This window comes from Oryctolagus cuniculus, chromosome 12 (assembly GCF_964237555.1).
Source record: "Oryctolagus cuniculus chromosome 12, mOryCun1.1, whole genome shotgun sequence".
Lineage (NCBI taxonomy): Eukaryota > Metazoa > Chordata > Mammalia > Lagomorpha > Leporidae > Oryctolagus > Oryctolagus cuniculus.
This window is the reverse complement of record NC_091443.1, coordinates 114,357,924-114,502,102: the sequence shown is the minus strand read 5'-3', so window position 1 is coordinate 114,502,102 and position 144,179 is coordinate 114,357,924. Positions and strand designations below refer to the sequence as shown.

Genomic DNA, 144,179 nt, shown 5'->3' with positions numbered 1-144,179 from the left:
GGACCCTTCAGCCCTGGCCTCTGAAAACCCCAATCGGCTGCCTCCTTAGAGTCCAGGCTGCAAAGCCTACAGATGAGGATGAGGCATGCTGAGTCTGCAGTTTTACCGTGACCATGGCCTGGAACCCACCGCCCACAGCGATTGTTGTCCTCAGAACCCACTGTTGCCTTGACAACGTCTGTGACTGCATCTATCAGGTAAGAGCAGCGGGCCAGGCATGAGACTTTAGAGAGGCTGCACTCCCAGCCATGGACCCAGGTCCCTCTTAGCATCTTAGTTCCCACTGAGCTCTATTTTAGACACAGAAACAACAGGGGAGTGAGGAGAGCACTTCTCTGAGCAGTTTCCTTGACTTGTTAGGTTTATTTTATTTATTGGAAAGGCAGAGTGACAGAGAGAAAGGGAACTCAGAGAGAATCTTCCATCCATTGGTTCACTCCTCAAACGGGCACCATGGGCCAGACTGGGCCAGGCCAAGCCAAAGCCCAAGAGTCAGAAACACCAATCAGATCTCCCACATGGGTGCAGGGGCCCAAGCACTTGGGCTACCTTGTGCTGATTTCTCAGGCACATTAGCGGGGAAGTGGATCAGAAATGGAGCAGCTGGGACTCAAGCACTCATATGGATGCCAGTATCATAGGAAGTAGCTCAACCCACTGTGCCACAACACCAGCTCCTCTGAGCAATTTTAAATATAGGTACCGTGGCCAGTGCTGTAGTTTAGCAGGTAAAGCCACCGCCTGCAGTGCCAGCATCCCATATGGGCACCAGTTCAAGTCTCGGCTGCTCCTCTTCTGATCCAGCTCTCTGCTATAGACTGTGAAGGGAGCAGATGGCGGCCCAGGTCCTTGGGCCCCTGAACCCATGTGGGAGACCTGGAGGAAGCTCCAGGCTCCTGGCTTCCGATCAGCCTAGCTCCGGCCGGCGCAGCCCTTTGGAGAGTGGACAGCAGATGGAACACTTCTCTCTCTCTCTCTCTCTCTCTCTCTCTCTCTCTCTCCTCTGTAACTCTGCTTTTCAAATACATAAATAAGTAAATAAAAATTGAATCTATGTATCGTGATTATTTTGTGAACAACCAATTCACAATTCTAAGTCTTAAGGTGGGAGCTTAGCCTAGGTGTCGGGATACCAGATGAGAAGGCTACACCTCGCTTCAGAGTGCCCGAGCCTGATGCCTAGCTCCAGCTCTAACTCCAGCTTCCTGCTCATGCCAACCTAGGGAGACACGGTGATGGCTCAAGTACACTGAGCTCCTAGAAGTCATATACACAGCTGTCAGGACTTCTCCGTGCCTGGGCCCTGCCCAGACTATGCCACTTGGTGTCTCCTCTGAGGCCATAGAGTGAGTCACGGCCCCTGGCCAGACCTAACTGGGTGGGAGCAGCCATGATGGTTGACCAGCCACCTGTCCCTTTCCCCAGGCCCATCTCTGGATCAGCCCTGCTACACTGGCTTGGCTGAAGGCCCTGGGGCAGTTAGACAGGAAGTGCCAACATCATCTGCAGGTTATGGCCTACCTAGCCCCATGTGCCTGTGCCCTGCCCCTCCCCCAACCCAGGCTCCCTGCAGCCCTGAAAGGTGTTCTATGACCTCACAATGCTGCCTATGACCTCTTTGCTCCCTCTGCCTCCCCCACTCACCACGTGGATGAATATTACCCACTTTTAATCTTCACACTGGCCTCAAATGCCACCTCCTCAAGCTGCAAGTCCATTCGGAACCCACCTCCCTCACCTAGCCACGCAGCTGGCCTATTGCCGCCTTTCCCCTGCCCCTCTCAGAGGACTCTGTCACCCCCACGGTGTCTCCTGTCTTGTTCTTCTACTTCCACCACTGTGCAGCCAATGCCTTTGCCGTCCACGGGCCCAGTGAATACGGTTGAGCGTCCCATCTGATTTGTCAAAGAGATGAGGGGCAGGCAGAGTGTCCTAGCACTGGTCTGTCTGGGTAGCCTCACATCCTTGCTGGTTAGTTCCTCTGAAAAGCTGACCTCCATCCTTGTGATTATAAAGCCAATTCATTTTCTCTTAATTCTACCTTCTCACTCTCAAACCAAAATGGAATTCATCAAGTTGAAAAATCACTCACTTCCATCTGGTCTACTTGCCCAGAGGGCAAAATGTAACAGAGTTTGTATTTTTTCAAATATCTCCTGGTCTGACCGCACCGGGCATTCAAAGCCCAAAACCCCACAGACCTGCTCTGAAAGTTATTCCCAAATTACCGAATCTTTGAGGTGTGCCTTACCCTCTCCAAGATGATAAAAGACACGAGGGAAGGGAAAAAATGCAATTAACCAAGCAGGGGAGGAAGCAGACATAAGCAGGCCGAGGGTTAATGGCAGCAACATAAAACAAGCCAGGGGCAGAGGCTCCCCCAAACGAGACAAGCCTCAGGGACATGCACACCTGCGAGGCAGCAAGCCAGAGAGGGGGTCTCGGCACTGCCTCCCCTTCCACTTGTCCTATGGGGCAGCGCTACCCCATCGGAACGGTTAAGGTCAGACACCAGCACCTTCAGTATGGCCTGCATCTAGAGGCGGTGAAAAGGGGAAAACAAGGGCAGGGGAAGACACAGAGACGTGGCTTAGAGAGAGGCGAGGATGTCGGGGAAGGAAGAGGTGGAGTCAGGAAACGGAGGCTGAGGAAGAGCAGAGATCCACACCGTGGCCCCCCAGGCCATCCTCTCAGACTGGCCATTGCTGCCTCACCAGACAGAGGGAAAAGTCCCCAGGCCCCAGAGTCACATGAAGCGCAGTCACTGACCAGCACGGCTCTCAGACCCTCCCCCAGACACGACCCCCACTCTCCATGTTAAAACCAGACTTCTGCAGAAGGGTTCTCTTGAACAAGGGAGGCTACAGCTCAACAATTAGAAGACACTGTTCCAATCCAATAATATCTGACAGCCTGAAACTGAAGCTCAGGGGAGGCTGTGACTTTTCTGAGGTCACCCAGAGCCAAGGCCGAATCCCAGTGCCTGGGGCTTCCTAAGGGGACAGCCTGATGGCCAGGCTGCTCTCGCTGACCTGGCTTTTCCTGAGGCCAGGGATGAGGAAGTCGCAAATACCAGCGACTATGAATGTTACAAGACCCTGTATTCTGGATTAATATGAGAACAGCAAAAACTCTCAAACTTTGTGAGTAAAACATCAGCCCTATCTGTTTCACAGATGTGGAGAGAGAGGCCCAGAAAGCTTGAACAGTTTGCCTTACATCATATCCCTAGCAGAGGGAAAGGGAGCATTCAAACCCAGAATCCTTGACCAGTAGCTAACACTCCCTTCCACCATCTTCCACTGTCCTCTGGATCCCCAACCCCCCACCCCCCATTGCCCCTTAGCCCCCGAGCCCCCAGCAGCCTGTCCAGCCAAGACTCACATCCTCAGTTGAGTGACAACCCCGAGAAGTGGTTGTCTCAGGGCTACTGCCGTTTTTAAGGTTTTTCTTCTTTTTTCCTCCTGCAGGACCACCAGGCCTGTTCTTCCGCTGATACTCTCTTAACTGTGGAAAGGAAAAGCAGTTGATTCTCTGGAATGCCCTAAGCCCCTGCGGTCACATCCTACTTCACAGTGTTCACAAGAACTCTCATGTCCACCACTGACTTCATGCCACTGACAACCCTTCAAGGGGCTGGAATGATCAGTTAACGTCTGAAGAACTGACAACATGGCTTCAATAAAAGGGAATGATGGAATTTAAAATCAGCTTCCAACTCTCACTTCTGGGGTTCTGCCAAGAATCAGCAGCTGCTGGGAGCAAAACCAGAGGTAGAGGTAGAAGGTTAAACATTATGGGGTCAGGAATTGTACTTTGTGTGGTTTGGAAACAAGACATTGGGTCCTTTCTTCCATATCAGAACCTCACAGAACTTCGAGGGGCACCCCGAGGAACCCTGGACACCGAGGAGAAAGAGTAGAACCCAGGCATTATTCCAGCCAAGGGCCCATTATGATGTCTTGACAGGTTCCGTCCCAAGCCACAGGATGGCCTCACCAAGCTGCTCCCTCGCTCCTCTGTGGCAGTGCCCTCACCCAGCTTCAAAAACTCCCCTGAGGAGGGTTCAGGCTATAAAGTTTAGTCTCCCAAGGTCTGTTTCACAGACGGTCACACAGCTGTCACTCCAGAGAGCCTGAGTGTGGGGCACTCTGCTCCCAGGGTCAGGGAAATTGAATGGGAGCCTGAGAACTCGCACACCCCCCAAAGTCTCTGGAGAGTAGAAACCTGGGGGAAAACCAAACCAGTTTTCCCGCGGTCACCCAGAAACACTGCCCACACTTCCAGCTCCCCGGGAACGGGACACATCTCACTGTCAGTGTCCGAGCTGAGGAAGGGGGTCCCCAAGTCCCCAGTCCCCTTGCAGGCGGAAGCCGAAAGGGGGTGAGGACTTAGGGGACTGGGCCGGGAGATCAAAGCCCGAGCTGGAGGTAATGCCAGTCCCCAGGGGGATTTGACCTCACTACATCCCACTCTGCCCTACCCACGCTCTGCGCAGGGGGAGGTGGGGCACAGGGTAGGGACCCAAGTCCTTGGAGACTGAGCCCACAGACCCCAAGGAGGTCCGGCTTCGGGAGGCCAGAGGTGAGGTCTGAGGCTGGGCCGAGGAGCCCCAGGAGCCAATGGCCCAAAGTCACCCAGGGGCGAAAGCCAGGGCGGGGGCTGGGTGCTGAGGGGGCGGTGCTGGCTGAGAGGACTTGGGTGGGGGAAGCCAAGGGGCGCTCGGGCTCGACCCGAGTGTCTGAGGAGCCGCACAGACCCCGCCACGGACCGACCGTCAGAGGGGCAGTGGGCTGGGCCGGGGGGCGCGACCCGATGTTTTACCTTTTTCTTGGCCGCAGCCAGTTTGCTCTGTCGAGTTTCCTCCGACATCGCGGGGCGGGGAGGGGTCGGGGGGAGGGGGGGCCACATCACCACGATCCCGGCAACCAATGCGAATTGCTCCCAGCAGCTACCGCGCAGATGTGTGACTGAGCCAGGAGACGCAGGTTCAGGGCAGAACTAGGCGGGGCTGGGTGGGCGTGGTCGCCACACTTCAAGCCCATTGGTCAGTGAGAAAGATGAAACAAAGAAGGGCGTGGTCCGAGGCGTCAAAATGGGAGCTGCGCGTGCAGCTGTCACCGCCCACTCTGGGGGCGGGGCGATTTCCCTTGGGTGCGCGCGCAGCTTTCTCTAGTTAGTCTGCGGACCCCAGAGGCCGCTCTCCGGCCCGCGCCCTGGACCCCCTTTCTCCACAGGCGCCCCCGAACCGGGGCCTTCGGAACCCAGGGCGCAGGAGGTGGGCGGAGCGCAGAGCAGGGGACACTGCATCAGTTCACGAGCCCTTTCTGACTCCTCCCAGATGTGCCCCAGACGTTCTCGTTTCAGAAATCCCCTCGGGGGTCCCTTTCACGTCCTCCATACACTGCCCCTCTCACACCCAGCCCTTCCTCGAGGGGCCCCACGCTGATCCCGAAAGCACGTCTGTCCCCGCCCAGCTGGATCCAGTCGGGCGCGCCCAGTTCCCGGCGGCTCCTCCTCCCGCGCCCCCACGGGCTCCCTTTCCCCTCAGAGCAGCTCCGGGGCCTCAGCCTCTCCCATGCTTCCCTCCAGGGCTGAGCAGACCCGGCCGCAGCTGTCGCGGGGCCTTCCGGTCACGGTGAGTAGCCCGCGCCCCCCCGACCCTGTGCGTGTGCCTGCGCCCCCCGACCCGTGAGGAAGTCTGTGCCCCCGACCCATCCGTGTGCCTGCGCCCCCCGACCCGTGTGGATGGTTGCAGACCCCATCCCGTGAGGTTGTCTGTGCCCCCCGACCCGTGTGTGTGCCTGCACCGCCCAACCCCATGAGTGTGCCTGCGCCCCCCTATCCGTGAGGATGTTTGCGCTCCCGAACCGTGAGCATGGCTACGGACCCAGACCCCGTGAGGATGCCAGCACCTCCCGACCCCGTCATGGTGGCTGCACCCCCCCCGATCCGTGAGGAAGTCTGTGCCCCCAGGTCTCTTGCGTGTGCCTGCGTTCCCAGATCCGCGCGGATGTCTGCGCCCCCAACCAGTGAGGGTGCCTGCGCCCCCTGACTCCGTGCATGTGCCGGAGCCCCCAGACCCTGTGAGGATTTCTGTGCCTCCCGGACCGTGAGGGGGCCTGCGCCCCCCGACCTGTGAGGAAGTCTGCGCCCCCCAACCCCATGAGTGTGCCTGAGCCCCCCGACCAGTGAGGATGTCCAGGCCACCGAGCCGTGAGCATGGTTGCGGACCCCGACCCCGTGCGGGGGGCTGCAGTAGACATCAACCCGTGAGGGTGCCAGCGCCTCCCAACCCCGTGAGGGTGCCAGCGCCTCCCAACCCCATGAGGGTGGCAGCACCCCCGACCTCTTGAGGTTGCCTGGGCCCCTCGACCCGTGAGAGTGCCAGCGCCCACCGACCACAGAAGATGCCAGCACCCCGACCCTGTGAGTGTGCCTGGGCCCCCAACACTGTGAGAATGTCCGTGCCCCCCGACCTGTGAGGGTGCCCGTGCCCCCTGACCCGTGAAGTTGCCAGCGGCCTCCAATCCGTGAGTGTGCCAGCACCCCCGATTCTGTGTGGGTGCCAACGCCCTCCATCCCGTGAGGATTTCTGAGCCCACCCAATGTGGGGAGGATGTCTATGTGCCCCCCCACACAGTGGCAGTCACAGCTACCCCCAGCCCTCCCCCACCCCAACCACAGCCCACAGGTGGGCCTTCCTCAGTCTTCCTGGGCAGACAAAACTCCGGGAGGCTCCCGAGCTGTCTTTCAGAATCCCTCTCAGTGGTCCCTGAGGAGCGTCAGCCAAGGTAGGTACCTGCCACTCTGCCTGCCTCAGGACCACATCTGCCCCACTGCACCAGACCCACACTGGAGGGCACCCCTGGGATCTCAGGGCCAGGCCCCTCCCTCTCCCTACTGCAGCTCCAGACTCCCTCTTTCCTGTTTCTGTCCTTGGGCCAGCTGGCTCTCTCCTCTCCCTTCCCAGGCAGCCTCGGGACTCAGTGCAGCTGCCCAGGGCCTCCGTGGCTGAGCCTGGGGGTTCTCTGGACAGGATCCGAACCACTGGCAGATGTGGGTGCCTGTTGCTGTTGATTTCTCAACAATGTTGCAGTGGATTCATTTCTGAGAGGAACAGCGTGGTGGGGGCAAGAGGCGCGGAGTCACTACACAGACCCCGGGAGTCCAGTGAAAGCAGGCTTGAGGTGAGCAGCCGGCAGACTTGTTTATTTCAGTTGAAACTACCTCTTATATAGCCAAGACAAGCCAATATGGTCAAGGGGCAGTCTATGCCCCATCCAATCACAGCCTGCCAGGCAGTTTCCAAAGCCATCCAATCACAGCCTGCCAGCAGCTTCCAAAGCCATCCAGTCACAGCCTGTTGCCAGGCAGTTTCCAAAGCCATTCAATCACAGCCTGTTGCCAGGTGGGTTTCAAAGCCATTCCTGAGTAACTGATGCTCCCTTGCCAGTGGCCACCTTGGCATGGCCCTCTCATTCCACCACACCAAGCCATAACAAAGAGCTGGATCAAAAGTGGAGCAGCTGGGACTCAAACTGGTGCCCATATGGAATGCTGGCACTGCAGACAGTGGCTTTACCTGCTACACTACTGTGCCAGCCCCAGAACAAGCATGTATAACACAGCAAGTTAGAATATTGGATTTTGAATATGAATTCACATTAGGATATGCTTTATATTGTAGGAGTTTATGGATAGAGGTTATGGGCAAACACAAGACTTGTGTAGGTAAGTTTTACATAGATACTTAGGCATGAAGATAAATTTTTCATTACCTACACAATCATATTATTGAAAAATAAAAATAGAGATAAAGGATGGAAAAAGAAAGCAGAGGAGTCATATGTGATTTTTTTTCAGGGCCCATATAAATAGTGACACTTTGGCAAGGGATTTTTCATGAGATTGTTTTAAGGAAGAAATTTTTCTGAAAAGGAAACTCAAATGTAGCACACACTTATTTTCTATGATATTTCTGCTTAAGCAAAGTGCTTATGCATGTATTACTTTCTTGTAAATTCAAAATTACCGGACAGTTCATCGGGAAAAACAACAGGAGAAAGTCAAAAAATTGATTTAGAGTTCACTTTTCTTTTACAATGTAGACTGACAAAATATTTTTAAAATAAATGTAACCCTTGATATTGTAGAAATATTGCCATATTGCAAATGTGTGAAATATGGGAAATACTTATAAATAGTAAAAACACAAAAAGACACACACACACACATAAACTGTACACATACTAGGGTCTATTCTTATCTTTAGGGGGAAAGGACTCAAAGATAAATGTCTCCCCAGTTTTTTAACTCAGAACTACTCTCAGTGGTTCACACATTTTACTGATGAGTAAACTTGCTTCAAGTTTTCCATGAATAGAAATTGAGAAATTTGTCAATTGTACTCTATGGAGCATGTAAGTGACCATACCATAAACTCTCAAATGCAATGGTGTGTTGGAGTTCTTTCCTGGATATTGTTCCTGACCTTGTGGGCAGTGAGAGCCACAGGAGAGTTAAAGGTACTCTAGCTGACGGATCTGTTATTTGGAGGCTCCACAAGGAATCAATGACATCTTTGTGCAACTTGAGGACTTGGCTGCTCCTCTTCTGATTCAGCTCTCTGCTATGGCCTGGGATAGCAGTAGAAGATGGCCCAAGTCCTTGGGCCCCTGCACCATGTGGGAGACCTGGAAGAAGCTCCTGGCTCCTGGCTTCGGATTGGTACAGCTCCAGCTGTTGTGGCCAATTGGGGAGTGAACCATCAGATGGAAGATCTGTCTCTTTCTCTCTCTCTCTCTCTCTCTCTCTCTCTCTCTCTCTCTCTCTGCCTCTCCTCTCTCTGTAATTGAGACTTTCAAATAAATAAATAAATCTTTTTAAAAAACTGTCAAATAACCCAGCTTACAGGTCTTAAGAGTACCTGAAGATGTAGAAAGAGAGAATGGAATAGAAGGCCTATTTTTGTGAAATAATCACAGAAAACTCCCCCAATTTGGAGAAAGAAAAGGATGCCAAGTACAGGAAGCACATAGAACACATAAGAAACATGACCTGAAAGGATCTTCACCATGACACATTGTAGTCAAACTTTCCACAGTAAGGCATAAAGAAACATGTTCGTATGTGTTTTCTGCTGTAATCAATTTCTAAAGTGTATACACTGACAAGAAGAACTACACAAAGTACAGTCATTGAACAAGGTATATCTCCTGAGAGGGGCTCCAGGCGGCTCAGCCAGTGCTACTGTTTGTGTTTCCCACACCGCAGGAGCCCTCAGGAGGATGCTAGGACTCCGGTATGCAGTGGGCTGGCCGTCAGGACCACGGGGTGGTGTGCAGTCCCCGCCTGCAGCTTCTTTGAACCCTGGGGCATCAGCTTTCCAATCTCTGTGTGGTGAGGAAGAACTTGAACTTCCTGTATGACCCGATTTCCTTGAGTGAGGCAGCAGATCTCAAGCAGGCCTCTCGGCGTAGGGGTCTGGGTCAGTTTTCTTGTTGCTAATCGTGCAGCAGCACAGGCTCGGTGTGTGAGAAGGAAGCGGTATTATTGACCTCATGGTTTTGGTGCAGGGTCTAGGGGCAGCATCCGGTGATGATCTTCTTGCTGGTAGAGTCCTGGGGTGGCACAGAGACCAGCGGACAGACAGAAGGGGTGCAGAGGGGGCCAATCCAAAGTGGTCTATGTTGCGGTCCCCTAGGGATAAGGCGTTAATCCATGAACACATGAATGGATTTATCCTGATCACTTCCTGCAGGGCCTCACCTGTTCTCACTGCTGAATTTCTCATCACTGGATTAACTGTGCCCATGAGTTTCAGAGGGGATAAACCATGTTTAATAGAGAGCATGCAGGCTTGCAGGAGGTCCCTAAATTTCCAGGTTTCCTCCCACCACCTAGTTTTGAGATTTAGTGCTTCTGCCCCTCATGTGGAAGAAGGCACCCTTTCTTAGGGCTTTCAAGGAAAGAAGGAAAGGACTTCAAGCTTTTCTTCCTACTAGGATCACCTATTATTTTCATTGCTTGCAACCTCATCTGATTTTCTGAATCACGAACATGATTATTGCCTGAGTATTACCAAGAAAATCTTACAAGTTGTCATGTGACATGCTAGAAAGGACCCGTGTGTGTTGAATGTCCTTATGTACTTCTGTTGCCATGTCAGGGATTTTGTGCCTCAAAAAATGTTCCCAAGGTCGTATGTTTATATTTGTTTTTGACAGGCAGAGTTAGACCTCGAGAGACAGAGAGAAAGGTCTTCCATCCATTGGTTCACCCCCCAAATGGCTGCTATGGCTGGCATGCTGCGCTGATCCAAAGCCAGGAGCCAGGTGCTTCCTCCTGGTCTCCCATGCGGGTGCAGGGCCCAAGCACTTGGGCCATCCTCCTGCCTTCCTGGGCAGCAGCAGAGAGCTGGACTGGAAGAGGAGCAACTGGGAATAGAACTTGGGGCCCCAACCGGGACTAGAACCCAGGGTACTGGCACTGCAGGCAGAGGATCAGCCAAGTAAGTCATGGCGCCAGCCTATGTACTTTTTTTAAGCAGTTCATAGTGAACAACATTTTCATTATTTTCAGTTCAGGAGAGCCAAAGTGTTATCTTGTAGTTTTTTTTTTTTTTTTTTAAGAATAAGCTAAGAAAAATCCTGTAGTACTTATAATATACAAATGAACTATACTATTAGATATAAATTAAATGTTATATTTTTATGAAGATAAATGCCTAGTAATAAAAGCAAATTTTAAGTTTATTGATTTATAGAATTTCTCTTTTGGAAGGGAACCTTCAATATCAGCCATTTTCATTCAAATTATAATATTTTTTCACTTTTAAGCAATCTCTGGTGTTATTAAGATTTCTTCACTAAACTTACACATTAATAGAATTATCTTAAAATACATTATTAATTACTTAAATACATTAATATAACACATCGGAAAACAAGTCTTACTACCTGCTATTGATTATAGTTATCAGAAGTATTAAGATGTTGTCACAAATTTGAAACAAATAATTGTTTTGTCTCTGAAGTGATTTTTCAGGAATAATGAATAATGGAAATCTATAAGAGATGTTTGGATAACATCTGCCTCATGGACAATTCATAGAAATATAGTTATTTATCTCTAGTTGTAGGCTTAATTTTGAAGTTATCATTTTTATGGCAATTGTGATAATACAAATGACCACAAACCAAATAATAAAATAATTGAAATTCCTATACTTTGAGAAAATGGATAGCTTCTGTTAATGTACCAAACATAATTTTTCTATACTAATTTATTAGAAACATTTCAAAAATATTTCTTTCAATTTGGGGAGAGGTAAAATAATGAAAAAAATCAAAATTTCTGAAAATTAAAGTATTTGCATTTAATTTGTTCATTTTCTGCCTCATCACCAATGTAGTTCTTTAATTGGATAGAAAAAAAGTAGATTCAGAATCTACATTTGTTGACCACTAATAACAGAGTAGGGCAGTGAAGCATCATTAGCCCAATGAAACTTACAGGATTTCAGTGGTGGGGAAATCAGGACTCTTTCTGAATTTTGTTAGGGAAATGTGTTCTCATATTATGTGGAGCTGTCTACTTTTGGTATTTTTATTTTAATATATATTTTAAAGTTTCAGCAGAACTCAGCACTAGGAGTGTCTACCTTATTTTTTTGGGAAAAATCTGACTAATTTTTAAGAATGGGGCATCAATATTGTTTCATTTTCTCAGTTTTGAATATAGTGTGTCATTCTGTGAAAACCACCTTGCCAGTGTGCTTTTTGTTTAGTTTGCTTTTTAAGTGCAAACTTGAAAGTTTTACTTACAAAAAGTGACCTTTATGTTTTTCCATATGATTGACAGAGCTTTTACCCAGTTATCTTCATTGTATGACAATAAATCTATTCAATAAAGATTAACAAATGCATTAAAAGTGCAAATAATCACTATGGTATGCTTGCTGGTTTTATTTATGATGATGTATTGATCATCTCTGTCAGGTACTGTGATAGATATGTCTATTGGAAAATATAATTTCATTTCCCAAAAAGGCAAGCAAGTTAAAACCCTTCTGCAATTATGAAGTCATCCTCTGATAACTTACTGATTCATTTCTTGGTGTCAAAATCAAGAACCAATTATCTGTTTGACTTGGAGATATTAGGTCCCTGTGGTACTATGAAGAAAATTATTTAGTGCCTTTCAGCTAGTGAAATGATGATTGGTGGGTCTGTTTGTTGAACAAAAAGGGGGAGGGGAAGAGCACACATTAGCTATAAGGCTGTAGCTATCTCATTGGAGGTAGTCATTTCAGTCTTTGGAATTAATTCTAGAATTTAATGATAACTTTAAGTTTGTGTAAAAAGTGGTTAGTAAAAAATTTATTTACCTCATTATATAAACATAAGACTATGTTTTAAAACCTTCTTTCCCAGCCAAGATACTAATTTTAATACAAAATGGGAAAATATTCAATACAGTGTCTCCTTTTGGAGGCTTCCTACAAGTGAAAGCAGATTTGTGGGGGATGATTGAGTTTTGAGCAACTTCCTTGCTTCCAAGACAAAACCCACATTGCCTTCGTCTGTCCCTAAAGTGCCAGACCCAAGCTACTTTTAAGAAGCTACTGTACTCCACCTGCCTTGGATGAAGCAAGCAGCCCCTTTGCTACCAGAATTCCCCAGAAACAGCATGGGCATTTTCCATGGTAGAGACAGCCCTTGTGAATTCTGCAACTGCAGGAGCTCTGGAGCTCTACTTGCTTGCTCTGTACAATATAGAGAAATTCTCACGGCCTCATATGGCCGTGAGAACCAGTAGCATCTCATACAGAATTCCAGAGTACCAGAACTAAAGAGGCCTCTTCTGAAACTCTAAGCACATGGTGCTGGAAGGCAGGACAGTGCATCATTTTTGCATGCCTTGTAGGCACAAAGGAAAGTTCTCTCCAATATCTGAAGCTCTAGGATTGCTGCTGCTTGTGTTATAAACCCTGGAATAACACTCATCTGTGGGAGTGATACAATCCTATCTTTGTATGCTTCAGGCTGGAATTCAACCCTGGAATAATTGGCAGTCAACCTGAGAGACCTGGATAAGGACCCCACTGTATCCCGTATCTCCAGGGCTGTCACTCTGTGTACTGTATTTCAGAGAGTCATGTAAATACACCTAGACCCTAGGGAATGGAGCCTATAAGCATTCCAGTGCTCCAGACCCAGACCTGCTGATACACAACCCTCAGCATAAACTGTATTCACCCTGTAGGACTCAGGGAATGTCTCCTTAACATTTCCCAGCTTGGGACTTGAACTCATGATGCTAAATTTCTGGGTATTAGTCAGGCTAACATATCAGGATCTGGGGAATGTCTTATCCACATAGTATAGTAAAAAGGCCATAAATTTTGCTGCCACAAACTCCAGAAATATTCATATTTGCCTGGTAGAAAAGGGTAGCATGACCAGAAATGTGGATACGGACATCACAAACCCCAGTATGGCTGACAACTCTAGGGACTAAGAACCTATGGAAGCTCATGCCACTTCAAAGTCATACTGTAACATCCACAAAAGGCTGAAGAACGGAAACCTGTGGCACATGTAGACAATGCTGACACTGATTACTAATGAAGAAATCAAGTCTCAAAAACTTCAAAAGATTGAAATCATACCATGCGCCTACCTTCTCAGACTGAAATCAATCTAACTAGACATCAATAATAATAAAAAAGGGCACTGGAAAGTTCACAGGTACATGAAAATTAAACAACATGATGACCAATGCATCATTTTAAAAAATTAAAAAGAGGTCAGAAAATTTCTTAAAACAAATGAATATGAAAACACAACATATCAAAGCATAGAACACAGCAAAAGCAGTATTAAGAGGAAATTTTATAATGACAAGTGCTTACATTTAAATTTGAAAGATCTTAAATAAATGGTCTAATGCTGCATCTCAAAAACCCAGAAAAAGTGGCCAGCACTGTGGTGCAGTGGTTTAACACCCTGGCCTGAAGTGCTGGCATCCCATATGGGCACCGGTTGGAGACCCGGCTGCTCCACTTTCTATCCAGCTCTTCTTCTTCTTTTTTTTTTTTTTTTTTTTTTTCTTTTTGGACAGGCAGAGTTAGACAGTAAGAGAGAGAGAGAGAGATAGAGACAGTTATAGACAGTGAAAGAGAGAGACAGAAGGGTCTTCCTTCTGTTGGTTCACTCCCCTATTGGCTGCCCCAACTGGCACTGTGCCAATCTGAAGCCAGGAGCCAGATGCTTCCTCCCAGTCTCCCATGTGGGTGCAGGGACCCAAGCACTTGGGTCATTCTCCATTACCCTCCCAGGCCACAGCAGAGAGATGGACTAGAAGAGGAGCAACTGGGACTAGTACCCGGTGCCCCAACCAGGACTAGAACCTGAGGTGCCAGCGCCACAGGTGGAGGATGAGCCAAGTGAGCCATGGTGCCGGCCTCTATCCAGCTCTTTGCTATGGCCTGGGAAAGCAGTGGAATATGGCCCAAGTCCTTGGGAACCTGCACCTGTGTGGGAGACCTGGAAGAAGCTCCTGGCGTCAGATCGGCACAGCACTGGTCGTTATGGCCAATTGGGGAGTGAACCAGTGAATGGAAGACCTCTCTCTCTGCCTCTTCTCTCTGACTTTCAAAAAAAAAACCAAAAAACTCTGACTTTCAAAAAAATATATAAATCTTTAAAAAAAAAAACACAGAAAAAGAAAAACAAGCCATAGGCAAAAATTAGCAGGGCACAAGAAAAAATAAATATAAGAACAGTCATAAATGAAATTGAAACTAAAAGAATATTAGAGATATAAAACAAATAGCTGGTTCTTTAAGAAGATAAACAAAATAGAAAAGCCTTTATCCAGAGTAACAAAAGAAAGAAGAAAAAAACCTCAATAAATAAAATTTGAGAAGAAAAGTAGATGTTACAGTTGATACTACAGAATATGATGGGTCATAAAAAGCTGCTATGAACTGTGTGTTAACAAATTAAAAGCCTCAAGTAAATTCCTGAATATGTGTAACATATTAAGATTAAACAAGGAAGATATAGAAAATATAAATAGGCCATAGGAAGAAATACTACTGAAGTAGTAATTAATAAAAGTTTCCCAACAAAGAAAACCCTAAATTCTATAAAACATTTAAAAAGGAATAACTCAAATACTCTTCAAATTATTGCAAAATATTTTAGAGTATACAAAACTGTAAGGGGCCAGCACTGTGGCAGAAGCAGGTAAAGCCCTGGCCTGAATGCCAGCATCCCACGTGGGTGCTACTTTGAAAATTTGAAGCCTGGCAGCTCCACTTCAGATCCAGCTCTCTGCTAATGGCTTTGGAAAGCAGTAAAAGATGACCCAAGTCCTTGGACCCCTGCACCCATGAGGAAAACCCAGAAGAAGCTCCTGGCTCCTGTCTTAGGATTGGCTCAGCCCTGGCCATTGCAGCCATTTGGGAAGTAAACCAATGGATGAAAGACTCTTTCTTGCTCACTCTTGCTTTTGCTATTTCTCTTACCCCTCCCCTACCTCTGTGTAACTTCCTTTCAAGTAAATAAATATTTTTTAAAAAGAAAACTATAAAATACTTTTCAGAAAGCTGGCATTACCAATACCAATACCAAAGACACAGCACAAAAAATAAAACTACAGACCAGTATGCTTAATGAACATAAATGCAGAAGTTTTCAACAAAACATTAGTAAACCAAATCCAAAGCTACACCAGTGATTATACATAACAGTAAGTTTGATTTCATCTAAAGATGCAAGGGTGATTCAACATTTGGAAATAAAAAACCTTATAAATCACATCAACAGAATGAGGGAAAAATCATGTGAGCATTTTAACAGACACAGAAAGCAGTTGATAAAATCGAATATCTCTATAATAAAAAAAACCTCTACAAATTAGAATAAAAAGAACACATCTCAAAATTATAAAGCCTTTATGAGACAGACCAACAGCTACTTTTATACTGAAAAATATAAAGCAGAAATCACTTCTTTTCAAATATGGAATAAGAGAAAAATGTCCATTTTTCACCAGTCTTATTCAGTATATTGTTGGAAGTACTAGCAAGAACATTTTGGAGGGAAAATAAATAAGGTAATTAAAATTGGAAAGTAGTAATTCAAAATCGCCATATTTGGGGCCAGCTCTGTGGCATCGTGGGTAAAGCCACCGCCTGCAGCATGAGCATCCCATATGGTCACCAGTTGGATTCTTGGATACTCCACTCATGATCCACCTCTCTACTGATGCACCTGGGAAAGCAGCAGAGGACGGACCAAGTGCTTGGGCCCCTGCACCCATGTGGGAGACTTGGATAAATCTCTAGCTCCTGGCTTCAGACTGACCCAGGCCTGGTTGTTGCAGCCATTTGGGGAGTGAACAAATAGATGGAATATTTCTCTTTCTATGCCTTGCCCTCTCTGTAATTGCCTTTCAAATAAATAAACTTTTAAAATTAACATTTGCAAATTTCATGATGTTGTACCTGGATGAAAACCAAGCACTACAGCAAAAAGCTGTTAGAATTTATAAATCAGTTCAGTGAAATCACAGTTACAAAGGGAGCAAACCAAAACAGTAGGATTTTTATGTACCAACAATGATCTCACTGAAAGAGACATCAGGTTTGAAATCCCATTCACAATATCACAAACACAATCCAATATTTAGGAATAAATTTAACCAAAGAAATGAAAGATCTCTACAATAAAATTTATAAAATATTGATGAAAGAAATCATCAAGGACATAAAAATGTGAAGATATTTCTTGCTCATGGATTGTAAGATTTATTGTCATTAAGAATCTATAGCATCTTAAGTATGCATTCCGTGCAATCTCTGTCAATATACCAATGACATTCTTTATAGAAGTAGAAAAACAATCCAAAAATATGTATTAAAATACCCAAAATAGCAAAGTAAACTTGAGCAAAAAAGCAAAAACAAAAATAAAAACATGCTGGACATACACAGAAAGACTAATACCACAGGTTCTCCTTCATATGTGGGAGCTAAAATCACCAAAAAGAAATGCCTGTATATATTTTGATGAAAATACAATGTTTTCTCAAACTTCGTTTAAAATCTTTGTCAAACAAACTGATAGGAATTATGTACTACTGTATATTTTTTTAAATAACACTTGAAGATATTACATAGATTAGTCCTTCCTTGTTTCATTTCTCGTATGGGTATGCATTTTCTAGTCTGTCTGTGTCCTTTAAAATTGTTTCCTATTTGTGTCTTCTTTGCTTTTTTTTTGGGTGGGGAAGGGTTTTTTTATTATTTTTTATTTAATGAATATAAATTTCCAAAGTACAGCTTATGGATTACCATGGCTTCCCCCGCATAACGTCCCTCCCACCCACAACCCTCCCCTTTCCCACTCCCTCTCCCCTTCCATTCACATCAAGATTCATTTTCGATTCTCTTTATATACAGATCAGTTTAGCATACATTAAGTAAAGATTTCAACAGTTTGCTCCCACACAGAAACATAAAGTGAAAAATAATAGATGATTTTTTAAATGATGATGAAATCAGATCAGACCTATTGTCATGTTTAATCCCAGTGAGAGACAAGTTGGGAATTCCTAATTTCTTTTCTTTTTTTTTTATTTTACAGAAGATCAGTTTAGTATACATTAAGTAAAGATTTCAACAGTTTGCACCCCCATAGAAACACAAAGTGAAATATACTGTTTGAGTACTCGTTATAGCATTAAATCTCAGTGTACAGCACATTAAGGACAGAGATCCTACATGAGGAGTAAGTGCACAGTGACTCCTGTTGTTGACTTTACAAATTGACACTCCTGTCTATGGCATCAGTAATCTCCCTATGCTCCAGTCATGAGTTTCCAAGGCTATGGAAGCCCTCTGAGTTCTCCGACTCTTATCTTGTTTAGACAAGGTCATAGTCAAAGTGGAGGTTCTCTCCTCCCTTCAGAGAAAGGCACCTCCCTCTTAGAAGACCTGTTCTTTCCACTGGGATCTCACTCACAGAGATCTTTCATTTAGGTTTGTTTTTTTTTTTTTTTTTTTTTTTTTTTTTTTTGCCAGAGTGTCTTGGCTTTCCATGCCTGAAATACTCTCATGGACTTTTCAGCCAGATCGGAATGCCTTTAGGGCTGATTCTGAGGCCAGAGTGCTGTTTAGGACATCTGCCATTCTATGAGTCTGCTGTGTATCTCGCTTCTCATGTTGGATCACTCTCCCCTTTATTTATTCTATTGGTTAGTATTAGCAGGTTCTAGACTTGTTTATGTGATCCCTTTAACTCTTAGTCCTTTCATTATGATCAATTGTGAAATGAAATTGATCACTTGGAACAGTGAGATGGCATTGGCACATGCCACCTTGATGGGATTGAATTGGAGTCCCCTGGTATGTTTCTAACTCTACCATTTGGGGCAAGTCAGCTTGAGCATGTCCCAAATTGTACATCTCTTCCCTCTCTTATTCCCACTCTTCTGTTTAACAGGGATCACATTTCAGTTAAATTTCAACACATAAGAATAACTGTGTATTAATTACAGAATTAAACCAGTCATATTAAGTAGAACAGACAAAAAATACTGAGAGGGATAATGTATTAAGTTGTTCATTAGCAGTCAGGGCTATGCTGATCAAGTCACTGTTTCTCATAGTGTCCATTTCACTTCAACAGGTTTCCTTTTTGGTGTTCAGTCAGTTGTCACCGATCAGGGAGAACATATGGTATTTGTCCCTTTGGGACTGGCTTATTTCACTCAGCATGATGTGTTCCAGATTCCTCCATTTTGTTGCAAATGACTGGATTTCGTTGTTTCTGACTGCGGTATAGTATTCTAAAGAGTACATATCCCATAATTTCTTTATCCAGTCTACCGTTGATGGGCATTTAGGTTGGTTCCAGGTCTTGGCTATTGTGAATTGTGCTGCAATAAACATTAGGGTGTAGACCGCTTTTTTGTTTGCCAATTTAAATTCCTTTGGGTAAATTCCCAGGAGTGGGATGGCTGGGTCGAACGGTAGGGTTATCTTCAGGTTTCTGAGGAATCTCCAGACTGACTTCCATAGTGGCTTGACAGTTTGCATTCCCACCAACAGTGGGTTAGTGTCCCTTTTTCCCCACATCCTCGCCAGCATCTGTTGTTGGTAGATTTCTGTATGTGAGCCATTCTAACCAGGGTGAGGTGAAACCTCATTGTGGTTTTGATTTGCATTTCCCTGATTGCTAGTGATCTTGAACATTTTTTCCTGTGCCTGTTGGCCATTTGGATTTCCTCTTTTGAAAAATGTCTATTGAGGTCCTTAGCCCATCCCTTAAGTGGGTTGTTTGTTTTGTTGTTGTGGAGTTTCTTGATCTCTTTGTAGATTCTGGTTATTAACCCTTTATCTGTTGCATAGTTTGCAAATATTTTTTCCCATTCTGTCGGTTGTCTCTTCACTCTCCTGACTGTTTCTTTTGAAGTACAGAAACTTCTCAATTTGATGCAATCCCAATAGTTGATTTTGGCTTTGATTGCCTGTGCCTCCCGGGTCTTTTCTAGAAACTCTTTGCCTGTGCCAATATCTTGAAGGGTTTCTCCAATGTTCTCTAATAACTTGATGGTGTCAGGTCGTAGATTTAGGTCTTTAATCCATGTTGAGTGGATTTTTGTGTAAGGTGAAAGGTAGGGGTCTTGCTTCATGCTTCTGCACGTGGAAATCCAATTTTCCCAGCACCATTTATTGAATAGACTGTCCTTGCTCCAGGAATTGGTTTTAGATCCTTGATCAAATGTAAGTTTGTTGTAGAAGTTTGGGTTGGTTGCTGGTGTTTCTATTCTGTTCCATTGGTCTATCCATCTGTTTCTGTGCCAGAACCATGCTGTTTTGATTACAACTGCCCTTTAGTATGTCCTGAATCTGGTATTGTGATGCCTCTGGCTTTGTTTTTGTTGTACAAGATTGCTTTAGCTATTCGAGGTCTCTTGTGCCTCCATATGAATTTCAGCATCATTTTTTCTAGATCTGAGAAGAAGGTCTTTGGTATCCTGACTGGAATTGCATTGAATCTATAAATTGCTTTTGGGAGAATGGACATTTTGATGATGTTGATTCTTCCAATCCATGAGCATGGAATATTTTTCCATTTCTTGGTATCCTCTTCTATTTCTTTCTTTAAGATTTTGTAATTTTCATCGTAGAGATCTTTAACGTCCTTGGTTAAGTTTATTCCAAGGTATTTGATTGTTTTTGTAGCTATTGTGAATGGGATTGATCTTAGCAGTTCTTTCTCAGCCATGGCATTGCTTGTGTATACAAAGGCTGTTGATTTTTGTGCATTGATTTTATATCCTGCCACTTTGCCAAACTCCTCTATGAGTTCCCATAGTCTCTTGGTAGAGTTCTTTGGATCCTCTAAGTAAAGAATCATATCATCTGCAAAGAGGGATAGTTTGACTTCTTCCTTCTCAATTTGTATTCCTTTAATTTCTTTTTCTTGTCTGATGGCTCTGGCTAAAACTTCCACAACTATGTTAAATAGCAATGGTGAGAGTGGGCATCCCTGTCTGGTGCCAGATCTCAGTGGAAATGCTTCCAACTCTTCCCCATTCAATAGGATGCTGGCCATGGGTTTTTCATAAATTGCTTTATTATATTGAGGAATGTTCCTTCTATACCAATTTGCTTAGAGTTTTCATTATGAAAGGGTGTTGAATTTTATCGAATGCTTTCTCTGCATCTATTGAGATAATCATATGGTTTCTCTTCTGCAATCTGTTAATGTGGTGAATCACATTGATTGATTTGAAATGTTGAACCATCCCTGCATACCAGAGATAAATAATCCCACTTGGTCTGGGTGGATGATTTTCCTGATGTGTTGTTGTATTCTATTGGCGAGAATTTTATTGAGGATTTTTGCGTCTATGTTCATCAGGGATATTGGTCTATAATTTTCTTTCAGTGCTGCATCTTTCTCTGGCTTAGGGATTAAGGTGATGCTGGCTTCATAGAAAGAATTTGGGAGGATTCCCTCTTTTTTGATTGTTCTGAATAGTTTGAGCATAAATGGGATTAGTTCTTCTTTAAATGTCTGGTAGAATTCAGCAGTGAATCCATCTGGTCCTGGGCTTTTCTTTGTTGGGAGGGCCTTTATTACTGTTTCAATTTCTGTTTCAGTTATGGGTCTATTTAGGTTTTCTATGTCTTCATGGTTCAATTTTGGTAGATTGCATGTGTCCAGGAATCTATCCATTTCTGATAGGTTTCCCTGTTTGCTGGCATACAAGTCCTTGTAGTAATTTCTGATGATTCTTTTTATTTCTGTGGTGTCTGTTGTTACGTTTCCTTTTTCATCTCTGATTTTATTGATTTGGGTCTTTTCTTTTTTTAGTTAGTTGGGCCAATGGGGTGTCAATTTTGTTTATTTTTTCAAAAAACCAGCTCCTCGTTTGGCTGATTTTTTGTAATGTTTTTTTTGGATTCAATCATGTTAATTTCTTCTCTGATTTTAATTATTTCTCTTCTTCTACTAGATTTGGGTTTGGTTTGCTGCAGTTTTTCTAGGTCCTTGAGATGCGCTGAAAGCTCATTTATTTGGTACCTTTCCAATTTCTTGATATAGGCACCTACGGCTATAAACTTGCCTCTCAATACTGCTTTTGCCGTATCCCATAAGTTTTGTTATGTTGTGTTGTTATCCTCATTTACTTCCAGAAAGTTTTTGATTCCTCTTTTGATTTCTTGAATGACCCAGTGTTCATTCAGGAGCATGTTGTTCAGTCTCCATGTGTTTGCATACTCCCTGGGGTTTTCTGAGTTGCTAATTTCCAGCTTCATTCCTTTATGGTCTGAGAAGCTGCATGGCATGAATCTAATTCTTTTAAATTTGCTGAGACTTGCTTTATGGCCTCGTATGTGATCAATCCTAGAGAAGGTTCCATGCACTGCTGAGAAGAATGTAAAATCTTTAGATGTAGGATTGAAAGTTCTGTAGATATCTGTTAGATCCATTTGGGCAATAGTGTCAATTAAATCTGCTGTTTCCTTGTTGATCTTCTGTCCGGATGATCTGTCTATTTCTGAGAGTGGAGTATTGAAGTCCCCCAGTACTATTGTATTGGAATCTAAGTCTCCCTTTAAGTCCCTTAACATATCTTTTAAATAGACCGGAGTCCTGTAATTAGGTCCATATGCATTTATAATAGTTACATTTTCCTGTTGAATTGAACCCTTAATCATTATATAGTGCCCCTCTTTGTCTCTCTTAACAGTTTTTGTATTAAAGTTTATTTTGTCTGATATTAATATGGCTACACCTGCTTTTTTTTGGTTTCTGTTGGCATGGAATATCTTTTTCCAACCTTTCACTTTCAGTCTGCATGCATCTTTGTTAGAGAGATGTGTTTCTTGTAGGCAACAAATAGTTGGGTTGTGTTCCTTGAGCCTATCAGCCAATTGGTGTTTTTTAACTGAAGAGTTAAGACCATTAATGTTTAATGTGATTATTGATACATAGTGACTTTGCCCTGCCATTTTCCCGGAGATATTTTCTAGTAGATGCTTTGAGCTTCCCATTCTCTTTTACTGGTGGTTTTTCTTCCTTTAGCTTCTTTCATATTGATGGCCGTGTTTCTGTGTTTCTGAGTGTAGCACATCTTTAAGTATCTTTTGCAGGGCTGGATGAGTGGCGGCAAACTCTTTCAATTTCCATTTGCTATGAAAGGTCTTTATTTCACCTTCATTCACAAATGAGAGCTTAGCAGGATATAATATTCTGGGCTGGCAATTTTTCTCTCTTAGCACCTGTGCTATGTCTTGCCATTCCCTCCTAGCCTGTAGTGTTTCTGATGAGAAGTCTGCTGTGAGTCTGATTGGAGATCCTCTGAGAGTAATCTGATGTTTCTCTCTTGCACATTTTAGGATCTTTTCTTTATGTTTCACTGTGGATAGTTTAATTACAATGTGTCATGGTGAGGATCTCTTTTGGTCATGTTTATTAGGGGTTCTGTGAGCGTACTCTACCAGGATTTCTCTGTCCTTCTCCAAACCTGGGAAATTTTCTGCTAATATCTCACTAAAAAGGCCTTCTAATCCTTTCTCCCTCTCCATGCCTTCAGGAACTCCTAGAACCCGAATGTTGGGTTTTTTAATAGTATCCTGAAGATTCCCGACAATATGTTTTAGATTCCTAATTTCCTCTTCTTTTCTTTGGTCTGACTGTATCCTTTCCTGTTCTCTCTTCTAAGTCCGATATTCTCTCTTCTTCTTCACCCATTCTGTTTGTAAGGCTCTCTATTGTGTTTTTCATTTGATCTATTGAATTCTTCACTTCAGTCACTATCACAGTTTCCTGTTGTACTAGTTGTTTCATTTCATTTTGATTCCTCCTTAATATTTCATTTTCATGAGAGAGATTTTCTATCTTGTCCATTAAGGATTTCTGTAGTTCAATAATTTGTTTTTGAGAACTTCTTAATGTTCTTATCAATTTTTTGAGATCTGCTTCTTGCATTTCTTCTATGTCATCATCTTCATAATCTTGAATTGGGGTGTCTTTTTCATTTGGGGGCGTCATGGTGACTTCCTTGTTTTTATTACCTCAGTTTTTGCGTTTGTTATTTGGCATATTGGAGATATTTGGTTTCTTCACTGTGCTGCTTTTTCTTGTTATACTAAGACTCTAGATTAAGTGGACTGTCTGTTTTTGATGGAGCCTTAGAGGCTTGAGATGGTTGTGGCCTGAGAGCTCTGTTTGGTGTGCCAAAGGTGATACTCCCAGGTTAGGCATGGTAGATCTCTCTCTCTCTCTCTCTTTCTTTTTTTGATTCAAAAGGGAAGTAATTCCGCACAGCTGAACAAAGTTGGAGGTAGTTAGCAGGCTAATGATATACCCACAGGAGCCAGAGATTGGAAGCTCTTTCCCGAGGACCACACAGGGAATCTGTTCTGCCCTCAGGGTGGGCTCAGATTCTCCTTCAGTCTCCCACTGGGTTGCCAAAGTTACGGAATTGTAGCATCTCTGGAGAGTACTCATGTGAATTCTGTGGGTTCTCTCCCCCACCGTCTCTTTTTTCATAGTCTCAGTTCAGTAGCACCCCAAATTTACTAGGTCCTAATCTCCTGTTAATTCGCCCCGCCCAGAGTCAGGTTTTTCTGCTAGGCTCAGGGCCGATGCAGACCTGAGGTCGCTCTGCTTATGACGTAAGTCCAAGATGGCGCTTGCTCTTTGTCTTACTCGCCCTTGAGAGGTGAGCAGAGAGAGAGAAACCTGTGTCCGTACCAGTCACCTTTTTTTTTCCTCTCTCTCTCTCTTCCAGTTAGCCTGGTGAACTTTTCCCCCCCAGGGGTCGTTCCCTCTAGTCTCCTCTCCCGGCTTGCCTGCCAGTGTCTCGGGTTATTGAGGTTCGGCTCACCTCGCTTTCCAGCGCTGGTCTGTTGAGTCTGCCACTGGTGTCCCGAACTGTGGGCTCCCACGCTCTCCATGCAGGTCCACTGTGAATCACACGTTCCGGAAGAGTTTCTTCTGCTGTTTCTTCCCCTACTCTTCCTTGAATCTGCAGTATCTCCACTTTTATTAAACTGTCTCTACCCGGACTATCAGTGTGCTCCCTTCCTATTCCACCATCTTTCCTGTACTACATTTTTTATTTCATCTTAAACTATTACCCTTTTTCTGCTTTTTATTGTTTGTATTATTTTCCTATCTATTTCTGTTATTATTTTGAGCTTGGATCAGGAACATATTTTTAGGCTATTAACACCGCTTAAAACCAGGAATGTTGGTTTTAAATTAAAAAAATCTAAGAATTTTTAAAGCACTATTAGATAATGAATTTTCAGAAAGCCTGAAGCCTTCCCCCAAATATACATTGTGTGTGTGTGTGTGTGTGTGTGTGTCTGCATGTATGTATGTATGCTGATATTTGACTTTTCATTCTAGTTTGAAATGTGTTCCTCTAACAATGGGAAATTGTAAGCAAATCAGTCACTGTAGTAGCCTTCCAGACTAAAATGATTTGATAGTTTCAGTGTGAACCACAGCATTTCAGTGTTTTTTTTTCAGTTTTTTGCCTAAGAGGTAGAAATATTTTCATGTAATTACTACTTATCAAAGTTGCCATTCCAGCATTTAGAATATAATCATAAATCTCTGTTATGTTGTCATTATTCTGACCTTTTTTTACTGGGTTTAATGTTATAAAATAATATGATGATGCTTGCTTTCATTCTATTTAGGATTTCAAAAGGTAGATTTTGTTTGTCATGTTCTTGTGGTAGCTGATCATCTTCCTTTGTCTTGGTTAAAAGAAATATCAGAATTGGCATTAACTGAAAAGTGCAAATATTTTTAAACTAAAAGATTAGTATGCTTCAGGGATAGCAGTTTTATTGATTTCATGATGTCATCATAGTAAAATATACCATTATTGTTTCAAATACAAAAAATCAAAAGCCTTTCAATGATGGCATGCCACCATTTGCTAGCACATCCTAATGTCAGAAATATAGGAGAAGTACACATCTTAGACTGCAAATATGTTAATTTGTATTGAAATGTCATGAAACCTTGAATGATAATGATGTAGCATTTATGGGGATTTTAAGCATGAACGTATGAAAGTGGAATGTTTTTGCTTGCTCTGAGTTTGGATATAACTCTGGTTTTAATTATCCATGTCCTATTGTTTGCTGGAGTTTATGTGTAATTCTTTCATTAATATATCTCAACAAACCATGCTTTTTTCTCCCAAACTTTTCTCTACTCATCGTTTCAGTTAATTTCATTCCTGTTCTTTATGATCTCTTTTTTTCAACTGTTAAAACTGACCCTTGGCAGGCGCCATGGCTCAATAGGCTAATCCGCCACCTTGCGGTGCCGGCACACTGGGTTCTAGTCCCAGTCGGGGCGCCGGATTCTGTCCCAGTTGCCCCTCTTCCAGGCCAGCTCTCTGCTGTGGCCCAGGAGTGCAGTGGAGGATGGCCCAAGTGCTTGGGCCCTGCACCCCATGGGAGACCAGGATAAGCTCCTGCCTTCGGATCAGCACGGTGCGCCAGCTGCAGCGCGCTGGCTTCGGCAGCCATTGGAGGGTGGACCAACGGCAAAGGAAGACGTTTCTCTCTGTCTCTCTCTCTCACTGTCCACTCTGCCTGTCAAAAAAATAAAAAATAAATAAATAAAACTGACCCACCTTTTCTCTGTAGGTCGTATTTCCCCCTTTTATACTCTCAGTGTCACTATGCTAGTTGAGGTAACAATTTTCCATCCCTTTTGTGTGTTGCCACAGTAATTTTTAAATAGTGTTTCTCTCTTCTGATTTCTAAAAAAATTAACTGTCTTCTCTGTTTAGATATTTTTAATCACTTATGTTATATATATATGCTGCCTCCTGCCCGCCCCCTCCAGCCCCTCCTGGTTCCAGGCGCCCCTCCTGTGCTTGTGTCCATGCACGTGAAAGCACGCGTGTCCCTCTCCCCCTTGCTCACGGGTTGGTCTGGTGGCAGGGGCCCTGAGGGAGGTGGAGACACTTAGAGGATGGAAAGCATAGTCTGGGCGTGCAGAAGGCTAACAAGGGAGGCAGAGCTGGCTTTGACCTGTAACGGGGAGGCACGAGCCAGTTCCCAAACGGGCTTCCATTTTCCGTGGAGGCAAGTGCAGGTGACAGCCGCTGGCCCCTTGGTCTGTTTATGTGAAACCAGTTCCCGCAGCCCTTGTGGTCTCTCTCTATTGTTACTACAGTTTTTCTTTTCGTTGTTATTTGGGGTTCCTTGTGTTCTGTCTCTCTCTCCGACTCTCCACGCCAGACCCGCAGTGCTGTGGGGAGGAGCCGTGACTAACCAGGCCGCGGTGAGATGTAGCAGGAATCGCTCCCAGCAAGCCGCGGGGCCGGGGCTGCCGCCGCAGTAATCACTATGGAGTTAAAGCTTTATTTAGCCTTGATCTGTGCCCCCGCCCCCGTATATGGTCTTGCCACATTTTATTAGTGAGGTTGAGAGATGTATTACTTGTTCGTTGTTCTCGTCCCCTCCCCGAGTATTAAACTGTGAAGTTTGTGATTTGTTTAAACTCTGGGTGAATCGTAGCTTGCTTTGCATGTCCAGCTAATTTGTTTCCATACATTTTGTTTGATTATTCTCTCTCTCCTTCTCTCAAGGCTTTTACAAAAAAAAATATATATATATATATGTGTGTGTGTATATATATGGATCTTCTGAAAAGTTTTTTGAGGTGCAAGTTTTTTTTTGTTTGTTTGTTTTTTGTTTTTTGTTTTTTCTCTCTGATTAATGGACACGATGCTGAGAGTCAATCACTACAGGAGGAAGCGTCTGGCTGTGAGAGCGAAGTCCCCAGGGCGGTCTCGCACGCAGCTCGGTTGCCCATTCAGAAAGATTCGTCAGACGTTCGTCTCTTTCCTCTCCCCTCTCTCTTCAAGAAGGAAGTTGATCCTATTGATTTCAGCCCATGCATTAAACAGGAAACAATAATAAATGTGTAGAATTCATATTTTTCTAAAGGGAACTTAAAAAACTGCTGCTACACGTTATGTACAAAACTGGTTTATGCCACATGAACAGAGAATCACAAGTTTGGTTTTGGTACTTTTTGTTCCTCTTTGTATTCAGTTGTATAGAACTTCCAGATTCAGAATGAAAAGAAAGCTGTTCTGTATCAAACCATCTAAAGCAATAAATGTTATATTTTAAAAACGGAAAAAAAAAGGTTAAAATTCCTTACACTGCCATGAGGTTTTTTTATATTCTAATTTTTTGTTTGTTTTTGTTTGTTTTACAGGCAGAGTGGACATTGTGAGAGAGAGAGAGACAGACAGAAAGGACTTCCTTTTTGCCGTTGGTTCACCTTCCAACAGCCGCCGCAGCCAGCGCACTGCGGCCGGCGCACCACGCTGATCCGAAGCCAGGAGCCAGGTGCTTCTCCTGGTCTCCCATGCAGGTGCAGGGCCCAAGGGCTTGGGTGATCCTCCACTGCACTCCCGGGCCACAGCAGAGAACTGGACTGGAAGAGGTGCAAGCAGGACAGAAATCCAGCTCCTGGACTGGGACTAGATCCCCGTGTGCTGGCACCACAGGTGGAGAATTAGCCTATTGAGCCGCAGTGCCGGCCTTATATTCTAATTTTATATTTGCTCTATTTCATTGTTATTTCAGGAACTGTGAAGGGAGTGCATGGTGATTTTTTCTATTTTTTATTTTCTGGGATTTTTTCTTAGCTCTGGTGTCTTATTGACTCACTTTTCTTGAGCATTGTGGTTATCTTCTCCTTAGTTATCAAAGATAGCAATAGCCCTGATCTCTTTTTAAGCAAGAAAAGAAAAGCATTAAAAGACAGAGCATGTAGTTCACTTGGTCAGATGACTTTCCTGACCTCCTGTGGTTTGTCTTGGTCTTTGCTGTACAATTCTCTTTCCTCATTAATTTCTTCATCTTCCCATTACTCAGCAAAAGAGTGATTCCACAGCCATTTTCCTGTATTGATTGGGACTCAGAGTAAGTAAGACGAAAAGTGGAGGGGTTCAAGAAGCTAATGTTAAATGCTGTGTAGGTAAAAGATTCTGGGAAATTCTCTAAACAAGCAGATTATTCCATATGTAAAGTTACTGGGACTGTAAGTAACTGTAGAATCTTCTGCACAGTATATCAGGTGCTGTACTATCATGATCTGTATGATAAGATGTAAAAGCACTTATTTTCTGTGTGTCTGTATATCAATAAATTCTGATGGATCAATTAAAATTCACATATTTTACAGAATTACTTCATCCATTTCTTTTAATTTAAAGAAACATCATTTTGGAGGGTTGGCGCTGTGGCTCAATGGGTTGACACCCTGGCCTGGAGCGCCGACATCCCATATAGGCATAGGTTCTAGTCCCAGCTTCTCTTCTTCTGATCCAGCTCTCTGCTGTGGCCTGAGATGGCAGTGGAGGATGGTCCAAGTCCTTAGGCCCCTGTACCCACATGGGAGACCCGTAGGAGGCTCCTGTCTCCTGGCTTTGGATTGGCACAGCTCTGGCCATTGTGGTCATCTGGGGAGTGAGCCAACGGATGGAAGACCTCTCTCTCTGTCTCTACCTCTCTCTGTGTCCCTGTCTTTCAAATAAATAGAATAAATCTTAAAAGAAAGAGAAATATCATTTTCACTTTTATGGAAAGGGGAATAACTGCTGTACAATGAAAAGGAAATTCCCTCATCAATAAAACTTAAAAATATTCAGAAATCATTTACTGGAATATAGTATGTTCTTATGTGTTTGATTATAGATGACACAAATACACTATCTATATTCTGTTTTGGTTAAAATTTCTGCATGTGTGACTTCATTTTTTCCTTATAACCCCAATTCTTTTAGTATCATAAGATGGAAAATGAGTTCTATATAGGCCCCAATATAGGTTATTATTGGCAAGGACTTGTTTAGTTTTCCTGCTCTAAATATTCAAATGTTATAACTTTAGAAAGAAATATATTTATTTACTATACTAATGCCTTTCTAAAAATTTTGTAAATCTCTATCTTCCTTTGTATATACTGATAATACTTCTGTTACGCTGCTGGAATTTACAGTTGTGTGTAATGCTGAAGAACTGAAACTGTCTTGTTCACAGCTTACAGGACTGAGCATGGCAACTTTACTGGAAGCAAGGTATATACCCTACATACATTATATGACTCTTGCAAAAGCATATATTGATACATAAAAGTCAAGTAAGTGTAAATTATGATGCTTTCTTAGGTGAAAAGAAGTCAATAAATGCTAATGATTTAAGAGTCACAGGCATTTAGAATTAGAGGGATCTTATAATACAGCAATACACAATTCTTCTTAAGTGCTGAAACTTAACTGAAAAGTGATTGCTGTTAAATATAAGAGTGGGAATAAGAGAGGAAAGAGATGTGCAATTCGGGACATGCTCAAGCTGACTTACCTCAAACAGTAGAGTTAGAAACATACCAGGGGATTCGAATTCAATCCCATCGAGGTGGCATGTACCAATGCCATCTCACTAGTCCCACTGATCAATTTCTGTTCACAATTGATCATAATGATAGGACTAAGAACCAAAGGGATCACATAAACAAGAATAGTGTCTGCAAATACTAGCTGATAGAATCAAAAAGGGAGAGAATGGTCCAACATGGGAAGTGAGATACACAGCAGACCCATAGAATGGCAAATGTCCTAACAGCACTCTGGCCTCAGAATCAGCCCTTAAGGCATGCGGATCCGGCTGAAATGCCTATGAGAGTATTTCAGGCATGGAAAGCTAAGACACTCTGGGGGAAAAAAAAACCTAAATGAAAGATCTCCGTGAGTGAGATCCCAGTGGAAAGAATGGGTCATCAAAGAAGGAGGTACCTTTCTCTGAAGGGAGGAGAGAACTTCCACTTTGACCATGGCCTTGTCTAAATATGATCAGAGTCAGTGAACTCAGGGGGCTTCCATAGCCTTGGCAGCTCATGACAAGAGCCTAGGGTGATTACTGATGCCATAAACAAGAGTGTCAATTTGTTAAGTCAACAACAGGAGTCACTGTGCACTTACTCCTCATGTAGGATCTTTGTCCTTAGTGTGCTGTACATTGAGATTTAATGCTATAACTAGTACTCAAACAGTATTTTTCACTTTATGTTTCTGTGTGGGAGCAAACTGTTGAAATCTTTACTTAATGTATGCTAAACTGATCTTCTGTATATAAAGAGAATCGAAAATGAATCTTGATGTGAATGGAAGGGGAGAGGGATTGGATAAGGGGAGGGTTGCGGTTTGGAGGGACGTTATGGGGGGGAAGCCATTGTCATCCATATTCTGTACTTTGGAAATTTATATTCATCAAATAAAAGTTAAAAAAGAAAACAAAACAAAACAAAAAATAATAACATTTATACATTTATTTTTAATATGAGGTCAAAATATTTTATTGAGTATAAAGTTAATGGTAAGAAAATTTAGAGTATTTTCATGAACATATAAATTTCATATTAGACTTCTTAATGTCAGTTTGCATTTTAAAGCTTATTGCCTAGTTTATTTCTATAAATAATGTACTTGGTCCCCTGTGCACAGAAGAAGCTGCTGGCTCCTAGCTTCAGACAGGCCCAGCTCTGTCCATTGAAGCTATTTGGGTAATGAACCAGTAGATGGAGTCTCTCTCTCTCTCTCTCTCTCTCTCTCTCTCTAATAAAATTAAAAATAAAAAGTTTTATTCTATCTATTTGAATAGCAGAATGATGGGAAGGGAGGAAGGGAGAGAGAAAAACTGATCATCCATCATCCATCCATCCTCAAATGGCTGCAACAGTTAGGTTGAGCCAGACTGAAACCAGGAGCCAGAAACTCAATGATCTGGGTCACCCATGGGGTGATAGGAGCAAAAGTATTTAAGTCATTTTCCACTGCTTCCCCAGGCACATTAGCAGGGAGCTGGAATAGAAGTGGAGTAGCTGAGACTTAGAGGTAGTAGCTCACCACACCAGTACCACAGCACTGATCTCATTTTCCTTAGAGATTTATTTAGTTGAAAGGAGGCTGACAGAGAGAAGGAGAGACAGAGTGAGAACTAACAGATTCTTAATCATTTCCAGGGTTCAATATAAAGAAAATTATTTGCAGTTTGGAGCTGACATTGTGGCTCAACATGTTCAACCACTGCCTGTGATGCCAGCACCACATAAACATGCCAATTAATTTGGTTATTTACTTGGCAGTATGAAATATCTGAATATTTGAAAATTTTGAATCGTATTAATTCAATTGGGTTTTAAGATAAGATGTTATATCATATTTTAGCTCTTATAATGTTTTAAGTGATGATATTTTAAAGGCTTTTTCTGTGTTCTATCAATAATGATAATGGTTTGTTTTTTACAGTGACCATAGGATTACCATTTAAGGCAGTATTAGGTAAGAATACTCAACAGAATAATTTCCCAATGAATTATAGTATATTAGGATATTTTTAAATTGAAAAAAATAGGATTTCTTTCAGAGCTCATACATAAGTTATATTCAATATTGAAGATATTTACACTTTTATCACTTTGATTTAATTATTTGGCAAACTAAGTGATAATAATTATATACTATTACAGCTTTTTTAAATTGAAGACATTTAATGATGAAATAATATTTGTTTTAATTTCCGTACTCAAAATCTCAGAGAAAGTATTTCATTATTTATCAAATTCAGGAAAGTGTCATACCTAATATGGAAAAATTAGTGTGTAATAAAATGGAGTTTTTCTCATGTTTTCTTGGAAGTCTCATAGAAAAACTTTTAATTACATCAATCAAAATTTTCTCAGCCTTGTAAATTCTGGAAATCATTAGGTATTCTTTGCTGTTCCTACTTAATATTACCATACATTAGAACCAATGGGATATTTAACTATTTTTTAAAAATAAAATTGAGGATCTGGCATTTGGTATAGCTAGTTAAGCCACCACCTGCAATGCCATCATCCTATATGGATGCTGGTTTGTGCCTCAGCTGCCCCACTTCTGATCCAGATCCCTGACAATGCATCTAGAAAGTAGCAGAAGATGACCCAAGTTCATGAGACCCTGCCACCCATGTGGCACCCAGAAGTTCCTGGCTCTTAGCTTAAGCCTGGCCCAGCCTTGGGTGTTACAGTCATCTAGGAAGTGAATCAGCAGATGGGAGCACGCTCTCTCTCTCTTTTCCTTCTCCTTCTCCTTCTTCTCCTTCTGTAACTCTGCCTTTCAAATAAATAAATCTTTAAACCTAAAGAAAACAAAAATACTTTTTGCAAGTTTTCTTAAATGGCATATTTAATTATAAAGATTCCAGCAATGGATAGAAAAATCATAATATCATAACAAGTCGTGCCAAATATACGTATTTGGAAGCATAAGATGTAGGTATATTTTTGAAAGAATAAATAAATATGGAACAAATTATTCAAAGACTCTGTTTTCTTTCTTTTTTCTGTTTTCTTTCCTCTTCTTTACCCAGCCTCCATCTTTGAAGCCTGACACCATTTTACTGATGCTGGAAGAAGAAATGGGAAATTTCTAACAGAAGTCTGTATTTAATGTCATTAGCTTTGGTAGAACACTACTAAATATATAATTAATATTTTAAGTTATAACAATTGTAAAACATAAAAATAAAAATACTATACCCTTAGGTTAAATGAATTGGGATAAATAAGTGCATTTCCTCTAGCTACCTCCCCTATACCTGTAGAGATTAGCATTAGGACATTTAAGAAGCCATATTGTGCTGGAGCAGAGAGAAGAGGAAAGAAACAAACAGAAGTCAGGAGATGTTAATAGTTTTGGATGTTGGGAGGAACAGCTAAACAGAATTCTATAATTAATTTAGAATGTTTGATCCAAATTTGTGAGGGCTGTGGTGAGTGCTTGGATTTAAGGAGCATAAACTCTTATTCCTTTCAACAACCTTATTCAACAACATGATTGCTGATTCTTCATTCTAACAGAAGATTTAGAGATTTGCTCTCAGGAGAGCTAGACAAAGAAAGTCCTCATAGAGGACTGCACTATCAAAGATGAGACACTATTTTCAACACATTTATCTCCAGAGAATTGGTTTAAATAGATGATGTGACCTATACTGACTGATGTTTGGACATCCTCCAACAACGGATCTCAGGTTCTACATAGTCCCCTACAGTGGGTTAGCCATATGACAACCCTACATAGAATTTATAAACAGGTGTGTGTGTGTGTGTGTGTTCACTTTTAACTGTTTACAGAATCCCTTTCTGCTTGGAAAATAACCTATTAAAGTGAAATTTTGGCATTAACCTTATTTACTATGTCTAGTCAACTCTGCACCTCATTGAAAAGTGCTCTGGAGATCCAGAGGTGTTCTTTTTTATAATTCCCTTTCTAGTATTTTCACCATTTGAAATTTATAGATATCCAACTATAATGAGATCATTTTCAGGTAGAATCACATAGTTGTGCTCCTTATAGATGTTTTATTTTCTCTTTCTATTTAATAGTACTTAATTCTGGAAATTAAGCATTATCTGAAATGCTTTCAAAATTGGCAGCAATATTTCTTGCTCAAGATCATAGTTCATAATAGTATGTGTGTAGATATTTGTAATATTTTACTATTCTAACTAGTTTCCTACTTGTTTGCTACTTTCATAGAAGTTAGGATTAGAAGAATAGCATCTAACTGAGAAGTAGTGAATTTAAGTAATTTGCTTCATGTTATGTGCATAAATATGATTGCATTGTACATTAATTTCTATGGCCTCTGTTTTATCAAAGCGCTGTATTCTATTTACTAAAATTTGTAGTTATTCTCTTGTTTCATCTTTAATTAATTTTCAAAAAAATCACCTTATGTTTGTTTTTACCTACGGAAACTATGCTTAAGAATAAAAAACAAAAACTTAAAGATAATTTACATAAACATTTAGATAGTTCTGTAGCTTATTTCCTTTCAGATATTTTTCATAGTCTACCATGTAAGGTTTAGTTGAAAGTGTTTTATTGTGTATTTGCAGTTCTAATCCTTGATATCTCAATTCTTTATATGATTTATTTAACATGCCTTAATTACTGCCATATGCCATCTGCTGAGGCCACTGAGCAAGAAAATAATCCTCTTGGAGGCTTCAAAACTGATGGTATCTTATGATAAGTACTCAAACATCTTTTTGCTCTTAGAGTACAAAAGAGTCACCCTAACTAGTCTCCGGTCAGGAAAGGCTTCTTAGAAGAAAGTAATGTCTAGACTGGTCTTTAAGAATGAAGTGCAATTCACTAAGAAAAAGATGGACACACTGTGCAAAGTGGGCCATATAGTCCCACACCTCAGGACAGCAGAATGAAGTACACAATCCATGTACATACGGTTCAGCATAGCTCAAGCCACATAGTTCTATGAAAATAGGAGATAGATTAGAAAGAGTAAGATATTAGAGGATCTAGTATGCCAAACTCAGGAATTTGTATTTTAATCTAAATGCTATTGATGGAATTGTAAAGAAGTATGTGACTGGATAAGATTTACCTTTTAAGAAAGAGTTCTCTGCAGTGGCATTGAAGGTTGGAGACTGAAGGTGGGCAAATCATGCCAGAGATCTTGTGATTACCTTAATCCCATGCTATAAGCAAGGTGCTGTTTGTGTGTGTGAGGAAGTTATAATCTGACAGAAGAATACAATGCATTTTATATCTAGGCATTGTGTGAACTTATTTAAAATAAATATTATGTAATTATTTTTAAAATATATTTCCAAAATAATGGAAAATGGTCCATGTCTCTGGGCCCCTGCTACCCCTGTGGGAGACCCATAAGAATCTTTTGGATGCTAGCTTCAGCCTGTCCCAGTCTCAGATATGTAGCCATCTGGGAAGTGAAACAATAGATGGAAGATCTCTGTGTGTCTCTTCTTTCTCTCTGTAGCTCTTTCTGTCTCATAAATAAATAAATCCTGGGGCCGGCACTGTAGAACAGTGGGTTAAAGTCCTGGCCTGAAGTGCCAGCATCCCATATAGGTGCCCATTGTAGTCCTGGCTGCTCCTCTTCCAATCCAGCTCTGTGCTATTGCCTGGGAAAGCAATAGAAGATGGCCCAAGTGCTTGGGCCCCTGTACCCACATGGGAGATCTGGAAGAAGCTCCTGGCTCCTGGCTTTGGATCGGCACAGCTCTAGCCATTGTGGCCATCTGGAGAGTGAACCAGCAGATGTACAACCTCTGTCTCTATTTTTCTCTGTGACTCTGTCTTTCAAGTAAATAAAATAAATCTTTAAAAAAAGAGCAAATAAATAAATCTTTAAAAATAAAAGTGTTAAAAACCTGTTCCAAATCTTTCATAAAAGTAAGATTTCATTCCTTTTTTATTGCTGATTAGTATTCCATTATGTATATATACAATACTTTGTTTATCCAGCATTGGTTGATTCCATAACTAAGCTATTGTGAATTGAGCCGAAATAAACTTTTGGGTACACATAAATTTTTCCATATGCTGATTTCATTTCATTTGGATAAATTCCGATAAGTGGGATTGCTAGTCATATAGTAGATCTATTTTCAGATTCTGAGGAATCTCCATAGTGTCTTCCACAATGTCCATATTAGTTTATGTTCCCAAAAATTGTATATTAGGGAACATTTTCCCAACATCCTAACCAGCATTTATGTTTTGTTGATTTCTATGTGGTTGCTATTCTAGCTGGGATGAGGGGAAACTTCATTCTGGTTTTTAATTCACGTTTCCATGATGGCTAGTGATTCTGAGCATTTTTTCATGTATTTGTTGGCCATTTGAATTTTATCTTTAAAAAAAAAGCCTATTCAAGTCCTTTGCACATTTATTAACTGGTTTCTTTGTTTTGTTGTTGAGTTACTTGAAATTAAGATGATTCTGGCCTCATAGGAGTTGGGGAGGATTCCCTCCCTTTCAGTTGTTTTGAATAGTTTGAGCAGAATACAATTAATTCTTTAGAAGTCTGGTAGAATTGAACAGTGAAGTCATTTGGTGCTGGGCTTTTCTTGTTGGGAGGGTTTTTATTACTGATTCAGTCTTCATCTTGGTTTTTGGTCTGCTTAGCTTTTCTATGTCTTTATGTCTCAGTTTGGGTAGATGGTATGTTTCCAGACAGCTATCCATTTCTTCCAGATTTTCCAGTTTGTTGGCATATTTTGTGTTAGTCATTTCTGTGGACTCTTATGGAACTATTGGCATCTGCCTATGAAAGAAGCTACACAAGAATAAACGATGTAAAATATTGTGACACTATATACACCTTTTAAAAAAATGTTGATTGGAAAAGCAGACTTGCAGAGAGAGGAGAGACAGAGACAGACAGAAGAGAGATCTCCCATTCAGTGGTTCAATCCCCAAATTACTACAATGGTCAGGGTTCAGGCAGGCTGAAGCAAGGAGCCATGAGTTTGTCCTGGGTCTCCTATATGGGAGGAAGGGGCTGAAGCACTTGGGGCATCATTTCCAGGCACGTTAGTAGGGAGTTGGATTGGAATTGGAACAGATAGAACACAAACAGGCAGCTATATGGGATGCCAACATGTCAGGTGGCACTTTAAGCCATTATGGCATAGTGTCAGCCTCACTATATACAAATATTAAATAAAATTTATTTATAGAGCAATTACTGAAATACGTTATATGAAAATCCAGTTGTACACTAGATAAAAATTGGCAATGCAAAATGATTTTGATCAAAAATAATTTTAAAATCTATATAGTCTCTTTCCACCACAGTATTTTTTTTTTTGACAGGCAGAGTTAGACAGTGAGAGAGAGACAGAGAGAAAGGTCTTCCTTCCATTGGTTCAGCCCCCAAATGGCTGCTACCAAATGAGCCAAACTGAAGCCAGGAGCCAGGTGCTTCTTCCTGGTCTCCCATGTGGGAGCAGGGCCCAAGCACTTGGGCCATCCTCCACTGCCTTTCCAGGCCACAGCAGAGAGCTGGACTACAAGAGGAGCCACCAGGACAGAACTGGCACCCCAACCAGGACTAGCACCTGGAGTACCGGTGCCACAGGCGGAGGATTAGCCTAGTGAGCCATGGCACCAGCCTCCACAGTATTTTTAGTTGGAGTAAGATAACCTGGAATGACTGAATTTTTTTCCCTTATCTAGCAAAATTGACATTAAACTGCAAGGTTTCTGATCTGGTCAGCTCTTGCATTGCATTTTGTACATATCCCTTAACATTTTATTCCATAATTGTTCACCCGTAAAGGATAGAACATGTCTAACTTAAGAGACAGGTAATAATGCATTTTTTCTCTGCCCTAGCATATCTTTTTGATATATTGGAACTATTAGAAATTCATGAAACAATAGAAATATTTTCTTCCTTCTTAGAATCATCTAAATTTCAAGATTATTTTTTAAACTTCAGGTAAAAGTTTGGGATAATTCTTATTCACAGAGGTTGGTACAGGAGATAATTGAGATTTAAAGGAAGATTGAAGGCATATGGTAATTATCTTGCAATAATAAAGGAATTATCCTGACTTTGAAAATACCATTCTAATAACTTCCTTGATCTATTATAATAGCTTTAGCTTTAAGTTATCTGCTGATGTGCTAGTATTATTTAATTTTATTCAAAGTACTTTAATTATAGACACAGTAAATTAAATGACTTATACAAAGGTTCCATTTTATTTTATACTAAAGTCATGGACATTGGTTTTTAAATTATTGCTTCCTATCTTAATTATACAACTTTTATTCATGATATCTTGGTTTACTATTTGGATAAATAGAAATGTAAAATATGAAGCTCACAATGATCAACTTACAGTCAATGATTTGGGCTTGAGAACTGATTAAGACAGAAACTATAGAAGAATGTGAATTGAGAATGCTCGATGATTTCATGTCAGAAGGTTCTATTCTTAGCTATGATATAACTACTAATTAGTATGTACCAAGTATCTGTTAGCTATAAAAAAGTGGGCCTGTTATTACAAATTATTTTGATATTTTCCCCTTCCTACAGGGGAAAGTTAAACCACACATTGCTAACATATCTCCTGTGTATTCTAGTGAAGATATAAAACTGTAGGGAATCACCAGCACTTAAAATAATCTGCACCTTAGCTCATTCCCAGTACCATAATTGATACAATTTTTTCCAGTTGGATTACAGAATCTTTTTTTAGGTAGAATTTCATTTTGTTTTGTATCATTTAGCCTGAGAAGTATTTATTAAGTGAAATTTTTAATGATACATATTTTAAAATATATTAATATGCTCATGGATTTATTTTTAAAGATTTATTTAATTATCTGAAAGGCAGAGTAACAGAGAAAGGCAGAGGAAGAGACAGAGAAAGAGATCATCCATTTGTTTCACTCCTGAGATGACCACAATGGCAGGTTCTGGGCCACTCCAAAGCCAGGAACCAGGAATCCCATCTAGTATACACACACATAGAGACTTCAGTTGTGGTTTGTAACAGGTGACAAACTGTTAATTAATTATTCTATTACCATCTGGACCATTTGTATTATGCTATATTTTACACAGTTGAAACAAAGATTATGATTTTCTAGTTTTGTTGTTTCACGGCACAAATGTAGTTTGGAAATACATCTCTCTCATAGTACCGGGTTGAAGATGGCGGAATGGGGAGGGAGCACACCGATGGTCCAGGAAGGGAAGGTTCAAAGAGGGGTGAGAATTTGTAGTTTCAGGGAAAGGGAAGCTCTTCCGAAACTTGGGAGACAGGGTGGACCTGCGAGGAGGACACAGACACCTGAAGCACAGGACACCAGCAGGAGTGTGTATGCACCAGCGCTGGAAGCCGAGGTGAGACAGGGCACTCACCCAGCACCTCTGCAACAGCAGCCGCTGCCTCTCCCCCAACCCACCCTGGGACGGACACTGAGACACGCACGACTGAGTGGGGGAGGAAATAGAAAACGAACAGAGTGAGTAGCGCCTGCGGAAAGAGTGTGTGGTTCAGGGGGACTAATTGAGGGACTAAACAAGCTAGGAACCCTTTCTGCCTCTACCCTCCCCCAAATCGGAGCTGCAGTGGGCAGGAAGCAGCCATCTTGTTTGTTTACATTCGGGCTTAAAGGAGAGCTGCCTCTGCCTCCACATTAACCTTCGGAGGTGAAGCCCAAAGGTGGAGTGGAGCCACACGACACTCCTCATGCAGGGGCGGGCAGTGAGGGAGGGCTGCCAAAAAATGGAATGCCAAAAAAAAAAAAACCCACAATAAGAATATGGAAGAACATATAAACTCGCCAATGGAGTAGGCTAAACGAACCATAACAGAGGCTGAAGAAGAAGAAATTGAAAGCATGTCAGAAAAAGAATTCCGAAAATTAATAATCAGATTACTTAGAAATAATGAGAAACAGTGTCGAGAGCTGAACGAAAAACAAGCCCGAGGATTAGAGATCCTAAAGAGAAGCCAGAATGAAATACTGGAAATGAAAAACTCAATTGACCATATAAAAAACACCATGGAATCCCTCAGAAATCGAACAGATGAAATAGAAGACCGAATATCAGAATGCAAAGACAAACTTCCAGAAATAATACAGTCAGTCAAACACAGGAAGAAGAAATTAAAAAATTAAAAAATATGGTCAGAGACCTACAAGATTCAATCAAATGGTGTAATGTTTGGATAATAGGAGTCCCTGAGGGGGTGGAAAGAGAGATTGGATTGGAAGGTGTTTTCAATGAAATAATATCAGGAGCCAGCACCGCAGCTCACTAGGCTAATCCTCCACCTTGCAGCACCGGCACACTGGGTTCTAGTCCTGGTCGGGGCATCAGATTCTGTCCCAGTAGCCCCTCTTCCAGGCCAGCTCTCTGCTGTGGCCAGGGAGTGCAGTGGAGGATGGCCCAAGTGCTTGGGCCCTGCATCCCATAGGAGACCAGGAGAAGCACCTAGCTCCTGCCATCGGATCAGCATGGTGCGCCGGCCACAGCGTGCCGACTGTGGTGGCCATTGGAGGGTGAACCAACAGCAAAAGGAAGACCTTTCTCTCTGTCTCTCTCTCTCACTGTCCACTCTGCCTGTCAAGAAAGAAAGAAAGAAAGAAAGAAAGAAAGAAAGAAAGAAAGACTAGAAAACTTCAAACAAAGGCAGCTGGATAACAACAGGCAAATTCAACAGGTAGCCAGGACTCCGTACAGGGTAGACCAGAAGAGAAATTCACCACGACACATTGTGGCAACACTCAGCTCAGTGACACACAAAGAACAAATCCTAAAATGTGCCAGAGAAAAATGACAAATCACATACAGGGGTAAGTTAATCAGACTCACCCCAGACTTCTCATTGCAAACACTACAGGCAAGGAGATAATGGCATGATATATTTCAAGTTTTAAAAGACAAACAATGCCAACCTAGAATACTCTACCCTGCAAAGCTATCATTTATGAATGAAAGGGAAATAAAGATCTTCCAAGACAAACAGAAACTGAAAGAATTTGTATCCATGCTTCCAACCCTACAACACTTGCTCAAAGATGTGCTGCACACAGAAATACAAAAACAAAAACTTCACTACAAAAAAAGTGAATGTAGAGTAACCTACAAACAAAGTTCAAAATACATAAACAGCTTGTTTAAGGAAACATGAATGAGAAAAGACAGTACTTAACAATAATCACACTGAATGTGAATGGTCTTAATTCTACTACCAAGAGACAGAGACTAACTGTTTGGATCAAGAAAGAGAATCCATCTATACGCTGCCTTCAGGAGACACCTTATCAGCAAAGATGCACGCAGACTGAAAGTGAAAGGATGGAAAAAGAGACTCCAAGCTAACAGAAATCAAAAAAGAGCTGGTGTGGCCAGCCTAATATCAGATAAAATAGACTTTCACATAAAAACTATTAAAAGAGACAGAGAAGGGCACTATATAATGATTAAAGGATCTACCCAACAAGAAGACATTACTATTATAAATGTATACGCACCTAATTACAGGGTGCCTGGCTACCTGAAAGAATTACTAAAGGATTTAAAGGGAGATATAGATTCAAATACAATAGTAACAGGGGACTTCAACACCCCACTCTCACCAATGGGCAGATCAACCAGTCAGAAATTCAACAAGGAAACAACAGAGTTAATTGACGCTATGGACCAAATAGACCTAATAGATATCTTCAGAACCTTCCACCCCACACCCACAGAGTTCACATATTTCTCCCCAGTACATGGAATGTTCTCTAGGATTGACCATATGCTAGGACATGAAGGGAAGCTCAACAAATTCAAAAAAATTGAAACTATGCCATGCAGCTTCTCAGACCATAGTGCAGTGAAACTTGAAATCAACAACCCAAGAATTTCTACACCATATGCAAACATATGGAGAATGGACAACATGATCCTAAATGAACAGTGGGTCATCGAAGAAATTAAAAGAGAAATCAAAAGATTTCTAGAAACAAATGAAAATGATAACACAACCTATCAAAACCTGTGGGACACAGAAAAAACAGTGCTAAGAGGAAAGTTTATAGTAATTGGTGCCTACATCAAGAAGCTGGAAAGGAACCAAACAAATGAAATCTCCATGCACCTCAAGGATTTAGAAAAACAACAGCAAATCAAGCCCAAATCCAGCAGGGTAAAAGAAATACTAAAGATTAGAGAAGAAATAAACAGAATTGAAACCAAAAAAAAAAAAAAAAAAAAAACAATACAAAAGATCAACAAAACCAGGAGCTGGTTCTTTGAAAAAATAAACAAAATCGACACACCATTGGCCCAACTAACCAAAAAAAGGAGAGAGAAGACCCAAATCTGTAAAATCAAAGATAGTAATGGAAATGCAACAACAGACACAACAGAAATAAAAAAAATCATCAGAAACCACTACAAAGAGATGTGTGCTAACAAATTGGGGAACCTGGAAGAAATGAATAGATTCCTGGACACATACAACCTTCCTAAACTGAGCCATGAAGATATAGAAAATCTAAACAGACCCATAACCATGGAAGAAATTGAATCAGTAATAAATGCACTACCAAAAAAGAAGAGCCCAGGACTGGATGGCTTCATGCCAAATTTTACCAGACATTTAGAGAACAACTAACCCCCATTCTTCTCAAGTTATTCAAAACAATTGGAAGGGAGGGAATCCTCCCAAATTCTTTCTACGAAGCCAATATCACCTTAATTCGTAAGCTCGGAAAAGACACAACAGAGAAAGAAAACTACAGACCTATCTCCCTGATGAACATAGATGCAAAAATACTCAACAAAATTCTGGCAAACTGAATCCAACTGCACATCAAAAAGATCATTCACCCAGACCAAGTGGGATTTATCCCTGGTATGCAGGGATGGTTCAATATTCGAAAGTCAATCAATGTAATACATCACATTAATAAATTGAGAAACAAAAATCATATGATTATCTCAATAGATGCAGAGAAAGCATTTGACAAAATACAACACCCTTTCATGATGAAAACCCTAAGCAAATTAGGGTTAGAAGGAACATTCCTCAACACAATGAAGGCAGTCTATGATAAACCAATGGCCAGCATCATATTGAATGGGGAAAAGTTGGAGGCATTTCCATTGAAAACTGGCACCAGACAGGGATGCCCACTCTCACCATTGCTATTCAATATAGTCCTAGAAGTGTTAGCCAGGGCCATCAGGCAAGAAAAAGAAATTAAAGGGATACAAATGGGGAAGGAGGAAGTGAAACTATCCCTATTTGCAGATGACATGATACTATATATAGGGGACCCGATAAACTCCTATAAGAGACTATTGGAACTCATAGAAGAGTTTGGTAAAGTAGCAGCATACAAAGTCAACACTCAGAAATCAACAGCCTTTGTATACACAGATAATGCCAGGGCCAAGCAAGAAATTCTAAGATCAATCCCATTCACGATAGCCACAAAAACAATAAAGTACCTTGGAATAAATTTAACCAAGGATGTCAAAGACCTCTATGATGAAAATTACAAAACACTAAAAAAGAAATAGAAGCTGACACAAAAAATGGAAAAACCTGCCATGCTCATGGATTGGAAGAATCAATATCATCAAAATGTCCATTCTCCCAAAAGCAATTTACAAGTTCAATAAAATACCAATCAAAATACCAAAGTCATTCTTCAAAGACCTAGAAAAAATGATGCTGAAATTCATATGGAGAAACAGGAGACCCAGAATAGCTAAAGCAATCCTTTACAATAAAAACAAGGCCAGAGGCATCACAATTCCAGACTTCAAGACATATTGCAGGGCAGTTATAATCAAAACAGCCTGGTACTGGTACAAAAACAGATGGATAGACCAATGGAACAGAATAGAAACACCAGAGATCAATCCAAATATCTATAACCAACTCATATTCGACAAAGGAGCTAAAACCAACCCCTGGAACAAGGACAGCCTCTTCAACAAATGGTGCTGGGAAAACTGGATGTCCACATGTTGAAGTATGAAGCAAGACCCCTACCTTACACCTTACTCAAAAATCCACTCAACATGGATCAAAGAACTAGAGATGCGCCACGACACCATGAAACTAATTGAGAGCATAGGGGAAACCCTGCAAGATATTGGAACAGGTGAAGAATTCCTGGAGAAGACCCCAGAGGCACGGGTAATCAAAGATAAAATAAATAAATGGGATTACCTCAAATTGAAGAGTTTCCTTACAGCAAAGGAAACTGTCAGGAAATTGAAGAGGCAACCAACAGAATGGGAGATGTTATTCGCAAACTACACAACAGATAAAGGATTAACAACTAGAATCTATAAAATGATCAAAAAATACCACAGAATCAAAACAAACAACCCAATAAAAAAAATGGGCCAAGGACCTTAACAGACATTTTTTTTTTTTTTTTTTTTTTTGGACAGGCAGAGTGGACAGTGAGAGAGAGAGAGAGACAGAGAGAAAGGTCTTCCTTTTGCCGTTGGTTCACCCTCCAATGGCCACCATGGCCGGCACACTGTGGCCAGCGCACCGCACTGATCTGATGGCAGGAGCCAGGTGCTTATCCTGGTCTCCCATGGGGTGCAGAGCCCAAGCACTTGGGCCATCCTTCACTGCACTCCCTGGCCACAGCAGAGAGCTGGCCTGGAAGAGGGGCAACCGGGACAGAATCCGGTGCCCTGACCGGGACTAGAACCCAGTGTGCCGATGCTGCAAGGCAGAGGATTAGCCTAGTGAGCCACGGCGCCGGCCTTAACAGACATTTTTCAAAAGAGGAAATCCAAATGGCCAACAGACACATGAAAAATGCTCAGGATCCCTAGCCATCAGGGAAATGCAGATCAAAACCACAATGAGGTTTCACCTCACCCCGGTTAGAATGGCTCACATACAGAAATCTACCAACAACAGATGCTGGTGAGGATGTGGGGAAAAAGGGACACTAACCCACTGTTGGTGGGAATGTAAACTGGTAAAGCCACTATGGAAGACAGTTTGGAGAGTCCTCAGAAACCTAAATATAGCATTACCACAGGACCCAGCCATCCCACTCCTTGGAATATACCCAGATGAAATTAAAGGGGAGAAAAAAAGAGCCATTTGCACTTCAATATTTGTTGCAGCTCAATTCACAATAGCTAAGACATGGAATCAACCTAAATGTCCATCAACGGATGACTGGATAAAGAAACTATGGGATATGTACTCTATGGAACACTATATAGCAGTAAAAAACAATGAAATCCGGGCATTTACAACAAAATGGAGGAAGCTGGAAAACATCATACTGAGTGAAATAAGCCAGTCCAAAAGGGACAAATATCATATGTCCTCCCTGATCGATGGCAACTAAACGAGCATCTAAAATGATACCCATTGAAGTGAAATGGACACTATGAGAGACAATGACATGATCAGCCCTTGTCTAGACTGTTGAGGAACTTACTATTTTATTCCTTTTAGTATTTTTGTTGTTGTTGTTGTTGTTGCTCTGTTTGTTCTACATAAGACCACTGGTTGAACTCCGTAATCAATGCACAATCATTCTTAGGTGTTAAAAATTAACAGAAAAGTGATCTCTGTTAAACATAGGAGTGGGAATAAGAGAGGGAGGAGATATATAGGTCGGCACATGCTCACTCGGACTTACCTCCAATGATAGAACTAGAAATGTGCCAGGGGATTTCAGCTCAATCTTACCAAGGAGGCAGGTACCAATGCCAGTGCACTTGGTAAAGTGATAAGTATAAATACACAACCAATCAAAAAGATAGGGTAAGTGTCAAAGAGATTTCACAAATAAGACCAGTGTAAGCAAATAATGAAGGACAGAATTAAAAGGGAGAGAATGATCCTGCGGGGGAAGCAGGACACACAGCAGACTCATAGAATGGCAAATGCCCAAAACAGCACTCCTGCCTCAGAATCAACCCTTGGGACATTTGGATCTGGCTAAAAGGTCCATGAGAGTCTCACAGCCATGGAAAGCCATGACATGGTGGCAAAAAGCAATCTAAATGAAAGTTCCTGGTGAACAAGACCCCAGCAGAAGGAACGGGCCATCAAGGAGGGAGGCGCCTTTCTCTGAAGGGAGGAAGGAACCTCCACTGTGATATGGCCTTGACTAAACAAGTTCAGAGTTGGTGAACTCAAGGGGCTTCCATAGCCTGGACAGCTCATGGCAGGAGTCTCGGGTAATTGCTGATGTCATAAATAAGAGTGTCAATTGTTAAATCAACAACGGGAGTCACTGGGTACAGGCTCCCCATGTAGGATCTCTGTCCTTAATGTGTTTTACTATGAAACTTAAAAACAACACTACTAGTCGAACAATGCCCTATACCTTGTGTGGTTGTGTGAGTGCAGCCTGTTGAAATCCTTGCTTAGTGTATACTAAGTTGATCTTCAGTATATGAAGGTAATTGAAAATGAAACTCGATGAAGGATGGGATGGGAGAGGGAGTAGGAGAGGGGAGGGCCGCGGGAGGGAGGGAGGTTGGGGGGGCACAACAATACAAAAGTTGCACTTTGTAAATTCACATTTATTAAATAAAAAAAAGGAAAAAAAGAAATACATCTTAAATTTTTCCCTTTCTAATTAGAACTTAATTTCTGGGCACATATAGAAAATTTTAATTCCTAATATAATATATTTTAAACACTGTTATTTAGTTATGTATTGGAAACACAAAGATACACAGAGAAACAGTGACAGAGAGATACATCATTCATCTGCTACAATCTTGAAATGCCTGTGAGCTGGCTGAGGCCAAAGCCAGGAGTCTGAGCCCAATCTGGTTCTGCCATGTTGGTGGCAGGAACCCAAGTACTTCATTCACTATCTGCTGCCTGTGAGGATGTATGTCAGCAGGATACTGTATTAAAAATGAAACTGGGACTTGAACTCAAGGAACTCGGATCTGAGATACAGGCATCCAAATGGTGTTTTAATTACAATGCAAAATGCATGACCCAGAAATATTTTAAAACATGTTTTGTTTTGTTTTTAAGATTTTATTTATTTGAGAGGTAGAGTTACAGACAGTGAGAAGGAGAGACAGAGAGAAAGGTCTTCCTTCCATTGGTTCACTCCCCAGTGGCCGCATTGGCTGGAGCTGCACTGATCCGAAGCCAGGAGCCAGGAGCTTCTTCCATGTCTCCCACATGGGTGCAGGGGCCCAAGCACTTGGGCCATCTTCTACTGCTTTCCCAGGCCATAGCAGAGAGCTCGATCAGAAGAGGAGCAGCCAGGACTACAACCAGAGCCCATGTGGGATGCCGGTGCCACAGGCAGAGGATTAATCTACTGCACCATAGCGCCAGCCCCTTAAAGTATGTGTTAATAAAAGCCTGATATAAAATCAACGGTAGGCAGCTTTATTTCTGTAATGTCCACTGACAAAGTGCTTAGCACTATATAGTGTACATTCAGAGTATTAACATATACATAAGAAATTCTACATTCATCCTGAGTTATTGCCTACCAGGGATAATAAATAGAACCTCTTTTCAATGAAAGATAAAAACATTTTACAGATTTATTTACTTATCTGAAAGTCAGAGTTACACAGTGGAAGGAGGGGCAGAGAGAGAGAGTCTTCCATCTGCTGGTTCATTTCCCAGATGGCTGCAACAGCCGGAGCCAGGAACTTCTGGGTCTCCCACATGATTGCAGGGGCCAAGGACTTGGACCATCAGAAAATGAAGTACTTCAGAACTGTCTCTAGCAAAATTATCTGTATTTATTGCAATCTTGTAGAGTAGGTGAAAGTCTAGTTCAGCTAGAAATGCCTGTATTATGCAGCTGTTAAAAAGCATTTTTTACAGATTTATTTTATTGATTTGAAAGGTAGAGTTAGAGAGAGGGAGAGAGAGAGAGAGAGAGAGAGAGATCTTCCATCTGGTGGTTCACTCCCCAAATAGCCACAATGGCCAGTGCTGGGCCAGACTGAAGCCAGAACCCAGGAACTTCATACAAGTCTCTCACGTGGGTGCAGGGGCCCAAGCACTTGGACCATCCTCTGCTGTCTTCTCAGGCACATTAGCAGGGAGCTGGATTGGAAGCAGAGCAACTAGGATTCAAACTGACAGTCATGTGGTATGCTGGTGTTGCAAGTGGCAGCTTAAATCCGCTATGCCACAACACCAGCCCCATTGAAGAAGGTTTTAAAATGGATCAGCCCTATATGAATTATTGGAAACATCTCAAAGATAAAATAAAAAAAAAACACACCACGGAGTAAAGCAGTGTAAAGAATATACATTTAGGAGGCAAATAGCTCCAAAGATTTATGTTATGCTTCCATATTTTAAGTACACAGCCAGCTACTAAATTTCCCAGCCTTTCTTACATCTAAAAAGACTGTTATATCCAAGGGCATATTTGCTGAGTGATCTGGTGACTTTGGGCCAGGTCATTAAGTTACAGTTTCATCTTTTCCTTCCATTCCTCCTGCAGCCACCCTGGTGAATGTGATGCTGAAGTAAACACTGAGATGCTAGACTATGGCAGACTCGTGCCCCTTAAGTCCACAGGGAAATCTGCCCATTGACCATCAGACGGCCATGCGAGTGCATAAATAAACTTTCATTGTGTGAAACTACTGAGACTTTGGGTTAAGTTACTACAGCAGCTGGCATTACCTTAACTGAGCAGTATGTTGCCACTTGAATCTATCTATGGAAAGGAATGTATCCACGTATGCTTCTGTATGCCTTGAATGTGGCTGAAGGAATTCCTAAGAAGGTGAGGATGGTGGTCTATTCTAAGGGTGGGCAGTGTTCATATTCAAATTATAACAACAAAAAAAAACCAAATTATGAAAACATGCTTTTCATGGTTTGCCTTTTATACCATGTTGTTGGATTGTAACATCTTCCCAAAAAATGAAGATAAATACTTGAACTTAGCAAGAAAGGAAATGGAGCAGGGGAGATATTAAAGGTATTGAAGGGATAGAGAATTCTGGAGAGGTAAGGAGGAAAGTAAGTCAAAGACATAGGTGGGTACTTATAAGTTAGGAGATAATACTGATCCTCTAGTGTGAAAGGTAGTGGAAATAGCAATTATATCGCCCACGAATAGAAAAAAATGCAAATGAAAAAATACTGAGACAAAATATTTCATCTATCAGATGGATAAAAACCCACACAAAAGTTCAATAATATATTATGTTGTCAAGGCTGTGAGGAAATAAGCACTCTCATATATCAGTGGGAGAAAGGGTAAAAAATCTAGTAAAATCTGCCAAGCATATCTTTGATTCATCAAATCCCCTCTGGTAATCTGCCCTAGAGCAAAATCTGCACAGGTCAAAAATAATAGAATTATACAAGGTATTTATTGTAGTATTGTTGGAGGAATACAAGATTCAAAATAAAATTCCAGTGGTAAGGGACTGGTTGAATAAATTATGAGCTTTCTCTCTCTCTCTCTCTCTCTCTCTCTCTCTCTCTCACACACACACACACACACACACACACACACACACACAAAATAGACCTGTATAAATGGTATGGAGAGATGTCCAGAATACATGAAAGTGGGGAGGGGGGAAACAAAGTGACATCAATGTGTTTGGTTTGTTACCTTTTGGAAGAAGAGTGGAGAAATAAAAATATATATTTGTATTTCCATATGTTTTTGTAAAGAAACTAGAAAGCAACTAATAAAACAGTTACCTGTTGGGATGAGTTTGTAGGAAATATGAAAATGGTAAGAGTGAGGGTAAGATTTTTTATTTTAAAAATGTATAATTGACTGTTTAAAATCTTTTCATTATATTATGTAACAGTTTCCATAATTATCAACACATGGTCCATCTATTTCCTCTATAACTCCATACCATACCCCTTCTCTAGATTATATTAAAATTGATCTAACGTTGTATTTGTCTTTCTGTGTCTGACTTATTTCACTTAACATAATCATTTCCAGTTCCATATGTTTTCACAAATGGCAATTTTTGGGGCTACCACTGTGGCATAGGGGGTAAAACTGCCACCTGCAGTGCAGGTATCCCATATGGGTGCAGGTTCAAGTCCTGGCTGCTCCACTTCCAATCCAGATCTCTGCTATGGCCTGGGAAAGCAGTAGATGGCCCAAGTTAACATTTTGCCATATTTGTTTTTTAGCATCCTCCCACTGTCTCTAATCCCTTTCATCCTTCCCTCCCCTCTCTCTCTGTAAATATATATGAATGTCCTGCAAAATATTTGTGGAAAATGTACATCATGAATAACATCATAAGCTTCAAAATTTTTGCACAGAAAATAAACTTGTCTTTTATTTCTGTTTTTGACAAACTTTTGAAGTACCATTATATACTGATGCTTTTTGACTAAATCTATGAAATGATACAAGCCAAATGTTGTTTTCTAGTTTTAATGTTTCTTTGTTAATTAGTTGGTGTTATGCTATGGGAAAAACTTTTCCTTCTCTCCTTTTAAAAAAACTGTATCAGTATGAACCTAGTGATTTCACATTATTTTAATGCCCTATTGTTCCCAAGGTTAGCCAGTAGAAGCCTCTTTGTTCCTCTGAATCTCCCCATTGTCATTTGATTATTTTCTTATTTTCTGGTATAATGAGATATTGCAGGCTTATTTTAAACATTTCTTGCCTTAGTCCTTCAAATATGCATTTTCTCTAAGGAATCTTAGTTTTGTTTAATGCTTGAAATCATGATCTAAGTACTGGGTATGCTTATTGTTCTCAGTTTAGGATTCTTCTTCGCCCGCTATTGACTTTTTAATCATGTGAACCTAGTGCTATTGTAAAAATCATGATTTAAAAAATTATACCTGGGGGTCAGGGTTTGCTGTGGCAAAATCTGCCTGCAGTGTTGGCATCCCATATTGAATCTGTTTTGAGTCCAGGCTGCTCCACTTTCCATCTGGCTCCCTGCTAATGTGCCTGGGAAAGCAGTGGAAGATGGCCCAAGTACTTGGGCCCCTACACCCATATGGGAGAACCAGAAGAAGCTTTAGTTTCCAGGCTTTGGCCTGGCACAGCTCCAGCCATTGCAGCCATTTGGGGATGGAAGATCTCTATCTGTCTTTTTATCTCTTCTTTGTATCTCTGCTTTTCAAATAAATAAATCTTTTTAAAACTTTATACCTGAAATCACATATAGATTATAAAGTCAAATGAATATGAAAATGTAGTATAGTGTCTGAAGAGGCAGTCTTTGGAGTTGAATGGCTTTAGGTTCAAGTTTACCACTATCACTTAGAGGTTTTGTAATTCATCTTATTCACCTGTTGATTGGTGACAAATATTTATACCTCACTGGATTGTTGTGAAGATTTTTTAAAATTTATTTATTTGAAAGTCTGAGTTACACAGAGAGAGAGAAAGAATGAGAGATAGAAAGTCTTCCATCTTCTGGTTCACTCTCCCAGATGGCTGCAACAGCCAGGGCTGGGTTGGACTGAAGCCAGGAACCAGATGCTTCTGGGTCTCCCACATGAGTGCAGGGGACCAATCACTTGAGCCATCCTCTGCTACTTTCCCAGGCAATTAGAGAGCAACTGGATCAGAAGTGGAGCAGCCAGGAGTTGAACCAGCACCCATGAGGGATGCCAGCATAGCAGGCATCAGCCTTACATTCTATGCCACAATGCCAGCCCCTGTTTTGAATAATTAATGAGATTTTAAACTAGTTACACATGATATACAGTTACATGTAACTATTGCTTTATGAATAACTATGTTTATACTTAATACATTACTGAATCTTATATTTAAGAAGTACTTATTGACTTGAATTCTAACTCCCTTAACTATGAGATATATTTGTAGTGAAAGATTTTTTTTACTGTTCCCTAATAGCATGAAAAAAATAGTCAAAAAACTCATAGAAATAGGGCCAAAAACAAATTGAAGTTGTGTTTCAGCTCCAGGGTGTTCTGAGTTGATAGAAAGTTGAGTTAACAATTCATAGATCGGACTTCTTAGCTATATATGGAAATGAAGAAACAGTCAGGAAAGTGAAGAGGCACCCGACAGAATGGGAAAAAATATTTGCAAACTATGCAACAGATAAAGGATTAATAACCAGAATCTACAAAGAGATCAAGAAACTCCACAACAACAAAACAAACAACCCACTTAAGAGATGAGTCAAGGACCTCAATAGATATTTTTCAAAAGAGGAAATCCAAATGGCCAACAGGCACATGAAAAAATATTCAGGATCATTAGCAATCAGGGAAATGCAAATCAAAACCACAATGAGGTTTCACCTCACCCCAATTAGAATGGCAAACATTCAGAAATCTACCAACAACAGATGCTGGCAAGGATGTGGGGGAAAAGGGCCACTAACCCATTGTTGCAGGGAATGCAAACTGGGAAAGCCACTATGGAAGTCAGTCTGGAGATTCCTCAGAAACCTGAATATAACCCTACCATACAACTCAGCCATCCCACTCCTGGGAATTTACCCAAAGGAAATTAAATTGGGAAACAAAAAAGCAGTCTGCATCTTAATGTTTATTGCAGCTCAATTCACAATAGCTAAGACCTGGAATCAACCTAAATTCCCATCAACAGTAGACTAGATAAAGAAATTATGGGACATGTACTCTATAGAATACTATACAGCAGTCAAAACAATGAAATCTGGTCATTTGCAACGAAATGGAGGAATCTGGAACACATCATGCTGAATGAAATAAGCCAGTTCCAAAGGGACAAACATCATATGTTCTCCCTGATCGGTGACAACTAACTGAGCACCTAAAAGGAAGCCTGTTGAAGTGAAATGGACACTTTGAGAAACAGTGACTTGATCAGCCCTTTTCCTGACTGTCGAGGAACAACTTATAATTTATCCCTTTTAGTATTTTTTTGTTCTACTTAAATCTATTGATTGATCTCTGTAATTCACACACAATTATTTTAAGGTATTGAAATTTAACTGAAAAATGATCTGTTAAATATAAGAGTGGGAATGAGAGAGGGAGGAGATGTACAATTTGGGACATGCTCAAGCTGACTTGCTCCAAATGGTAGAGTTAAAAATGTGCCAGGGGATTCCAATTCAATCCCATCAAGGTGGCATGTACCAATGCCATCTCACTAGTCCAAGTGATCAATTTCAGTTCACAACTGATCATAATGATAGGACTAAGAGTCAAAGGGATCAAGTAAAGAAGAGTAGTGTCTGTTAATACTAACTGATAGAATAAAAAAGGGAGAGAATGATCCAACATGGGAAGCAGGATACACAGCAGACTCATAGAATGGTGGATGTCCTAAACAGCACTCTGGCCTCAGAATCAGCCCTTAAGGCATTTGGATCTGGCTGAAGAGCCCATGAGAGTATTTTAGGTATGGAGAGCCAAGTCACTCTGGAAAAAAAAAAAACCTAAATGAAAGATCCGTGCAAGTGATATCCCAGTGGAAAGAACAGGTCATCAAAGAAGAAGGTACCTTTCTCTGAAGGGAGGAGAGATCTTCCACTTTGACAACAACCTTGTCTAAATAAGATCAGAGCCAGCAAACTCAAAAGGCCTCCATAGCCTTGGCAACTCATGACAAGAGCCTAGGGTGATTACTGACACCATAAACAAGAGTGTCAAATTGTTAAGTCAACAGCAGGAGTCACTGTGCACTTACTCCTCATGTAGGATCTCTGTCCTTAATGTGCTGTACATTGTGATTTAATGCTATAACTGGTACTTAAACAGTATTTTTCACTTCTCTTTCTATGTGGGTGCAAACTGTTGAAATCTTTACTTAATATATACTAAACTGATCTTCTGTATATAAAGAGAATTGAAAATGAATCTTGATGTAAATGGAATGAGATAGGGAACAGGAGATGGGAGGGTTGTGGGTGGGAGAGAAGTTATTGGGGGGGGAAGCCATTGTAATCCATAAGCTGCACTTTGGAAATTTATATTTATTAAATAAAAGTTAAAAAAACAACCATTTGTTCTAGATAATTCCAAAAATTAACAAATATAGTGTTTATACTTTGGCACGTTAGAAATGGAACATTGAAGTGAAAAGCAGGGAGAACAGTAAAATAATGGATTTAACATCTCAATAAAACTAATTTTATTTATGTATTCTTATTTGGTTATATTTTCTTAGTCCCCAGTAGTCATGATATACTGTATTCAAATTATAAAAGTGCCCAGTGATGGAGCTACTGTCATTATACATAGTATTCACTCCTACTCTCTGAATCAGTACCATATTGAATATATTGGCTTGAAACCAACAGATGGGGAGAGCCAGTACAGCCATGGCAGTGGATATTCACAGGCCTGGAGAGGACCTTTCCTCAGTGTGACTCTAGTTCATAAACCTTTGCCCAAGATTATTTGAATGAGCAAAAAGAATTAAGTCTGCATAAAGGGGTTACCAACATGAGCTACTTCTCTTCATATGAACTATCTTATTCTTAAGGTGGGTGAGAAAGAGAATTTTTGAAATATTGTGGAATACAGGACACATAAATAAAAACATTGTGATAGATAATTGAAAGTCTGTCTTCCACAGAGAAGTAGGTAAAACTATAGAAGGAAAAATAAGGAACTGAGGTAACAATCTATAAATACTCTTTATAAGCATGTAATAGGAATTTTATATATTCTGGTGTTTTTTTAAAAAGTGAAATTAGAAGTAAGCTAAGAGTTTTCTTATATTCACTTTTCATTAAGTAGCATTTAAAAAAGCATTATTGTATGACACAAACTTGTAGAAGCGTGTGCAGTCATTCTCAGAAAACAGTGCAGAATGGTATAGGTTTGTCACTGCTCTAAACTTTTCAGTGATTGAAAATGAACATTTCAACTTAGGCATATAAAACTACAAAGCAAATTGCATTAATTCTCAGTAGTAAAATGCTTGTTAATAGAATGTTCAAGTTTTCAAGTTACATTGCTTTTCAGAATCTAAGAGTAACTGAAATTATTCCATGAAATGTAAAACAATATGTTGACTTTTATCTTTTGCTACTCATTACCTTATATATGATATCAGCCATGCTGGTATTTTTTAATGATTTTATTTATTTATTTTCAAAAATTTATTTATTTGAGAGGTAGCGTTACAGAGAGGGAGACAGAGACAGAGACAGAGAGAATGGTTTTCCATCCACTGGTTCACCCCCTAAATGGCTGCAATGTCTAGAGCTGAGGCAGTCCGAAGCCAGGAGCCAGGATGTTCTTCCAGGTCTCCAACATGGGTGCAGGGGCCCATGTACTTGGGCCATCTTCTCCTGCTTTCCCAGGCCAAGACAGAGAACTGGATGTGAAGAGGAACAGCCAGGACAGGGACCAGCACTAATATGGGATGCCAGCACTGCAGGCAAAGGCTTACACTGCTGTGCCATAATACCAACCCTGCTAGTAGTTTTAATAGTGATATGTGCAGTGCCGCAGCTCACTAGGCTAATCCTCCACCTGCAGTGCTGGCACTCCAGGTTCTAGTTCTGGTTGGGGTGCCAGATTCTATCCCAGTTGCTTTTCTTCCAGTCCAGCTCTCTGCTGTGGCCCAGGAGCCCAGGTCCTCGGGCCCTGCACCTGCATGGGAGACCAGGAGGAAACACCTGGCTCCTGGCTTCAGATCAGCACTTCGTGCTTGCCACAACGCACCAGCCGTAGTGGCCACTTGGGGGGTAAACCAATGGAAAAAGGAAGACCTTTCTCTCTGTCTCTGTCTCTCTCACTGTCTAAATCTGCCTGTCAAAAAACAAAGTGATATGTAAGAGGCAGCTTAAAGCACACTGCAGTTGCACTATTTTCTATTGCATCAATACAACACAACACTTAGTGCTCAAAGCAGACCATGCTGTTTTATTTTTTCATGCCATTTGCTCTTCCAGGAAAACCTAATTCTCCTGATTCCCGCTTTTACACCCCAGGTCTTCCTAATTGACTTTTACTCCTACTGCAAAGTAACATTCATATCACCTCTACTAGAAAGATTTTGCTGACAGCCTGCCACCATCCACACGCTTTCTCCCATACCTACTGTGACTATGGAAATGCTCCAAATTTGTGCACTTATCATAGCACCTTGAACTTTCTTATTTCCTGAATCTAATCCATTCAAGTAAACTGAATAATATTTTTTTGATAACAATAGCCTGTATTGCTTTATCTTAGATGGAAGAAAGTGCAACCTATATAATAATTTGCTAAGGGTATTTGCAATACATAAAGACTTCAAAAACTAACTTCCTAGAGTGAGCAATTGGCTTGGCAGTTAAGATGCTGGTTAAAATGCCTGTATCCAGGGTCACTGCTGAGGTGTAGTGGGTAAAGCCACCGCCTGCAGCACCAGCCTCCTATATGGGCATTATTTTGAGTCCTAGCTGCTCCACTTCCATCCAGCTACATGATAATGTGCCCAGGAAAGCAGTGGAGGATAGCCCAAGTCCATGGGCCCCCCACCCACATGGGAGACCCAGAAAAAGTTCCTGGCTTCTGGATTCAGATCAACCCAGCTCTGGCCATTCTCTCTCCTTCTATAACTCTGCCTTTCAAATAAATAAACAAATCTTAAAAAAAACTTACCTGTATCCCATATAGGAGTAACTCACTTTAATTCCCAGCTCTAGATCTTCATTCCAGCCTCCTGCTAATGCAGATTCTGGAGGATGAATTCCTGCCACCCACTGAGAGATCTGGATTGAGTTCCTGGCTCCAGCTTTTGGCCTCCCAGCCACTGCAGACATTTGAGGAGTGAACAAGGGGAGGGGAGCATGCTCTTTCTTTTCTCTCATTCTTTATTTCTGCCTTCCAAATGGGTAAATCTAAAACAAAATAACTTTTAACCCATTAATGGAAATATTTGAATGTAGTATGAAATTATGAATGCACAGTATCTGATGTGAATCTTTTAGCCTATTATTGCAAAGAGGACCAATACAATGTAAATAAACATGAAATAATACATTAAATATGAATAATGTGAAGCACTTTTGAAATATAGGAATAAGAGCCTCTGATAACCTGTTCATTTGTTAAGCCAACAAGAACCACGGTAATATTATCCAAATCAGCTTTCTGAGACCTTTGGAATTCAACCAAAGGACGACAACAATCTGAGGGGGTAGTTATTCAAGAAAAATGCTGAATCTCAATAGGAACAATAAGGTTTGTGGTGTTTTAACTTGCCTTATTTTCATATTCATTTCCTAAGCTCCATAGTAATCTTGAAATATTAGCCTTTAATTGCCTTGTAATAGCTGTGAAAATCAGCAGCCCAGCAGCTAGTGGAAAAGGCAAAATGAGGATAGAGCTTCCAAGAAGGCCCATCCTCAGAGAGCTGTTGCTCTTTAAATTGACTGACAGCTCCCTGGAAAAGCAGTGTTTACAAGGCATGTCTTTGACCTGACTCAGTGCACACTCTGTGAGAAAAACTTCACTGCTGGTCATACTTTTTGAAAACAATTAGAAGCAATTGTTTAACATTATAACTGCCCAAGACAATGATTCTAATTGAGGCCAAAAAAAGGCTGACCAAAAAATGTAAAGTGAAAATATGGGAAATGAGATAACTATAGTGGGCTTTGAAAATCTTCTAAATGTTCCCAGAGATCTAGAAGGCCACACATTTGTGCAGTTTTTTTGCAGACTGAGAAAATGAGCAGCCATAGAACTCTCACCTCTGTTTGGACTTGATGGAGTGTGCAAACAGGAAGTGGTTGCTAAGGCAGAGCTGTTTACTCTGTAGTAATAAAAGCATGTGCCAGCACACACACAGAGTTTAATAGGGTAACAAATAGTTGAAGAAATTTAAGAAAATAATAATAGGGTAATAAGTAGTTTAAGAAATTTAAGAAAATTTTTGTCTGATAATTAGCTATACACTAACAAAATTAACAGAGATTTAAGTGGTTAACATACAAAGAATATTCCAGGAAGGTTGGCTAAAATAAACAGCAGCAACAACAAGCCCTGTTAAGTGGATATAGAATGTAATTCTTAGAGTTTACACATTATACTATTCATAATGTGGGTTTTTCAAAAAATATAAAAGGAAAACAGTAAATATAAGAAGACATAACACATAAATATAGAGATAAAAAAGCAGTTCTCAGAAACTCTTGTTAGGAAGCCCAGGTGTTATATTTACTAGACAAAGGCTTAAAGTAACTGTCTTTTTTGTGTTTTGACAGGTGGAGTTAGACAGAGAGAGAGAGACAGAGTGAAAGGTCTTCCTTCTGTTGGGTCACTCCCCAAATGGCCGCTATGGTCAGCACGCTGTGCCAATCCAAAGCCAGGAGTCAGGTGCTTCCTCCTGGTCTCCCATGCGGGTGCAGGGCCCAAGCACTTGGGCCATCCTCCACTGCACTCCCTGGCCACAGCAGAGAGCTGGCCTGGAAGAGGGGCAACCGGGACAGAATCCAGCGCCCCGACCGGGACTAGAACCCGGTGTGCCGGCGCCGCAAGGCAGAGGATTAGCCTAGTGAGCCACAGTGCTGGCCAAAATCAAGGAGAATTTATTAACCTAAAAACTCGATCAGATTTTACTAAGTATCTGAATGTTCCTGATAGTATTTTTTAAAAAGATTTATTTACTTATTTGAAAGGCAGAGTTACAGAGAGGCAGAGGCAGAGAGAGAGAGAGAGAGGAAAGAGAGAGAGAGAGAGAGAGAGAGAGAGACAGAAAAAGAGAGAGAGACAGTGAGAGAGGTCTTCCATCCACTGGTTCTCTCCCCAGATGGCCACAATGGCCAGAGCTGAGCTGATCTGAAGCCAGGATCCAGGAGCTTCTTCCAGGTCTCCTACATGGGTTTAGAGGCTCAGGACTTGAACCAGTTTCTACTGCTTTTCCAGGCCATAGCAGAGAGCTGGACTGAAAATGGAGCAGCTGGGACTTGAACCAGAACCCATATGGGATGCTGGCATTGCAGGTGACGGCTTTATCTGCTACAGCACAGTGCTGGCTGTGCTTTAAAGAAAAAAAATGGCTGCTTTAAAGAAAAAAAATAAAAGAGTTGTTTTACTGCATTGCTAAAACTAGGCCTAGACAAAGGGATTTCTTCCCAGTGAGGTTTGTTTGTTGAGTGCATATGAGATGGGCTTTCTATAAAGCTAGTTGCAAGAAGGTGTTTATTCTGAGAAAGCAGCAGCACCAAGGAAATCTGTGCAAATCCTGCTGGCTTTTAGAGTCACTGGTGCAGAATGAACAAAACATGAGCAGGAGATGGATGTGGTCCAATCAAGTCAAGTCGGACTCTAGTCGAGGAAACAAGGGACTCTCTCACTTCAAGTTGAGGAGACCCGACCAATGTGTGCCATGCCCAGGTGCCTGAGAGTTCTGTCAGTGCAGGTTTTTTAGCTGTGTTCACTGCTGCTATGAACACGTACTCACTATTCGGGTCATGCACACTTGATTGATATTTCTCTTTTGTAAGCCGAAAAATAAATATGCATTCAAAAATGTAGACTACCGCAAAAGCTGCACATCCTATGGGTAACCAGAACTTCACCTGGCAACAGAGCTTGTGATCCATAAATATGCAAATATTCTCCTCTGAGAATCTCTACTTGAAAAGGAGGAGGGTCAAAAATTGATAGTTTGCAGAAGTAATAGCTGGCATGAGAACTGTCCAAATTATATAGTAAAAAAGAGAAACTGTTGTTGAATAACTAATATTGACAGAATTTCAGAGCCTTAATGGACACCGTGTTTCCACTCTCCTTTGCCTGCCTAAGGTCACAGAGGACTTGTCTCCCTGTCAGCAGCTGCATTTTGAATTGCAGGACAATCTCGGGGTATTTGCATAAAATTTGAACACCTCCATTCTGAAATGTAAACATCTCATACTTGGCAGAGTCATTGATGTCTCCTTAAAGCAATTCCAACACAGCCAAGGAAAGGTTCAGGTATCTGGAGTTCTCTGCTGAAGACCTCACTGCCAAGCCCCATCTTTGGGCTTTAAAAGCTGTGGCAGGGGCCGGCGCTGTGGTATAGTGGGTAAAGCCACCACTTGCAGTGCCAGCATCCCATATGGCTGCAGGTTCCAGTCCAGGCTACTCCTCCTCCAATCCGGCTCTCTGCTATGGCCTGCGAAAGCAGTAGAAGATGGCCCACATGGGAAACCCAAAAGAAGTTCCTGGCTCCTCATTTCAGATTGGCGCAACTCTGGCCGCTGTGGCCAAATGGGGAGTTAACCAGTGGATGGAAGACCTCTCTCTCTCTCTCTCTCTCTCTCTCTCTCTCTGACTCTCTTTCTTTCTCTGTGTAACTCTTTCAAGTAAATAAATGAATCTTTTTTTTAAAAAAAGCTGTGAAAGACTAGTTACAAATACTGGCACATTTTAAGATTCCCTTAATTGATACCATCTTTAATTTACATTTACAGAAAAGGTTGTTTTTTAAATGTAATTATAATGAGCTACTTCTCAGCAATTTCCCTTTTATCTCTGTCATTTTATTATAGTTCTGACCAAGCTACTGATTTCTTTTCGCAGTAATGACAATATATTGTATATCGTAAGGTGTATATCACTTTTAAACTTTCTTTTCTTTGAATTGAGACATATCACTTATGAGCATCTTTAGTATCTTAGCTGAAGGCAGTACTTACACTGTGAAGCTGAGTCATCAGCTTCCTCAGAGTTCTATAAGTTGTCCTGATGATGTTCATATACAAAATTTTTCAGGGCTATCTTTGTCCAATGTAGTCATTCACAAGTACCAGGTAATATACTTAGTACATTTCTTGATTGTTATGGAACTTTAAATTTCACTAGATTTAAAAGCTAACATATTTTGAGTTAATTCTAATAAGCAGCACAATCTTTGACTTATAATTTTATTGTTTTTTAAAAAATATTTCTTTTTTAATGTATTATAATAGTCTATTTTTCACTAGCTTTCCCATTATCTCATTGTCTGTTTATTATGGCTCCTACTGAATTGCTCATTTCTACTCACAGTAATCATTTTATTTCATAAAAATCCAACATGTTTTTATTACTGTCTTTAAGATTACCATCACCTGTATTTTTCTTTAATATCCCAGTGTATTCCAGACCTGCCACTGTGAATTCATGGCCATGTTGGTTAAGTGTTCATTATGAAGTCATGAACTCCATCAAAATTCTAAAAGTTGTGTTAGCAACCATCATGCACACATGTTTTCAGAGACATTTTAGACCCACATGATAGTCATTCTTTTCAGGTATTTTTTTAGGTTCTTTTCAGGTTCTTTTTTATATTTCATGAAATTCTAAACTTCCCATTAATATATGAAAGTTTCAATAGAATGAGTTAAAAATCCATCTATTTTAAAGATTTCTCTGATAAGTGTATGATCTTCATTTGATTTACATTTTGTGAAAATTATTTCATTTTCCTTTTTTAAGGTAATTGTTATCATTTCCAGTAATTTCCCTCATATTTGCTTGTCATTCTGCTATTACTTCTAGAAAATAATTGTTACTTACCCTGGTCACAGTGTATTTTATTTCATAACACCTGGATCCTCTTTTTATGTATTTATTTTGTGTGTGTGTGTTTGAGCTTATATTACCCATGTGTATCCTTGGTATCCCATTTAAAGCTAATCTAACCACTGTGAACTTGAGGCCATCTTGGTTGTATTTTTTTTTAACTTTATTTTAGTAAATATAAATTTCCAAAGTACAGTTTATGGATTACAATGGCTCCCCCCCCATAATTCCCCTCCCACTTGACCCCTCCCATCTCCTGCTCCCTCTCCCATTCCATTCACATCAAGATTCATTTTCTTTTTTTTTTTTATGAATTCTTTTGACAGGCAGAGTGGACAGTGAGAGAGAGAGACAGAGAGAAAGGTCTTCCTTTTGCCGTTGGTTCACCCTCCAATGGCCGATGCGGCTGGCGCGCTGTGGCCGGCACACCACGCTGATCTGAAGGCAGGAGCCAGGTGCTTCTCCTGGTCTCCCATGGGGTGCAGGGCCCAAGCACTTGGGCCATCCTCCACTGCACTCCCTGGCCACAGCAGAGAGCTGGCCTGGAAGAGGAGCAACCGGGACAGAATCCGGCGCCCTGCCCAGGACTAGAACCTGGTGTGCCAGCACCACAAGGTGGAAGATTAGCCTATTGAGCCACGGCACCGGCCAAGATTCATTTTCAATTATTTTTATATACAGAAGATAGATTTAGTATATATTAAGTAAAGATTTCATCTGTTTGCACCCACACAGAAACACACAGTGTAAAATACTGTTTCAGTACTAGTTATAGCATTACTTCACATTGGACAACACATTAAGGACAGATCCCACATGAGAAGTAAGTACACAGTGACTCCTGTTGTTGACTTAACAACTTGACACTCTTGTTTATGGCATCAGTAATCTCCCTAGGCTCTAGTCATGAGTTTCCAAGGCTATGGAAGCCTTTTGAGTTTGCCGACTTCAATCTTATTCTGACAGGGTTGTATTTTGTTTTTAAAGAAACTTTCATTGGCCACAAAATTGCATAAGTTCTTCTGACAATTTTCATGTATACAATTTTTCAGAGACTTCTTAGGCAAATTTGGTCATTCTCCCTTTCCAAGTATCATATTTGATGGCAATTATGGATTTTTCCAGAACTATGACATTTATCTTTGATTTCTGAAAGTGTCAATAGTTTAATTCAAGTTACTGACACTTTTCCTTCATGGTTATAATAGTATTTGATGTGGATTTTTAAATTTTGTGAAAATTTTTAATGTATATTCTTTCTTAATATATTGTAATTGTTTAGTTTTCAACAATTTCATTTATATCTGTTGGTCACTCTATATTGCTCCTACAAAATTGCTCACATCTTTCAAAGTGATCATCATTTATTTATTTCATATCATCCGCATGCTTTTTCATCTGTTTTATAAATTGTAGTTAATACTAATACCTGTATATTAACATCCTAGTGCAAGTCAATCTTAGCAGTAGAATCCCATGGCCATCTTGGTTGGCTTTGTTATTATGAGGTCTCCAACTCCATCACAATACTACAACTGTTCCTGGCTACCATATTATACACATATTTTTAGAAATGTCTTAGACTCATTTGATAATTCATCATTTTCAAGTTATTTTTTACTTTTTCTAGACTTTTTGGAATTTTAACTGTATCTTTGATTTTTAAAGGTTCTAATAGAATATTTACAGATATAGACATCTTTCCCTCAAAATTTTTGTGGTACATTACAAATTTCCCCATATCTCTGGCCCCTTATCCCCTAATAATATCTAATATCCCCCAATAATATCTCATATCATTATACTTATATACTTATCACAATTAATGAACCACAGCTATGTTTATAAACTTTTTAACCCAAATTTCTTTTATCTCTTCCACCCAGCCCAGAGTCTGTCAATTAACATTCTGTGTTCAGAATAAGTTTTTCTTTTAATATTAACTTCCACATGCAAAGGAGAACAAGCAGTTTTTGTGTCTCTGAGTCTGGCTTATTTCACTCAATGTTATGTTCTTTATTTGTAGCACCCATTTTGCTACAAATGACAGGACTTCATTCTTTTTATAGTTGAATAATAGTTCATTGTGAATATATATCCCATTTTCTTTATCCATTCATCTTATTAAGCATATTTGGTTGATTCCATATTTTGGTTATTGTGAACAGTTCTGCTATAAACATGGTGGAGAAGAATCTCTTTGATACAATGAGTTTAAATATTTTGGATAATACTCAGTGTTGGGATCATTGGATCATATGGAAATTCTATTTCTAGATTTCTAGGACATCTCAATATTGTTTTCAATGGTGACTGTATAAAGCACACTCCTGATAACAGTGTACAAAATTCTACTTTTTCTATATCCTCACCAGCATATTAATGCTCTCTCCTTTTTGGATAATATTCATTGTGATAAGGGTGAAGTGATATTAATTTGCACTTCCCTGATAGCTAACATTATTGAGCATATATATGTGTGTGTGTGTGAGTGTGTGTGTTGATCATTTGCATTTATACTTTTGAGAACTGTCTATTCAGGTCCTTTGCTCATTTTTTAAATATGTATTTATTTATTTGAAAGTCTGAGTTACACAGAGAGAGGAGAGGCAGGGAGTCAGAGAGAGAGAGAGGTCCTCCATCCAATGGTTCACTCCCCAATTGGCCACAATGGCTGGAGCTGTGCCAATCTGAAGCCAGGAGCCAGAAGCTTCCTCTAGGTCTCTCACATGTGTGCAGGGGCCCAAGGACTTGGGTCATCTTCCACTGCTTTCCCAGCCAATAGCAGAGAGCTGGATTGGAAATGGAGCAGCTGGGTCTCGAACTGACATCCATATAGGATGCCGGCACTTCAGGCCAGGGTGTTAACCTGCTGTGCCACAGTGCCAGCCCCTCTTTGCTCATTTTTAAACTGGATTGATTTTTGAGTTACGGATATACTCTCATATTAACCATTTGTTGGAGCTTGCAAATATTTTTTTCCCAATTTTTCAGACTTCTCTTAACTCCCTGATTGCTTCTCTTGCTGTGCAGAAGCTTCTGAGTTTGATATAAATTCATTTGTCTAGTTCTGCATTTGTCAGTGTTTTGGGGGTCTTATCCAAGAAGTCATCATGTTACACAAATATCTTGGAGAGTTTCCCCCTATATTTTCTTTCAGAAAGTTCAGAGCCATAGATTAAAACCTTAAATTTAGGTTTTTGATCCACCTTGAGTTGATTTTATATATAATGAAAGGTTAATACCACACACACACACTTTAGTTTTGAAGAACTGTTTATTGAAAAGACTACCCCTTTTTAAATGTACATTCTATGGAACTTTGGTCAAAAATCAGTTGCCTGAATGCACATGAAGTGATTTCTGGACATTTTATTTTCTTCCATTGATCTATTTGACAATTTTATGTTATTACTGAAACTTTGTAATATGCTTTGAATCAGGTACTATGATACCTTGACCTTTACTGAAAAATGAAATGACACAGATTGCTAGGTACAAGATCAATATAGGGCTTGGCATTGTGGCATAGCATGTAAAGCTACTGCCTGCAAAGCCAGCATTCCAAATGGGTACCAGTTTGAGTCCTGGTACCTCCATTTCTGATCCAGCTCCCTGCTAATAGCCTGGGAAAGCTGTGGAAGATGCCCCATGTTCTTGGACCCCTGAACCCATGTGGGAGACCAGAAGTTCCTGGTTTCTGGCTGGCTGTGGCCTGGCCTAGTTTAGTTGTTGTAGCCATTTGGAGAGTGAAGCAGTAGATGGAAGATTCTCTCTCTCTCTCTCTCCTCTTTCTCTCTCTGTAACTCTGACTTTCAAATTAATAAAGAAAAACATTAAAAATTATTTTAAATGAGACATATCTATCTATCCATCTAATCAACAGAATTGCTATGTACAAAGAAGACACAAATAGGAGGGCAGAGCCAAGATGGCGGAATAGTGAGGGTGTGCACCAATAGTCCGGGAAAATTTGGTTTAATAAAAGTGGAGTTACGGTAGCCTCAGAAAAAGAATCAGGAAAAAATTGCAGAGGAAACTCTTCTGGATCTAGTGGCTGTGACTCGGAGGACCTACTGGGAGAACAAGGTCACCCACAGTGCGGAAGCCAAGCCACGGGACCTGCAGGGTCTGCGCGCCAGTGCGGGAAGGGGAGTGGATGTCACACAGACACCAGCGGGGAGAGCAGGGACGCCCAGCGCTCCAAGTCCACACATCGGCGCTGGAAGGGGAGGTGAGCTCAGTAACCCGAGACATTGGTGGGGAAATGGTGGTCAGAATCTAGAGGGGAGCAGGAAAGTTCACCAGACTGACTACAGGAGAGAAGGAAAAAAGGTGGGGGGGTACTGGTACAGACGAGTTTCTCTCTCCGACAACCTTGCAAAGGTGAGCAAAAGACAAAGAGCAGGCAGCACTCTGGATATACATAACAACAGGGGAAAGCTAAGGAACTGAGTTGCTACAATTCAATAGCCTAGGAAACCCAGTGGGAGTCCAGAGGAGAAACAGAGCCTGCACAGACTCTTTGGGTAGAAGCCAGAAATCGGAAGCTAAATACCATCAATTCTGCACAGCCATGCGGTATTACTTACTTCCTGAATAAATACATAAAATAAATAAATAAATAAATAAATAGAGAGAGATTTACCACACATAACCTGAGGGTGTCACCTTTGCACACCTGTAACCTGGAAGAACCAAGAAGAGCTCTCAGTCCACACCCATCTCAAGCTTCCAAGGCTCCTCCAACAGCAGGCAGTCCACTTAACACAGACATAGTATAAAATAAAATAAAAACGCACAGTGTTGAAAGAAGAATTAATTATGCCAAGCAACAAACACAAAAATCGAGGGAACAAGATCAACGATGACACTATGATGCCTCCAAATAAACAAAACACCCCAAGCCAAGATTATGAAGATGATGAGATAGAAGAAATGCAAGATACGGATTTCAAAAAATTTATGATAAGAACATTTAGAAGTTTTCAAAAGCAAATCCTTGAACTACAGAAATCCTTATTGGACAGGTTTGAAAATCTCTCTCATGAAAATGAAATTTTAAGGAAGAATCAAAATGAAACACAGAAACTAGAAGAACAGGAAAGTGTAATAGTGAAGAGAAATCAAAATGAAATGAAGAGCTCAATAGATCAAAGGACAAACACATTAGAGAGCCTTAAAAACAGAATCGGTGAAGCAGAAGAGAGAATATAGGACTTAGAAGACAGAGCACAGGAAAACATACAGTCAAACCAAAGAAAAGAAGAGGAAATTAGAAATCCAAAAAATATTGTGGGGAATCTTCAGGATACTATTAAAAAACCAACATTCGAGTTCTAGGAGTTCCTGAAGGCATGGAGAGAGAGAAAGGATTAGAAGGCCTTTTTAGTGAGATACTAGCAGAGAACTTTCCAGGTTTGGAGAAGGACAGTGACATCCTAGTACAGGAAGCTCATAGAACCCCCAATAAACATGACCAAAAGAGATCCTCACCACGAAAAGTGGCAATTAAACTCTCCACAGTGAAACATAAAGAAAAGATCCTAAAATGTGCAAGAGAGAAACATCAGATTACTCTCAGAGGATCTCCAATCAGACTCACAGCAGACTTCTCATCAGAAACACTACAGGCTAGGAGGGAATGGCAAGACATAGCACAGGTGCTAAGAGAGAAAAATTGCCAGCCCAGAATATTATATCCTGCTAAGCTCTCATTTGTGAATGAAGGTGAAATAAAGACCTTTCATAGCAAATGGAAATTGAAAGAGTTTGCCGCCACTCATCCAGCCCTGCAAAAGATACTTAAAGATGTGCTACACTCAGAAACACAGAAACACGGCCATCAATATGAAAGAAGCTAAAGGAAGAAAAACCACCAGTAAAAGAGAATGGGAAGCTCAAAGCATCTACTAGAAAATATCTCCGGGAAAATGGCAGGGCAAAGTCACTATGTATCAATAATCACATTAAACATTAATGGTCTTAACTCTTCAGTTAAAAAACACCAATTGGCTGATAGGCTCAAGGAACACAACCCAACTATTTGTTGCCTACAAGAAACACATCTCTCTAACAAAGATGCATGCAGACTGAAAGTGAAAGGTTGGAAAAAGATATTCCATGCCAACAGAAACCAAAAAAAAGCAGGTGTAGCCATATTAATATCAGACAAAATAAACTTTAATACAAAAACTGTTAAGAGAGACAAAGAGGGGCACTATATAATGATTAAGGGTTCAATTCAACAGGAAAATGTAACTATTATAAATGCATATGGACCTAATTACAGGACTCCGGTCTATTTAAAAGATATGTTAAGGGACTTAAAGGGAGACTTAGATTCCAATACAATAGTACTGGGGGACTTCAATACTCCACTCTCAGAAATAGACAGATCATCCGGACAGAAGATCAACAAGGAAACAGCAGATTTAATTGACACTATTGCCCAAATGGATCTAACAGATATCTACAGAACTTTCAATCCTACATCTAAAGATTTTACATTCTTCTCAGCAGTGCATGGAACCTTCTCTAGGATTGATCACATACGAGGCCATAAAGCAAGTCTCAGCAAATTTAAAAGAATTAGATTCATGCCATGCAGCTTCTCAGACCATAAAGGAATGAAGCTGGAAATTAGCAACTCAGAAAACCCCAGGGAGTATGCAAACACATGGAGACTGAACAACATGCTCCTGAATGAACACTGGGTCATTCAAGAAATCAAAAGAGGAATCAAAAACTTTCTGGAAGTAAATGAGGATAACAACACAACATATCAAAACTTATGGGATACGGCAAAAGCAGTATTGAGAGGCAAGTTTATAGCCGTAGGTGCCTATATCAAGAAATTGGAAAGGTACCAAATAAATGAGCTTTCAGCGCATCTCAAGGACCTAGAAAAACTGCAGCAAACCAAACCCAAATCTAGTAGAAGAAGAGAAATAATTAAAATCAGAGAAGAAATTAACATGATTGAATCCAAAAAAAACATTACAAAAAATCAGCCAAACGAGGAGCTGGTTTTTTGAAAAAATAAACAAAATTGACACCCCATTGGCCCAACTAACTAAAAAAAGAAAAGACCCAAATCAATAAAATCAGAGATGAAAAAGGAAACGTAACAACAGACACCACAGAAATAAAAAGAATCATCAGAAATTACTACAAGGACTTGTATGCCAGCAAACAGGGAAACCTATCAGAAATGGATAGATTCCTGGACACATGCAATCTACCAAAATTGAACCATGAAGACATAGAAAACCTAAATAGACCCATAACTGAAACAGAAATTGAAACAGTAATAAAGGCCCTCCCAACAAAGAAAAGCCCAGGACCAGATGGATTCACTGCTGAATTCTACCAGACATTTAAAGAAGAACTAATCCCATTTCTGCTCAAACTATTCAGAACAATCAAAAAAGAGGGAATCCTCCCAAATTCTTTCTATGAAGCCAGCATCACCTTAATCCCTAAGCCAGAGAAAGATGCAGCACTGAAAGAAAATTATAGACCAATATCCCTGATGAACATAGACGCAAAAATCCTCAATAAAATTCTCGCCAATAGAATACAACAACACATCAGGAAAATCATCCACCCAGACCAAGTGGGATTATTTATCTCTGGTATGCAGGGATGGTTCAACATTTCAAATCAATCAATGTGATTCACCACATTAACAGATTGCAGAAGAGAAACCATATGATTATCTCAATAGATGCAGAGAAAGCATTCGATAAAATTCAACACCCTTTCATAATGAAAACTCTAAGCAAATTGGTATAGAAGGAACATTCCTCAATATAATAAAGCAATTTATGAAAAACCCATGGCCAGCATCCTATTGAATGGGGAAGAGTTGGAAGCATTTCCACTGAGATCTGGCACCAGACAGGGATGCCCACTCTCACCATTGCTATTTAACATAGTTGTGGAAGTTTTAGCCAGAGCCATCAGACAAGAAAAAGAAATTAAAGGAATACAAATTGAGAAGGAAGAAGTCAAACTATCCCTCTTTGCAGATGATATGATTCTTTACTTAGAGGATCCAAAGAACTCTACCAAGAGACTATGGGAACTCATAGAGGAGTTTGGCAAAGTGGCAGGATATAAAATCAATGCACAAAAATCAACAGCCTTTGTATACACAAGCAATGCCATGGCTGAGAAAGAACTGCTAAGATCAATCCCATTCACAATAGCTACAAAAACAATCAAATACCTTGGAATAAACTTAACCAAGGACGTTAAAGATCTCTACGATGAAAATTACAAAATCTTAAAGAAAGAAATAGAAGAGGATACCAAGAAATGGAAAAATATTCCATGCTCATGGATTGGAAGAATCAACATCATCAAAATGTCCATTCTCCCAAAAGCAATTTATAGATTCAATGCAATTCCAGTCAGGATACCAAAGACCTTCTTCTCAGATCTAGAAAAAATGATGCTGAAATTCATATGGAGGCACAAGAGACCTCGAATAGCTAAAGCAATCTTGTACAACAAAAACAAAGCCAGAGGCATCACAATACCAGATTCAGGACATACTAAAGGGCAGTTGTAATCAAAACAGCATGGTTCTGGCACAGAAACAGATGGATAGACCAATGGAACAGAATAGAAACACCAGCAACCAACCCAAACTTCTACAACAAACTTACATTTGATCAAGGATCTAAAACCAATTCCTGGAGCAAGGACAGTCTATTCAATAAATGGTGCTGGGAAAATTGGATTTCCACGTGCAGAAGCATGAAGCAAGACCCCTACCTTTCACCTTACACAAAAATCCACTCAACATGGATTAAAGACCTAAATCTACGACCTGACACCATCAAGTTATTAGAGAACATTGGAGAAACCCTTCAAGATATTGGCACAGGCAAAGAGTTTCTAGAAAAGACCCGGGAGGCACAGGCAATCAAAGCCAAAATCAACTATTGGGATTGCATCAAATTGAGAAGTTTCTGTACTTCAAAAGAAACAGTCAGGAGAGTGAAGAGACAACCGACAGAATGGGAAAAAATATTTGCAAACTATGCAACAGATAAAGGGTTAATAACCAGAATCTACAAAGAGATCAAGAAACTCCACAACAACAAAACAAACAACCCACTTAAGGGATGGGCTAAGGACCTCAATAGACATTTTTCAAAAGAGGAAATCCAAATGGCCAACAGGCACATGAAAAAATGTTCAAGATCACTAACAATCAGGGAAATGCAAATCAAAACCACAATGAGGTTTCACCTCACCCTGGTTAGAATGGCTCACATACAGAAATCTACCAACAACAGATGCTGGCGAGGATGTGGGGAAAAAGGGACACTAACCCACTGTTGGTGGGAATGCAAACTGTCAAGCCACTATGGAAGTCAGTCTGGAGATTCCTCAGAAACCTGAAGATAACCCTACCGTTCGACCCAGCCATCCCACTCCTGGGAATTTACCCAAAGGAATTTAAATTGGCAAACAAAAAAGCGGTCTGCACCCTAATGTTTATTGCAGCACAATTCACAATAGCCAAGACCTGGAACCAACCTAAATGCCCATCAACGGTAGACTGGATAAAGAAATTATGGGATATGTACTCTTTAGAATACTATACCGCAGTCAGAAACAACGAAATCCAGTCATTTGCAACAAAATGGAGGAATCTGGAACACATCATGCTGAGTGAAATAAGCCAGTCCCAAAGGGACAAATACCATATGTTCTCCCTGATCGGTGACAACTGACTGAACACCAAAAAGGAAACCTGTTGAAGTGAAATGGACACTATGAGAAACAGTGACTTGATCAGCATAGCCCTGACTGTTAATGAACAACTTAATACATTATCCCTCTCAGTATTTTTTGTCTGTTCTACTTAATATGACTGGTTTAATTCTGTAATTAATACACAGTTATTCTTATGTGTTGAAATTTAACTGAAATGTGATCCCTGTTAAACAGAAGAGTGGGAATAAGAGAGGGAAGAGATGTACAGTTTGGGACATGCTCAAGCTGACTTGCCCCAAATGGTAGAGTTAGAAACATACCAGGGGACTCCAATTCAATCCCATCAAGGTGGCATGTGCCAATGCCATCTCACTGTTCCAAGTGATCAATTTCATTTCACAATTGATCATAATGAAAGGACTAAGAGTTAAAGGGATCACATAAACAAGTCTAGTACCTGCTAATACTAACCAATAGAATAAATAAAGGGGAGAGTGATCCAACATGAGAAGCGAGATACACAGCAGACTCATAGAATGGCAGATGTCCTAAACAGCACTCTGGCCTCAGAATCAGCCCTAAAGGCATTCCGATCTGGCTGAAAAGTCCATGAGAGTATTTCAGGCATGGAAAGCCAAGACACTCTGGCAAAAAAAAAAAAAAAAAAAAAAAAAAAAAAAAAAAAAACCTAAATGAAAGATCTCTGTGAGTGAGATCCCAGTGGAAAGAACAGGTCTTCAAAGAAGGAGGTACCTTTCTCTGAAGGGAGGAGAGAACCTCCACTTTGACTATGACCTTGTCTAAACAAGATAAGAGTCGGAGAACTCAAAGGGCTTCCATAGCCTTGGAAACTCATGACTGGAGCATAGGGAGATTACTGATGCCATAGACAGGAGTGTCAATTTGTAAAGTCAACAACAGGAGTCACTGTGCACTTACTCCTCATGTAGGATCTCTGTCCTTAATGTGCTGTACACTGAGATTTAATGCTATAACGAGTACTCAAACAGTATATTTCACTTTGTGTTTCTATGGGGGTGCAAACTGTTGAAATCTTTACTTAATGTATACTAAACTGATCTTCTGTAAAATAAAAAAAAAAGAAAAGAAATTAGGAATTCCCAACTTGTCTCTCACTGGGATTAAACATGACAATAGGTCTGATCTGATTTCATCATCATTTAAAAAATCATCTATTATTTTTCACTTTATGTTTCTGTGTGGGAGCAAACTGTTGAAATCTTTACTTAATGTATGCTAAACTGATCTGTATATAAAGAGAATCGAAAATGAATCTTGATGTGAATGGAAGGGGAGAGGGAGTGGGAAAGGGGAGGGTTGTGGGTGGGAGGGACGTTATGCGGGGGAAGCCATGGTAATCCATAAGCTGTACTTTGGAAATTTATATTCATTAAATAAAAAATAATAAAAAAACCCTTCCCCACCCAAAAAAAAGCAAAGAAGACACAAATAGGAAACAATTTTAAAGGACACAGACAGACTAGAAAATGCATACCCATACGAGAAATGAAACAAGGAAGGACTAATCTATGTAATATCTTCAAGTGTTATTTAAAAAAATATACAGTAGTACATAATTCCTATCAGTTTGTTTGACAAAGATTTTAAACGAAGTTTGAGAAAACATTGTATTTTCATCAAAATATATACAGGCATTTCTTTTTGGTGATTTTAGCTCCCACATATGAAGGAGAACCTGTGGTATTAGTCTTTCTGTGTATGTCCAGCATGTTTTTATTTTTGTTTTTGCTTTTTTGCTCAAGTTTACTTTGCTATTTTGGGTATTTTAATACATATTTTTGGATTGTTTTTCTACTTCTATAAAGAATGTCATTGGTATATTGACAGAGATTGCACGGAATGCATACTTAAGATGCTATAGATTCTTAATGACAATAAATCTTACAATCCATGAGCAAGAAATATCTTCACATTTTTATGTCCTTGATGATTTCTTTCATCAATATTTTATAAATTTTATTGTAGAGATCTTTCATTTCTTTGGTTAAATTTATTCCTAAATATTGGATTGTGTTTGTGATATTGTGAATGGGATTTCAAACCTGATGTCTCTTTCAGTGAGATCATTGTTGGTACATAAAAATCCTACTGTTTTGGTTTGCTCCCTTTGTAACTGTGATTTCACTGAACTGATTTATAAATTCTAACAGCTTTTTGCTGTAGTGCTTGGTTTTCATCCAGGTACAACATCATGAAATTTGCAAATGTTAATTTTAAAAGTTTATTTATTTGAAAGGCAATTACAGAGAGGGCAAGGCATAGAAAGAGAAATATTCCATCTATTTGTTCACTCCCCAAATGGCTGCAACAACCAGGCCTGGGTCAGTCTGAAGCCAGGAGCTAGAGATTTATCCAAGTCTCCCACATGGGTGCAGGGGCCCAAGCACTTGGTCCGTCCTCTGCTGCTTTCCCAGGTGCATCAGTAGAGAGGTGGATCATGAGTGGAGTATCCAAGAATCCAACTGGTGACCATATGGGATGCTCATGCTGCAGGCGGTGGCTTTACCCACGATGCCACAGAGCTGGCCCCAAATATGGCGATTTTGAATTACTACTTTCCAATTTTAATTACCTTATTTATTTTCCCTCCAAAATGTTCTTGCTAGTACTTCCAACAATATACTGAATAAGACTGGTGAAAAATGGACATTTTTCTCTTATTCCATATTTGAAAAGAAGTGATTTCTGCTTTATATTTTTCAGTATAAAAGTAGCTGTTGGTCTGTCTCATAAAGGCTTTATAATTTTGAGATGTGTTCTTTTTATTCTAATTTGTAGAGGTTTTTTTTATTATAGAGATATTCGATTTTATCAACTGCTTTCTGTGTCTGTTAAAATGCTCACATGATTTTTCCCTCATTCTGTTGATGTGATTTATAAGGTTTTTTATTTCCAAATGTTGAATCACCCTTGCATCTTTAGATGAAATCAAACTTACTGTTATGTATAATCACTGGTGTAGCTTTGGATTTGGTTTACTAATGTTTTGTTGAAAACTTCTGCATTTATGTTCATTAAGCATACTGGTCTGTAGTTTTATTTTTTGTGCTGTGTCTTTGGTATTGGTATTGGTAATGCCAGCTTTCTGAAAAGTATTTTATAGTTTTCTTTTTAAAAAATATTTATTTACTTGAAAGGAAGTTACACAGAGGTAGGGGAGGGGTAAGAGAAATAGCAAAAGCAAGAGTGAGCAAGAAAGAGTCTTTCATCCATTGGTTTACTTCCCAAATGGCTGCAATGGCCAGGGCTGAGCCAATCCTAAGACAGGAGCCAGGAGCTTCTTCTGGGTTTTCCTCATGGGTGCAGGGGTCCAAGGACTTGGGTCATCTTTTACTGCTTTCCAAAGCCATTAGCAGAGAGCTGGATCTGAAGTGGAGCTGCCAGGCTTCAAATTTTCAAAGTAGCACCCACGTGGGATGCTGGCATTCAGGCCAGGGCTTTACCTGCTTCTGCCACAGTGCTGGCCCCTTACAGTTTTGTATACTCTAAAATATTTTGCAATAATTTGAAGAGTATTTGAGTTATTCCTTTTTAAATGTTTTATAGAATTTAGGGTTTTCTTTGTTGGGAAACTTTTATTAATTACTACTTCAGTAGTATTTCTTCCTATGGCCTATTTATATTTTCTATATCTTCCTTGTTTAATCTTAATATGTTACACATATTCAGGAATTTACTTGAGGCTTTTAATTTGTTAACACACAGTTCATAGCAGCTTTTTATGACCCATCATATTCTGTAGTATCAACTGTAACATCTACTTTTCTTCTCAAATTTTATTTATTGAGGTTTTTTTCTTCTTTCTTTTGTTACTCTGGATAAAGGCTTTTCTATTTTGTTTATCTTCTTAAAGAACCAGCTATTTGTTTTATATCTCTAATATTCTTTTAGTTTCAATTTCATTTATGACTGTTCTTATATTTATTTTTTCTTGTGCCCTGCTAATTTTTGCCTATGGCTTGTTTTTCTTTTTCTGTGTTTTTTTTTTTAAAGATTTATATATTTTTTTGAAAGTCAGAGTTTTTTGGTTTTTTTTTTGAAAGTCAGAGAGAAGAGGCAGAGAGAGAGGTCTTCCATTCACTGGTTCACTCCCCAATTGGCCATAACGACCAGTGCTGTGCCGATCTGACGCCAGGAGCTTCTTCCAGGTCTCCCACACAGGTGCAGGTTCCCAAGGACTTGGGCCATATTCCACTGCTTTCCCAGGCCATAGCAAAGAGCTGGATAGAGGCCGGCACCATGGCTCACTTGGCTCATCCTCCACCTGTGGCGCTGGCACCTCAGGTTCTAGTCCTGGTTGGGGCACCGGGTACTAGTCCCAGTTGCTCCTCTTCTAGTCCATCTCTCTGCTGTGGCCTGGGAGGGTAATGGAGAATGACCCAAGTGCTTGGGTCCCTGCACCCACATGGGAGACTGGGAGGAAGCATCTGGCTCCTGGCTTCAGATTGGCACAGTGCCAGTTGGGGCAGCCAATAGGGGAGTGAACCAACAGAAGGAAGACCCTTCTGTCTCTCTCTTTCACTGTCTATAACTGTCTCTATCTCTCTCTCTCTCTCTTACTGTCTAACTCTGCCTGTCCAAAAAGAAAAAAAAAAAAAAAAAAAAAAGAAGAAGAAGAGCTGGATAGAAAGTGGAGCAGCCGGGTCTCCAACCGGTGCCCATATGGGATGCCAGCACTTCAGGCCAGGGTGTTAAACCACTGCACCACAGTGCTGGCCACTTTTTCTGGGTTTTTGAGATGCAGCATTAGACCATTTATTTAAGATCTTTCAAATTTAAATGTAAGCACTTGTCATTATAAAATTTCCTCTTAATACTGCTTTTGCTGTGTTCTATGCTTTGATATGTTGTGTTTTCATATTCATTTGTTTTAAGAAATTTTCTGACCTCTTTTTAATTTTTTAAAATGATGCATTGGTCATCATGTTGTTTAATTTTCATGTACCTGTGAACTTTCCAGTGCCCTTTTTTATTATTATTGATGTCTAGTTAGATTGATTTCAGTCTGAGAAGGTAGGCGCATGGTATGATTTCAATCTTTTGAAGTTTTTGAGACTTGATTTCTTCATTAGTAATCAGTGTCAGCATTGTCTACATGTGCCACAGGTTTCCGTTCTTCAGCCTTTTGTGGATGTTACAGTATGACTTTGAAGTGGCATGAGCTTCCATAGGTTCTTAGTCCCTAGAGTTGTCAGCCATACTGGGGTTTGTGATGTCCGTATCCACATTTCTGGTCATGCTACCCTTTTCTACCAGGCAAATATGAATATTTCTGGAGTTTGTGGCAGCAAAATTTATGGCCTTTTTACTATACTATGTGGATAAGACATTCCCCAGATCCTGATATGTTAGCCTGACTAATACCCAGAAATTTAGCATCATGAGTTCAAGTCCCAAGCTGGGAAATGTTAAGGAGACATTCCCTGAGTCCTACAGGGTGAATACAGTTTATGCTGAGGGTTGTGTATCAGCAGGTCTGGGTCTGGAGCACTGGAATGCTTATAGGCTCCATTCCCTAGGGTCTAGGTGTATTTACATGACTCTCTGAAATACAGTACACAGAGTGACAGCCCTGGAGATACGGGATACAGTGGGGTCCTTATCCAGGTCTCTCAGGTTGACTGCCAATTATTCCAGGGTTGAATTCCAGCCTGAAGCATACAAAGATAGGATTGTATCACTCCCACAGATGAGTGTTATTCCAGGGTTTATAACACAAGCAGCAGCAATCCTAGAGCTTCAGATATTGGAGAGAACTTTCCTTTGTGCCTACAAGGCATGCAAAAATGATGCACTGTCCTGCCTTCCAGCACCATGTGCTTAGAGTTTCAGAAGAGGCCTCTTTAGTTCTGGTACTCTGGAATTCTGTATGAGATGCTACTGGTTCTCACGGCCATATGAGGCCGTGAGAATTTCTCTATATTGTACAGAGCAAGCAAGTAGAGCTCCAGAGCTCCTGCAGTTGCAGAATTCACAAGGGCTGTCTCTACCATGGAAAATGCCCATGCTGTTTCTGGGGAATTCTGGTAGCAAAGGGGCTGCTTGCTTCATCCAAGGCAGGTGGAGTACAGTAGCTTCTTAAAAGTAGCTTGGGTCTGGCACTTTAGGGACAGACGAAGGCAATGTGGGTTTTGTCTTGGAAGCAAGGAAGTTGCTCAAAACTCAATCATCCCCCACAAATCTGCTTTCACTTGTAGGAAGCCTCCAAAAGGAGACACTGTATTGAATATTTTCCCATTTTGTATTAAAATTAGTATCTTGGCTGGGAAAGAAGGTTTTAAAACATAGTCTTATGTTTATATAATGAGGTAAATAAATTTTTTACTAACCACTTTTTACACAAACTTAAAGTTATCATTAAATTCTAGAATTAATTCCAAAGACTGAAATGACTACCTCCAATGAGATAGCTACAGCCTTATAGCTAATGTGTGCTCTTCCCCTCCCCCTTTTTGTTCAACAAACAGACCCACCAATCATCATTTCACTAGCTGAAAGGCACTAAATAATTTTCTTCATAGTACCACAGGGACCTAATATCTCCAAGTCAAACAGATAATTGGTTCTTGATTTTGACACCAAGAAATGAATCAGTAAGTTATCAGAGGATGACTTCATAATTGCAGAAGGGTTTTAACTTGCTTGCCTTTTTGGGAAATGAAATTATATTTTCCAATAGACATATCTATCACAGTACCTGACAGAGATGATCAATACATCATCATAAATAAAACCAGCAAGCATACCATAGTGATTATTTGCACTTTTAATGCATTTGTTAATCTTTATTGAATAGATTTATTGTCATACAATGAAGATAACTGGGTAAAAGCTCTGTCAATCATATGGAAAAACATAAAGGTCACTTTTTGTAAGTAAAACTTTCAAGTTTGCACTTAAAAAGCAAACTAAACAAAAAGCACACTGGCAAGGTGGTTTTCACAGAATGACACACTATATTCAAAACTGAGAAAATGAAACAATATTGATGCCCCATTCTTAAAAATTAGTCAGATTTTTCCCAAAAAAATAAGGTAGACACTCCTAGTGCTGAGTTCTGCTGAAACTTTAAAATATATATTAAAATAAAAATACCAAAAGTAGACAGCTCCACATAAAATGAGAACACATTTCCCTAACAAAATTCAGAAAGAGTCCTGATTTCCCCACCACTGAAATCCTGTAAGTTTCATTGGGCTAATGATGCTTCACTGCCCTACTCTGTTATTAGTGGTCAACAAATGTAGATTCTGAATCTACTTTTTTTCTATCCAATTAAAGAACTACATTGGTGATGAGGCAGAAAATGAACAAATTAAATGCAAATACTTTAATTTTCAGAAATTTTGATTTTTTTCATTATTTTACCTCTCCCCAAATTGAAAGAAATATTTTTGAAATGTTTCTAATAAATTAGTATAGAAAAATTATGTTTGGTACATTAACAGAAGCTATCCATTTTCTCAAAGTATAGGAATTTCAATTATTTTATTATTTGGTTTGTGGTCATTTGTATTATCACAATTGCCATAAAAATGATAACTTCAAAATTAAGCCTACAACTAGAGATAAATAACTATATTTCTATGAATTGTCCATGAGGCAGATGTTATCCAAACATCTCTTATAGATTTCCATTATTCATTATTCCTGAAAAATCACTTCAGAGACAAAACAATTATTTGTTTCAAATTTGTGACAACATCTTAATACTTCTGATAACTATAATCAATAGCAGGTAGTAAGACTTGTTTTCCGATGTGTTATATTAATGTATTTAAGTAATTAATAATGTATTTTAAGATAATTCTATTAATGTGTAAGTTTAGTGAAGAAATCTTAATAACACCAGAGATTGCTTAAAAGTGAAAAAATATTATAATTTGAATGAAAATGGCTGATATTGAAGGTTCCCTTCCAAAAGAGAAATTCTATAAATCAATAAACTTAAAATTTGCTTTTATTACTAGGCATTTATCTTCATAAAAATATAACATTTAATTTATATCTAATAGTATAGTTCATTTGTATATTATAAGTACTACAGGATTTTTCTTAGCTTATTCTTAAAAAAAAAAAAAAAAACTACAAGATAACACTTTGGCTCTCCTGAACTGAAAATAATGAAAATGTTGTTCACTATGAACTGCTTAAAAAAAGTACATAGGCTGGCGCCATGACTTACTTGGCTGATCCTCTGCCTGCAGTGCCAGTACCCTGGGTTCTAGTCCCGGTTGGGGCCCCAAGTTCTATTCCCAGTTGCTCCTCTTCCAGTCCAGCTCTCTGCTGCTGCCCAGGAAGGCAGGAGGATGGCCCAAGTGCTTGGGCCCTGCACCCGCATGGGAGACCAGGAGGAAGCACCTGGCTCCTGGCTTTGGATCAGCGCAGCATGCCAGCCATAGCAGCCATTTGGGGGGTGAACCAATGGATGGAAGACCTTTCTCTCTGTCTCTCGAGGTCTAACTCTGCCTGTCAAAAACAAATATAAACATACGACCTTGGGAACATTTTTTGAGGCACAAAATCCCTGACATGGCAACAGAAGTACATAAGGACATTCAACACACACGGGTCCTTTCTAGCATGTCACATGACAACTTGTAAGATTTTCTTGGTAATACTCAGGCAATAATCATGTTCGTGATTCAGAAAATCAGATGAGGTTGCAAGCAATGAAAATAATAGGTGATCCTAGTAGGAAGAAAAGCTTGAAGTCCTTTCCTTCTTTCCTTGAAAGCCCTAAGAAAGGGTGCCTTCTTCCACATGAGGGGCAGAAGCACTAAATCTCAAAACTAGGTGGTGGGAGGAGACCTGGAAATTTAGGGACCTCCTGCAAGCCTGCATGCTCTCTATTAAACATGGTTTATCCCCTCTGAAACTCATGGGCACAGTTAATCCAGTGATGAGAAATTCAGCAGTGAGAACAGGTGAGGCCCTGCAGGAAGTGATCAGGATAAATCCATTCATGTGTTCATGGATTAACGCCTTATCCCTAGGGGACCGCAACATAGACCACTTTGGATTGGCCCCCTCTGCACCCCTTCTGTCTGTCCGCTGGTCTCTGTGCCACCCCAGGACTCTACCAGCAAGAAGATCATCACCGGATGCTGCCCCTAGACCCTGCACCAAAACCATGAGGTCAATAATACCGCTTCCTTCTCACACACCGAGCCTGTGCTGCTGCACGATTAGCAACAAGAAAACTGACCCAGACCCCTACGCCGAGAGGCCTGCTTGAGATCTGCTGCCTCACTCAAGGAAATCGGGTCATACAGGAAGTTCAAGTTCTTCCTCACCACACAGAGATTGGAAAGCTGATGCCCCAGGGTTCAAAGAAGCTGCAGGCGGGGACTGCACACCACCCCGTGGTCCTGACGGCCAGCCCACTGCATACCGGAGTCCTAGCATCCTCCTGAGGGCTCCTGCGGTGTGGGAAACACAAACAGTAGCACTGGCTGAGCCGCCTGGAGCCCCTCTCAGGAGATATACCTTGTTCAATGACTGTACTTTGTGTAGTTCTTCTTGTCAGTGTATACACTTTAGAAATTGATTACAGCAGAAAACACATACGAACATGTTTCTTTATGCCTTACTGTGGAAAGTTTGACTACAATGTGTCATGGTGAAGATCCTTTCAGGTCATGTTTCTTATGTGTTCTATGTGCTTCCTGTACTTGGCATCCTTTTCTTTCTCCAAATTGGGGGAGTTTTCTGTGATTATTTCACAAAAATAGGCCTTCTATTCCATTCTCTCTTTCTACATCTTCAGGTACTCTTAAGACCTGTAAGCTGGGTTATTTGACAGTTTTTTAAAAAGATTTATTTATTTATTTGAAAGTCTCAATTACAGAGAGAGGAGAGGCAGAGAGAGAGAGAGAGAGAGAGAGAGAGAGAGAGAGAGAAAGAGACAGATCTTCCATCTGATGGTTCACTCCCCAATTGGCCACAACAGCTGGAGCTGTACCAATCCGAAGCCAGGAGCCAGGAGCTTCTTCCAGGTCTCCCACATGGTGCAGGGGCCCAAGGACTTGGGCCATCTTCTACTGCTATCCCAGGCCATAGCAGAGAGCTGAATCAGAAGAGGAGCAGCCAAGTCCTCAAGTTGCACAAAGATGTCATTGATTCCTTGTGGAGCCTCCAAATAACAGATCCGTCAGCTAGAGTACCTTTAACTCTCCTGTGGCTCTCACTGCCCACAAGGTCAGGAACAATATCCAGGAAAGAACTCCAACACACCATTGCATTTGAGAGTTTATGGTATGGTCACTTACATGCTCCATAGAGTACAATTGACAAATTTCTCAATTTCTATTCATGGAAAACTTGAAGCAAGTTTACTCATCAGTAAAATGTGTGAACCACTGAGAGTAGTTCTGAGTTAAAAAACTGGGGAGACATTTATCTTTGAGTCCTTTCCCCCTAAAGATAAGAATAGACCCTAGTATGTGTACAGTTTATGTGTGTGTGTGTGTCTTTTTGTGTTTTTACTATTTATAAGTATTTCCCATATTTCACACATTTGCAATATGGCAATATTTCTACAATATCAAGGGTTACATTTATTTTAAAAATATTTTGTCAGTCTACATTGTAAAAGAAAAGTGAACTCTAAATCAATTTTTTGACTTTCTCCTGTTGTTTTTCCCGATGAACTGTCCGGTAATTTTGAATTTACAAGAAAGTAATACATGCATAAGCACTTTGCTTAAGCAGAAATATCATAGAAAATAAGTGTGTGCTACATTTGAGTTTCCTTTTCAGAAAAATTTCTTCCTTAAAACAATCTCATGAAAAATCCCTTGCCAAAGTGTCACTATTTATATGGGCCCTGAAAAAAAATCACATATGACTCCTCTGCTTTCTTTTTCCATCCTTTATCTCTATTTTTATTTTTCAATAATATGATTGTGTAGGTAATGAAAAATTTATCTTCATGCCTAAGTATCTATGTAAAACTTACCTACACAAGTCTTGTGTTTGCCCATAACCTCTATCCATAAACTCCTACAATATAAAGCATATCCTAATGTGAATTCATATTCAAAATCCAATATTCTAACTTGCTGTGTTATACATGCTTGTTCTGGGGCTGGCACAGTAGTGTAGCAGGTAAAGCCACTGTCTGCAGTGCCAGCATTCCATATGGGCACCAGTTTGAGTCCCAGCTGCTCCACTTTTGATCCAGCTCTTTGTTATGGCTTGGTGTGGTGGAATGAGAGGGCCATGCCAAGGTGGCCACTGGCAAGGGAGCATCAGTTACTCAGGAATGGCTTTGAAACCCACCTGGCAACAGGCTGTGATTGAATGGCTTTGGAAACTGCCTGGCAACAGGCTGTGACTGGATGGCTTTGGAAGCTGCTGGCAGGCTGTGATTGGATGGCTTTGGAAACTGCCTGGCAGGCTGTGATTGGATGGGGCATAGACTGCCCCTTGACCATATTGGCTTGTCTTGGCTATATAAGAGGTAGTTTCAACTGAAATAAACAAGTCTGCCGGCTGCTCACCTCAAGCCTGCTTTCACTGGACTCCCGGGGTCTGTGTAGTGACTCCGCGCCTCTTGCCCCCACCACGCTGTTCCTCTCAGAAATGAATCCACTGCAACATTGTTGAGAAATCAACAGCAACAGGCACCCACATCTGCCAGTGGTTCGGATCCTGTCCAGAGAACCCCCAGGCTCAGCCACGGAGGCCCTGGGCAGCTGCACTGAGTCCCGAGGCTGCCTGGGAAGGGAGAGGAGAGAGCCAGCTGGCCCAAGGACAGAAACAGGAAAGAGGGAGTCTGGAGCTGCAGTAGGGAGAGGGAGGGGCCTGGCCCTGAGATCCCAGGGGTGCCCTCCAGTGTGGGTCTGGTGCAGTGGGGCAGATGTGGTCCTGAGGCAGGCAGAGTGGCAGGTACCTACCTTGGCTGACGCTCCTCAGGGACCACTGAGAGGGATTCTGAAAGACAGCTCGGGAGCCTCCCGGAGTTTTGTCTGCCCAGGAAGACTGAGGAAGGCCCACCTGTGGGCTGTGGTTGGGGTGGGGGAGGGCTGGGGGTAGCTGTGACTGCCACTGTGTGGGGGGGCACATAGACATCCTCCCCACATTGGGTGGGCTCAGAAATCCTCACGGGATGGAGGGCGTTGGCACCCACACAGAATCGGGGGTGCTGGCACACTCACGGATTGGAGGCCGCTGGCAACTTCACGGGTCAGGGGGCACGGGCACCCTCACAGGTCGGGGGGCACGGACATTCTCACAGTGTTGGGGGCCCAGGCACACTCACAGGGTCGGGGTGCTGGCATCTTCTGTGGTCGGTGGGCGCTGGCACTCTCACGGGTCGAGGGGCCCAGGCAACCTCAAGAGGTCGGGGGTGCTGCCACCCTCATGGGGTTGGGAGGCGCTGGCACCCTCACGGGGTTGGGAGGCGCTGGCACCCTCACGGGTTGATGTCTACTGCAGCCCCCCGCACGGGGTCGGGGTCCGCAACCATGCTCACGGCTCGGTGGCCTGGACATCCTCACTGGTCGGGGGGCTCAGGCACACTCATGGGGTTGGGGGGCGCAGACTTCCTCACAGGTCGGGGGGCGCAGGCCCCCTCACGGTCCGGGAGGCACAGAAATCCTCACAGGGTCTGGGGGCTCCGGCACATGCACGGAGTCAGGGGGCGCAGGCACCCTCACTGGTTGGGGGCGCAGACATCCGCGCGGATCTGGGAACGCAGGCACACGCAAGAGACCTGGGGGCACAGACTTCCTCACGGATCGGGGGGGGTGCAGCCACCATGACGGGGTCGGGAGGTGCTGGCATCCTCACGGGGTCTGGGTCCGTAGCCATGCTCACGGTTCGGGAGCGCAAACATCCTCACGGATAGGGGGGCGCAGGCACACTCATGGGGTTGGGCGGTGCAGGCACACACACGGGTCGGGGGGCACAGACAACCTCACGGGATGGGGTCTGCAACCATCCACACGGGTCGGGGGGCGCAGGCACACGGATGGGTCGGGGGCACAGACTTCCTCACGGGTCGGGGGGCGCAGGCACACGCACAGGGTCGGGGGGGCGCGGGCTACTCACCGTGACCGGAAGGCCCCGCGACAGCTGCGGCCGGGTCTGCTCAGCCCTGGAGGGAAGCATGGGAGAGGCTGAGGCCCCGGAGCTGCTCTGAGGGGAAAGGGAGCCCGTGGGGGCGCGGGAGGAGGAGCCGCCGGGAACTGGGCGCGCCCGACTGGATCCAGCTGGGCGGGGACAGACGTGCTTTCGGGATCAGCGTGGGGCCCCTCGAGGAAGGGCTGGGTGTGAGAGGGGCAGTGTATGGAGGACGTGAAAGGGACCCCCGAGGGGATTTCTGAAACGAGAACGTCTGGGGCACATCTGGGAGGAGTCAGAAAGGGCTCGTGAACTGATGCAGTGTCCCCTGCTCTGCGCTCCGCCCACCTCCTGCGCCCTGGGTTCCGAAGGCCCCGGTTCGGGGGCGCCTGTGGAGAAAGGGGGTCCAGGGCGCGGGCCGGAGAGCGGCCTCTGGGGTCCGCAGACTAACTAGAGAAAGCTGCGCGCGCACCCAAGGGAAATCGCCCCGCCCCCAGAGTGGGCGGTGACAGCTGCACGCGCAGCTCCCATTTTGACGCCTCGGACCACGCCCTTCTTTGTTTCATCTTTCTCACTGACCAATGGGCTTGAAGTGTGGCGACCACGCCCACCCAGCCCCGCCTAGTTCTGCCCTGAACCTGCGTCTCCTGGCTCAGTCACACATCTGCGCGGTAGCTGCTGGGAGCAATTCGCATTGGTTGCCGGGATCGTGGTGATGTGGCCCCCCCTCCCCCCGACCCCTCCCCGCCCCGCGATGTCGGAGGAAACTCGACAGAGCAAACTGGCTGCGGCCAAGAAAAAGGTAAAACATCGGGTCGCGCCCCCCGGCCCAGCCCACTGCCCCTCTGACGGTCGGTCCGTGGCGGGGTCTGTGCGGCTCCTCAGACACTCGGGTCGAGCCCGAGCGCCCCTTGGCTTCCCCCACCCAAGTCCTCTCAGCCAGCACCGCCCCCTCAGCACCCAGCCCCCGCCCTGGCTTTCGCCCCTGGGTGACTTTGGGCCATTGGCTCCTGGGGCTCCTCGGCCCAGCCTCAGACCTCACCTCTGGCCTCCCGAAGCCGGACCTCCTTGGGGTCTGTGGGCTCAGTCTCCAAGGACTTGGGTCCCTACCCTGTGCCCCACCTCCCCCTGCGCAGAGCGTGGGTAGGGCAGAGTGGGATGTAGTGAGGTCAAATCCCCCTGGGGACTGGCATTACCTCCAGCTCGGGCTTTGATCTCCCGGCCCAGTCCCCTAAGTCCTCACCCCCTTTCGGCTTCCGCCTGCAAGGGGACTGGGGACTTGGGGACCCCCTTCCTCAGCTCGGACACTGACAGTGAGATGTGTCCCGTTCCCGGGGAGCTGGAAGTGTGGGCAGTGTTTCTGGGTGACCGCGGGAAAACTGGTTTGGTTTTCCCCCAGGTTTCTACTCTCCAGAGACTTTGGGGGGTGTGCGAGTTCTCAGGCTCCCATTCAATTTCCCTGACCCTGGGAGCAGAGTGCCCCACACTCAGGCTCTCTGGAGTGACAGCTGTGTGACCGTCTGTGAAACAGACCTTGGGAGACTAAACTTTATAGCCTGAACCCTCCCCAGGGGAGTTTTTGAAGCTGGGTGAGGGCACTGCCACAGAGGAGCGAGGGAGCAGCTTGGTGAGGCCATCCTGTGGCTTGGGACGGAACCTGTCAAGACATCATAATGGGCCCTTGGCTGGAATAATGCCTGGGTTCTACTCTTTCTCCTCGGTGTCCAGGGTTCCTCGGGGTGCCCCTCGAAGTTCTGTGAGGTTCTGATATGGAAGAAAGGACCCAATGTCTTGTTTCCAAACCACACAAAGTACAATTCCTGACCCCATAATGTTTAACCTTCTACCTCTACCTCTGGTTTTGCTCCCAGCAGCTGCTGATTCTTGGCAGAACCCCAGAAGTGAGAGTTGGAAGCTGATTTTAAATTCCATCATTCCCTTTTATTGAAGCCATGTTGTCAGTTCTTCAGACGTTAACTGATCATTCCAGCCCCTTGAAGGGTTGTCAGTGGCATGAAGTCAGTGGTGGACATGAGAGTTCTTGTGAACACTGTGAAGTAGGATGTGACCGCAGGGGCTTAGGGCATTCCAGAGAATCAACTGCTTTTCCTTTCCACAGTTAAGAGAGTATCAGCGGAAGAACAGGCCTGGTGGTCCTGCAGGAGGAAAAAAGAAGAAAAACCTTAAAAACGGCAGTAGCCCTGAGACAACCACTTCTCGGGGTTGTCACTCAACTGAGGATGTGAGTCTTGGCTGGACAGGCTGCTGGGGGCTCGGGGGCTAAGGGGCAATGGGGGGTGGGGGGTTGGGGATCCAGAGGACAGTGGAAGATGGTGGAAGGGAGTGTTAGCTACTGGTCAAGGATTCTGGGTTTGAATGCTCCCTTTCCCTCTGCTAGGGATATGATGTAAGGCAAACTGTTCAAGCTTTCTGGGCCTCTCTCTCCACATCTGTGAAACAGATAGGGCTGATGTTTTACTCACAAAGTTTGAGAGTTTTTGCTGTTCTCATATTAATCCAGAATACAGGGTCTTGTAACATTCATAGTCGCTGGTATTTGCGACTTCCTCATCCCTGGCCTCAGGAAAAGCCAGGTCAGCGAGAGCAGCCTGGCCATCAGGCTGTCCCCTTAGGAAGCCCCAGGCACTGGGATTCGGCCTTGGCTCTGGGTGACCTCAGAAAAGTCACAGCCTCCCCTGAGCTTCAGTTTCAGGCTGTCAGATATTATTGGATTGGAACAGTGTCTTCTAATTGTTGAGCTGTAGCCTCCCTTGTTCAAGAGAACCCTTCTGCAGAAGTCTGGTTTTAACATGGAGAGTGGGGGTCGTGTCTGGGGGAGGGTCTGAGAGCCGTGCTGGTCAGTGACTGCGCTTCATGTGACTCTGGGGCCTGGGGACTTTTCCCTCTGTCTGGTGAGGCAGCAATGGCCAGTCTGAGAGGATGGCCTGGGGGGCCACGGTGTGGATCTCTGCTCTTCCTCAGCCTCCGTTTCCTGACTCCACCTCTTCCTTCCCCGACATCCTCGCCTCTCTCTAAGCCACGTCTCTGTGTCTTCCCCTGCCCTTGTTTTCCCCTTTTCACCGCCTCTAGATGCAGGCCATACTGAAGGTGCTGGTGTCTGACCTTAACCGTTCCGATGGGGTAGCGCTGCCCCATAGGACAAGTGGAAGGGGAGGCAGTGCCGAGACCCCCTCTCTGGCTTGCTGCCTCGCAGGTGTGCATGTCCCTGAGGCTTGTCTCGTTTGGGGGAGCCTCTGCCCCTGGCTTGTTTTATGTTGCTGCCATTAACCCTCGGCCTGCTTATGTCTGCTTCCTCCCCTGCTTGGTTAATTGCATTTTTTCCCTTCCCTCGTGTCTTTTATCATCTTGGAGAGGGTAAGGCACACCTCAAAGATTCGGTAATTTGGGAATAACTTTCAGAGCAGGTCTGTGGGGTTTTGGGCTTTGAATGCCCGGTGCGGTCAGACCAGGAGATATTTGAAAAAATACAAACTCTGTTACATTTTGCCCTCTGGGCAAGTAGACCAGATGGAAGTGAGTGATTTTTCAACTTGATGAATTCCATTTTGGTTTGAGAGTGAGAAGGTAGAATTAAGAGAAAATGAATTGGCTTTATAATCACAAGGATGGAGGTCAGCTTTTCAGAGGAACTAACCAGCAAGGATGTGAGGCTACCCAGACAGACCAGTGCTAGGACACTCTGCCTGCCCCTCATCTCTTTGACAAATCAGATGGGACGCTCAACCGTATTCACTGGGCCCGTGGACGGCAAAGGCATTGGCTGCACAGTGGTGGAAGTAGAAGAACAAGACAGGAGACACCGTGGGGGTGACAGAGTCCTCTGAGAGGGGCAGGGGAAAGGCGGCAATAGGCCAGCTGCGTGGCTAGGTGAGGGAGGTGGGTTCCGAATGGACTTGCAGCTTGAGGAGGTGGCATTTGAGGCCAGTGTGAAGATTAAAAGTGGGTAATATTCATCCACGTGGTGAGTGGGGGAGGCAGAGGGAGCAAAGAGGTCATAGGCAGCATTGTGAGGTCATAGAACACCTTTCAGGGCTGCAGGGAGCCTGGGTTGGGGGAGGGGCAGGGCACAGGCACATGGGGCTAGGTAGGCCATAACCTGCAGATGATGTTGGCACTTCCTGTCTAACTGCCCCAGGGCCTTCAGCCAAGCCAGTGTAGCAGGGCTGATCCAGAGATGGGCCTGGGGAAAGGGACAGGTGGCTGGTCAACCATCATGGCTGCTCCCACCCAGTTAGGTCTGGCCAGGGGCCGTGACTCACTCTATGGCCTCAGAGGAGACACCAAGTGGCATAGTCTGGGCAGGGCCCAGGCACGGAGAAGTCCTGACAGCTGTGTATATGACTTCTAGGAGCTCAGTGTACTTGAGCCATCACCGTGTCTCCCTAGGTTGGCATGAGCAGGAAGCTGGAGTTAGAGCTGGAGCTAGGCATCAGGCTCGGGCACTCTGAAGCGAGGTGTAGCCTTCTCATCTGGTATCCCGACACCTAGGCTAAGCTCCCACCTTAAGACTTAGAATTGTGAATTGGTTGTTCACAAAATAATCACGATACATAGATTCAATTTTTATTTACTTATTTATGTATTTGAAAAGCAGAGTTACAGAGGAGAGAGAGAGAGAGAGAGAGAGAGAGAAGTGTTCCATCTGCTGTCCACTCTCCAAAGGGCTGCGCCGGCCGGAGCTAGGCTGATCGGAAGCCAGGAGCCTGGAGCTTCCTCCAGGTCTCCCACATGGGTTCAGGGGCCCAAGGACCTGGGCCGCCATCTGCTCCCTTCACAGTCTATAGCAGAGAGCTGGATCAGAAGAGGAGCAGCCGAGACTTGAACTGGTGCCCATATGGGATGCTGGCACTGCAGGCGGTGGCTTTACCTGCTAAACTACAGCACTGGCCACGGTACCTATATTTAAAATTGCTCAGAGGAGCTGGTGTTGTGGCACAGTGGGTTGAGCTACTTCCTATGATACTGGCATCCATATGAGTGCTTGAGTCCCAGCTGCTCCATTTCTGATCCACTTCCCCGCTAATGTGCCTGAGAAATCAGCACAAGGTAGCCCAAGTGCTTGGGCCCCTGCACCCATGTGGGAGATCTGATTGGTGTTTCTGACTCTTGGGCTTTGGCTTGGCCTGGCCCAGTCTGGCCCATGGTGCCCGTTTGAGGAGTGAACCAATGGATGGAAGATTCTCTCTGAGTTCCCTTTCTCTCTGTCACTCTGCCTTTCCAATAAATAAAATAAACCTAACAAGTCAAGGAAACTGCTCAGAGAAGTGCTCTCCTCACTCCCCTGTTGTTTCTGTGTCTAAAATAGAGCTCAGTGGGAACTAAGATGCTAAGAGGGACCTGGGTCCATGGCTGGGAGTGCAGCCTCTCTAAAGTCTCATGCCTGGCCCGCTGCTCTTACCTGATAGATGCAGTCACAGACGTTGTCAAGGCAACAGTGGGTTCTGAGGACAACAATCGCTGTGGGCGGTGGGTTCCAGGCCATGGTCACGGTAAAACTGCAGACTCAGCATGCCTCATCCTCATCTGTAGGCTTTGCAGCCTGGACTCTAAGGAGGCAGCCGATTGGGGTTTTCAGAGGCCAGGGCTGAAGGGTCCAGAGAGCAGCCAGCAACTGCCTGCCTCCACTCAGCTCCTCTGGCTACTGTCACTTGTTCAGCCATCTTGGCTGTGTGAGGCCATCTGGCCTGCTGACATGAGGTGGTCTCTAGAGCCAGATGCTTGGACCGAGAGTTAGGCCTGAGCCTGGGAAGAAGCTGGATGGGGCTGGCCGAGGGAGGGGGTCCCGCTGCGGGAGAAGGAGGAGAGGCTTCTCCATGGCTCCAAGTGCTAGATCCCCACATTGTTCCCTAGCAGTTTTTCTGGCAATGAGGCGCCATGACCTCCATGTGCCAAGTCAAAGAGCAGATGTCTTACCTGTGATTTCCTGGCTTCTTTTGGTAGAGTAGGTGTTTCTGGAGCTGCGGGATTGGGCTGAGAGGTATGCCCATGAGGCGGCTGTGGTTGATTTTATCTCCAGAAAGCAGGGAGGGGCTTCTTGGGCAACATTTCTCCTTGGAAAGGCCTGAATCAGAGAAATGCAGCTGATGGTTGAGGCAGAGAGGAGGGCAGGGAGAAAGGGCGGAGAGCAGGAGAGGGCAGCGGCAGAGAGCTACCTGGAGGGAGCCCCGTCACCACCAGCAGCCTCGGCCCAGCAGGGGCCTAGAGTTAGGGTCACTGTGCGGCAGAGACTGGCTTTCTAGAAGAACACTGCCGTGTTCCCTGATGTTGGTGCCCGTTCCTTCTGCCTGCTGTGGCTGCCGGAGGTCAGAGCCCTTGCAGAGGTCCAGGGAGAACCAGGGCCTCGTGTCCACGGAGGTCGTAGCCCCCCCTTCCTTTGAGCTTTGGCCACCTGAAAAGATGCCACGTGTCCCCAAGCCTGGGCAAGCCATTCCCACAACCCCTGTGGTTCCCAGCATGTGTGACTGTCACTCTGACTGCTACAACATCTTCCTACCTGCCCTGCGCCCTTGTGTCCATGGCAGCGAGGCACCTCCTCTCCTGCATGGCCCCCTAACCCCCTGCTCTGTTCCCTGACAGGCGCCCAAAGACCGCGCTGCTCCTGCACCACCCTCTGCTGATGCCACCGTGTTACCTGGAGGTGTAGCGTCCCCTGGCGCTAGTCTAACTAGCATGGCACCAACTCAGGTTTGTGCCTCTGTCCTTGTGCCTGCTACCCCCGTATGCTTGCACCATCTCCCTTCCCAGAGGACTGCGCCTGCTGTGCCTTCTCTTCTCCTTTCTTCCCGCAGCTTGGTTCCCAATGCCAGGCACCCTTCCCGGCACTGGGGTGGGGGAGGCCAAGGCGGGGCTTTCTCTTGAGCTTGTGGCAGTGGCAGGTTGCTGGAAGGAGCTGGGATCCTGCCACCCCTGGGTGGTTCTTACTGGAAATCAGGTGATCACTGTTTCTTTCTTCTCCCTCAGATCCATGATGCTGACTATGGCCCTGTCCTCATAGATGAGACCAAGTGAGTGTCTTCCTGTGCGGGCAGCAGTCCCTAAGCCATGGGAGTGAGGGCAGGCCACGGCCCAAGGACCTCTTTTGCATCAAGCCCCTGCACCCCTAACCTCTGTGTGTCTGTCCCTAGGACATTGTCCTCCACGGAGAGCCTGCGTCAACCTGCTCAGCAGCTCAATGGTCTTGTCTCCGAGGTACCCCAGACACTGGGACTCAGGAAGGGAGGAGAGAGAGGAAAGGACAGAAATGGAGGCTGGGATTCCTGAGAGATGGGGAGATCCTGGAATAGACTGACCTGCTGGGCCGTGTTGGGCAGGCTGGGTGATGGCTTCTTCTTGGAAGCCATACAGATGAAGGACATGGCCATGAGAACGGTGACAATGTATCTCAGCGCAGGAAGCATAGGGAGAGCATCACTAGGGAAGGGAGGGGGATGGTGATGAGACCCAGGAGAAGCTGGCATAGAGGGTGATGAGAGGAAGAGGCCCAGCTGGGCAGAGGAGTTGCCAGGTGGGGGTGGCGGTGGGGGGAGAAGTAGCCTGAGGGTAGGCATAGAGGGTGATGAGAGGAAGAGGCCCAGCTGGGCAGAGGAGTTGCCAGGTGTGGGGGGGGAGGTAGTCTGAGGGTAGGCATAGAAGGTGATGAGAGGAAGAGGCCAAGCTGGGCAGAGGAGTTGCCAGGTGGAGGTGGGGTGGAGAGGTAGTCTGAGGGTAGGCATAGAGGGTGATGAGAGGAAGAGGCCAAGCTGGGCAGAGGAGTTGCCAGGTGGAGGTGGGGTAGAGAAGTAGTCCAAGGGTAGGGACTTGGCGGTAGAGGATGTAGCGTCTCCATGGGAGCTCTTGTCTGTTCTAGTCAACGTCCTACATCGGTGGAGAGGGCCTCACATCTTCCTACATGAAGGATCTGGAGGTGAGTGGCTCTGCAGGGCCAGCCCCCCCCTTCTCCCACAGCGGGGGCTGAGTGCCCCACTGCCAGCTGAGATAGCCCATGCCCCCCCACCAGCCCTAATGACTGCTCTCTCTACCTCTCCCCCAACCCTCCTGCAACTCCTCCTCTCTGCATGCGCCTCAGAGCCGGTACCAAGAGCTGGCAGTAGCCCTGGACTCCAGCTATCTAACAAACAAACAGCTCAGTAACACCATAGAGGAATTGGTAAGAGCCCAGTGGGGTCCCCTGATTCCATGCTGCCCACCCTGGGCTTCCGCTTCCCCATGGGCTCTGAAGAAAGGGGCTGGGGGCCCCCTGGTGCCGAGGGAGAGTGGGGTGCTGGGTGGGCCAGGTCTCAGCTGGAGGGACCCCAGAGCATGGAGCATGCAGCATGGCTCTCGTCCTGTCACTGCCCTCTCCGCCTCCTCTCTTCTCCAGACACCCCTGCTTGCACCCTGGCCACACTGGCCCTGGGATTGTGGCCTCTCGTTCAGCGCTGGCCACGAGCCTCATGTCCCTGCCCTGACTCAGGCCCTGACTTGAGCTTTGAGTTTGGACAAGCGCCTCTCCACCCTGGGCTTGAGTTTCCCAAGGAGGTTGAAATGGCAGTTGTCAAAGGTCTCTTTTAGCTCTAAGAATCCAAGATTTCCAGGCTCCCTGGGACGTCAACCTTAGGGAGAGAAGGGATCTTACCTGTGCTTTTCATTCCTGTATCCCCGCTGTTAAGAGCAGCCCCAACCCCTATGTAACATGTGCTGAGCCGTCGAACGATGCGCACACCCCTGTAAATCCAAACCTAGTGGAAGGCCCGTCTTTTCTCACATTCCGTTTCTGGAGGCTCACCTTACTGTCCCCTAAGAAGAATCCCGATTCAGACGCGGTTCCACAGCTGTGAGCAAAAACCAGCAAAGACCCACATGCTCTTTCCTTGGGAGCCTCGGGACAGGTCCTGTGCCCATAGGGTCTGAGAACGTGCCCATCCCGCCCTGGCCCCCTGCCCACCCCCTCTTGCTCTGGGAGTGGAGTAGAGGGGACATCCTTAGTCACCTTCCCTTCTTTGACTCTCCCCACAGAAACAACAGAACCAAGAAACTATGGAGCAAGCGGAAAAAGTAATGTGATTTCTGTGTCTGCTCATGGCACGGCTGCTGTGTCTGCACCCCACCCCCTCCCCCTCCAGGGTCCCTGAGATCTGACGTAGCTTTTCTGTGTTTGCAGCACACCAAGGAGTTGACCAAAGAGCGAGATGCTCTGAAACTGCTGTTATACAAGAACAAGTAAGAAGGGGAAGGTGGCGGGAGGAGTTTGGGGGACCTTAGTACAGGTGACGAGGGGAGGGGTGCCAGGGAGCATGAGGAGGAAGTGGCTGTACAGGCTGGGACGTGTGCAGAGCCAAGCTCTGGTCCCAGCTGTGCCACCAGCTCATGCGATGGCCTCAGGCAGCTCAGGTCCTCTCTCTGGCCTGCCACGGGAGTGACCTGATTGTTGGGGACCCCTCCAACACCAAGGTTCTTGGCAGGTGCAGCAAAAGGTGGGTTGGTCACCAAAGTGGTCCACTCTGTTTGCTCATTCCTCTCACTACAGCAAAAACAATGAGGACCTGAAGCAGCAGAACTCTGAGCTCCAAGAGAGGCTTCGAGTCCTCATGACCGAAAAGAAGACCCTGCAGCTGGGCACGGAGGAGCTGCAGAAGAAGCTGGAAATGTCTGAGCTGCTGCTGCAACAAGTAAGAGGCTGCAGCCCACGGAGCCCCAGCCCTAGCCCGCGGGGGCCACCATCCCCAGGGACTGTCAGGGAGGCCCCCAGCCAAGAGATGGAAATTCTGAATCCTTATTCTGGTCCTGCCCTAGAATCCTCCAGAAATTGCTAGAATTCTGCAGAGAGAGTCCCTGCCTGGACCTACCTACACAATCAGAATCTCAGTGATACAGCTTTTCAAAAATGTGTATTTAAGCATCTCGGTTTCCGTTGGAAAGGCAGAGGCAGGCAGACAGAGATGGAGGGAGATCTTCCATCCACTAGTTCATTTTCCAAATGCCTTCAACAGCCAGGGCTGAAGCCAGGAGATTGAAACTCAATCCAGACCTCCTGTGTGGGTGTCGGGATCCCAGGAGGCCGTCCCCTGCTGCTTCCTAAGTTGCACAGTACAGCAAGTGCACCTGCTGAGGCCTGCAGCCAGAGGTGGCTGCGTGTTTGGGTTTTGGGGGCAGCGTCGGTGCAGAGGGAGGCAGTGGCCCCTGCTCATGGCTCTTTTCCCTGTGCTCTGGGCAGCTCTGCACGCTGAGGGAGGAGAAGCGGGAGCTGGAGACCACCGTGGTCGAGCTCAAGAGCCAGATGGGTAAGCAGGGGCAGAGGTGGCCTGGGAGCCGGATGGGTGTCAGGTGCCCCGGCGAGGGGTGTTGTGGCAGAGGGAAGCAGGTCTGTGCCGGTGGATGGCAAGTCTTGTTATCTCTTTGAGCATAGGTGACCTCATCTGTAAATAGGGGTGGTGTACCCACTGTCCACCATGCACGGTCAAGCACTCTGTGTCCTGGCTTGGAAGGGTAATGACCATCTGAATATGGAAAGTTGTTAGCCAAAAAGCCAGCACCGGGGTGGGGGCAAGAAGTTGGCCTGAGGAGCTAAGGACCAAGACAGGAGCTTTTTGAAAACCCAGAGGCCAGGGCCCCTGATGGCTGCTTCCTTTCTCAGCTGAGCCTCCCACCCCAGAGTCCCCAGCTTCCCCCACGGGGCCGTCGGAGGCAGAACAGCAGCTGCAGGCGCAGGCTGAGCAGCTGCAGAAGGAGCTGGAGAGCCTGGCGGGACAGCTGCAGGCCCAGGTGCAGGACAACGCAGGCCTGAGTCGCCTGAACCAGCAGCAGGAACAGCGGCTGCTGCAGCTGGAGCGGGAGGTGGAGCTGTGGGGCAGCCAGGCCGAGGAGCGCAAGCAGAGCGACCGCGTGACCATCAGCCGCGTGCTCCTGCAGAACTGGGAGCTCAAGGAGCAGCTGGCTGAGCTGCAGGATGGCTTCGTGAGACTGGTGCGTTCGGCCTCCCTGGGCAAGGCCTCTGGCACAAAACACTTCCCTCTGGGCCTTCACTCCCCCCCCACCAAAGGGGACGGTGATGACCTAGGCAGGTGCCCTGTGAGCCAGGACCCTGCTCAAATGTCTGTCGGAGGAGAGGGGCTGAGCTTCCAGCCCTCCAGGCACTATGGGAGGCGGACACCTGGTGCTGGGATCCGGATGCAGCCGCTTTGGGTGGCAACGGATTGCTTCTCTCTGTGCAGAGCAATGACAACATGCGGCTCACCCTCTCGCTGCAGTCAGAGCAGCACATCAAGAACGAGCTGGCCAGGGAACTCGGCCAGCTGCAGGAGAAGCTGGGGGAGCTGAAGGAAACGGTAATGCTCAGCCTGACTGTGAAGGACTGGGCCATGGGGACAAGTCTCTGGGGAGGGCAGTGCTAGGCCCAGGAGGGAGGCCGCTCCAGTCTGGAGTGACAGGTGACCTCCATATCGACTGTCCTGCCTCTCTTAGGGCTGGTAGCCCCGGGATCCTCCCAGGCCTGGACATCATTGTCCCACGAGAGGCGTTTCACCCACCTTAGCTACCCTTTGCTAAGCCTCAGATTCCTGACAAAGGAACTTAGCATTTTTTCCTTACACAGGTGTTGAGGATGAGCTGAGATTGTGCATGTAAAGTATTAGGCACAAGTGTTCCCCTAAAGATGATGCCTTCCCTCTCGTGTGTGGCCTCAAATTAAAGTGATGGGAAAGAAGGGGATGAGGTGTGAGGCTGGGTGCAGGAGACGCAGGGCTCTGCGCCACTCCCCTGCAACCAGTGGAATCAGTTAGCCAGCCACCACCTGCCCTCATGCTTCCCCCACCCGCCTTGGTCTTCCGCAGATGGAGCTGAAGAGCCAGAAGGCTCAGGGTCTGCACCAACAGCGCGACCAGTGCCTGTTCCACCTGCAGCAGCACGTTGCCGCCTACAAACAGCTGCACTCTGAGAAGAAGGCGCTGCACAAGCAGAACCCTATTGTGCAGCAGCTCAGGAAGCAGCCACAGGAGATGCAGAACCCCTGGGAGCGCCCAGGCTTGGGCACCAACCACTGCATCCCCTTCTTCTACCAGGCTGACGAGCATGACGAAATTATCGTCTAAACACCAGATGCCGTCAGCCCGGAGAGCCCCAACCCCATCCTTGCCACTGCACCCCTGCTAGCCACCCTATCCCCTGCCGTTCCTTCCCAGTTCCCTTCCCTCCTTAGCCAGAACCCCTGATGGGGAGAGAAAGGCCTCTTTAGGCTGCCTCTCTGGAGGACCCCAGGGGCTCCTGGGGCCTCCTCATTTCCAGCTCCATCTTTAGAGGCCATGACCAACACAGGCAGCATTTGTGTGGCCCCCAGAACAGCCAAGAACAGGGGATGCTCAACCACTTGGGCAAGTCAGCCAGGCAGTTTTCATCGCCCCTCTTGGGGCTAAGTGTCAGCCTGGCCGGCATAATCTGGCCAGGAACATCACATGGGGGCATCAGCAGGCATGGACATGAGGGCATCAGGCGAGGAGGGCATCTGATTGAGGGTCATTGCTGGGCGGGGGCACCCAGGCAAGGGCATCGCTGGGCAGGGGTCACTTCCGGGGCAGGGGCATCATCATGGGCAAGGGTCACTTCCAGGCCAGGGGCATCATGGGTAAGGGTCACTTCTGGGCCAGGGCATCATGGGTAAGGGTATATGGGCGAGGAGGGCACAATAGGATGAGGGTCCTCTCTGGGCTCCTGGTCCCAAATTGCAGGGTGGCCTGGGCAAGCTGAGGCTAATGGGAGGCCGGGTGCTTACCACAGGTGGCGCTCATGGTAGGCCAGGCGTGGTCCAGCTCTTTACTCCGTGCCTGTGCCCCCAGGCAGGCCAGCTGGGAGGCACGGTCAACAGCCCTCAAAGGGTAGGCTGGAGCAGGCGATGCAGGGGCGCCTGTCCCCTTACTAAGAGAGGCACACCAGCCAGGCAGGGCCGAGGCAGGCTAGGCAGGCATTCAGGGGACTCCCTTTTCTTTGGAGGCACTTTGGGGCAGGGCAGTAGGCAGCATTCTGTCAGGCCCTAGGACAGTTGGGGCTAACTCTAGGCCTGATGAGGGGAAGAGGCTGCCTCCAGTGGGCCTCCCCACCCCCACTCCCACGTACATATTGTACTTGTGTATATTTTGTATATGCTGGGGGTAGGGCCTCCCCTGTATCATAGCTGAGGCTGGAGCTCGCAAATGAGGAGGAGGTCATAATAATTATTTGGGGCTGGGAAACTTATTTATTGACAGTCTATGGCCCAGGAAAGAGGCGGAGATAGGGTTGTGGCACCATGGTGATGTGGCTCCTGTTATTATCTTGAAATAAAGAGATAGAGCCATACTGCTTGGCCCATGTGTAGCAGCTTTGTCACAGGGCCCAGGGTTTACTTTGCTGCGGGTGGGCACTGCACAGGGCAGCAGGGCCTGCCAGCAGTGGGCAGCCTCTGTGCTGTGCTGAGCGTTCAGTGGGGTGAAGAGGCCTCTTCCAGGCTGGTCTCCTTACACTGCAACTCCAGGGGCACTGCCACGTGTGTGTGTGTGTGTGTGTGTGTGTGTATTTATGAGTATTTATATTTATAGAACAGGGCAGGAGTAGGACCGCAGAGGGGCACAAATTTTCACCAAGGTCATGCCTGGAGGTGTGAGCTCACCAGACAACAGAAAGTCACAGATGAGGGGGAGGCTTAGGGGCTGAGGGGCCACTGTCAAGTCACAGAACAGCTCTCTGGACAGACTGGCAAAGGGAGGTCTCCGAGGAAGAGAAAGGATCTGGTTAGATGTCAAAGGGGGGCCTGGGGCTCTCAGGATGGGACGGCCTTGCCTGACCCAATCGGCTGGCAGTGGGAGAGAAAGCAGAGAGAACAGCAGAGAGAGAGGAGGGAGACAGGTGGTAAGGCAAGAGCAGCCAGGCCATGGCACTGGTGGGCAGGGCGGAGGTGGGAAGCAGCAGCAGGTGGGCATGTGGGTGAGCTTTCTGGAAAAGGCCATGGACAGGAAGGGGAAGAAAGATGGGAGGAGGAGCTGGAGTAGATGACCAGAATTTCCGGGGAGTCGAGGCTGGAGAGGGCCTCCCCTGCCACTCATGCCACCTCTCACTCACCTCCCAGGCAGCAGTGCCACAGTCCTGACACTGCCTGGCCCTCTCGGGCTTCCCTCCTCACTGATGGCCCTGCCTTTGGACCCACTGGCCAGGGCCAGCACTAGCCTGGGAGGCTCACGTGGCAGCCAGCAGGCCTGATGGAGAAAGACAGGAGGAAGAACCCTGCTTGAACCAGGAGCGTGCAGCTAAAACAGATGGCTGGAGGGGGTGCTGGAGGCCCCTCGGGTACTCAAAAACCCCAGGAGTCCTCTGAGGGGACCCTGAGGAGGCAGGGCGGGCAGGGGGCCACAGACTCATAAATCTAAGAGGGAGCCTCGGCTGGTCTGGAGGCTGCAGGTCGTGGAGGCGAGTTTGGGCCCTCCCTGCTGGGGAAAAGCAGAAGAGGGAGAGTCAGAGGCCAGCAAAGAGTGGTAGGTGGGGCCCTAGGCCAACTCTGCGGCCCGGCCAGGCGGAACTCAGAGTAGCTGACCTGCCCTGGCTACGGGGCTTCATCTGGGGCTGAGGACCCTGCCTTCAGCCAGTAGCAGGTGTGACAATGCCCAGATGGGAGGCAGGAGGCTGTGTGTCCCCGCCTCACCTGGGCTGATGGGTGCAGAGGATTCTCAGGCTTTGAGGTCATCAAGCAACCGAAGGCTTCACCCCCGGCCACTCTCAACTGCACACCCAAGGGACGAGGTGACCCCCAGCCTTTCACCCTGGCCTGTGCTGGGGCTCCCAGGCTGGGGGGCTTAGTACTCCCTGCCCCCTGCCCCCAGCAGCACAACTCAGATTGGGGCAGGTGTGGCACGCCCAGGAGGAAGTTCAAAGACCTCTGGCTGTTCCACAACAACACCCCCCAAGTTCCCAGCCCCTACACCATCAACCACAAGCTCCCTGGCCTCTCTGCCAGTGGTGTGGATCCTGTCCCGAGAACCCCCAGGCTCAGCCACGGAGGCCCTGGGCAGCAACACTGAGTCCCGAGGCTGCCTGGGAAGGAAGAGGAGAGAGCCAGCTGGCCCAAGGACAGAAACAGGAAAGAGGGAGTCTGGAGCTGCAGGGAGAGGGAGGGGCCTGGCCCTGAGGTCACAGGGGCGCCCCCCAGTGTGGGTCTGGTGCAGTGGGGCAGATGCGGTCCTGAGGCAGGTAGAGTGGCAGGTGCCTACCTTGGCTGACTCTCCTCAGGGGGCACTGAGAGGGATTCTGAAAGACAGCTCGGGAGCCTCCTGGAGTTCTGTCTGCCCAGGAAGACTGAGGAAGGCCCAACTGTGGGCTGTGGTTGGGGTGGGGGAGGGCTGGGGGTAGCTGTGACTGCCACTGTGTGGGGGGGCATGTAGACAACCTCTCCCCATTGGGTGGGCTCAGAAATCCTCATGGGGGATGGAGGACATTGGCACCACAGGGGTTGGCGGGCACTGGCAACCTCATGGGTCGGGGGACAGAGGCACCCTCACAGGTCAGGGGGCATGGGCACCATCACAGGGTCGGTGGCCACAGCCACCCTGACCAGGTCAGGTGGCAGCCATCCTCACAGGGTCAGGGGCAGCAGCCACCCTCATGGGGTTGGTAGTTCAGGCACACTCATGGGGCTGGGGATGCTGGCACCCTCATGGCTCGGGGGGCACTGGCACCACATGTCGGGGCCCCTGCACCCTTAAGGGATTGTGTGGTATAATGAGAAGGCCATGCCAAGATGGCTGCTGGCAAGAAAGCATCAGTTACTCAGGAATTGCTTCAGAAACTCCCTGGGAAACCACCTGGCAATGGAGCCTGCCTGGCAACAGGCTGTGATTGGTCAGGGCATAAACCGCCCCTTGACTGGATTGGCTGCTTCGACTATATAAGCTGTTGTACCAACTGAAATAGACAAGTCTGCAGGCTGCTCGCCTCTCACCCACTTTCACCCAACTCCTGGGATCTGTGTGGTGACTCCGTGCCTCTTGCCCCCACCACGCTCCTCCTCTCAGAATGAATCCACAGCAACATCTGGCACCAATGTGACTGAGAGAGAGACAGTGTGTCGGACTCGGTGAGGTCCTCCCTTGATTTTGGCAAGTAGGCCCCTCGGTGTTTTGTGTGCTGTTCGGTTCTGTGAGGGTGAGCACAAAACCCCCTCCTACGCCCCTTTCCTTGTCCTTGTTCTCGGTCTAAGTGATCCCAGGTTAAGCACACATCGCCCAGAAGTGTACGCCGCTTCTCAGCTCCTCTTACTTTCAGTTCACCTGGTGAATTCACATAAGGGACTGATCATCCCAGAATTTGGAACCAAGTCATCTACCCTCCCTTGAGAGAGTTGACGCTCCGGAGACACCGTGTGAGCATATGGCCTTGACCTAACGAATCAAGGAAGTCTCCCACTAAGCACAGGACAAACGTACGACCTGATACACCACTGTCTGTCTGTCTAACGTAGGGAACCCCTGCATAATGCCATCAACCACTGAGGTGCTAGGAATTTGTTTTGTTATGGCAGCAGTGCTGTGCGTGTCTTTCCTTTGGCTAGAGTTGGCGTGCCGTTCTGCTCTTAAGCACTCAAACATGGGAAAGATACCCCCTCTCAGAAACCCACACAGATGACCAAACATAATGAATCTGTGAGTGATGAGAGCCTGTCACTCCAGGTCCCTGTCTCACAGACATCAGTTGATGACTTAGGGAGAGAGCGCTCTGACAGTGAAAATGACGTGTCAGCAGACAACGCAGCAATGCCTAGTTAGACACCCCCCAGATACCCATGGGATGAACTTAGACGACCTTGAGGCAATAACCCATGTGAGGTCATCCCATCTGCACCCAGTGAGGGTCCCCATGTTTGTGGCAGTTCCCAGGTACCCCAGGCTCTCAGAGCAGCTGCTAGACCCCATCCCACCTGCATGTTTGCCCTAAATGTAGCAGCAGATGTGGAATTCAGGCCCTGGATTCCAACACCCATAGAAAGGCTTTTGCTGACCAAGGGCCAAGGATATGCTTGTGTCTATCCAGAGAATGTGGGATAGCCCATTTGGGTACCAGCCAGAAACATCAAGCCTGCAACTGATAGTCAACCAGAACTAGCTGAACAAGACAGAGTCCACCTTGTTAGTGGATGCACCTGCTACCAATTGTCAAGCTACTGCCCTATCATCCTACCCTGAGGAACTGCCCATAGCCATATTTGTTACTGTTTTATACCCCCACTAGCTCTGGTCAGCCACTCAAATGGCCCACAGCCTGCATGCGGTTACCATTGTTCCTCATTCCTACCCCCATCTGAGCAAGCACTCCTATGGTCTCCCGTTTTGAGTGCTGGTTAGTCAATGACGGGTAAGATCCCCTGGCGGACAACCTAAGACAGGCACAGCCATGAACGGAGACCACATGGAAACGGGGTCAACAATGGTATGGCCAAGAATCATGCCTCCTGTTGCTCGAAAATAAACAAAAAGGGGAAGATGGCGGAATAGTGAGGGCACGCACCGATAGTCTGGGAAAATTTAGTTTAATAAAAGGGGAGTTACGGTAGCTGCAGAAAAAAGAACCAGGAAAATACTGCAGGGGAAACTTCTGGATCCAGTGGCCGTGAATCGGAGGACCTACTGGGAGAACAAGGTCACCCACCGCGCGGAAGCCAAGCTGCGGGACCCAGCCGCGGAAGCCCCAGGGTCTGCACGCCAGTGCTCGAAGGGGAGTGCATGCCACACAGACAACAGCGGGGAGACTTGGGACGCTCAGGGCTCTGAGTCCACACATCGGCGCTGGAAGGGGAGGTGAGCTCAATAACCCGAGACATTGGTGGGGAAACGGGGGTCAGAATCTAGAGGGGGGCCGGAAAGTGCAGCAAACTCACTACCGGAAAGAAGGAAAAAAAAGCTTCAGGGTTTCTCTTCCCCCTAACCTTGCAAAGGTTGCAAGGCTGCAAGGCTTGAAGAATTCCCAAGAGACAAAGAGCAGGCCCCCTCTCTGGATTTACATATCAATGGGGGAGAGCTAAGGAACTGAGTCACTACAATTCAGTAGCCTAGGCAACCCAGTGGGAGTCCAGAGGAGCCTAAAGGGACTCTGGGACTCTGCGGGTAGAAGCCAAAGACTGAAAGCGAAATACCATCAATTCTGCACAGCCGTGCCGTGCGGTGTTACTTACCCCCTGAATAAATAAAATACATAAATAAATAAAAAGAGAGAGATTTACCACGCATAACCTGAGGGTGTCACCTTTGCACACCCTTAACCAGGAAGAACCAGGCAGAGCTCTCAGGCTGCACCCATCTCAAGCCTCCAAGGCTCCTCCAACAGCAGGCAGTCCACTTAACACGGACACAGTATAAAAAAAATAAAAATAAAAAAATAAAAAAAAAAACTCACAGTGACACAAGAAGAATTAACTATGCCGAGTAACAAACACAGAAATCGAGGGAACAAGATCAACGATGACACTATGATGCCTCCAAATAAGCAAAACACCCCAAGCCAAGAGTATGAAGATGATGAGATAGAAGAAATGCAAGATACGGATTTCAAAAAATTTATGATAAGAACATTTAGAAGTTTTCAAAAGCAAATCCTTGAACTACAGAAATCCTTAATGGACAAGATAGAAAATCTCTCTCGTGAAAATGAAATTTTAAGGAAGAGTCAAAATGAAACTCAGAAACTAGTAGAACAGGAAAGTGTGATAGTGAAGAGAAATCAAAATGAAATGAAGAGCTCAATAGATCAAATGACAAACACATTAGAAAGCCTTAAAAACAGAATGGGTGAAGCAGAAGAGAGAATATCGGACTTAGAAGATAGAGCACAGGAAAACATACAGTCAAACCAAAGAAAAGAAGAGGAAATTAGAAATCTAAAAAATATTGTTGGGAATCTACAGGATACTATTAAAAAAACCAACATTCGAGTTCTAGGAGTTCCTGAAGGCATAGAACCCCCAATAAACATGACCAAAATAGATCCTCACCACGACACGTGGTAATTAAACTTACCACAGTGAAACATAAAGAAAAGATCCTAAAATGTGCAAGAGAGAAATGTCAGATTACTCTCAGAGGATCTCCAATCAGACTCACAGCAGACTTCTCATCAGAAACACTACAGGCTAGGAGGGAATGGCAAGACATAGCACAGGTGCTAAGAGAGAAAAATTGCCAGCCCAGAATATTATATCCTGCCAAGCTCTCATTTGTGAATGAAGGTGAAATAAAGACCTTTCATAGCAAACAGAAATTGAAAGACTTTGTGGCCACTCGTCCAGCCCTGCAAAAGATACTTAAAGATGTGCTACACTCAGAAACACAGAAACACGCCCATCAATATGAAAGAAGCTAAAGGAAGAACACCTACCAGTAAAAGAGCATGGGAAGCTCAAAGCATCTACTAGAAAATATTTCCGGGAAAATGGCAGGGCAAAGTCACTATGTATCAATAGTCACATTGAACATTAATGGTCTGAATTCTCCAGTTAAAAGACACCGTTTGGCTGACTGGCTCAAAGAACACAACCCAACTATTTGTTGCCTACAAGAAACACATCTCTCTAACAAAGAGGCATGCAGACTGAAAGTGAAAGGTTGGAAAAAGATATTCCATGCCAACAGAAACCAAAAAAAAGCAGGTGTAGCCATATTAATATCAGACAAAATAAACTTTAATACAAAAACTGTTAAAAGAGACAAAGAGGGACACTATATAATGATTAAGGGTTCAATTCAACAGGAAGATGTAACTATTATAAATGCATATGCACCTAATTACAGGGCACCGGTCTATTTAAAAGATATGTTAAGGGACTTAAAGGGAGATTTAGATTCCAATACAATAGTACTGGGGGACTTCAATACTCCACTCTCAGAAATAGACAGATCATCCGGACAGAAGATCAACAAAGAAACAGCAGATTTAATTGACACTATTGCCCAAATGGATCTAACAGATATCTACAGAACTTTCAACCCTACATGTACAGACTTCACATTCTTCTCAGCAGTGCATGGAACCTTCTCAAGGATTGATCACATACTAGGCCATAAAGCAAGTCTCAGCAAATTCAAAAGAATTAGAATCATACCATGCAGCTTCTCAGACCACAGCGGAATGAAGCTGGAAATTAGCAACTCAGGAATCCCTAGAGAGTATGCAAACACATGGAGACTGAACAACATGCTCCTGAATGAACACTGGGTCATTCAAGAAATCAAAAGAGGAATCAAAAACTTTCTGGAAGTAAATGAAGACAATAACACAACATATCAAAACTTATGGGATACAGCAAAAGCAGTATTGAGAGGCAAATTTATAGCAATAGGTGCCTATATCAAGAAATTGGAAAGGTACCAAATAAATGAGCTTTCAGCGCACCTCAAGGACCTAGAAAAACTGCAGCAAACCAAACCCAAATCTAGTAGAAGAAGAGAAATAATTAAAACCAGAGAAGAAATTAACAGGATTGAATCCAAAAAAACACTACAAAAAATCAGCCAAGCGAGAAGCTGGTTTTTTGAAAAAATAAACAAAATTGACACCCCATTGGCCCAACTAACTAAAAAAAGAAAAGACCCAAATCAATAAAATCAGAGATGAAAAAGGAAACGTAACAACAGACACCACAGAAATAAAAAGAATCATCAGAAATTACCACAAGGACCTGTATGCCAACAAACAGGAAAACCTATCAGAAATGGATAGATTCCTGGACACATGCAATCTACCAAAATTGAACCATGAAGACAGAGAAAACCTAAATAGACCCATAACGGAAACAGAAATTGAAACAGTAATAAAGGCCCTCCCAACAAAGAAAAGCCCAGGACCAGATGGATTCACTGCTGAATTCTACCAGACATTTAAAGAAGAACTAATCCCATTTCTTCTCAAACTATTCAGAACAATCGAAAAAGAGGGATTCCTCCCAAATTCTTTCTATGAAGCCAGCATCACCTTAATCCCTATGCCAGAGAAAGATGCAGCACTGAAAGAAAATTATAGACCAATATCCCTGATGAACATAGACGCAAAAATCCTCAATAAAATTCTGGCCAATAGAGTACAACAACACATCAGGAAAATCATCCACCCAGACCAAGTGGGATTCATCCCTGGTATGCAGGGATGGTTCAACATTCGCAAATCAATCAATGTGATTCACCACATTAACAGACTGCAAAAGAAAAACCATATGATTATCTCAATTGATGCAGAGAAAGCATTTGATAAAATTCAACACCCTTTCATGATGAAAACTCTAAGCAAATTGGGTATAGAAGGAACATTCCTCAATATAATCAAAGCAATTTATAAAAAACCCACGGCCAGCATCCTATTGAATGGGGAAAAGTTGGAAGCATTTCCACTGAAATCTGGCACCAGGCAGGGATGCCCACTCTCACCACTGCTATTTAACATAGTTCTGGAAGTTTTAGCCAGAGCCATCAGACAAGAAAAAGAAATCAAAGGAATACAAATTAAGAAGGAAGAAGTCAAACTATCCCTCTTTGCAGACGATATGATTCTGTACTTAGAGGATCCAAAGAACTCTACCAAGAGACTATGGGAACTCATAGAGGAGTTTGGCAAAGTGGCAGGATATAAAATCAATGCACAAAAATCAACAGCCTTTGTATACACAAGCAATGCCATGACTGAGAAAGAACTGCTAAGATCAATCCCATTCACAATAGCTACAAAAACAATCAAATACCTTGGAATAAACTTAACCAAGGACGTTAAAGATCTCTACGATGAGAATTACAAAACCTTAAAGAAAGAAATAGAAGAGGATACCAAAAAATGGAAAAATCTTCCATGCTCATGGATTGGAAGAATCAACATCATCAAAATGTCCATTCTCCCAAAAGCAATTTATAGATTCAATGCAATACCAATCAAGATACCAAAGACATTCTTCTCAGATCTGGAAAAAATGGTGCTGAAATTTATAGGGAGGCACAAGAGACCTCGAATAGCTAAAGCAATCTTGTACAACAAAAACAAAGCCGGAGGCATCACAATACCAGATTTCAGGACATACTACAGGGCAGTTGTAATCAAAACAGCATGGTACTGGTACAGAAACAAATGGATAGACCAATGGAACAGAACTGAAACACCAGAAATCAATCCAAACATCTACAGCCAACTTATATTTGATCAAGGATCTAAAACTAATTCCTGGAGCAAGGACAGTCTATTCAATAAATGGTGCTGGGAAAACTGGATTTCCACGTGCAGAAGCATGAAGCAAGACCCCTACCTTACACCTTACACAAAAATCCACTCAACGTGGATTAAAGACCGAAATCTACGTCCTGACACCATTAAGTTATTAGAGAACATTGGAGAAACCCTTCAAGATATTGGCACAGGCAAAGAATTTCTGGAAAACACCCGGGAGGCACAGGCAGTCAAAGCCAAAATCAACTATTGGGATTGCATCAAATTGAGAAGTTTCTGTACTGCAAAAGAAACAGTCAGGAGAGTGAACAGACAACCGACAGAATGGGAAAAAATATTTGCAAACTATGCAACAGATAAAGGGTTAATAACCAGAATCTACAAAGAGATCAAGAAACTCCACAACAACAAAACCAACAACCCACTTAAGAGATGGGCCAAGGACTTCAATAGACATTTTTCAAAAGAGGAAATCCAAATGGCCAACAGGCACAGGAAAAAATGTTCAAGGTCACTAGCAATCAGGGAAATGCAAATCAAAAGCACAATGAGGTTTCACCTCACCCCGGTTAGAATGGCTCACATACAGAAATCTACCAACAACAGATGCTGGTGAGGATGTGGGGAAAAAGGGACACTAACCCACTGTTGGTGGGAATGCAAACTGGTCAAGCCACTATGGAAATCAGTCTGGAGATTCCTCAGAAACCTGAAGATAACCCTACTGTACGACCCAGCCATCCCACTCCTTGGAATTTACCCAAAGGAGTTTAAAATGACAAACAAAAAAGCGGTCTGCACCCTAATGTTTATTGCAGCTCAATTCACAATAGTCAAGACCTGGAACCAACCTAAATGCCCATCAACGGTAGACTGGATAAAGAAATTATGGGATATGTACTCTTTAGAATACTATACCGCAGTAAGAAACAACGAAATCCAGTCATTTGCAACAAAATGGAGGAATCTGGAACACATCATGCTGAGTGAAGTAAGCCAGTCCCAAAGGGACAAATACCATATATTCTTCCTGATCGGTGACAACTAACTGAACACCAAAAAGGAAACCTCCTGAAGTGAAATGGACACTATGAGAAACGGTGACTTGATCAGCATAACCCTGACTGTTAATGGACAACTTAATACATTATCACTCCTAGTATTTTTTTTGTCTGTTCTACTTAATATGACTGGTTTAATTCTGCAGTTATCACACAGTTATTCTTAAGTGTTGAAAATTAACTGAAATATGATCCCTGTTAAACATAAGAGTGGGAATAAGAGAGGGAAGAGATGTATAATTTGGGGCATGCTCGGGCTGACTTGCCCCAATTGGTAGAGTTGGAAACATACCAGGGGATTCCAGTTCAATCCCATCAAGGTGGCATGTGCCAATGCCATCTCACTATTCCAAGTGATCGATTTCAGTTCACAATTGATCATAATGATAGGACTAAGAGTCAAAGGGAGCACATAAACAAGTCTAGTACCTGCTAACACTAACCGATAGAATAAATAAAGGGGAGAGTGATCCAACATGGGAAGTGAGATACTCAGCAGACTCATAGAATGGCGGATGTCCTAAATAGCACTCTGGCCTCAGAATCAGCCCTAAAGGCACTCGGATCTGGCTGAAAAGCCCATGAGAGTATTTCAGGCATGGAAAGCCAAGACACTCTGGCAAAAAGATCTCTGTGAGTGAGATCCCAGTGGAAAGAACAGGTCTTCTAAGAGGGAGGTGCCTTTCTCTGAAGGGAGGAGAGAACCTCCACTTTGACTATGACCTTGTCTAAACAAGATAAGAGTCGGAGAACTCAAGGGGCTTCCATAGCCTTGGAAACTCATGACTGGAGCATAGGGAGATTACTGATGCCATAAACAGGAGTGTCAATTTGTAAAGTCAACAACAGGAGTCACTGTGCACTTAATCCTCATGTAGGATCTCTGTCCTTAATGTGCTGCACATTGAGGCTTAATGCTATAACGAGTACTCAAACAGTATATTTCACTTTGTGTTTCTATGGGGGTGCAAACGGTTGAAATCTTTACTTAATGTACACTAAACTGATCTTCTGTAAAAAAAAATTTATCAACTCCCAACTTGACTCTCACTGGGATTAAACATGACAATAGGTCTGATCTGATTTCATCATCATTTAAAAAAAATCATCTATTATTTTTCACTTTATGTCTCTGTGTGGGAGCAAACTGTTGAAATCCTTACTTAAGGTATACTAAGCTGATCTTCTGTATATTAAGATAATCAAAAATGAATCTTGATGTGAATGTAAGGGGAGGGGAGAGGGAGTGGGAAAGGGGAGGGTTGTGGGTGGGAGGGATGGTATGGGGGGGGAAGCCATTGTAATCCATGAGTCGTACTTTGGAAATTTATATTAATTAAATAAAAGATTAAAAAAAAAAGAAACCATAGCAGGGCCTAGTAAGTCTTTGTGCTGCAGATTGCCCAGTGCATTGCAAGCCTGGCCTCCTAACCACTCCTTTCCAGGTGTAACAACCCAAAATACCTCTTGGCGTTGCCAGATATTCCCTGGCAAGGGGCAGAATTGTGCTAGTTAAGAACCAGTGCTTTGTACAGAAGCTATTATGTTGCCTTTACTCTTATTTTTTTATTTTCATCTACTTGTTAAGGCAGAGCTATAGAGCAAAACACAAACACATAGGGTGAGACCTTCCATCTTCTGGTTCATCCCCCAAAAATGTCCACAACAGCCAGGGTTGGCCTAAGTGTGGCAGGAGCCCAAGCTCTTGAGCCACCATTTGCTACCTCACAGGAAGCTTTATTAGAAGCAGAGGAGCAGGGATCCCAATCAGTACTCCTATGTAGGGTGTGGGCATCACCAGAGGTGGCTTAACCCGCTGTGCCACGGCTGCCACCCTTATTCTGACTTCTGTTGTTTTTCTTAATTTGTTACTTTGTTAAATGTGCATGTTTAAAATGTACAGTTTCTAAGACCATACTTTTTGTGAGTGTACTTCTAACTCCACTACCTCTAAAATTGAAATGGCCCTGACCTCGCAAAGACCAGGTTGGTCACGCCTGGGCTTCTCGCTGTGGCAGTATTGACTGTCTCTCCACTAACATTCCCAGTGGAATCTCCTTCCCAAATGAAAGACTGGAGCATCCTTACCTTTCTCATGTGTTTCTGCCTTGTATGCAGATATTTCTTCCAAGAAAATCCAATGAGAAATTAACCTCTAGTACCCACTATTTACTCAGCAGAAGCCTATGTTTTATGACATATGACTTGCTTTGAATGCATTATCTATTTTAACTATCATGAAAGTCTAATGCTCACTAATATTATTTATATGTTTTGAAAGAGGAAAAAAAAAAGCAGAAGCTTAGAAAAGCTAAAAAGTTACCCAGAGCCACACTGCTGAAGTTGCAGTTCCATTAAAGCAAAATTTTAGAAACAGTTTACCCCCAAACTGAGAAATGCTTACATTAATTATAAAATGTAACTTGGACCCTTTAGGTAGCCTGTCAATAACTGTATTTATAATTATGAGGTAATACTGATAGAAATTCCATTGAAAATTATAAACTTGCCAATACCCTGTGATATTTACATACCTTGTATGAAGACCTGGAAGAAATATACCAAGAGATGAGTGTAAACTATATTGGAGTAGGATGCTTGGGACAGTTTTCTCTTTTTTTCTTTTTTAAACCTTTTCTGAATTTCTAAATGGATTATAATATATTTCTATTTATGTTAAAATGAAATGTGTACGAGAGGTATAGTTAACATTCAGGCCAAAGTTCCTTTTTCTCTAAAATAGCTAAGAAATGTGGACATATGTGTGGCCTCAACAGTCTGTCAGAGTTGCTTTGCTGGGCCTTTGGGCAGAGGGCCGGCACACCTGCTTCAAGGACACTTCCCTGGCTTGCCGGCCAGAATATTCACTGAAGAGAAGCGGGCAGTTGGTCTGCTCCTTTTGTTTGTTATTTTGTTTTAATTCCAATGCCCCTGGGATGAGACTAAGCCTTACTTACCAAGATAGAGACAGGTGATGAACTTGGTGTGTGCTCACTCTTGCCCACAGCAATTATTTATGTTGCTGTGGGGAGGAGAATTTGATAGTAGACAACGTCACCATCCCCTCCTTCCCTGGTTAAGTCGGTGAAGTGGACCAAACAGAGGAGACTATAAGGTGAGAATGTGGCCCCTTCTCTTACCTAGTGCCAAGGAGACACTCCTGTGCTGGCAGAAACAGAACATTTTAAAAATTGCCTGAGTATTATCTGAAGTGATGCGATTTTTAATTAAACATTCTTCCATCTTGGTTTTTCTAAAAAAAAAAAGAAAATAAACAAAAAGGGGGCAATGTGGTGGAACAAGAAGGCCATGCCAAGATGGCTGCTGGCAACAGAGCCTGCCTGGCAATAGCCTGTGATTGGATGGCTTTGGAAACCACATGGCAATGGAGCCTGCCTGGCAATGGGCTATGATTGGTTAGGGCATAAACCGCCCCTTGACTGGATTGGCTGCTTCGACTATATAAGCTGTTGTACCAACTGAAATAGATAAGTCTGCAGGCTGCTCGCCTCTCACCCGCTTTCACCCAACTCCTGGGATCTGTGTGGTGACTCCGTGCCTCTTGCCCCCACCGCGCTCCTCCTCTCAGAATGAATCCACAGTAACAATTAAGTTCAGGGGGGAAGCAGGGGCTGCCTCAGAATGTGGATTAAAACTCAAGATTTGCACTCTGGCCCAGGGGTGCCTCTTTGAGGACAGGCAGGCCTGGATGTAGCTCCAGGAGCCCTGCAGGAACACACCTGCCAGAGAGAATCTGCAGGGTAGCTCCTGTTAGTTAGTTACCTGATAACCCACCCTTGATTAGCTTGAAGGGTCTTACCCTGCTACTTCATTCCCCCATCCAAATTTTTATCTTCTCTCCTTTATTCAGAGAGAAACTGCATTCTGCACCTGGATGTTGTTAACCAAGAATTCATACTCAGCTTCCAGTCCAAGCCAGGTCTCCAGGTGCCACTTGGGGGGTGCCTGACAAATGAACAGGTATCCACACCACATAGAAGAGATGTTCCAGTTACTGGTGTTACTTCTCTAACGATGAGGTGATTTGGGCCCCACGTGAATACTCATGAGCTTTGCACACACTGATACATAGACCAGCCCGGAGCTCCCCAAGGCCTGGATCCAGGAAGAGGATTCTCTCTAGTGCTTTGTACTTGGCTAGAGTTGAGGATGCCTGCACTCATTTCTGCCCACTCACACAGCCCCACACCCTGGGTGCCTAAGATCCATTCTCAGGCCTGCCTCACCACCACTGACCAGCATCAGGATATTCTGAGACTCCCCACAAAACCTCTGGAGGCTCTGAGAGTACACAGGGAGGGCAGGATGACTGAGCCAGAAGGGACTTTTGCCTATGGGGGCCTGAGGCTGCAGGAAATTGTTTTTTTCTCCCCCAGGCTATAGATTAATTGAATCTAGGAGTAGAGATGCCCCTTGCAGCTCAGTGACTAGAGAACAACCTCTCTTTCATCCTTTCAAAAGGTCAGCACCTTCAACACCAGAATGAGCTCATCCTGGCCCCCACTTCACATATGATCTCAGTGACAACTCCAAGGCCAGCAGTCAGGCCTCTTGGAACCTGTCTGGGGCATGTAGGAAAAGAAGGGGCCTCTTGGGAGAGAACATGATGCCTTGGGCCACCTGGCCAGGTTTTCTGTGATATCCCCAGGACAATGGCAATCTCAAAAGCAAAAATAATCAGGTTTTGTAAAGAATGATATTCATTTGGGAATGGTAGAGCAACACAATGGTTGAACATGTGTCATAATAGACTATGGTGCACTCAAAGGGTCTGAGGGAGGGGGAGTTCTTAAAGGAAAACATAAGGAATGCTATGCCAAATATTTTGAAACAACAATATTGGATCACAATGGATAATACCTAGGCTGAGTTCTTTACAATAGTTACTATTAGGCAACCAAAAGTTTAGCATCAGCTCCAGGGCTGCAGCAGGTTGGACAAGTCAGGAGCTGAGGCGGCGCTACGGGACTCATGGTTGCTAGTGACCATACAGGAAGTGTCCCTAGAACGGTGGTAAATGCCCAATTAGGATGAGCCCAAGAAAGAATGGCAGAAGCATGGACAAGAGTATACACACGAGTCCATGCTTCCTGCTGAAAAGAGAGTCAAGTGTTCACAAAGACATGTGATGCAGAGGTTTTGTCTCACAGATGAACATTGCATACGATGCTCAGACCATGCAAAGAGATTGATGCAAGACACTGGTAGAAAATCAACATACAAGGGACTTCAGAGTGCACTTACTTTAGAAATGAGAAATATCAATAAACAATTTCTCTTTGGTTTGTCTGTGCTTTGATGAGGGAAGATTGCCTTTCATCTGAGAGCCATTTTTCATTGTGTTGTATGCTGCAATCGCACCGAATTAAAATATTTTTCCTAATTGTTTTCTTTCTCTGAAAATGTTCATCTTAAGGATGTATTTACAATAAGATTGCATTTGGGGGCTGGTACTGTGGTGCAGTGGGTTAAACCACTGCTTGAGGTGCTAGCATCACATACAGGTGCCAGTTTGAGTCCTGGCCGCTCCACTTCCAATTCAGCTCCCTGCTAACATACCTGGGGTAGTAGCAAAAGTGCTTGGGCCCCTGCACCCACGTGGGAGACCTGGAAGAAGCTCCCAGCTCCTGGCTTTGGTCTGGCCCAGCCTTGGCCATTGCAGCCATCTGGGGAGTGAAGTAGATAAAAGATGCCCCCCTTTCTCTCTCTCTCTCTCTCCTCTTTCTCTCTCTCTCTCTCTCTCTCTCTTCCTCTAACTCCATCTTGCAAATAAAGTAAATAAATCATCTTAAAAGATATTGCATGTTATATACCTTATTACCATCAGATAGCTGAATAATTTTGGGGCTCCTAAGCTTACTGGGGATGCATTAAAGACCTGAATTTAAGGCCTATGACTAAATTTGCTAGGAGAAAATATAGGGGAAACACTTCAAGACATTGGTGTAGATGGTGACATCTTGGTTAAGGTCTCCAAGGCATAGACAACAAAAGCAAAACTAGACAAATGGTATATCAAAACTCAGAAGCTTCTGCATGTCAAAGGAAAAGATAGAGTGAAGAGACGTCCAACAGAAAGTGCAAAAATACTTGTGAGCTACTTATCTGATAAGGGGTTAACATCCAAAATATATCAGCAACATAAAAAACTCAACAACAAACAACCAATCGAGTTAAGAAATGGGGAAAGGACGTCAGAAGACAGTTCTCTAAAGAAGAAATGCAAATGGCTAACAAATATAGTGAGGGAATTCTTAGGGGATAATAATTTAAACCAATCCAAGCATTTGGTATATGATTGTCCTTGAATGCAGAACCTGGCAATCAGGAGGTAATTAGTTCTGACCAAATGATACTCCATTATTGGTTTTGTAATAATTGTCAAATATCTTCAGTTTCTCATAGTGGATTCCAAAACATTTGGAGAGGCTTATTATTTTTTGGACATTTGGGAAGGAAGGAGAGACTGTTCAGTGCTCAGAAAGGTGTTCTTTAGAACCACCACAAGAGAGCAGTAAGACGTAGGCTTTAGTATCTGCACCCCTGTTTCTCAGAGGCTTGGGAATATTTATTCCACCTTTCTTGTGTTAATGTCTCCTTTTCTTCATTTTAAAATTCTCAAACATCTTAATAGAGATAAATTTACTTTCTCTGGAACCTTCTGATTGTGCATCTGTGTCTGTATCTGTGTGCACATGTGCATGAGTATATGTTAGTGTTCACATGCATGCATTGTGATGTGTGTGCTTGTATAACATATGTATACATCTCTGTTAGTGTTGTTATTGTATATCTTCATGTGTACCTTCATCTCTAACAGAGATGTATACATATGTTAGACAAGCACACAGCTTTGCAACATTGAATGATTCTCTACTTTATGTAGAAAAATTCATGATATCAGCTCTGATGACCAAAGAGCTTGCCATAAAACCCTCCAGACATGAGGCACTGAAAAACCCAGGAAGCTTGCTTATTGTGAGAGTTGAAGGATCAAATTCCACTGCATATTAACTGTAAATTTCAAGATTTAGAGGTGACCTTTTTCTTTTTTTAGTTTTCTTAAAGATTTTAAAATTTATATGAGAGTAACAGAGAAAGACAGAGAGGTCTTAGATCTACTGGCCCAGTCCCCAAAAGGCTACAATGGCCCAGACTGGTCCAGGCCAAAGTCAGGAGCCCAGAGATCTTTCCCAAGTCTCCTGCATGTGTACAGGGGACCAAGCACTTGGGTCGTCTGCCACTGTTTTTCCAGGCAAATTAGCCCAGAGCTGGACTGGAGGTGAAACTGTCAGGTCCTGGACTTGTGCCCATACTGGATGCCAGCATCACAGACAGCAGCTTAACCTGCTATACCACAATGTCAGCCCAAAGTAGTTTTATTTTTAAACATTGCCTTTGTTAATAAATCTATTCATCCTTGATTTTTCCAGTCATTTCTTTATTCTCTATGAATTTGCATTTGCTCTTTGGGATACCAACCCTTCTGCATTATTGACTGCAAACATTATATGAGGTTCCCTCTTGTCATTCATGAAGGGATGAAAGCATAAACTCATTTTAATGTGAACCTAAGGAGATCACTTTAACATTAAAGACAGATAATCTTGAGGTAGTTTCCTTTTTCCCTTCATTTGCTCGATTTTATTTACTTTTCCACCTCTCTGGTGTAAGCATGGTTTTAATAGCACAAGTTCCCATTAGTTGTGTTTCCAGAGTGGCCATGAGAAGCCACTCAGATGTAGTCAGCTGATGCCTAGTAATAGTTCTGCAGTATAAAGCATAAGCACATCAGAGCACTGTGTTGGTTTGATTTTCAGACTGCTTTTTCCTTTGCTTTTTTTTTTTGCTGTAAAAAGAGTAAGTTTATTGTTTAAAAAAATACTGTATTTTAAAAGAACCTTTTTTTCTTGGGCCAGTCACATAATTTGCACTTAATTTTATTAATCCACACAGCAGAAACACTGGAAATGAGGAAACAGAACATATGGCTTTTTATACATTTAACACAAGCAGTGCAGTCTCATCTGTTGCAGGCAGTGGAGTTGTCACTCAGGTTTTCGTTTTGAACATTGCTCCAACTCCTGGGGACGTTTGGGGTGGGTGCCTATGGCTCCTCCCAGCTGATTCCTCAACAGGGCAGGAATTCAATGAGGGGATTTAAGACGTTTCAAGTAGTTAACTGTCAACATGCCGTGGCAATTCTCCCAAAAGGCAGCTCAGAGGTAGGAAAGTGATGTCCTTACTGTTCTTTCTTCTTAGAAAGGTTCCCCTAAATTTGTGAGCTGGCTGGGGATCTACCAACCATTCACTGGTCCTGCCAAATGAATGGCAGACTGGATACATACTACCTCCAAACGCTTCCACATGGGCTCATCTCTAGCAGGCAGTGCCCCTCAGAGTGGACCGACCACATGAGCATCCTTTCCACAGGGAGATGCGCTTGTAATTGCCTACAAGGGCCCACTGGCTGGTTGGCCTCCAGAGGCTCTCTCAATGGGTACAAGGTTTTCTAGAGAAAGGTGGTTTGGCCCAGTGGTTAGGATGCCCGTGTCCCACAAGGAATACCTGGTTTCAATTCCTGGCTCCAGCTCCCTAATACAGACTCTGGAAGGCAGCGGTGATGGCTCAAGTAACTGGATTCTTACCATCCACATGGGAGACCTTGACTGAAGCTTGGCTCTGGCCTAGCCCAGCTCAGGCCATGGTCATTGTGGACATTTGGGGGGTGAACCAATGGATGGGAGCTCTTTCAAATTAAAAAAACAAAACAAAACAAAAACAAACCAAAAAGTTGTATAATTCCCTTCCTTTCTTGTGTTACATTCTTTAAGCACTATCTCTGCCAACTGGCTATGATTCAAGGTTTAGTGTTTACTCTTGCACAGCCCAAAGTCCCTGCAAGCCTAAGTTCCTTGTACCTATGACATCACCTGCTGGCTCAGGAAACACAAAGCGTTAAAATCCAGGCTTACCTTCAGTTAAGAATTAATACTGCATATTGAATGCTGAGAGATATGCCTATCAGACTTTTTTTAAGACAGCCAAGAATTTATCTAATCAAACGAACACTGATTATGAAGCAGCCAGTTGGAAAGTTCTATTTAGTCCAAAAGTGTTGCCACTGTCCCACACAACACAGGGCAGTCCTGAGACATCCTGGAGTCAGTGGGAGAACACAGTCCTGGATGGCAAAGCACCAATTTTTGTAACTGGTGGAAGGTGTCTGGAGGCAGGTCCGGTGATGAGATAGTACCATTTTTGGGCTTCCAGTAGGGGGTGGCAGTCAGCGGTAAGGCTGAAGCTGTCCGTCTGCAGAGAGGCAGCCTTGCCTCCAAGAGCCCAGTTCTGATGGACAGGCTCTCTTCCAGGTACAAGGCTTAGTGCTTTACAGGTCATGCTACACGGATTAGAGTGCTCTGTTGGATAGAAAATGTTTTACATACACTTGATAAGCAAAGTGCTGCAAGAAAAGCAAGTTTAGAGGCAAGGAGTTTCAATCCATCTACCTGAGGGGATCTCGGAGGATCCCATGACAAACACACAAAAGGACACGATGTGTAAACACTGACAGCTTCCCTCCACACAAAACAGGAACAGAAGCTCAAATGTCAGGGGTCACGCCCCCAGACTTCAACCCTCTGGTGTTCTGAGTTCTATAAAAATAGGACACAGGTGATCCAGTTGTGAGATGAATCCAGAAAGTATTTCCTTCTAAGCCATCATGGAATTCCAGTGAAGTCCTATGTCCCAACCATAGGATCCATTGAGGAGCTGGAGGACTAGAGTGACTGGTCCTCTAGGCTGTGTGAAGAACGGGGGTAGGGCTCGGCACAGCCTCCATGACCCAGGCTGTGGAGGGTAGTGAACAGAAGGCACTTTTAGCCAGCTGCCTAAGTAGAGGGCAAAGACTTTTCTCCTTTGAAAGTAGACCTGAGCCCAGGACTGGTAAGTTCAAGGCACTTAACCTGGTGCAGCTTTGCGGGTTTGCAGCACTCTGCTCACTGGCTTTCACAACCAGGCCCCTCGACCTTATCTGCCTCACTCACTGTCCCAGCGTTCCTTGGCGCTGCAGGCTGCAACTCAGCATTCCACGTTCTAATGGCGTAGCTGAAGGAGCCGCCTTGCCCCATTTGGAGGGAGATGATTTTCAGGAGTGCGGGGCACAAACCAACAGTTCTCTTGGGTGTCTTTTAGGAGAAGAACTGCTGCAATAGAACTGCCAGCCTGATCCTGAGACCCTGATGTGGAGAAACCAGGGGGCCAAGGGGCTTTGGTTTCAGGAAGTTCCAGGGCTCACTGGCTCACTTAAGCTGTAAACTTCAAGTCACTGAGGTCACGCCGATTTGCTCGCAGATAGACGTGCCTTGGAAACTTTGGTGCACACGATGTCTTGTGGACTTCAGACCTTAGCCTAACCCTGTGGTAGAAAAAAATGTTCCCTCGGGAAGAGCAGCGCTACCCTGGGACTCTTTCAGGACCTCAGTTATACGTACACCAGAGGGCTTCAAGAAGTTCACAGACAATTCAGACTGTCTTTCGATTCCACTTTCCATGAACTTTTTGAAGCTGCCTTATGCATATCCTTGAGATAGCGAGGGAGGAAGCATGGGACAGGACATTGGACAGGGAGAGGGAACAGATAAGGAGAGTTGTGTAGTCCCCCCCCCACCTTTTTTTTGCAACTAGGGCTCCAAACAGGCAATTATTGTTAATGTTGAGTTTCCCTTTGTACTTATGGTCTAGACTTTTAAGTCACGGTTGGAGAGTTAGTTTCAAGCTTGCTTTGATAATTCTCCATTGGTTGTCCTGAGCAGAGGAGTCTATTCGCAGCTATTTGCAGCTGGAATTCTGCAGCTCCAGGCAGGTTTTGCTGCAAGAAATCCTTGCAGTTTAGCACCAGGATCTTCTTCCTAGGTCTGCTGTCTGACAGTGGTGTGGCGCATGCAAGCAGCTCACGAAAGCATGGGAGGGGAGGGAGACGTGCTTGTGAGTGGGCCTCAGAAATAAAGGTCTCCCACTTTATTCTGGCGTCAGAATTACTTGGAGAACTTGTTGGAAAGGCAGAGCCTCACAGTCCCCCCCTCCAAGGTCCTGAGCAGCTGCAGGTGCACAGTCCTGTTGAGGGGGTGGGGAGAGAACTGAGAGATTCGACCTGAGGCAGAGAGATGAAGAAAAGGAAAAACAAAGAATAAAGCTAAAAAAAAAAAAAAAGAAAAAAAAGTCCAGGGAAACACGGGTGGAAGTGAAGTGAGCACAACACGAAGGAAAGGAACTATGACATAACAGCGCTCACGGAGCTGGGTGGGACACGAAGCAGCCAGGCATGTGACCTCTGAGAATGCAGCATGATGGCGAAAGGCTTCATGGACCCTGGTTCGCCCTCAAGCCTGTGCTCCCAGAACACCAAGTCAGCCACACCGAATTCTCAGAGAATTCCAGAATATGAGGCTGGTCAACAGGCCAACCAGTAAACGGTTGTGGGGGACATGGGCCAGGTGGAGTCTTGGAATGACCCTGGGGATGCAGCAGCTCTGGCAGTGTCAAGATCAAACAGTGGTGCAGGTGCCCTCAGGCTACGGCTGAGCTCCCTGGGCAGAATTCTTCCACGGGCAGTGAATCCAGCCTGCAAAGAATGCTTTCAAGTTGGTCAGTGACGGTTCTGGTGCTTTGCAATCTCCTCTTGGATACGCAACTTGAGAGCCTCTCGCATGGGCGGATCCAGAGGCGTGTGGGCAGACACCTCCTCGCTCACCCTTCCTGGGTCATCGTCCTGATACACGATAACTGATGTGACCTCGCCACTGTCCGCCTCGTATTCTAAGCAGAAGAGCTGATGGCCAGAAGGCTCTAGTTCAGAGCCACCACTACTGCTGCTTTCACTGGACTCCTCCAAGTCTGGGTTGCCTGGGCGGGTAGAGCCATCTTCTCCTTGGCCGCCTGCTTCACCTTCTTGTCGTAGTCGTCCCTGCGGGGAGCCGAGCGGGAGTCAGGGACAGCCGGCCGGGCCAGGCCAAGGGTGGTGGTGGCGCGGGGTGGGGAGGTACCGGGCGATCTGGTTCCGTCGGATGTGTGCACGAAGCCGTGGCTCATGTCCAGCCGCCCGCCAGGCTTGCAGCAGAGCCTGGGCCCGGGATCCCGGGCCGCCTCCATCTGGAGCCCTGGGCGCAGAGTCGCCGCCACCTCAACGGCCCCAACGGCCGCCCTCCCGCCGGTGGAGGCCCGAGCCAGCCCGCGCTCAGCTTCCGTTCGGGTTTCCTTTGCTTTTTATAAACATCACAATTTGAATTAACATATCTCAGTCCATTGCTGTGGATAGAAGTTAAACCATGTGTTGTAAAAAATAGGGTGTGGAGGGAGAGTTTCTGGGTGATGTTCCATCTCTGTCTGGCTTCTTGGTGATTTGGACCTGGGTCAGTGATAAATTCATGCTTCTCTCTGGTCTGCTTTGCTTTCTAGGAGTCCAACTATTCTAGCTATTTGTTCCTCCAGGTTATTGCTTTGCAGGTTCCTTTGAATGCCTGTTATAATTCAGGCCTATTTTTGGTTAGGAACGGCAGCAGTGGAGATGAATGTGTGTTACTGTTGTTTCACTAAGCAGCCTGGAGTAGAGCCGATGGGTTTACTTGACAGTGTGAACTTCCCTTCATGTTCCTGGAAGCAGCCTCGACCCCTGCATGCAGGCAACAAGGTAGCAGGACAGTGGCACAGCAAACAATGCCATGGAAATTTACTGTTGCGGGGAGCTAGGCCATGCTGCATTGGCTTCTGCATTGGCAGTGCTTAGCCTCGACAGCAGGGCCATCTGCTGGGGCTGCCTCCTTCATATGGTCAGCCCTTCTTTCTTAGTGACCATGGCTCCTGTGACAGCAAAGCTACAGGTTTCGATGGTGGAAACCGTGGAGGAGTCAACAGTGTGGAGCAGCTTGAGTAGATTTCTTTGGTGCTTGAATGATCCTGGCCCACCCGTACAGCTTCTGTGTCTAACATCACTGCCTTCTGCTGCATGGTGGCTCTGCTCTGTCGTGTGTCAGAGACCTTTGGATGGCATTTTCATTTATAGAGCATGAGCCTAGAAATGTCACTTCCCCAGTGGTTTTAAGTATTAGTTCTTTGGCCTCAGTTTCTGGAAACTCTTCTGTCTTAATGTCATGGCCCAGCACAGAGATGGTGTTTTTCTGGCACTTGCTGTGTTGAGACGGCTGTGTGGCCTTCCTGCTTTATTCCATAAGTGAATGAAATCCTGAGAAATCCTGTTTCAAAGATCAGAAACATGATTTGTTCATTTCTGAGTCACGGACAGCAGGTTACCTCACTGGCAAGGCATGCATAAATGGTTATCCCATGATACCTGGTAAAAGCCACTTGGTTCTTCTTCCTTTAGTTCTGAAAAACTAGAGCTTGTAGAGTGTTTTTGTAGGCTACAAGCTGACCATTATTGAAGGTGCTGTGAGCATGTGGTAACCCTGTATTCCTAGTCTTGGTTAGCATGTGAATGGTTGTGTTTAATGTATGAAAAAATATATAGATATATATTTCTAAACCTCCAAGAAATAAATAAAGGAAACAAATTGCTTTCAAATGCTTGTGATTATTTAAATGTTTGGTAAGTAAAATAGTAGTATCATAGGCTTAATAATAGTAGCTCTGTCTCCTCATACATACATGTTATAAAAAGTTACTAGGAAATTACTGAAAACAATGGCTAGCTTTATTTAATATTATTTCTCTCTAGAGTAGAGTCTAGATCCTTTCTAAGCCAGATAAAGTACTGAAACAGTAATTACTGAACATAAGTTTATGTATTCTATTTGACATCTTGCTTCTGTATGATAAGGAGAAGCAAAATACCTTGGAGTATCTTATTGAATATGAAAAAGATAAGCTGGCGCTGCGGCTCACTAGGCTAATCCTCTGCCTTGTGGCGCTGGCACACCGGATTCTGTCCCGGTTGCCCTTCTTCCAGGCCAGCTCTCTGCTGTGGCCAGGGAGTGCAGTGGAGGATGGCCCAAGTGCTTGGGCCTTGCACCCCATGGGAGACCAGGATAAGTACCTGGCTCCTGCCATCAGATCAGCCAGGTGCGCCGGCCACAGTGCGCTGGCCGCAGCGGCCACGGCGGCCATTGGAGGGTGAACCAACGGCAAAAGGAAGACCTTTCTCTCTGTCTCCCTCTCTTACTGTCCACTCTTCCTGTCAAAAAAAAAAAAAAGATATCACATGAGGGTCCTTATTCCTCTAGAAATTACAGATTCACAAATGTATTAGTCTGCTATCAAATGCTGCTCCATGACTGCACTATAGAGTGAATGTTCATGGCTTCCTCAAATATATCTGTTGGTATATTTAGCCTGTTGTGATAGTCTTCAATACTGGGGTTCTTGGTAAGTGATATGGTCACTCTTACAACAGAACCCTATGTTTTTTTTTTTTTGTTTTTTGATGATTTTTTTTTTGACAGGCAGAGTTAGACAGTGAGAGAGAGAGACAGAGAGACAGAGAGACAGAGAAAAAGGTCTTCCTTCCATTGGTTCACTCCCCAAATGGCCACTACACCTATCTGAAGCCAGGAGCCAGGTGCTTCGTCCTGGTCTCCCATGCGGGTGCAGGGCCCAAGCACTTGGGCCATCTTCCACTGCCTTCCCGGGCCACAGCAGAGAGCTGGCCTGGAAGAGGAGCAACTGGGACAGAATCCAATGGCCCCTCTGGTACTAGAACCCCGGGGTGCCAGCACTGCAGGCGGAGGATTAGCCAAACGAGCCGCAGTGCCAGCCTAGAACCCTATGTCTTAAACATTACTTGGCTGTTTCTTCTCTGAACAGCCCTCAGCAATTTTGACAAATTATTTCAACCATAATTGTTTCCATATTTGTCAGCATGTCTTAGGAAAATAATTTATTTGAAATCACAATTAAGAATTACAGAATCAAATTGTTGCAGGAGTTTGAGTCAGTTTTTTATTTCAGGTTGGATAATGAGTGTGAGAAAAAGGAGAAGTAAAGTTTCACTGAGGAGGGGATCCAAGGGAGTGTTCCAGTAAGGTTGTGGACAACACAGCTTATTTAGCAATTGCCTGTTGATTGATCAGTCGCCTATGTTGGGGCCTGCTTTGTTGTTTTGTTTCATGTTTGCATATGTTTTCTTCAGGGGTCTGGTTTCTGGTGAATTGAGAAATGGCTTCCTTACATACATTTCAGGAAGTGGTCATTGTCTCTGACCAGGTTATCTCTCTATTGAGGTCTGATCTGGCTTCCAATACCTAGAACATTCTATACATCAAGAAAGTGGTCCTGGTCTCTGATGAGCTGAGAATGCCATCTTTCTGAGTAGAAAGAGTTGAAAGATGTTACCTCACTGATCACTATAGAAATGCCATAGTTGGAAACTGTTGCTGACAGGTTGAAAATGTGGTGGTCTGGCCGGTGCCGTGGCTCACTAGGCTAATCCTCCACCTTGCGGCACCGGCACACCGGGTTCTAGTCCCAGTTGGGGCGCCGAATTCTGTCCCAGTTGCCCCTCTTCCAGGCCAGCTCTCCGCTGTGGCCCGGGAGTGCAGTGGAGGATGGCCCAAGTCCTTGGGCCCTGCACCCCATGGGAGACCAAGATAAGCACCTGGCTCCTGCCTTCGGATCAGCACAGCATGCCGGCCGCAGTGGCCATTGGAGGGTGAACCAACAGCAAAAGGAAGACCTTTCTCTCTGTCTCTCTCTCTCTCACTGTCCACTCTGTCAAAAAAAAAAAAAAAAAAAGGCCGGCGCCGTGGCTCAATAGGCTAATCCTCCACCTTGCGGCGCCGGCACACCGGGTTCTAGTCCCGGTTGGGGCGCCGGATTCTGTCCCGGTTGCCCCTCTTCCAGGCCAGCTCTCTGCTATGGCCAGGGAGTGCAGTGGAGGATGGCCCAGGTGCTTGGGCCCTGCACCCCATGGGAGACCAGGAAAAGCACCTGGATCCTGGCTCCTGCCATCGGATCAGCGCGGTGCGCCGGCTGCAGCGGCGGCCATTGGAGGGTGAACCAACGGCAAAGGAAGACCTTTCTCTCTCTGTCTCTCTCTCTCACTGTCCACTCTGCCTGTCAAAAAAAAAAAAAAAAAAAAAAGAAAAGAAAAAAGAAAATGTGGTGGTCTGCTCCGACACCAGAACCTGGTATCTTGTAGTTATTTAAGAAAAAAGGACACTTCTATATCCCAGAACCCGTAATTTTCCTATCTTTCTGCTGGTATTTCACTTACTGCATTCTCACAAGATAGTTACTCAAGGAGCACCCCCCTGCTACCCTTACAATGCTATAGTTGATCTGCTGACTGATGTGAGATGAGAAGGCCATAGATATCCAACTGCAGCACCAGCAACAATAAGCACAAAGAAACACATAGGAACATCTGACTACAGAATTGCCCACTTTTGGCAACTGATGTTTATCTTCAGTTATTGAAACTGGAGTTAGAGAAGTATTTAACTTCATAATAGTAAATGAGAAATGGGCATATCTTTCCTATTCATAAGATTCTTTTTTCAGTTGCTGATTGAGTGTGGTGGCTGCAGCTGACCAATTCTACAATAGCTTCTCTGTGCTGAGAACTACAGGTTGCACTGGGAGGCCAAGATGTAGCCCCTCTCCTACCAACACCTCTTTTTCTGTTCTATCCTCCATGGTAGGAAGGTTTGATTGCTTCTACAACACAAAACTCAGAGATCACAACCAGTTAAATTTGTGTTTTAACTCTGGTATACTACACATAAAACATGAATGCCATGGCATTGTTCTTAACCATCATTTTTGTACTATGTCTATGATGATTAATAATTATTCTGTAAAGAATTTCGATGGTGTTCATGTTTGCAGGGAATTTTTCCCTATATTCATTATCTGGTTTTTTGGAGTTCCTTCTCCATAGACTTCTTTTATAATTCTGTTTATGTGAATTCGTTGGTAACAGTCTATGTTTCATTTGTGAGTTAAGATTCTGAGTCTCTCCTTTGTAATCTAAGTGTTTGTAATATGTGTTCATTTGTCAAAGAATCAAGTTTGATTCTGGTGATTTTTAAAAAGATGTACTTATTTAAAGGCAAAGATGGATGGGGGGTAGGGAGGGAAAGAGAGAGATATCTTTGACTTTCTGATTTAATCATCAAATCAGCACAGTAGCCTGGGAATAATCAGGCCAAAGCCAAGAGTACAGAACTCAATCAGGGTCTTCAAAATGGTGGCAAAACCCCAGGTATTTGAACGAATATCTTCTGCTTCCTATTTGCACAGCAGTGAGCTGGATGGGGAGCAAAGCAATGTGATTGTTTACTTCCCACATACTCAATACAGTTAGGTCCAGGTTTGCCGAAAGCCAGAAGCTTGAAACTCTATAGCTATATCCCACATTGGTGGCCAGGACCCAGGTTCCTGTGCCATCACATGCTTCTCTCTGTGATCACATTAGCAGAACAGGTACCAGTAGCCATAACTGTGACTAGAAACCAAGTATATGCATATGGCACTTAGGCATCCTAACTGGTTGGTATCTTAACCAATAGGCCAAATGCCTATTCCATATTGTATGTTCTTTTTAAAAACATTTCATTTATTCTATTTGAGAGGCAGAGTTACAGACAGTGAGAAGGAGAATCAGGAAAGAAAGGTCTTCCCTCCATTGGTTCACTCCCCAAATGGCTGCAATGGCCAGAGCTGCGCCAATCTGAAGCCAGGAGCCAGGAGCTTCCTCCAGGTCTCCCACATGGGTGCAGGGGCCCAAGGACTTGGGCCATCTTCCAGTGCTTTCCCAGGCCTGAGAAAGGAGCTAGATTGGCGGTGGAGCAGCCAGGACCAGAACCGGCCACCAGATGGGATGCCAGTGCTGCAGGTGGAAAGATTAACCCACTACACCACAGCACTGGCCCCTCCGTGTTATATGTTCTTAACACAGTAATTTGTATCAATATGTAATGTCCTTTTTGTCTCCTGCAATGATTTTTGTTTCTCATATAATTGTCTGATGGTAGTATAACCACACCAGTTGGATTTTTTACCTATGATACAATTCTACATTTCCTTTTCTGTCCATCACTTTGAACCTCCTTTCTATTGAATCTACAGTGATTTTATGTAGATGGTATACGGTTGGATTTAGTTTTAAAGCATTCTGATATCTGCTTTTTCATTAGAGTGTTGACACTATTTATATTGGAATAATTATGACATTACTTCTGAAATTTTACATTTGCTTTTTGTTCTCTCTTAGACTATTTTTATCTCATTTCAACCCACACAGCATTTTCTTCATTTCCTTGGATTTTGTAGTGAACACTTTTGATTCCCTTCTCATTTTCCTATTTGTACATGTTTAGGATACTTTTGTTCTTATTACCAATACTTACCTTGGCAAGATTAATATAGGAGACAAAGAAGAACATTATTGAGGAAAATTACTGGGTCAAGAAGACAATATGGGGTTTGAATTGGGCCTGTTAGTTAATGCACCAGTAAGGATGCATGCTCCAAATATGTAAAAAATCTCAAATGTATATTATGTATAACATTCTAAAATACATAGCCACTTAGCCTGAGTTGATGCCACCTGCAATAGCACACAAAGACAATGTTCCTATACGCCTCAGTCCAACCCTTTTTTTTTTCTTGGTCAAAAATAACATTATTATAACTTCTGTGCACGAACATGCTTATTTCTAATTATGTTTATGTATTTCTCTTTTAATTGTAATAAGAAATAAAAGGAAAGTATGGACAACTATAAAACCATCCTCGATTCACCATCCTCTCAAATAGAGCAGGAGCTGAGGAGGGTCGTGGTGTAGTTGGTTTTCATGGTGGCATTAAACTTTGTTCCCTCTCTACATTCAGGAAACACCTTCAGAGCAACAGGTATTTCCCAGAGTTACCTTGATCTTTTGTTTTTGTGCGCAGTCATCTGGATTCTCCAACTTTCCTTCTAACAATAAACACATGGCCACTATGCATGAATGTGCACTGGTCCTGGGGTTCTTCATACATCACACTTTTTTAAAATGCTTTGGGGGGTAGCTAGAGTGCCAATTTCAGGGGTTCCCAATGGCCAGCCTGAATCCCTTCCTCATGCAGAACAATGTGTCATTACAAGCTTCTTCTGAAACTTTTTCTCTGGAACAATGAACAGTCAAGGTGAATCCAGATCATGTACCTGTTTCATGCAACATTTGAGGGAACTACAGGTCAGGGTGGTGAAAGCCATGGCCACAAGTGACACAGCTGGCAGGCAGGCATGGTGTTCTCTAGATGGTCAGATCCTCACAACATTTTGTTTCTCATCTTATAAAATGTGAACCATTGTCTTCTTTCCTCCTTCACCAAAAGTTCATCACACCAGAGTCAGTTGGCATATACACTGGGAGGAAAAATGATCCCAAGAAAGGGTGTGTGTCACATTTGCACATGAGCTGCTGGATAGCCTGAACCACAAGGGCTCAGGCTTTAGGAAACTGCTCTCTTACTCTAGAGTTTTACACATTCTGCTTGACCCTATGGGACTGTTTGTCTTTGGCTATTCACCTTTCCAGCCTCATCATTTTCCTGCTCCCTAGTAAAATCCTTCCCTAGGCTCCCTTGTGAACCTGTTCTCCCCTTCCTAACCCTTCTTCCTCCTCCTGCCTGTCTTTGCTTATCTAGGGTTATGGCTATGAATGCCAAAATCCTGCCTTAATCTTGGAGTTTTATTTTCTGTGTGCTCATAGTATGAACATTAATTTTGTATAACTGGCCTGAACCACCAAGCGCCCATACATTTGGCCCAGCCTCATTCTCAATGTGTCTATATGGGAATTTCTGGGTAGATTTAACATCTGAACAGCTACAGTTTGTAAAGGAAATTGCTCTTCCTGGTGAACCTTGAATAGAGCAACAGGACTGAACAGTCTGATCAAGAGGGCACCCCCTCCCTTCATAGAACATGTGAGAGAACTTAGGGGCAGGGAAGTGAAAGACCTCACCCCAGTTGACACAGCTGACAGCCATTGAATTTTCCTGGTGATGGTTCCTCTCAACATTTTGGGTATGAATGTCACAAAATTTGAGCATAGGAACCATTATCTGCTTGCCTTCTTCAACAAAGATTCATTGTAACAGGGCTGGTTGGCATATAACTTAGGGATGACAAATGATTCCAAGAAGCACTGTTTTACATTTGCACATGAGCCATATGATGCCCTGAACCATGAATGCTACTGAAAGAGATACTAGGGATCTCTGGATATGTAGAAATGGGAAATGTCCCAGATGCTCCTGAGGAAGTAGGAGCATTGGATTCCCCCTTCTGGGTGTTTCCTTGGTGGAGAAGCCATTGCAGGTACATGTTTGACATTTTGTTTTTGTTTTGTTTCAGATGAATAATTCCAATTTGTATTTATCTGGAACCCAAGAGAGAAATGAGCAGAGCCAGTGTGTGCTATTGGAAGCAGGCATGAGGTGAGTTTTCCATCATCATCCACACAGCCCCTCACTCCATCCTCAGATCACCCCCAAGGTGCAGGCATCATTATCTTCACTCTGTGGGTGAGAAGCCTGAGGCTCACAGAGGTAAAGGAACTTGTTTTAGCAAAGAAGGACTCAAAACCAGGGACAAAAAATAGCCAACTTGGACTTGATATAGAAAATTTGTAATGCTGCAAATCTGCACCATCCTTTTAGGTTTCTCAACCAGAGAATACCTTGATGAAAACACATGGAAGAGCTGGCTGGTAGCATTTATAAAGGATTTACAGAGGTAGGAAGAAACTGGAGCAGAGAGCAATGGCATAGAAGGCTGTGACTGCAATCCAGACACTGGAGATGGAGCAAACAGAGTTTGGAACTAGCAAGCCTTGGTCCAGGACAGGCCTACTGGTTAACACAGTGGTTGGGATGCCCATATTTCATATTGGAACATCTGGGTTCAAGTCCAGGCACAGCTTCAGATTCTAGCTTCCTGCTAATGTGCACCCTTGGAGGCAGCAGGTCATGGGTCAAGTAGTTAGGTTCCTGCTTCCCACAGGCAAGACCTGGATGGAGTTCTTGGCTCTCAGTTTCAGCCTGGCCAAGACCTGGTAATTTCTGGCATTTGAGGAATTGGATTAGCAGACAGGAGCTTGTTTTCTCTGCCTCTCAAAAAATACATTAAAAAAAAAACCAAAACACCCACAAGACCTTGTTCTAGCCTTGTCCCTGCCATGCTTCCATTACTGCTGGGGAACCCTGAGCAAGTCACAGCCATTTCTCTGAAGCTTTGTAATTTGTCCCTAAGATGCTGATGAACTGATAATAGAAAACCCTGAGGTTCTTTCAAACTCTAAAATTGTGCCTGAGATTTATAAATTTTAATGCACTCTGAATACCATCTTGAATCCAGAAAAGAATATAGATGTAGTAATTCTTAACATAATCTTGTCAAAGTACAAAGGAATAGGCTTGATTTTAAGAATGCTTTTTTTTTTTTTTTTTTGGACAGGCAGAGTGGACAGTGAGAGAGACAGAGAGAAAGGTCTTCCTTTGCTGTTGGTTCACCCTCCAATGGCCGCTGCGCTGATCCAAAGCCAGGAGCCAGGTGCTTCTCCTGGTCTCCCATGTGGGTGCAGGGCCCAAGGACTTGGGCCATCCTCCTCTGCACTCCCGGACCACAGTATAGAGCTGGCCTGGAAGAGGAGCAACCGGGACAGAATCCAGCACTCTGACCAGGATTAGAACCAGGTGTGCCAGTGCCGCAGGCGGAGGATTAGCCTATTGAGCCATGGCGCCGGCCAAGAATGCTTTTTAAAGCAGATTACATCACAACAAGCCCATCATTTCAGCATCTTTCTGTTTTCCTTGTTTATGAATATGATTTGGACACTGGTGCTATAGCAGTGGTTGACATTAAAGTCAAATAAGAATATTATGTTTGAAACAGAGGAGAGAATTTAAGCTTATCTTTCTAAGAAATTTATGAAAATATACTTGGCAGACAGAAATTGCATTGTCATCAAATTAGTTTTCTAAGCTCAAATTTAATTAAAATGAGACACTTCTACAACTGGTTCAATCAACAGAGTGTAAAGAGATTTTGGAGGGGCCAGCACAGTGACGCAGTGGGCTAATGTCCTGGCCTGAAGCACCGACATCCCTTAAGGGCACCAATTCAAGATCTGGCTGCTCCACTTCCAATCCAGCTCTCTGCTATGGCCTGAAAGCAGTAGAAGATGGCCCAAGTCCTTGGGCCCTTGCACCCATGTGGGAGACCAGGAAGAAGCTCCTGGCTCCTGGCTTTGGATCGGTGCAGTTCTAGCCATTGCGGCCAATTGGGGAGTGAACCAGTGGTTGGAAGACCTCTCTCTATCTCTCTCTCCCCCCCCCATGTAACTCTGAATTTCAAATAAATAAATAAATCTTTTAAAAAAGAGAAATTTTGAATAGAGCACACAGGAAATAAATATAGTACCACTCGAGCAAATAACCAACACAACAGTTGCGTGTCTGCTGTTGCTGGTGATGCTTCTCAAATATCTTTAACGAATTCTGGATGAATTGGCTTCTGCTGGTGTGAAGCAGGCTCGTCATGCCTGGCTCACACTTGCAAATTTAGTTATGTAAGAACAAGAGTTCCCTCTTGGGGAAAAGACCTTAATTCATTTATCTAGGCTCCAGTTCTATAACTGACACACTTCCTATTAGGTGCCATGTCCAAAAACTGTCCCATTGAATAATTAAAGTTCCAAACCATGAACTTTTTTTCTTTTTCCCAGAATGTAAGTCCACCATTTCAGCTGTTTTCAAGACAGTGTAAGTTGTGTAAGTTGGCAACTCTTTTTTTTTTTTTTTTTTTTGGACAGGCAGAGTGGACAGTGAGAGAGAGAGACAGAGAGAAAGGTCTTCCTTTTGCTGTTGGTTCACCCTCCAATGGCCACTGCAGCTGGCACAGCACGCTGATCCGAAGCCAGGAGCCAGGTGCTTCCTCCTGGTCTCCCATGCGGGTGCAGGGCCCAAGGACCTGGGCTATCCTCCACTGCCTTCCTGGGCCACAGCAGAGAGCTGGACTGGAAGAGGAGCAACTGGGACAGAATCCGGTGCCCTGACTGGGACTAGAACCTGGTGTGCCGGTGCCGCAGGTGGAGGATTAGGCTATTAAGCCGCAGCGCCGGCCCAAACCATGAACTTTTAATGGACACTGAAACCACAGTGCTATTTAAACCCTATCAGGTTTTTTTTTTTTTTTTGTAGAATAGTTTCCTGGGTGACTTTTGTGATACCTCTCAACCAAGGGATAGGAGACGTGTATACAATTAATACTTTCCCACACATTGATTGTACGCTGCAGATAATATAAAGGGCTGATGTCAGATGCTAAGCATTCAGTCACAAACACCAAGTGGATTCATGGGGTGATTAACTGGGGACTGTTGACGGAGGCCCATGAGAATGTCACTTAAGTAAGTTAGTTGACCCTCGCAGCCTGGTAGATGATGACGAACAGTTATCAATGCATCTGGTTACATGAGATGTGTGAGGTCTGGAAAACCTTGGGGATATCAAAGTCACATAAACAACACAACCTTGATCTGACTTGCATGATCCACGCAGGGGCTAGTCATAGTTGTGAAAAGCACCAACATATCTCCCGGGATTTCTAGCTTCCCATCCTTATTAATCCTATGAGAAAGCATATTCTCACACTGGTGATTTTACCATACAGCTGTGTATGTTGGGGACCTCTTGACCAAAGGAATAAGATGCTTCTCTGAGAGTTCTTTACAACAAAGCCAAATTAATAGGAGAGATACATGAGGGAGCAACATTGTTTTCAGTTTGGTTTGTATTGACTGCATAGTCAGATACTCATGATTCATTTAAGGTGCACTCCTGTCCATGTTTGGCTTTGTCTCCACTGTGTAGCTTAGGCTAACAGTTTTGGCAAGAAGGCTCTGCATTGCTTTGCTTGGAAGGTCAGGCGGACATGCAAGAAGGGCTTGCAATCCCTTTTCACTGTATTTCTTCTGAGCAGAAGCCAGGTGAATTGGGTTGAAGTGATAGATCTTTTCCCTTAGCAGAAATTCCCACCTGGGTCTGCTCTTCTGGGAAGGGCTCAAAGCCAATTTCATGACACCAAGCACCTCCCTGTAGCTGAGGGCATTGGGTTCTAGTCACAGCTAGGGCTACAGATTGCTTTTCATGCTGATGTAGCTCACAGACAGCAGCATGTGATGGCTGAAGAACCTGGGTCCCTGCCACAAAAGTGGGAGATGTCCACCTGGTTCCAAACTATGGCCTGGCCAGGACCTGACTCTCTTGAATATTTGAGATGTGAACACTCCGTTTGCTCTGCTCTCAATTCAGCTCACTGCTGTGCAACCAGGATGCAGCATTTGATGGTTCAAATACTTGGTATTTGCTACAATTTGTAGGACACAGAAGGAGTTTTGAGCTCCTGGCTTTAGCCTGATTCTGAAATAAAACTTGATTTATGTTTTAAAGTAAGACTGCTAGGTTACAAGCACCTGAAAGCTTTTAGGCAAACAAGATAAACAGGAGTTTAGTGGCAAGAACAGGTGAAGAGAATGCAGGACATCTTGTAACCCAAGTGTTTCAGCCTGTGAGGAAGCAGGGGAGGGATCTCCATGCTAGGAAATCAATAGTTGGCTTTAACCACCCCAGGTATGCTGACCTACCAAGCTGGAAATCTTGCAAGATTGTTAACCAAGTTTCGATGTTGGTGCATGCACTTCCTGAACCCATCACTTGACTGGATGAGTGAGGTTGTTCATCACACAAATGAGTCTATGAAGCATCAGTCAACAAATGCAGGGCCATCCATGGTGAGTATGTGTCCCTAAAGAGACACACACACACATGTGTTGGCCTTCATTACTTGGCTGTGGTTTACTATACTAAACTGAATTCCAAAGACACCCAGAAATGAGGACAGGCAGGAGCCCCCATTTCACTGCTGTGGGTCCTGAGGAGCTGCCTTTGGATGAACCTTTTATGCAAGTGAGAGAGTTGTTTGGAGATGGCTGCCCATGTCTACTCTGATACCTTCTTCCTGTATTTTGGGAAATGGGCCCTGGTTGGCCCAGTGATATTTTTGGTCGTCATGGGGTGAGGGAGGAGGGATTGAGGTAAGCTTGGGGGCTCAGGCTTCAGATACAGCTCTCACCCTAGAGTTTTACTCCTTCTGCTCACCCCTCAGGAACTCTTTTCTCTTTGGTCATTTGCCTTTTCAGTCTCATCATTTTCCTGACCCCTAGTATACCCCTTCACTTGGCTCCTTTTTTACCTCTTCTCCCTTTCCAGCCCCCTTCTTCATGCCTGACTACGCATATCAAGGATTATGGCTATGGATGCAGAAACCCTGCCTTAATCTTGTTTTTATTTTTTATTTTCTGTGTGGTCATAGTATGACAGTTAATTTTACATAATGACTGGATTGGGCCACCAAGTGCCCATACCTTTGGCCTAACCTCATTCTTTCTGTGTCTACATGGGTATTTCTGGTTTGGCTTAACATCTGAACAGCTACAGCGTGCAAAGAAAATGGCCCTTCCTGGTGAGGCTTGAATAGAGCAAAAGGACAGAGCAGTCTGTAATCAAGAGGTCACACTCCTTCCTTCACTGTCTTAGATAATTGACGTCAGAATATTCTGGATAGTGTTCTAGAACTTGATGAATGACTCTCCTGCATATCCAGATTGGGAAATGGGCACACACGAAGGTTTCTGCAGCAATGTTTGATCTTTCCTTCATAGGACCTCTGCCTCCACCTCTATGTGAATATGCTCTAGTCCTGGGTGTCTTTCACATACCACACTTGTTTCAATGCCTTTGGGAGGTGGCTCAGGTGCCAGTTTCAGGGGCCTCTGTCCCTCCCACATGCACACCCGCTGTGACATTGCAGATCTTTTCTGAAACTTTTGTCTGGAAAAATGATGAACAGTCTAGATGCATGCAGATTATGTACTTTCTTCATAGAACATTTGAGGGAACTAAGGGCAAGGGATAAAGTTTATTAATTTCAGAGCATCTTTCTAGTATAAACCTCAAAGAAAAGCACAAAAGTGTCCATTCCTTTCCTTGACACTCACAACCTAGCAGAGATATTTTTCCAGACCAATCTTTCTAGTCTAGCACCATGTACCAGAATATTTGTTTTTGAAGGATCCCATATCTTGGAAAATTTAAAAAACATTTTTATAATGATTGGCTGGCAGCAGGAATCCCATCCTGCTTCGCCAGTTTCACTACAGTCTCACAAAGTGTCTCAGTATGGATTTTAACTTTCATGTGAAGTGTAGATGCTGGCGAAATCTTTCCATTCTTTCCGTATTCTCCATATCCTTTATTTCCAAACATATTTATAAAGTCGTTCACAATGGTCAGTAGCATGTCTTGATTAGGATCAGTGTAGTTTGAGATCTTGTCCAAGTTAAGATATTGAGGAAGCAGTTTCTGCTGATTAACTGGAAGTGATCAAAATTCTCTTTCTATTCAATGTGCCAGCTCTTACATTCTGGGGCCATAGTGGCTGAGAGCATTCGTGATCTTCCAGAAGTGCTAGTGCTCCATCCTGTCCTTTTCCTCCTCCATGCTGCTCAAGGCAGCAGAGGACATCGCCATGGCCGAGCCCCAGTGCAGGGTGGAGAACAGTGATTCCACCACACCACTTCCAGCACAGCTGCCGCTGCTTTCTGGCCAGCAGCCTTTGGCAGCTGAGTGGCGGGAAGCTGTGCTAAACTCCTCTGCTGCATCCCTGCCACCACCCTTGGCTTGGTGGCAGCTGCTCCGTCCTCATCTTGATGGTGCCAACATGAACCTGCTGCAAACTCAGTGCACATTTCACTCCCTGCTCTCCTCAGTGCTGCCTCCGTGCTGGAATCCCTGAGGTGCTGAGGGATCCTTGGCATTCCCCACAGGGTTAAAGGGCTACACAAGGCCTTAATAAGAGTTGGCCCAAGGCACAGTGACAGGATTTGTTCATGTACTACCAAGAAATATTTCCAAGGTCCTGTACTCTGATGTGTCATGGGCACAATTCCTGGGGCCCATGGCAGTGGAGATCTCCCCACGGCTGCAGGGGCTCTTGGATACCACTCCAAGGCTCCCCAAGGTATGGCTCGGACACCCGGCGTAAGCCTGGTGGGTCATCTCTGGGCATCAAGCTCAGCAAAGCAGAGCTGCTTCCATTCATACTCTCCCATTGGTCCCTGGACCAAAGCAGATGGGTCTAAGGAAGATGGGACAGGGCTGGGCCCAGGCACCTGAAGCCATCCTTTCTAGTCTTTGTGATCTGATTGGAGCTTAGCTGTACGACCCTGCCCACCCCGTCACTTTTGCTTTCTTGTCTGCCAGTTGCAAACTCTATTCCTGCCCTTACAGGAAAGAGAAGCTGTGCTCTAGCTTCTTCTGCAAGTAGATGCAGGACCTTGCAGTGGGCCTCAGTGAGATGCATGCGCCTAACCTCCTGTGAGCACACTTGTCATTAGACAAACATCCTGTCATCCGGTGCTTCCAAACATGAGTATTTCCTTCTCCCTGCTTGCCTTCTTCTGGCTTTGATCCATTACCTTCCTGCCCTTGAGTTCTCATTTTTGTTCTCCTAAAACAATGCCCTGGTCCCCTTTACCTCATTCCACCTCTGACTATGTAGACATGTCTCAGCACTCCCGACTTAATGGATTAGAATTCACTTGCTCTATCAAGCATTTAACACAATCATAACTAGGGTGCTGTGTTGTGGAGCAGCAGTCTGAGCAGCTGCTTGCAAAGTCAGCACCCATAAGGTCATGAATGTTAGTACCTGTAACCCCACTTCTTATCTAGCTCCCTTGGATAATGCCTGGCAAGAAAGCAGAAAATTGTCCCATTCCTTGGGTGCATGCCTCCCATGTAGGAGACCCAGATGGAGCTCCATGTCCTGGCTGCGGCTCGGCCCAACCACTGCTGCGGTGGCCATTTGGACAATGAACCAGGGGATAGAAGATATCTGTCTGTCTTTCAAGCTCTCTCCCTGTCTTCTTTCCCTGTTACTTTGCTTTTCAATGCTAACAAAAAATGTACATCTCTAAAGTTACTCACCACTAGTCTAAGCTCATGCAAAACAGGAACCCTGTTTTATTAACCACAGCATCTGTAGTGCCAGGGACATCTCTGTCCTTTCAAAAACATGTACAAATGAGAGACTTCTTTAAATATTTATTTACTTGAAAAAGTTACACAGAGAGAAGAGAGGTAGAGAGAGAGAGCGAGCTCTTACATCTGCTGGTCCACTCTCTAGTTGGCTGCAATGGCTGGAGCTGGGCCAATCTGGAGCCAGGAGTCAGGAGCTTCTTGCAGGTCTCCCATGTGGGTGCAGGGGCCCAAGGACTTGGGCCATCTTCTACTGCTTTCAGGCCATAGCAGAGAGCTGGATCAGAAGAGGAGCAGCTAGGGCTCAAACCAGTGCCCCTATGGGATACTGGCACTGCAGGGTTTGCCTTTACTTACTATTCCACAGCACTGGCCCCAAGACACATTGTTTGTAAACTTGGGTCATTGTCTGTCCCAGACTGCAGAAAATGTAGCAATAAGGACTGTGTCATACACATACCTGATGGGATGCATTCAGCCTCCCAGCCTGCATTTGTGGTCTGCCTTGTTATGCTGTCCTTAGTATGCACCATCTGATAATCCCGTCAGGTTCTCAAGTCTGTGTATTGAGTTTACAGAGTCTAGATTGTGCCTACTATTTCTGAGCCTCTTTCTGGAAGGGGTGGTATGAACTGGAATATGCACGAGGAAATAAAATTATAGCTTGTTCTTACACCTTCGTACTCTGAGGCCTATATTTTGTTTTTTACTATCTTCCCTCTTCAGTCTCTGGAGAAGCTCAATGCAGGGGACAGAGAAGTGCTTCCTGACTCTGAATAGGAGGCAGATTTGAACTTGAGCATGGCCTAATCAAGTGAGCAATGTGAAACCTTCTCAAACTGAAAAGGAAAACAAGGCATCTGCTACAGGCATCCTCACAAAATGTATATAAACTACACTTGTTACTTTTGCATGTTGATTCATGTATATGTGTTTATTTAAATGGTGTAGCAGGTAGCCCACATTCTCAGATTTCCCTCCAGTCTCTCCTCACCTGAGGAAGAGGCCAACGGTGGGGATCATGAGAGCAGTTGTGTCCACCAAGCCATTATCACTGACCCAATATTGCACCCCACTTCTCATGTGCAGGGAAATTGGGAAACTTGTCTTTCTTATTCCCTGGAGGTCTGTCCAGCTTGAAGTCACCTCCTTGTAAAATCTCAGAATGAGCTGTGGAGGGCATGCCAAGGCAGCAACACAGATCTGTCTCCCAGAGAGTCTACTCATGGTGGATGGGCCTGAGAAGCTTCTGTTTGCATGGTTTGGGATAGTACCAAGGAGATCTGTGGATGGAGACATTTTAGCAGGGTCCTCATGCTGTCTCTGGTTGACTTGAGCAGAGGGAAGTAAAGGTTGGGGATAGAAGCAGAAGGTGTAGAATATTGCATGACATGTTTAAGCCATTCTGAATTGTGGAGAGCCATCCTCCAAGATTCCGGGCCCACCGGCACCTCATCTCTCTCTTGCTTCAGTCTCCTCATGGCTCTGGGATGGACAGGAGAAAAACAACTCACTTTGCTCTTAGCAGATTACCCTCTTCATGAACTAGCTATGTACTGCAAAAGGAGAGGGGGATGAAGAAAATGGATTAAAATATTTTGACACAAAAGGATCCATAGTATCACATCATGATACCAAGAACAACATCCCACATTGTCTGCTTCCACTGATTATTTTTTAAAGATTTATTAATTTAAAAGGGACCATGACAGAGACAAAGGAACACACACACACACGGGGGGGGGGGGGGTGGGTATAAAGGGAGGGACAGGGAGGCGGGGAGGGGGAGAGAGAGTAAGGGAGGAAATGAGGGAAGTCTTCAACCCACAAGTTCAACCAGCGCTGGACAGGTAGAATCCAGAAATCAGGAATTCCATGGGGATCTCCCAGGTGGGAGCCAGGGACTCAAGTCCTTGAACCATGGTCTGCTGCCTCCCAGGGATGTTAACATGGAGTTGGCTTGGAAAGAGCATCTGGGACTTGGTCTGCCATTCTGATGTCAGGTGAGCAGCAGAAGCCTAACTTGCTATGCCACAACACCCACTCTGATTTTTCTTTGTAAAGCTTTATTTGAAAGAGATTGATTGATTGATTCAGAGACAAAGAGAAGATCTTCCATCTGTTGGTGCCCTCCCCAAATGACTGCAGTGATTGGGGCTAGGCCTATCTGATGACAGGAGATTCTTTTTTTAATTTTAATTTTTATTATTTTTTTGACAGGCAGAGTGGACAGTGAGAGACAGAGAGAAAGGCCTTCCTTTTTGCCATTGGTTCACCCTCCAATGGCCGCCGTGGCCAGCGCGCTGTGGCTGGCACATCGCGCTGATTTGAAGCCAGGAGCCAGGTGCTTCTCTTGGTCTCCCATGTGGGTGCAGGGCCCAAGCACTTGGGCCATCCTGACAGGAGATTCTTGTGTGTCTCCCACAAGGGTGCAAGGACCTAAATACTTGAGCATTCTCTGACTTGCCCAGGTGCATTGTGGAACTGGATTGGAAGTGGAGCAGCTGGAACTTGAAATGCCAAGTGGCAACATTATGCTACAGCACCAATCCCATCAATGATTTCTTTTTTTCCCAAAGACTTTCATTTAGGGAATACAAACTTCATGCATTTCATAAGTACGGCTTTAGGAATATAGTGATTGTTCCCACCATACCCACCCTCCCACCCACTCTCTCATCCCACCTCCTGCTCCCTGACCCATTCCCAGTCCCATTTTCCACTAAGGTCCATTTTCAATTAACTTTATACACAGAAGACCAGCTCTTTACTAAGTTAAGAGTTCCACAGTTTGCACCAAAAAACTGTTCCTCAACAGTTGAGACAAGGACTGTTCAAAGTCCTTTCATCTTGAAGTTAATTTCACTTCATTTTTTTAGAAACTTGATTAACTTTAAAGAAGCACTGAAGAATGATACATCTTTTTGTGAGCACCTAGACATAATTATAATACAAATCTTAGAGGTACTGCATGAGAAGTTAGTGCACAGCGACTCCTTTGTTAATTTAACAGTTGTAACTCTTATGTGTAATGTCAATGACCACCCGAGGCTCTTGACATGAGCTCCCTAGGCTATGGAAGCTTTTTGAATCCACAAACTCCATCGGTATTTAGACAAGGCCATAAGTAAAATGGAAGTCCTCTCTTGCCTTCAGAGAAAAGTACCTCCTTCTTTGATGACTACTTCTTTCCACTGAGGTCTTGCCCACCAAGGTCCTTCTTGTCAGACATTTTTTGCACAGTGTCTGGCTTTCCATGCCTGAAATGCTCTCATGGACTTTTCAGACAGACCAGGAAGACTTAAAGGGCTGATTTTTGAGGTCAGAGTGCTACTTAAAGGGATTGTCTATCATAATCTACTCAGATTCTGAGTCTGCTGTGTGAACTGCTAATCATGTTGGAACATCCATTCCTTTTTAATTCTATTACCAGACCCTTAATCCTATCCATATGATCAACTTAACACTGAAGATGATATATTTACCAACAGTTTAATGGTATTTGAGGTCCCATGGCAAGTATTTAAACTGTAAGTAAGTCCATAGGAAAGTATGCAGAACTATACAGGTTTAGAGTTAGAAACTCCACATGCTTCATAATTACAACTTTAGAAACATGGTGATTCTTCCCACTATGCCCGCCCTCATGCCCATACTCCCACCCCTCTTCCTCCTCCTCTTATTCCTACTCTTTTTACTGAGATCTATTTTCAATTGACTATATACACATATGTTAAACTCTGTTAAGAGTTTGACAAATAGTATTTAAAAAAAAAAAAAAAAAACTCCGTTCCTCAACAATCAAGACAAGGACTGTTAGTCATTGCCTCTCTTCTACAGATTTCTTTTTAGGTGTTCTATTAGTTATCACAGATCAGGGAGCACATATGGAGTTATCCCTTTGGAACTGGCTTATTTCAGTAAGTATGATGTTTTCCACATTCATTCATTTTGTTGCAAATGATCAGATTTCATTTTTATAACCACTGTGTAGTATTCCATGGTGTACATATCCCATAATTTTTTTATCCAGTCTTCAGTTGATGGGCATTTGAGTTGCTTCCATGACTTAGCTAGTGTAAACTGAGCTGCAATAAATATGGGGGGGGGGTGCAGATAACTCATGTGCTGTTTTCATTTCCCTTGGGTAAATCCCCAGGAACGGATGGCTGGGACATATGGTACATCTATATTCAGATTTCTGAGCTATCTCCATACTGTCCTCCACAGTGGTTTTATCAGTTTACATTCTCACCAACAGTAGGTTAGGGTACCTTTATCCTCACATCCTTCCCAGCATTTGTTGATTTCTGTATGGAAGCCATTCTTACTGGGGTGAGGTGAAACCTCATTGTGGTTTTGATTTGCATTTCTCTGGTGGCTAGTGATCCTGAGCCTTTTTTTCTGTGTCTGTTGGCCATTTGGATTTCCTCTTTTGAAAAATGTCTAGGTCCTTTGCCCATTTCTTCATTAGGTTGTTTGCTCTGTTGTGGAGCTTCTTGATCTTTCTATATATTCTGGTTATTAAACCTTTATAGATTGTATAGTTTGCAAATAATTTCTCCCATGCAGTCATTTGCCTCTTCAAATAGCTGAATGTTTCTTTTGCACTGCACAACTTCTCAATTTAATATAATCCAATTTGTTAATTTAGCTATGATTGCTTGTGCCTCTGGGGTCTTTTCCAAGAATTGTTTGCCTGTTCCAAAGTGTTATAGGATTTCCCCAATGTTCTCTAATAATTTGATGGTATCAGGTCACAGATTTAAGTCCTTAATCTATGATGAGTGCATGGTTAAGATGTAAAGTAGGGGTCCTGCTTCATACTTCTGAATATGGAAATCCAATTTTCCTAACACCATTTGTTGGAGAGATTGTCCTTGCTCCAGGGATTGGTTTTAGATCCTGGGTCAAATATAAGTTGGTTGTAGATGCTTGAAATGAATTCTGGCAATTCTACTCTGTTCCATTGGTCTATCCATCTGTTTTTGTACCAGAACCAGGCTATTTTGCTTACAACTGCCTTGTAGTATGTCTTGATCTGGTATTGTGATGCCGTCAGCTTTCTTTGTATAATATTGCTTTAGCTATTTGAGGTCTCCAGTGTTTCCATATGAAGTTCAGCATCATTTTTTATCCTTGGTATTTGATAGGAATTGCATTGAAGCTGTAAATTGTCTTTGGAAGAATGGACATTTTGGTGATTCTTCTAATCCATGAACATTGCAGATTTTTCCATTTTTGGTATCTTCTATTTCTTTAATAATTTGTAATTCTCATAGAGATCCTTGACATCCTTGGTTAAATTTATTCCAAGGTATGATTTTTTTGCAGCTATTATGAATGGAATTGATCTTAAAAGTTCTTTCTCAGCCATGGCTTTGTGTATTCAAAGGCTGTTGATTTTTCTGAATTGACTTTATATCCTGCTACTTTACCAAATTTTTCTATGAGGTCCAATAGTCTTTTAGTGGAGTCTTTTGGATTCTCTATATAGAATAATGTCTTATGCAAATAGGAGTAATTTGACTTCCTTCTTCCCATTTTGTATCCCTTTGACTTATTTTTCTTGCATAATGGCTCTGGCTAAAACTTCCATGAATGTTTTAAACAGAAATGTTGAGAGTAGGCATCCTTGTCTGGTTCCATATCTCAGTGGGAATGGTTCCAACTTTTCTCATTCAATAGGATGCTGGCTGTGGGTTTGCATAAACTGCCTTGATTGTATTGAGGAATGTTGATTCTTTACCCAATTTTCTTAGAGTATTCATCATGAAAGGGTGTTGTATTTTATCCAATGGCTTCTCTGCAGCTATTGAGATAATCACATGGTTTTTGTTATTCAGGTTGATAACGTGATGTTTGACATTGTTTGCTTTGTGAATGTTGACCTATTCCTGCATACCAGGGATAAATCCCACTTGGTCCAGCTGAGTCATCTTTCTGATGTGTTGTTAGATTCAATTGGCTAGAACTTTTTTGAGGATTTTTGTGTCTATGTTCATCAGGGAAATTGGTCTGTAGTTCTTTTTCTGTTGCATCTTTTTCAGGTTTATGAATTAAGGCAATGCTGGCTTCACAGAATGAATTTGGGAGGATTCTCTCCCTTTAAATTGTTTTTGAATAGCTTGAGAAGGATTGGACCTTCTTCAAATTCCTGTTAGAATTCAGCAGTTAAGCCATCCAGTCATGGGCTATTCTTTGTCGGAAGGGTCTTTATTACTGATTCAGTTTCTGTCTTGGTAATGATTTCTTAATGTTGTTTTACTGTGTGGCACTTTATGTGTCTCTACTTTTGTTTTTTTCTGCTAGTTTTTGTTGGATTTAGGTTCTTTTTGCTTGTTCTTAACTATGTACATTGAATTGAGTTCAGATATTTGTTTTTATTGTAGTTGCTTATAGGTATAAATTTTCTTCTAGGCCCTGATTTCACAGGTGATTGTATTTTGTTCTCATTGCAATTAAAATTCTAAGTGTTTTGCAATCTCTTTTTGACATCTTTGTTAACCTACTGTGTGTATGTGTGTATGTGCACTTCCATACCTGTGGCAAGCAAGATGTATTTAAGTCAGGATGCTCTTTCCACAGAGATCAGAAGGGGCCTTCAAGAGAGGAAAATTCTGGAAATGACAGACGGGGTCCTTTAAGTACAATTGAGTTGAGGTACAGGATTTCAGGTAACAGATGGTAAGGACCCAACTCAACAGAAGCCTGGAAATGCAGTCCCCTATAGACTGCTCATGATAAAATACAAAAGCCGTCAGAAGTGTACGATAGTAAACTTATTTATATTCTCATGATAAAGCTAGAGACCCAGAAGCATGGAATTGGCACTTTTGTCTTGCTAACGGCAGCTTCTCAGCAGAATAATGCATCTTGTCCATGCTTAAAGGGACATCCTCTTTCCCCATTTCAGTGGGGAACTGACCTAACTGCCTGTTCTTTCAAATACCTCCTCACATTACCACCCCCCCACCAGAAGAATGGACCCTAACAGCAGTGTTAGGGATATGGGGACTGCTACCATACTGATGGCTTCATGCTAAAATGGGACATCCTTAAGGGACAGAAGGGCATCCTTCTGAGTGTTGATCTAAGGTCCCCACTAGAAGGCAGATTGCCTCAGGGGTGTCATCTGGAGCACTTCCTACTGTTTGATTCTGGTTGTTTAGTCCTGGATAAAACAAAGCATGTAAGGGAATTACTATCTCTCCCCTACTTCATGTTGACGTTCTGAATTGCTCCCAGTTGAGAATGTCAACATTTGTGAATTCCAGGAATCTACCTAGAAGCATCAAGGTCAAAGACTAAGTGTTAGAGCTGAAGACATACTCTGATGTGGGATGGGGGTGTGCTCATTGGCATCTTATGGAGATGGGCAGATATGTTTCCCAAATCTTTTTTTTTACAATTTGAATATAAAATATCTCAATTTGGATGTCTTTGAGGTTTATTCTGCCATGGATTTCTTGTGCATCTTGGAGGTATAGGCTCAAGCTTTTCCTCAGATAGTGTTTATGTCATGTCATTATTGTTTCTGCTTTTTTTTTTTTTTTTTGACAGGCAGAGTTAGAGACAGAGAGAAAGGTCTTCCTTCCATTGATTCACCCCCCAAATGGCTGCTATGGCCAGTGCACTGTGGCAATTCGGAGCCAGGAGCCAGGTGCTTCCTCCTGGTATCTCATGCAGGTGCAGGGCCCAAGCACTTGGGCCATCTTCCACTGCCTTCCCAGGCCACAGCAGAGAGCTGGACTGGAAGAGGAGCAACCAGGACAGAATCTAGTGCCCCAACTGGGACTAGAACCGGGGTTCTGGCGCCGCAGGTGGAAGATTAGTCTAGTGAGCTGTGGCGCCGGCCTGTTTCTGCTTCTTAAAGTCTCCTTTTCTTATGCAGCTTATCTTGTACAAGTCATGGTATATTTGATACAGTTTCACTGTTTTTAAACTCTGTTCTTCATTATTTTTCCTTTGTTCCTTGCACTGGGACATCTCAATTATCTGGCATTCAGGCTCACTATTCTTCATCACACTCAAATCAACTTTTAAGCATTTATTGTGATTTTTTTTTCATTTCAGCTATGTTTGCAGCTCTATAAATTGTTTGCTTCTTGTTTAAAATTTGCTTCTTTGAAGACATTCTCATTTTGTTCATGTGTGGTTTTCCCAATTTGCTCATTTGCTCTAGATGTTTATGATTTGATTTTTTTGCACAAAATAAAATTGACTTGTTTTTGTCCTTGTAGAATATTTCTATGTTTTCATTTTCTTCTTGCAAGAGAGACTTGCTTTCATGTTTCTTTGTATGGCACACAATTTCTTATCCAAGACATACAGCTCTTGTCATCTCTGCCCCAACCCCACCTCAGGTTCATTGTTCCCGTTTTTTGTGTGGCCTATGTGTTCATTTTCTTCTATCATCTCTTTTGGAATGTCTGTCTTATGTTTTCTGTGTCTACTGAAGTGTTCAGTTTCTGTTCCTAAAATTCTTTAAGTCAAAGGAAACTGAGGAAAAGAAAATCCTTTTTCAGTCCTGCAGATT

The 144,179-nt window shown here is 43.7% G+C and overlaps 3 protein-coding genes, 2 long non-coding RNA genes and 3 pseudogenes across 7 annotated transcripts in view; 3 read left to right on the top strand and 5 right to left on the bottom strand.

The window, feature by feature from the left end:
* The window catches only part of LOC127488453 (golgin subfamily A member 2), a 14,475-nt gene extending 9,500 nt beyond the window's left edge, over window positions 1–4,975 (bottom strand). The window contains exons 1-2 of the mRNA XM_051837827.2: window positions 4,825–4,975; window positions 3,385–3,507 (exon numbers count right to left, since the gene is read on the bottom strand). Of these exons, the coding sequence (XP_051693787.2) occupies window positions 3,385–3,507; window positions 4,825–4,911 (210 nt within the window). The 5' untranslated portion in view covers window positions 4,912–4,975. The remainder of the gene's footprint in view (window positions 1–3,384; window positions 3,508–4,824) is intronic.
* A 677-nt stretch (window positions 4,976–5,652) lies between these two features.
* Window positions 5,653–13,378, top strand: LOC138844774 (uncharacterized). Of its 2 annotated transcripts, none has more exons than XR_011381162.1 (2): window positions 5,653–7,190; window positions 9,277–13,378. It is a non-coding gene; the product is annotated as an uncharacterized lncRNA (long non-coding RNA). The 2 variants fall into 2 exon arrangements; XR_011381161.1 differs by having other exon boundaries at window positions 7,691–13,378.
* A 13,920-nt stretch (window positions 13,379–27,298) lies between these two features.
* On the top strand, window positions 27,299–34,543 carry LOC103345653 (uncharacterized). Its single transcript, XR_011381163.1, has 3 exons — window positions 27,299–29,670; window positions 31,897–31,929; window positions 33,002–34,543. It is a non-coding gene; the product is annotated as an uncharacterized lncRNA (long non-coding RNA).
* A 20,980-nt stretch (window positions 34,544–55,523) lies between these two features.
* On the bottom strand, window positions 55,524–62,597 carry LOC138844814 (inducible T-cell costimulator pseudogene; annotated as a pseudogene).
* Window positions 62,598–76,498: 13,901 nt separating this feature from the next.
* Window positions 76,499–84,776, bottom strand: LOC138844813 (uncharacterized). The gene is made up of 4 exons (XM_070054861.1): window positions 84,718–84,776; window positions 84,234–84,677; window positions 82,682–82,898; window positions 76,499–82,181 (listed from the first exon to the last, which is right to left on the bottom strand). Exons 1-4 carry the CDS (start codon window positions 84,774–84,776, stop codon window positions 82,134–82,136), a joined length of 768 nt encoding a protein of 255 aa, XP_069910962.1. The 3' UTR covers window positions 76,499–82,133.
* Window positions 84,777–84,896: 120 nt separating this feature from the next.
* LOC127485302 (golgin subfamily A member 2-like) lies at window positions 84,897–99,359 on the top strand. 2 transcript variants are annotated; one of them, XM_051828124.2, is made up of 14 exons: window positions 84,897–85,047; window positions 86,365–86,487; window positions 90,843–90,950; window positions 91,227–91,270; window positions 91,391–91,454; window positions 92,113–92,169; window positions 92,332–92,412; window positions 93,261–93,299; window positions 93,406–93,464; window positions 93,772–93,913; window positions 94,459–94,525; window positions 94,879–95,207; window positions 95,456–95,569; window positions 96,074–99,359. In XM_051828124.2, exons 1-14 carry the CDS (start codon window positions 84,961–84,963, stop codon window positions 96,329–96,331), a joined length of 1,572 nt encoding a protein of 523 aa, XP_051684084.2. In that variant the 5' UTR covers window positions 84,897–84,960; the 3' UTR covers window positions 96,332–99,359. The 2 variants fall into 2 exon arrangements, with proteins under 2 accessions (XP_051684084.2, XP_069910903.1); XM_070054802.1 differs by lacking the exons at window positions 84,897–85,047; window positions 86,365–86,487 and adding an exon at window positions 88,910–90,568.
* An 18,980-nt stretch (window positions 99,360–118,339) lies between these two features.
* On the bottom strand, window positions 118,340–119,775 carry LOC127488923 (UPF0561 protein C2orf68 homolog; annotated as a pseudogene).
* Window positions 119,776–133,480: 13,705 nt separating this feature from the next.
* Window positions 133,481–134,261, bottom strand: LOC127488922 (carnosine N-methyltransferase pseudogene; annotated as a pseudogene).
* Between the last annotated feature and the right edge of the window lie 9,918 nt (window positions 134,262–144,179).

Bases quoted from the DNA above. Each gene is read 5' to 3' on its own strand.
- LOC138844813 (XM_070054861.1), bottom strand. From the start codon at position 84,776: ATGGGAGCTGCGCGTGCAGCTGTCACCGCCCACTCTGGGGGCGGGGCG. The intron at 84,678-84,717 runs GTGCGCGCGCAG...TGCGGACCCCAG, and splicing joins GGCGGGGCGATTTCCCTTGG to AGGCCGCTCTCCGGCCCGCG. The intron at 82,182-82,681 runs GTGAGCAGCCGG...TTTATATTGTAG, and splicing joins CCAGTGAAAGCAGGCTTGAG to GAGTTTATGGATAGAGGTTA.
- LOC127485302 (XM_051828124.2), top strand. From the start codon at position 84,961: ATGTGGCCCCCCCTCCCCCCGACCCCTCCCCGCCCCGCGATGTCGGAG. The intron at 92,170-92,331 runs GTGAGTGGCTCT...CATGCGCCTCAG, and splicing joins CCTACATGAAGGATCTGGAG to AGCCGGTACCAAGAGCTGGC. The intron at 93,914-94,458 runs GTAAGAGGCTGC...TGCTCTGGGCAG, and splicing joins CTGAGCTGCTGCTGCAACAA to CTCTGCACGCTGAGGGAGGA.